General features: G+C 39.9%; 8 protein-coding genes across 8 annotated transcripts; 4 read left to right on the top strand and 4 right to left on the bottom strand.

Annotated features, from left to right (window-relative positions):
* Positions 1 to 24,340: 24,340 nt before the first annotated feature.
* LOC104441944 (ATPase 11, plasma membrane-type) lies at positions 24,341 to 30,493 on the top strand. Its single transcript, XM_010055209.3, has 21 exons — positions 24,341 to 24,394; positions 24,808 to 24,927; positions 25,033 to 25,131; positions 25,218 to 25,355; positions 25,465 to 25,599; positions 25,781 to 25,960; positions 26,181 to 26,387; positions 26,479 to 26,598; positions 26,711 to 26,830; positions 27,009 to 27,131; positions 27,230 to 27,334; positions 27,429 to 27,573; positions 27,763 to 27,918; positions 27,994 to 28,232; positions 28,369 to 28,401; positions 28,491 to 28,572; positions 28,687 to 28,847; positions 29,000 to 29,212; positions 29,361 to 29,543; positions 29,706 to 29,884; positions 30,158 to 30,493. The coding sequence occupies exons 1-21, from the start codon at positions 24,341 to 24,343 to the stop codon at positions 30,249 to 30,251; spliced, it is 2,886 nt and encodes a 961-aa protein (XP_010053511.2). The 3' UTR covers positions 30,252 to 30,493.
* A 3,019-nt stretch (positions 30,494 to 33,512) lies between these two features.
* Positions 33,513 to 36,948, top strand: LOC104441943 (nudix hydrolase 8). Its single transcript, XM_010055208.3, has 9 exons — positions 33,513 to 33,897; positions 34,150 to 34,430; positions 34,852 to 34,917; positions 35,140 to 35,277; positions 35,777 to 35,854; positions 35,938 to 35,988; positions 36,132 to 36,166; positions 36,261 to 36,369; positions 36,561 to 36,948. The coding sequence occupies exons 1-9, from the start codon at positions 33,768 to 33,770 to the stop codon at positions 36,768 to 36,770; spliced, it is 1,098 nt and encodes a 365-aa protein (XP_010053510.2). The 5' UTR covers positions 33,513 to 33,767; the 3' UTR covers positions 36,771 to 36,948.
* A 7,874-nt stretch (positions 36,949 to 44,822) lies between these two features.
* LOC104441941 (RING-H2 finger protein ATL22) lies at positions 44,823 to 47,216 on the top strand. Its single transcript, XM_010055207.3, has 2 exons — positions 44,823 to 46,034; positions 46,872 to 47,216. Exons 1-2 carry the CDS (start codon positions 45,404 to 45,406, stop codon positions 47,003 to 47,005), a joined length of 765 nt encoding a protein of 254 aa, XP_010053509.1. The 5' UTR covers positions 44,823 to 45,403; the 3' UTR covers positions 47,006 to 47,216.
* A 1,539-nt stretch (positions 47,217 to 48,755) lies between these two features.
* On the bottom strand, positions 48,756 to 50,987 carry LOC104443179 (disease resistance RPP13-like protein 4). The gene has a single exon (XM_010056520.2). It carries the CDS (start codon positions 50,985 to 50,987, stop codon positions 48,756 to 48,758), a length of 2,232 nt encoding a protein of 743 aa, XP_010054822.2.
* Positions 50,988 to 64,732: 13,745 nt separating this feature from the next.
* Positions 64,733 to 67,948, bottom strand: LOC104441940 (disease resistance RPP13-like protein 4). Its single transcript, XM_039311106.1, has 2 exons — positions 65,196 to 67,948; positions 64,733 to 65,112 (listed from the first exon to the last, which is right to left on the bottom strand). The coding sequence occupies exon 1, from the start codon at positions 67,428 to 67,430 to the stop codon at positions 65,244 to 65,246; it is 2,187 nt and encodes a 728-aa protein (XP_039167040.1). The 5' UTR covers positions 67,431 to 67,948; the 3' UTR covers positions 64,733 to 65,112; positions 65,196 to 65,243.
* A 1,174-nt stretch (positions 67,949 to 69,122) lies between these two features.
* Positions 69,123 to 71,290, bottom strand: LOC104441939 (homeobox-leucine zipper protein HAT4). Its single transcript, XM_010055205.3, has 4 exons — positions 70,802 to 71,290; positions 70,375 to 70,691; positions 70,056 to 70,135; positions 69,123 to 69,787 (listed from the first exon to the last, which is right to left on the bottom strand). Exons 1-4 carry the CDS (start codon positions 70,944 to 70,946, stop codon positions 69,466 to 69,468), a joined length of 864 nt encoding a protein of 287 aa, XP_010053507.1. The 5' UTR covers positions 70,947 to 71,290; the 3' UTR covers positions 69,123 to 69,465.
* An 18,238-nt stretch (positions 71,291 to 89,528) lies between these two features.
* Positions 89,529 to 91,277, bottom strand: LOC104443178 (proline-rich protein 2; the record flags this gene model as incomplete). The annotated part of the gene is made up of 3 exons (XM_039310900.1): positions 89,529 to 90,418; positions 90,556 to 90,636; positions 90,717 to 91,277. Coding segments are annotated over 3 exons (648 nt in total), but the record flags the coding sequence as incomplete, so codon positions are not given.
* An 11,611-nt stretch (positions 91,278 to 102,888) lies between these two features.
* Positions 102,889 to 105,820, top strand: LOC104441938 (transcription factor KUA1). The gene is made up of 3 exons (XM_010055204.3): positions 102,889 to 103,475; positions 104,262 to 104,470; positions 104,753 to 105,820. The coding sequence occupies exons 1-3, from the start codon at positions 103,172 to 103,174 to the stop codon at positions 105,260 to 105,262; spliced, it is 1,023 nt and encodes a 340-aa protein (XP_010053506.1). The 5' UTR covers positions 102,889 to 103,171; the 3' UTR covers positions 105,263 to 105,820.
* The last annotated feature ends 1,605 nt before the right edge of the window (positions 105,821 to 107,425 follow it).

The following is a 107,425-nucleotide window of genomic DNA, read 5'->3' as shown; positions in this document are numbered from 1 at the left end:
TTGGTCGAAGACAATGAATAATATAGAAATTTAGAACATGATTTCCTTTTGACCAATTCACCTATATATGTACAAAGCCTTTCATGTGAGGAGTTTCTTTAGCAATCTCATTTTATCACTTAGCTATCCTCAGAGAATCCAATAATCAAAGTCAAAACTGTTTGTTTGCATATCTGAAACCCTTTCTCTTTGGCAGTGCGATTTGATCTTCAAGGCCATATAAAGCAGCAGCATACCATGCACTATCCATGCTTTTATTTACATAAAAGATTAGAAAGGTAGTGACAGAAAGCTTATCATCCATCTTCCACGGTCTTCACCAACTTCTTACAAAAGAAAAGGAAGTTAAGCAAAGAGTTGAACGAAAAACCCCAAGATTAGTTGTTGACCAGAGGTTCCTTGACCACAAATTAGGCTTTTCCGTGACCAAAGATTACCCAAAAAATGAGAAAATAAAAGAAAAACATCAAACACTTTCGTGACTAGAGACCCCGCCGCTCATATGTAGATCGATCTATATATCTCACCATTTCACCCCAATGGCCGGCGCCACGTTGATATTGTTAGTGGTTGATAGACATGTATGCTCGATCGATCGGGTCTTGGAACAGCCAGAGGTTCGGTCGTCGTCCTCTTCTTCCACATTGCCGTCTCTGCGAGTGAGTCCAGTCGTCGGATAATTTTCCATGCCCACGTCATCATATTCTTTCCTTCCCTTGTCCTGATGATTGGCCTCGTATCGTTCGAAGTTCCCTGGTCTTCGGTTGACCAGGAAAAGTTGGCCGTCTATTGCTGGTACTTTTCTCATAGTCTGATAAGCGAAATATCAACAGCAGCAAGCTTCTGCGTGGAGTCAGAAAAGACATGTACAATGGAAGAAAAGCTGCTTCTGATGGTGATGTAGTAGCCCCGCGGAAGGTGCTTCGTTGCCCAAGAGACCAGCTCACCCGCACGTTCACGGAACTTGTAAGAAAATTAGGTTAGATTATCTGTTTTTGTCGATGATAAGCAAACAAAGGGGTGAGTCCAAGATGGCATTTTGTATGGTATTTGTTCATCCTCATCGTGCAGATTATGAAGATATTTTATGTGTATGTGGAATCCGTTGATATGTTAGCGCTTGTTTTAAGTCATTTGAAAACGCAGCAACATGGAATCGGTGTCCATATTGGGATGGTGCTAAAGTTAGGAAAACTCTTTCATATAACGTTAGTACCTTACGAAGAAAAAGAGGCGACAATTTACATGAGGGTCACTTTTATTTAATATTGTATATTCAATAAAATTACAACCGATATGATAAGATAAAGGCGGCAATTTAAATCAGATGGTCACATATGGGCCGTGTTTAAGTCATGTTAATGCTATTTAAGTGATGTTAATGCTATAGACCTGTATGAATATAGGGTGGCTTGTTTAACATGACCACAATAGCTTCTTCAGTATAACATTTAGTTTTACAGGGCTGTGAATCACAGAATTCATGTGCTAAAAGTGATTACTTACATTAAATAAAGTAAGTTCAGGGGAAAAGTAAGAAAACAAGGAAAATTCATTTTTTAATACAATATCTAAAGTTAGAAATTTTTTTGAGTTACATAAGTTAAACTAGCTATGTCAATATATTATAATCATTTGGAATATCGTGATCGTTATTAAAGGAAAAAAAGTTGCATGTAAAAGTGAATTGGTCAATATAGACCATGTCATGATTGTTCGACTCCACACGACTCATTTAATCAGACAAGTCCTGTGAACATTTAATTCGGGAACCCGAACACTAACAATTAGTTAGTAGCACAAACACGATCTTCAAAATGATTAAAATGAAGAGTCTTGTTAATAAGTGCTTTTAGGATGCTAGTTAGGTTAATTAAAAAGTGGAAATAAGGATTTCCCAAGGCCCATCAAAAATGAAAAAAAGTTATACATTTTAACGAAACCACTCATTCGAAATTGCAATATCTTAAATTATTAAGGCGCATTAAATAAAACTTAACAAGCGTCCGAGCACCTTTTTTTCAACAATCTTCCTAGACATGAATTCAAACCAGCTAATGGCTTGTAGAGTCATGTAGTGGAATTCACAAAATGGAGTGGTGCATATCTTTACAATCAACGGGGACCAAGTATTAAGACTAGAAATATACGCCAGAAATCTCTCGTATGGACAGAGTCAAAGAGGGCTATAAAGGACCCGAATCTTGGGATTATGTGGGGGCGAATGTGAACTACAAAGACAAGCAAGCTCTTTAGAATCTCGAGAAAGGATTTTTTTTTTCTCTTGTTCCCAGTAAATGGTTTTTGCCACACCCTGAAGTTAATGCAGATTGCGCAATTAATTACGAGCCACAAACCAAATTAGTCAAAGTCTTCTCTTTAAACAAGCAAAGTCTCCTCCCCCATTTGACCCACCCTCTCTCTCTCTCTCTCTGTCTATATATATATATATATATATATAGTTATTCGTTGCTCGTTGATTAATTTCAAACGGCGTAATAATGAAGAAACCCTAGTTGTCTATCGACGAGACCAAATCATGCATATTGGATATGTCACATGCAATCCTTACATGTGCTTCTGTTTGTTAAATAGCAAAGGAAAGTTTATTTACAAGTGCACTTTGACTCCACATTGGCCACAATAGTTTATCGCATATAACGTAGGAAACAACCGTAGGAGACAATCAATACTGGCCACCCCAAATGGCTGTTATGATAGGAGTTCCAAAACTGCGGAGGCTAGATCTTGGGGATGCACGACATATTTTGACAACACTCTCGGATCTTGGGGATGCACAACATATTCTGACAGCATTATCAAATGTCATTGCGAACAAGATCCCTTTTAAGAACATCGAGTTTCGTATCTTACTCTTGCCGGTCGCTTCGAACTCAAGACCATTGGAGAAGGATGAGAAACTCGCGCATAAGCCTCTGCCTGCAAGCGCAACCATACTTCAAGGATAGAACTTTATATATTTCAACGTATACGTTCCGTGAATATCATCAGTAGCCTGGACTAATAGTTAAGGTGATTTTCTTGTACTATTCTTTGAGAATCATTGATGACCTGGATCAATGTTTGATTTGATGCATGCGGCCTCTAGCTCAATCATAGTGTGTTGATTTAGTGATTGAGGAATGAACATGTGAGTGACGACATAGGTCATACCTGATTCATGAGGTGGCTTGTTAAAGGGTTACTTTATAAGCTCAGAGTAACCCTAAGTAAATATTTAAGGTAATTTCGTTGGAAAATTACCCAAAAAATCTTAAACTTATTAAATGGACTCCAATATAATCCCATATTTTTCAATCGTGTCAATTTAGTCATTAAACTTTTGACGATTTGCTAATTCGGTTCTAAAATTTTTAGTTATATTAATTTAGTTCTAAACCTTTTAACTGTTTGCCAATATAGTTCTTCCAACCAAATGATCAAATAATAAGTTTAAGACTAAATTGGCAATTGACACAATAAAATCTTTATGACTAAATTGGCAAATTGTAAAAAAATTAGAACTAAATTGACACTATTGAAAAGTTTTAAAACTGAATTAATTACTGTGCAATAGGTTTATGACTTTTTAGACAATTAACCATAATTTCATAATACATTTCTTTTAAAATTATTGTTGGTATTATAGGTAGATCATACCTAGGCGACGGTATCTTAGTGATTAATGAAAGAGTGTGTTAATCTGGACTAGGTGCATGAAATAAGTTTTACCTGGCCAGAAGCTACGTGGACTTTTTTTTATAAGTTTCAAGTTTTTTGCTTAAATTGATTTTTCTAATCACGAGAAAAAAAAAAAATCTAAATAGTGGGGTTTACTGCGGCTTTCTCTCGAATGGACAAGACTAAACAATGTCAAGAATTAGCGGCTGAAGGACGTGTCAACCACCATTTTCGAGCAGATGTAGAGGTGGAACGATGATGGAAGTCGTTGTGGCAACTTAAGTTTAGGATTTGTCTCTTTCTTTCCCCACGTTGCACTTGCCTAGTGTTGACTATTATCATGTAGAAGTACGACAGGTCGAGAGCTTTGTTATCATAATTTTATCATAATTCATTTTCCTATTCAAAATATATCAATCAAAACAAGCGTGCACCTTGCCTATATTTGTATATGGCATGACCTTTTTGGGGCGACCCATATAATAAAACCTTGTCAAGCTTCAAAGTATTAACATTGGACCGATTTTTCAGAAATTAAAATACTTCATACTATTCCAACAATTAATTTTAAACTAGCTGAAAACCCTCATATTGTAAAAGCACAGGCTCCACCTAGAGATTCCCCCAAGATATTTTTTGCTGTACCTTTACTGGGTAAACGAAAAGATACTGAAAACTTTATATATATACACACATACATACATTATACAAATGACAGCCACCTACAAGAAAAAGGTATGGCTATGATGTGACGCATGAATTATCTTTTATGTGTCCAATAAGTCATGGTCGAATTTATTCCACTTAATATTCATTTCCTATTGACCAACGAGAAACTTCGGCGTGTTCATGCGCAAGTAAGATCTTAGTTTATTCAGCAGCCCCCAATTAAATTTATGAAATGTCAATTCAAAACCCCATCTGTAAGATTCGTATATTCCGGTGGAGAAGAGAAATTTTTGTGGGTACGTGGCACGGCATGATAGGAGACACTGGACAAAAGGGAGGCATTTGACTAACCCAATTATTACGAATCAAATTAGACAAGTTAGGGAGAAATATTAGCCGGGATCCATGGCAATCGTGTCCCTATTCACCATCAGTGTCGAAGGTTAATTTCCCATCTGATTTTGTTAGTGCAAGTATAATCTATTCCTATAATGATTTGTACAGCTCTTGATTAAATTCCACTCACAAATTATGGAATAATTTTGTTGGACGATTAGTTTATCTGAAAAGTTACCGTGCTACGATCGGACCAATAATATATTCCAACATATTACTTTACACTCCTCCTCACGTATGAAACTAGTCCTCGCACATGCATGGTAGGTTATGAAATCATGTTAAGGGGTAACTGCCGAAATATGAGAATAGGCAAAAGAAAAGTCGAGAGAGAATGTCAAGATTTGTGACATATGTCCATGTATCATTTTAGAAAAACAGTTTTTCTTAGCAAATATTAACTTGTTAAAAAATAGGTCAATAATGTATTTCTACCGTATTAATAAATAAATTTAATACTAATGTAATCTTTTTGACTAAGAATGAATGAAATAAAAAGCAAAAATATGATAAAAAATATATCATCCGATGTGGTCAAAAGTTTCTGTTAACTTTGCAACAATATCCTCTTGACCGTCGTCTAACCCAAGAAGAATTAATAAGTGGCGTGCCGTTAAGTCAAAGTCATCGTGCCATTATTCTATCTTACAAGAGAAATTGAAGGAAGTCATTGGTCAACCGGTCATCGCAACCTAATTCTTAAACCCGGTACCAATATATTTTACACATCTAAATCCTAAAAAGGGCTGGGACCACAGCAGTCTGACGCTAATTCTCTCTCCAAACCAAACTGGATTGAACCAAAACTTAAGACAATGATTTATAAGCTAACTAAAATATATTAATTGCTCCACACCATATTAATTCATTCTCCAGACCGAACCATGAAGGCCCTTAATCTATCATCGCCTCGAAACCATTTCTTGAAAGCACATAATAGAAGTTCAATACCTTCACTTAAGGAGATTGCCAAGAGAAAGTCCAAGTCCAATTCGTTAATATATCCAACTAGCTTCATTCAAAAGCTTAAGCCAATAAGTTATAAGTCAACTTAAATATATTAATTACTCTACATTACACCAATTCTCTGATGAGTGGATAAATTGTTTGTCCCTAATCTCTTTTTCCAGATTGAACCATGAAGACTACCATCGGAACCGCATTAGACACTAAATTCCAATAACTTTGCTCAGAGAGATCACCAAGAGGAAGCTCAAGTTTGAGCCCATTAATATATTTAATTAGACCCACGTTCATTTAAAAGTTCAAACCCATGAGTCATGAGCCAACTGAGATATACTAACGCTCCACACCACACCAATCTTTCGATGTAAGACTAAAGCAACTCGACAAAAAGTGAATTAAAAAGCCACATAATCTCTGTCCGTGGACAAAATTGCCCACATCAACGCCGGTTATTTCACATAGCGCATATGTTGACATTGTCTACCCCTGCCAGTAACATTGGTCCTCGTCATCATAGTGAACTGAATAGAGTTGATTTCTCTTTGAAGGGCTCAAAATCAGAATAAATTTCATGAGGCAATACTGGAGCTACCTGACTATCGATCTATGCTCAGAAGAATTACAATAGCAAAGATAGTAGGAAACTATTGAGCCTGCCATTCGTGTTTCGACAAGATCATGCGGTAATATCGTGACATTCATCTTCCTAATGATTCGGTAACTAAGGGTGCGTTTCTATTTATGTTTCCTAGAACAATTTTAGAACAGAAGAAGGTGTTTAGTAAACTTGTTCTTGAAATAGAAAAAAAATAGGAACACTTTTGGTAAACTTGTATAATTTTTTTGTTTATTTTTAATTTTTAATATTTTTATTCCTTTTTCTTCCTTTTGGCAGGTCGCCGGTGGCCTCGCCTAGTCGCAACAAGGCTCGCCGGCCCCCGGTGAGACCGAGCCTCGCCGGCCGGCGCGAGGTCGGCCTCGCCTTGGCTGGGCGAGCTCAAGCTTACCCAAATCCGACGAGGCCGAGCTTGCCCAGCCAAGGCGAGGCCGAGCCTTGCCGGGGGCTAACGATGCTCGGTCTTGCTGGGGGCCGGCAACCCTCCGGCGAGGTTGCTGGCCCTCGACAACCACCCTCCGGCAAGGTTGCTGGCCCTCAACGGCCGATCGCTGGCCAAGGTTAAGGTCGGCGATCGGCCAAAGGAAAAAATAAGAAGAAAAGAATAGGAAAGAGAAAATTGTTTCTTGAAAGTGTTCTAGAAACAAGAAACAAGTTTTTCTTGTTTCTTGTTTCTGTTCCAATTTTGTTTCCCGAAACAGAAATAAGTTCCGGGAACAAAAACGCAAACAAAAGCGTTTTTGTTCTTTTTTTGTTCTCCCAAACAAAAAAAAAAAAACAGGAATTGTGTTCATAATCAGAAATAAAGAACACAAACAAACAGGGCCTAAAGAACAGATCTCTATACGTCACCCCCTTGTGATATGTGATTACCCACCTTTGAAGCTGTATTTCTTTTTTTATATTTTTATGTAAGTCCGTTCTCTTCATCAACCATATTTCAGACACCATTTTCTTTTGACCACTTCAACTGTACATCGATGAAGCCTTTCGTCTAAGGAGTTCCTCTGCAATCTCATTTTCACTTAGCTGTCCTCGGAGAATCCAATAATGAAAGTCAATTGTTTTTGTTTGAACATTTGAAAGCGTTTTCTTTGGCGGTGGAGAAACCAGACTTTGACCTAGTCATCTTAGACGTAGTGTGATTCAATCTCCGAGACCCCATAAAGCATTGAGTGAGCATTGTACCGTGCATTATGTATGCTTCATTTACACAAAAGATTAGAAAGATAGCGACAGAAAGCTTCTCATCCATCTTCCACAGTCTTCACTTTCTTTCTGCGGAGAGTATATTGCAATCATTTAATGTAGCCACCTATTCCAAAAGCATTTTGCTAGACATACATTAACGTCCTTTTTCATACGATAAGACAAACAAGACAAGACGGTAAAACCCTAAACACAAAAATCCAAATAACAAAAGGAAATTATGCGAAGAGATGAACGAGAAACCCCAAGATTAGTCGTTGGCCAGAGGTTGCTTGACTCCAATTTAGGCTTTTTGTGACCATAGACTACCAAAATAATATTTGAACAATTTTATGACTAGAGTACACATACTTTATTCCTCTCTTATATTCACAATACCTATTTCACCATTTCATCCCAATGGCCAGCGATACCTTGATCATATTAGCGATTGATACACACATACTCGATTGATCGAGTCTTGGAACAATCATAAGTTCAGTCGTCGTCCCCTTCATCCACATCGCCGTCTCTGCGAGTCTAGTCGTTGGATGGTTTACCATGCACCTGTCATCATCTTTTCCCCCTTGTCCTGACGAGGCCTCCTACTGGTCAAAGTTTCCTGGTCTTGGGTTGACTAGGAAAAGCTGGTTGTCTGCTGCAGATACCTTCTCTTGGTCTGAGAGCATAAGGAAGGTCATCTTGATCACTAGCTTGGAAAGATTGGCTTCAAATTTCAAGCTGTTTATTCGCAGTAGTAAGCTTCTGCATGGAGTCAGAAAAGCTATATACAATGGAAGAGAAGCCGTTTTTGACGGTGATGAAGTAAACCCGCCGACAGTGCTTCGTTGCTTGAGAGACCGGCTCACTTGCATGTTCCCGGAACTTGTGAGATCATTAGGTTAGATTATCTGTTTTTGTCGATGACAAACAAACAAAAGGGTGCGTACAAGATGGCATTTTATTAGTTGTATATCCCAATCATAAAGATAATTATTGTATATAGAAACCATGGATCCTTGATCGGAATTTAACTTTTTTTTTTGGGTAACGATGAAGTGTATGTTTTATTTTGGCACTTGTTTATGTCATTTGAAAAAAGGCAATGACGTGGTATTCATATTGGGATGGTGGCAAAATTAGGGAAAGTCTTTCATATGACGTTAATACCTTATAAAGAAACATAGGTGGTAATTTACAACATGGTCGCTTTCTATTCACTGCATAGTCAATAAAATTACTATAAATAATTCAAAGTGGACCATTCCAACCTGAACATGATCTCAATAGCCTCCTTGATATAACATTGCGTTTTACGGCGCCTTTATTCACAAAACTCAGGCGCTAAAAGTGACATTTTACATAAAATAAACTAATTTTAGGGGAAAAGTAATAAAAATAATAGTTTTTTTGGTTTAATTTATGAAAATATCTAAGGTTAGAATAATTTTTGAGTTATTTAAGTTAAAATAAATTTGTCAGTATATTATATCCATTTGTGCTATCGTCATAAATATTAAGGGGAAAAAAGTTTCAAATCAAAGTAAATTAACTAGTTTAGGTTATGTCGTAATTGATGAGGTCCGCACGACTCATTTAATTAAACAAATTATATGAGCAACTAATTTGGGATTGCTTATCATGAACCCAAACACCAACAACTCGTTAATATCAAGGGTAGAGGCTCAGACCAAAAAAAAAAAAAAGAAAAAAGGGTAGAGGCAATATTGACCTTGAACATGATGAAATTGAAGGATTTTGTTAATAAGTGCTCTTAGACATTAGTTAAGTTAATTGAAAGAGGAAATAAGAATTTTCAAGACCCCTTAAATTTTGTTAACAAGGGCTCTGAAAAGTTAAATTTCTCATAGACAGAGTCAAAGAGGGATGGGACATGAATCTTGGGATTGACGGAAATATGAACTATAAAGACAAGCGAGATCTTTAGAATCTGGCGGAATGGATTTTTTTATATTTTTCCCAGCAAATGGGTTCTGCCGAACCCGGTAGTTAATGCAGATTTCGCAATTAATCACTAGCTACAATCCAAATTAGTCAAAGTCTTCTCTTTAAACAAGGCATCCTCCCTCATCTCTCTCTCTCTCTCTCTCTCACACACACAACTGTACTTACTAAGTTGCTCGTTGTTTGATGCCAAACGGCATTATAACGAATAAACCCTAGTTCTCTATATTATCTATCTTGGCACGATCGATGAGACCAAATCATGCATGTTGACTATTTCACATGCAGTCCGAGCTACAAGTTAAACCTGAGGTTATATTGTGTAATCATATGATCTTGTTCGATCTAGTACATAAGAAAGAGATAAATAAGGTTGGAGCAGTTGGTTGGAGCACTGAAAGACTTATAATTCAGAACTTAAACATGACAAAGTCAAATGTATGGGCTACAGATGTGAACTAAATCAATTTGTAGTGCTTGTAGGGTGTTTCATGAGACTTTAAAAAAACCCACTCAATGCATGTGATCCTAAATTATGAAAAAGGAAAAAAAAAAGATATCAAGGGCTTTAAGGATTGTGGTATGAGCTCATTTTCTTGGGCAAAAAAGCTCACTTGCATGAAAACTTTCTTCCCTTTTTCGATCATCAGAGGATTTAGAACAGAAATAAGAAACATAATTTTTTTACTTTTTTTTTAAATTTCTAGAAGAAATGACAAATAAAAACTATTCTCATTACTCATGATTGCCACCGGCCGCTTGGAGGGATTTAAGAAGGTCTATGAAATGAAATTTTGTTCTAAGAATAGATTTGTACCATTTTTAAATGTGTATCTTTGCTAATAAATTTGTTTAGGGGATAGATATGGAAAAATTTATTTCTATCCAGAAATTATTTTCGGGATTAGAATGATTATTATTCACGCCTTTATTGACTGGATGAAAATATACCATTGAGCTTTTTAAGGCATATTTTCCTTCATCCGTTTATAGAGAATACACGTTTCCGATTGAACATAGACATTGCTCACATATTATTTTTATTAAGTTCACATGTATTATGATAGTATTGGCAACCCACTAACGCGGAGTTCTATTACTGTGAGATTTCTCTCAAGTAAGGATGAAGGAAAATAGAGTCGTAGCATTTACAGGCAGACAATATTTGACCAAATCTGGAAAGTAACTATTTGCCCCTTATGACTAGGCGATCTTTTGTATGCCCATTGAAAATTTTGTTTATTCTCCTACTTTACAAATTTTACTTCATGTGCTCTAGTTTTTGCATAACAAAACAAAATTTATTTACATGTATGCTTTGACTTCACATTGGCCCATCGTAATTCATCACATGGAAAGCAGGAAACAGTGGCAAGAGGCATCTGTATTAGTGTTCAATAAAATTTAGCCTAATATATAATCTCATTCCTGAACTTTTAAGTTACTTAATGTGATCATTGAACTTTGGGTACATACTCAGTTTAGTCTTTGAAATATATGAAAACATTTAATGTTATCCATGAACTTGAATTAATGCAAAGATAACATTGTAGATTTTCATATAATCTAAGGATTAGATTGAACATTTGCTAAAAAGTTCAAATACTATATTGAATAAATTAAAAGTTCAAAGATGACATTGCATATTGAACTAAAATTTATGAATCACTTGTGTCATTAGGGAGAATTACCAAAAAAATCATAAACCTATTGTAATTGTGCTAATTTAGTGTTAAACTTTTTTTTGGTCAATTTAATCTTAAACCTTTTACAATTGTGCCAATTCAGTCAATCCGGCCAAAATTGGCCAATCGGTGTTGATGTGGACGCCGGCTGGGACAGCTGGCTGGCGAACGCTATGTGGTATTTGTGAATATTTTTTAATTTTCTTTTTGATTTTTCTTTTGAGTTTTCGAATTTTTTTTTCTTTTTTTTTTCCCATCTTCTCCTTCATCTGGCTGACGAGGTGGCGAAGGTGAGCCTTGCTCAGCGACAACGAGGCTGCGATCGCTTGATCTGGCAAGGCTCGGCCTTGCCTAGCCAAGGCGAGGTCGAGCCTCGCAGTCCCTGGGTGAGGTTGAGCCTCGCCACATTTGGTGACGATGGCCTCGCTGTCGTTGGGCAAAGCTTGCCTTCATTAATGCCAGCGAGGTTAGCCTCACCGGCCAGAGGAAGGAGAAGATGGGAAAAAAAAAAAAAAAAAATAATAAAATAATAAAATAAAAAATAAAAAATGCCATATTAGCGCTCGTTGGCCAGCTTGTCCTTGATCAAGCGTCCACGTTAGCGCTGCCTGGTCAATTTTGGCTGGATGAACTAGATTGGCACAATCATAAAAGATTTAGGACTAAATTGGCTAAAAAAAAAGTTTAAGGTTAAATTGACACAATTGCAATAGGTTTAGTATTTTTTTTTTTTTCTCCCTGGGTCATTATCCCTAATGTTCATTGTCCACGGAGGTGAGACTTTAACACAACACTGCCAAAATGATAGTGGTAGACGAGATCTCTTTTAACCACATCTAATTTTCGAGTCTTACTCTTGCTCGAACTCAAGACCATTGAAGAAAGATGGGAATCTCGCACGTCAGCCTCTGCCTACAAGGCCAACCATACTTCGAGGGTAAAACCTAACATATTTCCACGTATACATTCAATGAAAATCATAACAGCCTAAAGTAGTTATTAAGGTGATCTTTTTATTTACTTGCAAACTATTGATGATCCAGATCAATGTTGATTTAATGCATGTAGCCTCTAGACAAACAAAGTGTCGATGAAGTGATCGAGGAATGAACATGTGAGTGGACGATGTATGTCATACCTAATCCACGAGCAAGCTTGCTCATGGGTTATTTTGTAAGCTTGAAGTAACCCTAAGTAAATACTTACGGCAATTTCGTTGCATTTTTCTTTGAAAATTGTTGATGGTATATAGGTACATCATCATACCTAGGCGACGGTATATTAGTGATCAATGAAAGAATATGCTAATTTGGACAAGGTACACGGATACTTACTGGCATGAATCTACCAGAATATTTTATAAGTTCCAAGTTTATTGCTTAAAATTGACTTTTCTAAGCACGAGAAGGAAAAGAAAAATCCGAATAGTCGGTTTAAGCAGCTTTCTTTTGAATGGACAGGTCTGAAAAACAATTTAAAAATACCGATGTCAAGAATTAGCGGCCGAAGACATCTCTACGACCACTTTCGAGGAGATAAAGGGGAGGACGATGATGGAAGTCATTGTGGCAACTTAAGTTTAGGGTTTGTCTACCTTTCCCCATTATATTCTACTCTATTCACGAACCACGTTGCACTGGCCTATTGTTGAATAATACCATATAAAAGTACAATAAATCAATAGCTTTGTTATTTTAAATTTTACCTTAGTGACATATGTGTACTTACCTATTTAAAGTATATTAGTCAACGCTCTCTACTTATTTTTAGATACGTTGTGATCCTTTTGGAATGGCTTATATAATAAAATCTTGTCAAGATTTTAAAATGTTAATATTTCACCGAATTAAAATAGTTCAAACAATCACGACAATTGATTAAAAACCACCCGTCCCTCATGTCATCTTTGTATATAGACTCCATCTATCAATTCCCAGCATAGAGAAGTTAATAAACCTTTTGCTTTATAGACGAAGAAATGCTGAAGACTTGGTATGCATATTCGAAATGGAACGAAATTCGTCTTTAAAGAAAAAAGAACGACTTCAAAAACGATGGGACGAGCGCATTAAATTGTTCTTCCTTTTCCCAGGACAGCCATGTCCTATCCGTGAAATGAAAGAAATTTGCGCCTTAAGGTACATGAAAGATAGTTGGCTTAGGACGTGCATAATAAAATTTCTGAAACAGATATCAATTTCTATTCCATGGATAAATTTTTGAGCAAAGAAACACATTTGATAATAATTCAAAACTTATATTTCTGGAATAAAAATTTGATTGATAACAAAATAAAATTTTTATTTCTAGGAGTAGCGATGGCCGGCATTCGGTGGTCGAGTTTGACGTTTGGCGATCGGCAACTGACATTCGGCATTCGACGATAGACGGCTAAAGTCCGGAGTCCGAAGTCCGGTGTCCAACGTCGTAGTTTGACATTTGGTGTCTGGTCCCGGAGTCTAACATTCGGCGATCGACATTTGGTGTCCAAGGTTTGGAATCTAGCATTCGACAACTAGGGTGCAATGTTTGGCGTTCGGCGACGGATGGCCGACATTCGGCGTCTGACTTCCGGAGTTCAGTGATTGGCGGCTGGTGGCGAGTGGCTAGCGGATGTAGTTTGGCGGTGGGGTGAGCAGCCGACATTTGGCGGCTGGTGGCGAGCAATGGGCAATCAGCGACGGACGTCCGGTGGTCAGTGGTGAGCCTCCGGCATCCAGCGGTTGGCAATGAGAGGCCAATGGCCGGCGAGCATCTAGCGTCCGGTGGTCGGTGATGGGCGGTTGGCGACCAAGGCTAGTGGCAGGCCGCTAGCCTCTTGTGTCTCACAGGTAGCGGGTGGGCGATTGGTAATGACGAGAGTGAATCATAAGAAAATTTTTTTATTTTTGATTTCTGTTTCAAAATAGAAAAATTAAAAATTTTAACTTCCGATTTTTATTCCAAATATATTTTGAAATAAAAATTCATTCCATAAATAAAAAAATAAAATTACGTCGCTAAATGAATTTCCGTTCTAAACTAATTTCGTAAAAAGAAAAATAAAAAAATAGAGAAATATAAATGTTATTATGCGTGCCTTTATTCCGCTGCCGTCGCCCCCCCCCTAATCAAATTCTTACAAAAAAAGTCAAATCTGAAACACCCGCATGCGAGATTCAAATCTTCCCGGAGAGGAGGATTTTTCGTGTACGTGGCAGAGTGCTGACTTGATACCACGATCACGATCGCCATCGCTAAAGCTCAATGCATATATATTAAAACACAAGGGGACATTTTGACTAACTCTAGAATGTCAATCGATCAAATCAGACACCTGTTACGAAGATAGAGTAAGCCGTGATCCTTCGCAATTATATTTTCTAGTCACCATCGATCTAGAAGGTTATTTTCCCATGTGAGTCAGTAGCCCAACTTCGAGGATGATTTTGTTGATCTCCTCATTAAATATTACGCGCAAGCAAAAAATAATTCTCTAGACGAATTAATTTTCTAAAAAATTTATATTGTTAAGATACGGGTCGATAATAAGCAATATTTTATACTGTATAAATAAAAAATTCTAAATACCACTAAAGTAATTTTCTAACTAGAGATGAATAGATAATAAAAAGTCAGTATGGTAATGACCATATCATCTATTGTAAGTCAAAGGTTTCCGTAAGGAGTGCATCTGTTGACTTTGCAAAAGATCCTCCTAAACTTTCATTAGTTCAAGGAAAAAATGCCATTGTGTTGTACTATCATCGTGACATCCTCCTTTTTTTCAACGAAAAGATACTAAAGAAAGTCATCGCTCATTGGTCATCGGTCGTCACGACCTAATTTATAAGCTTGGGACTATATTACCCGCAAGCATAAAGTAATTCGTTAGACAAATTAATTTTCTAAAAGGTCTATTTTGTTAAGAGACGGGCCAATAATGAGCAATATTTTATATTGCATTAATGAACACTTCTGAATACTACTAATGTAATTTTCTAACTATAGATAAATAGATAATAAAAAGTTAGGATGGTGATGATTATATCATCTATTGTAAGTCAAAAGTTTCCGTAAGAAATGCATCTGTTGACTTTGCAAAAGATCCTCCTCACCGTCGATAGTTCAAGGGAAAAACAATATTGTCTCATGCTGTTAAGTCACGGTCATCATGACATCCTCTCTTTTTTAACGAAAGATGCTAAAGGAAGTCATCACTCATCTCATTGGTCATCAGTCGTCACCACTTAATTTATAAGCTTGGGACTAATATATTTTGTACTCCTAGGCCTGGAAAAAATCTATTGAAAAGCACATAATTTCTGCCCGTGGAGTGCGGTTGATGTAGGGTTTTGATGACTTCTTGGTGATACTGAGGTCATTGCTTGAAGGAACGTGAACATATTGAGGGATCACGCGCATCTAACGACCGACCTTGAAGGGAACTTAATTTTATATTGGGGTTTTTATGGATCGATGAAGTTCAAAACTATTGAGTCGAGGGAGTTAAATCACATGAACGTTTACCAACTTTCACAAAGCAAGGACGGGAGAGTTTTTCCAACCAAACCCGAAAATTTTCTTTGAAAAATCACGAGCCTTCTCTCGTTTGATCTCTGAGTCAAGGGTTAGGGTTTAAACTCTAGGGCACCATCTTTAAAAATTTAAGAATGGATATGCTTTGGGGAAATTGAATATTAAAAAAATATATCTCTAAAAATAATTATTTGTATCGCTTACAAAAATAAATAAGCAAAAATATTTTCATCGTACATGATATTATTGTTTAGATATAAATTGTTATCGATAATGAAAATATTTTTTATCAACCGATTAATTCAAGCAATATAAGCAATTAATTTTTAGAAAGAAAAACGTTTTCTAAATCATTAATTTTTTTGCGAAATAAACGAAACTTGAACATGGGTTCATAATGTTAGTGGATACATTGACATTGCCAACCCCTGCCTATAGAATAAGTGAAGATCATGGTGAGTGAGCGAATCAGAATTGATTTTTCTTTGAAGGGCTCCAATCAAATGAATAGTGTGAACTTCATATTGTTCTTGCCCCTACCTGTTCACCAACCTATACTCGAAATAAATACAATATGCATTCGTGATTAAATAAGGCAATGTGCTTTATTGTATGTTACATATTCATTAGGATATTTCCACGCACCGGACTTTAGCTAAGATTAAACATGTGAATATATCATAAAGGAGACAAATAAAGGAGATTTGAATTTATAATCTATTTGATGAATGCGTGGTTTAACATTTTAAATTTTTTCACACTAGAATTCTTCGCAATACGCAACTTCACTAAGGTCGGTCCAATACTGGAGTCATTAATTCAGACCAGAAAAAAGGAGGCAGAGATAAGTCTGATAAAAGTGGGGAAAGGCAAAGAAAAAGGAGGTCATAAATCTAGTCTAGGTATATAAATATTGAATTGATATTGTTTTCATATATCCCGCCTTCGATTGTCAAATACCTCACATGCTGATTGACCCAAAAGAGCTAAATTTAACTAAGGAAAAAATAAAAATAAAAAGTGAATAAAGCCTGTCCCCTTTAGAACTATGGAGATAATATGATTAACATCACGAAAAATTTCAAATTGATACATTTATGATAAATTTATTCCAAATTAATTTTTTAACCACAAAAAATTCCAAATTAGTGCACCTATAATAAATTTATTCTCCGTTAGTCTTCATTAAATTTTAATATCAAGTTATTGAGATGGATGGCACGTGATAGTTAACGGGTATACAATTTAGGGTTTTACTATCTGTTTATCACAGGTGTATCAGATTATGATTTTTCATGGTATTAATCCAATTTAATAGAAATTGATAGATGGTAAATTCATCATATATATATATATATATATATATATATATATAATTTGACATTTTTTGTGGTCAAAAAATTAGTTTAGAGTAAACTTATCATAAATGTACCAGTTTAGGGTTTTTTGCTGCCAAAAAAATTAATGAGGGTAAATTTATTACAGATGTATTAACTTGGAGCTTTTCGTGATATTAATCATGGATAATAACATGATTGTGAAATTTTAAAGTTCCTATAAGAACATGCAAATTAAGAGAATTATAACATACACACTTAGTGTAAAAAATTTTACACAAGCATTTTTATACATTGTCAATTTTAAAAATTTGGCAATTATAAATCTCATAACAAGTATAGAGTAAACTGCTAGTGTAAAATTTCCTTTGTATAGGTAGTGTACGTTCTATCTTTCATTATAAGATGACATAGCGCATGAGCAGAAGGGCCAAATGGGTGGCTGAATCCTTCTTAAATGGCACTTGATTCGACCCAAAAAATTTGGCACTTGATTAGTGCCGCCCATGGGAGAAATTTGTTGTGCTCGTCACATTGTATTATAACGTCTATATCAATATGTTATTACAAATTTCTCCTTAAGAAATTGTCTCTAATTATGAGATATAGGACTTTCAATCGCCGGAAAGGCCTTCTCCTTATTGTAGGAAAATGATTTGTCGGCGCTCTCAACAAAAGAGGTTATGAACGATTCACGTTGCGCCATGTGGCATGATACTCGTGTATATAAATTATGACATTGCGGCATCTACCAATAATAACATAGCCACATTTGAATGCTGATGTGTGAGCCAGATTTAATTGCCGCATTTGACGTGTTTAATTGCTTTTATTCATAGCTGATTTGAATTAAAGGTATGTGTTGATTTTTTTTTAATTTCGTAGCCGATATTGAATAAACATGTTTTATTTATCCAAATATTCTGACTAATTAAAAGATAAATATCATGAAACTAAATTCTTTTATTTATCGTTGAACTTATTTTGATATGAGTAAAGCTTACATAATACGATGCATTGAACTTTGGTTAAATGTGCAATGTCATCCCTAAACCATATGAAAATATTCAATGTTAGTTTATGGACTAAATTGAACATAAACCAAAGTCTAGAGACCACATTGAATGGATTCGAAGTTCAAGGACAATATTATATTATACACCAAATTTTATGAACCATTTGTATCATTGTTCCTTTATATTACTACTAGAATTTTGTTTTCAAAATTCAAGTGGAAATTAAGTATGAATGTTGATTGCATATTCGCATGAAAAAAGAGAGGAAGATCATCAAAGATTTCCAATTTACCACTAAGAAATCATTCGGCATTTATTTTCACCATAAATACGATATTGAACGAGATATGTGTTATCACACCCTTCTTACTCACTAAATCATGTCAAGCCTCTATTTTTAAGTATAGAATTTCGCTATGAGAATTTGTTAAAGACTAATAATTAAGATGATTAATATATAGCTCATTATGATCTGATTAATTTCATATGTTCGCTAAATATATTGGACTAGGTATTCGAATCTGTTTTAATTCTTCACTAAATATGTAAAGGTTAAAATCCATCGAAGAATTTGTAAAGACGGGCTTTTGACCTTTTCCACCACTAAAGGATTGTGATAGGTTTTTCTAGGCTGGCTAGGTTATTGAGCGTTTTGAACATAATCATCCATCTAATCAACCTGAAAGCACTAATCTAATTTCCCTTTTTCTTAATTATTTATTCAAATCACGCGAATCACGCGGGTTGATGTCTTGTAGCACAAGTAGAAAGATCACGAGGGAGTTGATTATATTTCACACACACACTCTCTCTTTTTCGGTCAATTATAGCCTGTTTTTAATTCTGCCTTTATGCACTAAATCAAATGGTGAAGATTAAGACGTTCTAGCTGAGAACTAAATGAATATCCCATGCGGTAGCTGAAAATCATACAAAATGTTTGACCCATTTCCAATCAAAATGACTTTCAGTTACCTCTTAATTAATCGAGCAATTCAACATGATGATCCTATTGCTGGCCATGTCGATACGTGCTGACTTGGAAAGTTAAGAGCTGTCGATCCACCGATATTCAATCATTGAGGAATTCTCATGCGTGTATGCTAATTGGAATACAAACATTCATTCAACATCAATCTTTAGTCAAAATCATCCGATTCAAACTCCGATGACCAAAAGAAGGGGTGACAAATAGTCTTCCAGCTTTGACTGGGCCGTTGACAAGTTCATAGACAGAGGCCTCAGTACAAAGCCCACTAGAGGCCAGTTTATTTGGGCCGGGCTTCATAATTCGACGGCCATTATTATGAGCATCGGAAAAAAAATAAAAATTCTCCCAAAGTGGTGTTAAAATCACACTTCTTATCATTTTACAACATTGAACTTATTTTCCATTTTTAGTCACATAATTGCAATGTCATCTCTTAAATGTTTGTCTAGTTTTTTACTTTCTCCATCAAAAAGCATATTTTACTATAGACCGAATCTCGACAAGACTCGTAACTTGTCATAATTTAAGCTACCTATGCTCGAGATTTGGTGAAATATTTCACTTCCCATGATTTTATGCGTATTTTTATTAGGAATAGTTTTAATTCGTTTCATTTTCTAGATTGTCTTTAGTATAAATATATAATATTTTCTTGGTTAAATGATAGTTATTATCTATTTTTACTCATTTTTACATTTTTTTAAAATTACAATTTCTAATTTAGTTTCTAAGTATGATTTGCTTGATTAGGCTTTTAGTATGGTGTTTTGTATTTTCAATTTTAATAATTCAATTATGCTTTAATTTTCTAATATCAATTATGCAGATAGATTTTTATTATATTCTCTTCATCAATTCGCTTACAGCTTATTTGTTTCACAATCAATTGCCACCAAAATACAAAAGGGACGACTTGATGCAACTTCTTTATAACAACTCGATCCTCCTCACGCTCTTCACAAAGTAAGTATATGATATATAATTTCGTCACTTTATATTAATGTGAAATAACTATATTATTTCCACTTATGATTTATCAAGTTTACTAACAATTGCTCTTACTTTGGGATTTTTTGAGGTTCGCATCATGGAGTAATGCTCTATGCAATAATGCCACAGATTCGTAGCACTATTCTAGGTTATCTTTGTCTGATCAGAATGTCTTAGAGATTTTTGATTTGGCGGAGTCAGAACGGGACTCGTTAGGATTGATTTGGTCTACCCATTGAGCCCTTTTTTTGTGGGCTTGGTGTATGCCCACGTTCTTCCCGCGTGCGCAACTCCTCAGCTCGTGCCTTTTGGACACGGCAACCAATAATTGGCCCGTGTCCTGATGACTCGTAAGAAATGAATGTTTTCTCAGGCTCGATAGCTCTTATAGGACTAATCTCCATGCAGTAACATGAAATATTCAACTTAAAAAACCTAATAGAGAGATTTCACCAGAAAAAAAAAACCCTATTAGAGAGATCATACTTTCTGCCGAGAGAAAAGAATTAACGCAATTGCTAGTACCCTTTTATCAATCTTGATAAAGCCAATTAGAAGAGAAGATAGTCCCCCCCCTTCAATGCAAAAGTCAAACATTCTTGTCGCTTAGATGAAGTTGGTTCATATCCGATTTGCTTGCTGTCCATAAGAATTAACACTATGCTGGATAATATTTCTTTTCCCTCTTGATAAAAGGTTCCGCTGGGAGATTATTACTATAATGCAAAAATGTTCACCAAGTACGATTTGATCCCCTCATAACACGCTCGATTTGGTTATGCTAATGATCCCATCTTTGATTCCGCATCCCTTGGCGACATAAATTAATCCGTTCCATCTCATGAACATGTTGATCAGGATTCTGCGTCGTCCAGTTATTTCGCAAGCTGTAAATTGGAATGAAAGACGTGACGGCTTGGCCCCTTTTTAATTTATCTAGAGGAAAATGGGAGAATTACCAAAAAAAATCCTAAACCTATTGCAATTGTACCAATTCAGTTCTAAACTTTTTTTTTTTTGCCAATTTAGTCTAAACCTTTTACTTTTGTTCCGGTTTAGTCCATCGGCCAAAATTGGTCGGCCGGTGCCGATGTGGCGGCCGGCCGGCGCCGACGTGATTTTTTTTTAATAATATTTTATTTTCAACATTTTTTATTAATTTTTTTTCCTTTTTCCTTTTTTTTTTTTTTTTGCCTCCTCTTTCTTCCTCCTTCCTTGGGCTCGCGACCCGCCAGCCGGCCGGCCGCCGGACCGAGGCGATCCGGCGGGGTGAGCCCCGTCGGATCTCGGCGAGGAGGCCTCGCTAGACGCGAGGGCTCGCCTCGCCCAACGACCGAGAGTCGAGCCCTCGCCGGATCCGGCGAGGGGGCTTAGCCGTCGCTGGAAGCGAGCTCGCCTCGCGGTCGCCGGCGAGGCGAGCCCTCGCGATCCGGCGAGGAGGCCTCGCCACACGCGACGGCGAGCCCCCTCGCCGGATCTAGCGAGGGCTCGCCTTGCCCGGCGACCGCGAGTCGAGCCCTTGCCGGATCCGGCTAGGGGGCCTCGCCGTCCCTCGGGCGCGAGCTCGCCTCGTGGTCGCCGGCGAGGCAAGCCCTCGCCGGCGATCCGGCGAGGAGGCCTCGCCGCACACGACGGCGAGGGCTCGCCTTGCGCGGCAAGCTCGCGCCCAGTGACGGCGGGGTGAGGCAAGCCCTCCACAGACGCGACGGCGAGGAGGGCTCGTCGTCGCGTCTGGCGAGGCCTCCTCGCCCCGCCGGATCGCCTTAGTCCGGCGACCGGCCGGCCGGCCGGTCGCCGAGCTCAAGGAAGGAGGAGGGAAAAAAAAGAAAAAAGAAAAAAAAAATTAATAAATAAAATAAAATATTATTAAAAAAACTCGCCGACACCGGCTAGCTGCCACGCGCGCCAGCCGGCTAATTTTGGCCGGATGGACCGAACTGGAACAAAAGTAAAAGGTTTAGACTAAATTGGCAAAAAAAAAAAGTTTAGACTGAATTGGCACAATTACAATAGGTTTAGGACTTTTAGGTAATTCTCCCAGAGGAAAAGCCAATGATGTTGCATTGTTGGGTATGATCGAATCAGACTTGGAATTGCCAAAACGCTCGGGACAGACAGGTTCTTGAACGTGATTCCAAAGGGCTAAGACCAAAAGACAGATCTCGTCGATTCCGATTTCTGTCCATGTTCTTATGGAACTTTGTTCATACGTCCGATACCCTCTGTCTTGTATTATCTAGGGTCAGCTTTGCAAACCATCGGCTCACATAATCGCCTCCCTTCTTCCTCACAATAAGCCAAAAGTAGGTGAAAGCAAGAGATTTTGATTTGTCCAATGACATTGGTGCTGTCGCAGGGAAAGTTACGAACTCCAGACAGAAAAACAAGAAACTCACGTATTATTTTGCTTCTTTTTTTTTACACGACCAAAAGTGGCAAAAGCATAAGATATTATTATTATTATTATTATTATTATTATTATTATTATTATTATGATTGTAAGAACAAATATTCCCAAACTATGCTGAAATACATTATCCAATCGTGCGCTTCTGTAACAATCAATATCTAGATAGCTCGGAAATTATCTAATTGAGAAGAATATACACAACCAATGACAACTTCGATCCGGATCCACATTGATGCCCTGAAAGGCTAATAAAATAATTGTGATGTCGCAGAGAACCCATCTATGTGGGAACATGTATGCAAATGAGTATATGTGACTAACTCAAACTATGCTATATGAATCCTGTAACGGGATACTAAAGTCCCAGTAAAATGTCTTGCTTTGGTGAGGAACGGTGTTTTTATCTCTAATTGACCTTAATACACGCCAACAACGTGTTTAGCATGATCTAGCCACTCAAATCTTATTAAAAATGTTCGAAGTTGCGCATTAGATTGATCAAAATGTACTGGTTGATCTCCTAAAAAGGAAATATTAGACGTGAAATTCTACTTTTGGGAAAAAAAAAATTTGAATCTATGACCCTCCTTCAACGAGGTTCGAACTCCAGGCCAAAAACAACAAAGCCTAAACTAGACTGGCGTGGCACAAGGCCGTACAGTCTTCGTTGTCGTCATGACATGAATAAGCAGAGGCGAGAGAAAACTTAAGAATTTTGTCCCTTGTTTGAGATTTTCTAGTGTGCTTGTGAAGTGTGATGGAGACCTGTGTCAAAATCCGGATTGTGAGCATCAGAGAGCCATTGGAAACAACCCCTTATGCTCTGTGACGGAGTTGCACAAGCTTCATCGCTGTCTTGTTCCTCATGGACATTACTCTCTTTGCACTTTGTTGTACCTCCTTCCTTATTCTCACTGGCATATGAAATCTTTCCTTTTTTTTTTTCCTGACACTTGCTTTGTTCTTGCAGTTTGTACATATATCAACTCGTTCCATGCCTTTTAAATGCAAGCACTCGCTCTCTCTCTCTCTCTCTCTCTCTCTCTACCCCAACCGCCCTCCCCCCCTTTCCCTTCCCACCAATCTTGAAGAAGACACACTCTTGGCTTTTGCTCTCTCACACCAAAAACTTGGCCTCTGGAGGCCATTTCAAGAGTTTTCCAAGGTAAAGACTTATTACCCTTGTTTCTTTTGGGATGCTCTATGTTCATGGATGTTCACTACGCATAATAATGAGGATCTGGTTTCATTCTTGTAGTGTTTCCTTGTGTGGGATTTCAGTGTTTCTTGGTTTTACTTTCTTATAATGCAGTTTTGGTGGGTTTAGGATGTTTTGTGTGGCTTGGGAATGAGGAGATGTATATCGATTGTAGCATAAACTCAATCTGATGACACCAAAACTATGTGCATGATAAGGGCACTCGAGGCTTGTGAGCCATACGATGATCAAAAGTGGGAAAGGGCAATGATTTTTATCTTCTTCGAGCTATAAAAGGACTTGGCATAATGCAATTACTAATAGATTGATTATATATTTGATGGAACGACACAAGGAGAATCCATTTCAATTTGGCTGACTTGTGGAACTGATGAACCACCACGATCTCTTCACTACTTTCTTCCTGCATGGTATGCATTCTCTTTGCCGGGTGATGCTTTTGTTCATGTTGAACGATTTCAGTAATCGTTGGAGGACTCGCATTACATTATGCATTCTCTTTGCCGGGTGATGCTTTGTTCATTTTGAACAATTTCAGTAATTGTTGGACTCATATTACATTTTCCACGCAGTTCGTCCTTTTGTTTGTAGATTAAGATTGAGTGGTCATTAGTCTTTGTGGTTGCAAACGGGTTTAGATGATCAGATGATGAACTGTAATCGGCAGGTTGAAGTTGAATCAGGGTTTGCACAATGGATAAGATTACAATCGCACTCGAAGCTATCAGCAAGGAAACCGTTGATCTGGTGAGTGCCAATATTGTCTGGGATCTGCATTATTGAAATAGATCAGAATTTCAAGTCTTCTTTGTTTCTTGAAAATGGCTTAAGGCAAACTAGTTTGTGGTTTGGTAGTTGTGCTGATATTCATGTGTTTCTTGATAGTCATATCAATTTGCAACACGAATATCACGCGACACTTCATGTAAGAACCCTCTGCAAAAGTTTTATAATATGCTCTTTCTCACAGGGTGAGGATAAAAGAAGTGAGCTATAATACTCAAATTTCAACTCTTCCCAAGCTTAAATATCTCTTCAGTAGATAATGTCTAGTTTGATGAAATATGAGATATTCTATTAAGAAACAACCATGCGAAAATGCTCAGTAGAAATCTGTGGTATAGATGCCCATTAGCTAATGGCGAATCCACATTTGGCAGGAGAACATCCCCGTGGAAGAAGTCTTTGAAAAGTTGAAGTGTACGAAAGAAGGTCTTAGCTCTGATGAGGTTCAAACGCGGCTTGAGGTGTTTGGATATAACAAACTTGAAGAGAAAGAGGTCCTTTTCTTGGCCTCTGTGTTTCTCTAATTTGGCAACTTAAGATCACTTACTAGTGGGTTCTTTTTTTTAAACAAGTTTTGGTATTATGAACTACCTCTACAGGAAAGTAAGTTACTGAAGTTTTTGGGCTTTATGTGGAATCCTCTGTCATGGGTCATGGAAGCTGCCGCAATTATGGCCATAGCAATGGCACATGGAGGGGTATGTTCATAGGATCTTCGAAATTGCATACACAATCAACAAAGGTAGATATATTTTTCTCAGTCTGAGTTTCATTCTTAATGCAGAACAAGGGCTGGGATTACCCTGATTTTCTGGGCATCATTGCTTTGCTCGTAATCAACTCAACAATCAGCTTTATTGAAGAAAATAATGCTGGAAATGCTGCTGCAGCCCTTATGGCTCGGTTGGCTCCGAAAGCTAAGGTTTTGATACTCACTTTTTATCATAAAATCTTAATAATAAACAGTCGACTGATTTTTCCACATTATTTTTTTCCTTGTTGCTCCACTCAAACCTGTCTGTCTCCTTCAGGTTTTAAGAGATGGAAAATGGAGTGAAGAAGATGCCTCAGTGTTGGTTCCAGGGGACATTGTTAGTATCAAGCTTGGTGACATCATTCCCGCTGATGCTCGATTGCTTGAAGGAGATCCTTTGAAGATTGATCAGGTACAAAGCTATCCTGGACTGCTCCCAGTCCACAAGAGAGTTATTATTAACAAATGGCTAGCATTAGAAAAGGATGCGCCTGAAGTCATTTGTCTTGATGGAAATTCAAAATATGAAAACAAAAGTTATTGTTCAGTTGTTTCTAAGGTGGGGTTAATTCACCGCATTATCTCTCTTTCAGTCAGCTCTCACAGGAGAGTCGCTTCCAGTGACAAAAAATCCTGGTGATGGAGTTTACTCAGGTTCAACCTGCAAACAAGGTGAGATTGAAGCAGTTGTTATAGCCACTGGAGTGCATACCTTCTTCGGCAAGGCAGCTCATCTTGTTGAAACCACAACACACGTTGGCCACTTTCAGCAGGTTTGTGCCGGAGGCTTTTGGTTCATTATCTTACTTAATGTGTTATTGGTTGCAAGGGAACTGACCAAGATTATACACCGTGCACAAAAAAACCTTTACTTTTAGTACAAGTTAAATAAATTCACATTGATTGAACCATTTGGAACATTTCTTCGCAGAATGAAAGCCGCAGTTAATTGATAAAATTTTGTACTTTGTTCATTTGTTTCTGTGATTTCAGGTTCTAACAGCAATCGGAAACTTCTGCATTTGCTCGATCGCTGTGGGGATGTTCATTGAAATCGTCATAATATTTGGCCTTCAAGATAGAGGATTCCGTGATGGTATTGATAACCTCCTTGTTCTGCTTATCGGTGGGATCCCAATTGCTATGCCAACTGTTCTCTCTGTCACTATGGCTATCGGTTCTCATCGACTATCTCAACAGGTTTGTAAAACAATGAGTGATCATATTTGTATGTGATGTTTCTGGTGACAACTGTTCTTGCATTTAAGTAAATTGCTTCTCTTACTTGTAGGGTGCCATTACAAAGAGAATGACAGCTATTGAGGAAATGGCTGGGATGGATGTGCTTTGCAGTGACAAAACCGGCACTCTCACACTCAACAAACTTACAGTTGACAAGAATCTGATAGAGGTACCACATTTGCGACTTTAAATTTTCGTAAGTTGTTCTTCCTATGTTTTCATGCCCAAGGAATGCGCTTCTTTTGGACGATTCCAATACTAAACTGATTGCATTTGTGCAGGTCCTTGCTAAAGATGTTGAAAAGGATACAGTTGTGTTGATGGCTGCTAGAGCTTCAAGGCTGGAGAATCAAGATGCTATTGATGCCGCGATTGTGTCAATGTTGGCTGATCCAAAGGAGGTATTTGGGGCTAATTGCCTAATAACTCATGCAATGACTTGCTTATTTTTCCTGTAGGCATGTCCTCCCATCTCACTCTTTCTCCATGGTGAAAGTTACATTCTTGTAAGCACCTTGTGCTCCAAAAGAGTGCTTTATCAACATAAATCTGATTAAGCCCTTTCTTCTTATTAATAAGGCACGAGCCGGAATCACAGAAGTCCACTTTCTTCCGTTCAATCCAACCGATAAGAGGACAGCGCTTACATACATTGATAAGAGTGGTGATATGCACCGGGTGAGCAAAGGTGCCCCAGAACAGGTACTTCGTACATGACACTTTCTGTTCTGAATCTAGGTTAAAAAGAGCTCTATGCATATGCTGCTAACAATCAGATTCTTTTTCGTGTGAAAATTTAGATTCTCAACCTGGCATGGAACAAAGCCGAGATTGAAAAACGGGTGCACTCAACAATAGATAAATTTGCTGAACGTGGGCTTCGGTCCCTTGCCGTTGCTCGTCAGGTGATTATTCTTGGAAAGAACTCCATCATGCTTGAGTTCCAATTTCCCAATTCCTTATTGACGGATTGAAGTTGTCTTGCATCTTGTTCCACAGGAAATACTGGCTGGTACCAAAGATAGTCCTGGGGGGCCCTGGGAATTTGTCGGTCTCCTCCCCCTCTTTGATCCGCCTCGCCATGACAGTGCTGAAACTATTAGACGAGCCCTAGATCTCGGTGTTAGTGTTAAGATGATTACAGGTCTTCACCATGACCTTTTTTTTTCCTCCCGGCCGAGTTTCTGATCCAATTTACATTTATTAAGCCTGCTTTATTCAACAGAAGTTCCCTAGTTAGTAGTTACTACTGCTACATGTTCACAGAAATCAATGATTTTCTTACTCGTAAAAGTAGATAAATATTTTGAGCAATGTCTCTCCTTTGTTTCAGGTGACCAACTTGCAATTGCTAAGGAGACAGGAAGACGTCTCGGCATGGGCACAAATATGTATCCTTCTTCATCTTTGATCGGTGAAAATAGGGATATCCCATTTCAGGTTGATGAGCTCATCGAGAAAGCTGACGGTTTTGCTGGTGTATTTCCTGGTAAACACATCACATCACATCATGTTATAAATTTAATAGGATGATCCCAAGCTTAGCATATTTTGCTCTTTGCAGAGCACAAATTTGAGATCGTGAAGCGATTACAAGCGAAGAAGCACATTGTTGGAATGACGGGTGATGGGGTCAATGATGCACCTGCACTGAAAATAGCAGATATAGGCATTGCTGTTGCTGATTCAACCGATGCTGCTCGTGGTGCTTCTGATATAGTGCTCACAGAGCCTGGACTCAGTGTCATCATTAGTGCTGTCTTAACTAGTCGTGCAATCTTTCAGCGGATGAAGAATTACACGGTAATGAAATCTTTTTTACTGGAACTGGATCAACTCTTTAAATCACCATTTTATTTAACAACTTTTTGATTCTGGCTCGAGGTATCCAATCACTTCTAGTGCCTTCATGTTTCTTTTGTTTTTCCTCACATTTCAGATATATGCAGTGTCTATCACTATCCGTATTGTTGTAAGTTATCCTATTCTGCTTGGCTGCCAGACGCTACTTCCACAAAATTCTATCATGTTTTTATACTGACCAGTGGGCTTATCTAACAGCTAGGATTTATGTTACTCAATGTTTTCTGGAGGTTCAGTTTCCCACCTTTCATGGTTCTCATCATTGCCATCCTCAACGATGGTAAGAACTGTCACTCTTGTAGCTTCTCCTGTCCATCCGCTCAACGCCTACAATGCGGGCAGTTATCTTCAATATAATCTCCTAATATGTGCATGGCATGGCATCTTCTATTAGGTACGATAATGACCATATCCAAAGACAGAGTCAAGCCATCACCAATTCCAGATAGCTGGAAGCTGAGTGAAATCTTCGCTACTGGAATCATCATAGGCAGTTACCTTGCCATCATGACTGCAGTATTCTTCTGGATGGCCTATGAAACTAACTTTTTTGTGGTATGCTTCCTGCATAGCAACCTTTTACGAATCTACTAATTGAGGCGCATGATTATTAAAATACTATTTGATACATTACGCTAAAATAATTCATGTTTTGGTGTTCCTAATTAAAAACCAGTAACTGATGCTTTCCATCTTCTTTCTGACAGAAACATTTCGGTGTCAAGGACTTCAATAAGCATCACTTCAATATGTCCGACCATAACGTGTCCAAGGCAATAAACCAACAGCTAGCATCTGCTGTATATCTCCAAGTCAGCACCATCAGCCAAGCTCTCATTTTTGTGACTCGCTCCAGGGGATGGTCTTACACAGAAAGACCCGGTCTTCTTCTTGTTGCTGCATTTATCATAGCTCAACTGGTAAGAATTACATTGCTTTTTTCAAGAGATGTGGGCTTTACCCTTATGTCTAAGCAGTGGTCCATTCACTAGCTCCAATACAAGTATATATAGCAACAAAGGAATGACTACACTGGGAACTTCGTGGCTCGATTCTTTGATCTTACAGATGGCAACTACTCTCTCTGCTGCCGCAACATGGGACTTTGCCGGAATCAGTAAGATTGGGTGGAAGTGGACCGGTGTCATCTGGCTTTACAACATTTTAACCTACATGCTGCTCGATCCAATCAAATTCGCTGTTCGGTATGCACTAAGTGGAAGAGCATGGGGTTTGGTATACAACAAAAGGGTAAGTGAAATAATCATTAAACTCTCTTTAGGAATCACTGGATTAGGCATTAGTTTAGCTTCGCTCCATTAATATTCTTGGCTTGATTGGATAGTCATGCTCTGAAATTGACCAACCGCATACATTCCTTATTGATGAAAATCTGATTGAATTTTTTTGCAGACGGCACTCACTACACAGAAGGACTTTGGTAAGGAAGTGCGTGAGGCTGCCTGGGCTGCGGAGCAGCGCACACTGCATGGTCTCGCATCCACGGAGACTAAAGTGATGTTTGAGAAGCACACGTTTGGGGACGTTGGTGTCATGGCCGAAGAAGCCAGGAGACGCGCGGAACTCGCAAGGTTAGACTCATTGACGCCAAAATGCTCAGCATTGCCAATACGAAAGAGGGTCATCTTTTACTTCTTTCCAAGTCATATTAGAACTAATGCATACAATCATATGACAATATCTCTATCTGCGACTAATCATTCAAACATTTTCGACCTCCTGCTATCAAATTGATAAAAATTTCTGGATAATCCCTCTGATTTACAGTTATTTCCATGATGATGTGATTAAACTGAGCTGGCCATCATGATATTTAACTTGATTAATTTCCTTACAAAATACAGACTAAGGGAACTTCACACTCTGAAGGGCAAGGTGGAGTCATTTGCAAAACTGAGGGGTCTAGACATCGATGTCAATCCTCACTACACCGTCTGAAGCTGCAGAGTTTCTGGTTTCGCCTCCATGTCAGTGATGCTGATTATGCGCCTTCAATTCGACCTCACGTTTTCGCAAGCTTATTTTCACCCCATTGTTTGCCATATGTCTCCGAATAATTCTACATGTTTACGTGCTTGATGATGTTTAGTCATGTAACACGAACTATACCCAATAAGAGCTTAAAACATACACGACTATGATGATCCAGAAATTGCATCATTGTATTCGCAACAATGTAATGTCGAGTTCCATCCTAATTGATTCTTTTTTTTTTTTTGGTCGATATCCTCATTGATTCAAAGACTATGTTCTTGTGGCAATTGATTAATTTCTTTTGATGAACATAATTATGTTACGTAGATGCCTCAGTGCAAATATTGTACTCAGCACCCCATTTTTGTTCCTTTGGATGGGAGAGAGATGGACATCCTGGAGGATAATGTGTTCTGGGTTTTGTTCAAAGTTGCTCATATTGTTCATGACCTATCTTCAGTTTGATGAGATCTCCATCTGCTCTGTTATTTTTCTTACACACACGTAAACATGTTTCTCTCCCCAAACGCTCAACCACGCATTTGATGAATTATGAGCCTATGACAAGGAATTGTGTAATGCCCTGACGATCCATATGTAGTGACATTTAATCATTCAACACGTATGGTCTTTTATACAAACATGAAATGTCTTTCCCTTTCATTGTATCTTGTTTTTACAGTTATTTCATCGGGTGGGTCATGTCAAGTCTGTCGTAAAAGTCATAGATTTCTACTCATGTCCGTGCATGAGTTCAAGAAAATCTCAGAAAGGGCCATGGATAGACAGAAGAATTTACAGGGAAATCATCTGAACTATGAAATTAAACCCAATGAGAGAATAACTCAGCAATAAAATTGGTTATCTGTTAGTATGATGACGAAGATTGAAGACGACCATAATGCAAGCATTGATCTTATGAGAGCCTAAATTGTTGCTCAAACCATTTAATCACAAGATATACAAGCTAAATAAAAAGGAATTAGCAGCGTTATGCGCCTCCTCTCCATTATATGCACAGTCGAAATTTGCACAAATTTATGAGCTCGAATCACATATTATTTGATCTCTAAGTAGTAATTTCAGTAGGTCACGGTAATTTCTTAAATGCATTCGTAACTTCGTGTTACTAAATTCCATTTTTCATTATTAATTTTCGGAATATGTTGTTAATTGTGGGTTTGTAGATTGTACAACACAACTCTCTAATTAAGCCTTAACCCAGCCGTTCACGTTCATTTTTATGCACGATAAGATCATTAGGCCATACTTTGATTGATAATTAATCACCACAGAATTGATTAATTAACGACAAACACGAGATTTAAATTCTTAAACCATACCATGTGCTATATGCACTTACACGAATGTGCTATATGCAATGATATTTTTGCCAAAGTTCTTTTAAATTTTAGGATGTGTTCATTTCATGAAAAATAAATGATTTGGAAAAAAAATTTCTAAAATGATCATTTGTATCACTTACAAAAATAAATAGATGAAAAATATTTTCATCAGTTATGAAAATGTTTAGATATAACCCAACCACAGACAGTGCAGTTGGTATGCATTCTCCATTCCACCACATAGGTCGAGGGTTCGAGCCATCTCGTTGCTAAAGTGTCTTAAGCAGGGAATTTTGAGCTAGCCTCCCCTGAGGTTTACGTCTAAATAATGGCTTGCAATGACGTCCGATGGTGCCACTAGGTATCGGAGGGCGATGTGACCCCGATTAGCATAAGCAAAAAGGAGTCTCCGGCGGTTTCTCGATCACCAAAAATAAAATGTTTAGATATAAATTTTTTATGATAATGAAAAAGATTTATTGGCTAATTATTTTAAAAGATATAATTGATCAATTTTATGAAAATATTTTTCAAATTATTCAGTTTCCACAAAAAAATAGAGCCTTGGTACTTAAGATTTGATTATATGTTTGATAGTATATCCTCAATATTTAGAAGGGGTATCATTATCAGCACTGTTGGGACATTTCTTAGCCTTACCTCATGATAAAAGACTTAAATTTCAATACACTGATCATACATAACACGAGAAAAAGAGTGCTTTGAAATTAACAAATTTCCTTTATTTATATCCGAAGTTGTCAAAATCCTTTCATAATTTTCTAAAGCTATAATAATATATATTTTGTCTTTTGAAAAACAAAGATGAAAACCGACAGCACCCCACAATACCACGTGGGCAAGTAGTGCAGGTTTTCACGTTGTTCGCACGGCGCCTATGAATCACGTTTGTGATTGCGATACGTATATTCCCGTATCTATACGATCTGGGTAGCTATGGAAGATACAATAAAGATGTAATCAAGACGACAAAGATGAAAGCGAGGGGAGAAATGAACTCCAAGCAGGGTCCTATCAACCCAACAGCGCCCGCTTCTTTCTCATCCCAAACGTCAAAAGCTCCCACCCAAACTTGGTACCATAAAAGTTCAGCTGGTTCTTAGGATTTCCCTCATGGTCAACCAGGAAGATGCTCGTCATCATCCAAGCCTAATCGATTCGAACCGATCGCCGTGTCTGTGTATATTTAACCGTACGTGGTTGTGAAGAAAGAGAGAACAGACAAACGCGTGAAATACTGCAGCAGAAACAGTCGAAGATGCAAAGAAGATGAGTACTTTGTCCACCTCCCGCTCTTGTCCTGAGTTTCATTGTACAGAGCGATGGAGGTTGATGTTTTAGAGGCTTTCAGTCCAATGCACTGGCCAATGCGTGCCCAAATCCAACATCGTCGAGTCCGCTTCATTATTCTTATTGAGCTTGGTAGCGAGAAACCGGCTAAATTTGTAATCAATAGGAAATATTTCGATTATTTTCAGTATGAATTACATGTAAGAAAAGAAAAATAATCACTGTAATTCTGACAGATCTTCTTAGTAAGTTTTTTGGGCACTCTCCAAGATTTTTTTTTTTTTTAAATGGCGAATCTCGAGAAATATGATTTCTTCCTCGTTTTCCTCATGTAGCCGTACTACTGAATCAGAAACCTCTCTCCCTCTCTCTCTATATCTTTTTTGACGATTTATATCGATAAGAGGATATATTCCTTTCTCTGTCGTCACTCGTTCAGCATCTTGGCATAAAGAAGAAAGAAGAGAGCACGCAATATCTCCACCATTCGAACATTATTCATCAGCATCTTTGGATAAGACATCACTACTCCTCAGTCCTCACCACCTTAATCATTCTCTTTAATGGCCTTGTCAACACTTCTAAAGCTTATGCTTATGCCAAATGACTCACCTTAATCATTCTTTTAGGAGCCTTCTGTGCTTTGCATTGTGCGGAAATCTCTGGTCCCTCTCTCTCTTAGTTGATACCGAAAAATCCAAAGAGAAGTTTTCTTGTTTCTGATCGAGACGGGTCTTTGGAATATTGATTGGATATAAAAGGCAGACGTCTTTGGGGTTCAACTTCAACTGAAGTCGTCGAGGCTTGAAAGGGGTTGTCATTTATGGAGCTGAAACTGTTTGATCCGCAGTCTACGACATTAGCCCACGTGGGAAGATTATACTCGACCCCGTTCATGAATTGGAGGGACACTCCGAGTGTCGGGGTCCCTCACTTGTTTTTTTCTTGCAGAGGTATACGCTCTTTCAAGATGCCATTCTGATTGCCAAGCACAAAATGCTGATTTTACGGTTACTAACTGTTGATTTAGAATCTGGGAAAAAAAAAGTGTTCATTTAGAATGTTCAATCTCAAGTTTGTCCTTGCTTCACTGATGAATCAGGAAAACGTGCAGACTTGGGATTGGAATTATGAATGCAGAAAAACTTGCTGATCTGATATATTCACTTTAATTCCCATTAGAATGTCGTTTTCTCATTGTTTAGGTTCTTCAGTTAGAGCCGCTTTGTCTAGTAAATCAAACAATGCTCATACAACTTCAAATGGGGCATTGAGTTCATCTGGCCCAGGAGTGACAGAATCTTGTTTGCATCATACTTGCACAACGAACAGCATAAACTCAAGTGTTTGTTCAAGAGATCTGAGAGTGCTTGATGGCTACGATGATGAATATGGAGGATTTGTGGTTGATCCGGACAAACTACCCACCAATCAAAATACCTTCTCTTTGATGCTTCGTTCCTCTCTTTCGCATTGGAAAATGAAGGTGATGTGTCTTCTTATGCAGTGAGTTTCAAGCTATGCTGTAATTCTGGTTTTATGTCCAAGAGTGTTCGATGCCTTATAATCCCGTGTTGAAGTATCCCCACTTACAATTCTTTTCATTAGGAAACATCCTCTTGAGCTTACATCGGTGGCAGTATTGAGCTTTCCCGGCAAATTGATCCTAATTATTAAAAAAGAAGAAGAAAAAAGCAATGTAATATCCTGTTTACAATGTTAGGCCATTTTGTCAGAACCCATTGACATCGGTTTATGATGGAATTCTTCTAGGAGACATCAACATTTAGATTGACTATAGTCTTATTAATGTAATATGCAAGTATTCTCATATTGAATGAGACAATGACTGCTTCTCACAATTATCGTGATAGCAAGGGCTTGAACTCTGAATCATATAACTGTAGGGAAAGCAGGGAATATGGCTCGAGTTGCCCCTGCAATTGTCCGAACTTGTTCCAATTGCTGTGAAGGTACTCCGCAATTTCTTTATCATACGTAAGTTACTCAATTTCCACCACAAAACCGAAAAAAATTCACACAAGCCTACTCTGTGAATGGCCCCTGCAGATTTATTTATGTATGTATGTATGTGTGTGTGTTTCTATATATATAACCCTGATAGATTATTTAGTTCAAAAGTAGTGATATCGCCACTGACAACGCATTTTTACTCCTCTTACGTATGATTGAAGGAAGGATTCAGATACCACCACGCAGAAATAAATTACGTGATGCTGACATACTGGTTACCGGAAGGGCCATGCATGCTTCCTGGCAACGCTTCTCATCAAGTTGGTGTTGGAGGCCTCGTCATCAATGACAAGGGCGAGGTACAATATGTTTTCTCTGATAAATTGGAAGAGTGGATGATGCTACCAAATTCATGGAATCACAGCTGAACTCAGTGAACTAGTCCTACAGTCAGGCTCATATAATATTTATGTTTTGATATTGACATTGATCATATAAAAGGACATTACTTTTGTTAAGGTTTATCTGGCAACATCTCATGCTGATGGGTCGTGCCATTCAATAAAATTAACTTGTAGACAGTTGTATATGAACGAGCTCTGCAGCTTGAATGAAAACCAGGCAGTCAGAAATTGACAGTAATTCCCTCATATGGATGGGGCTAAAGAATCACATACGACATATGCTTCATTCTTGCTCTGTTGACATTCACAAATGCCAATGCATCTTATGGACTCACACTCCAATGCCAAAATTGTGACCGGCTTAGACTCTAGTCGTTTCTTTCTATATGTTGCTTTTTTGAACTTTTGCCAGAGTCTAGTCCTACAGTTCCACAATGACTGACTAGTGCAACAGGTTCTTGTAGTGCAAGAGAGGTACTGTTCTCCAGCATGTGTTGGTCTCTGGAAATTACCAACTGGATTCATTGCTGAGGTACCTGATTGAATGTTCAAGATGAGTTAACTTGAGTTTCCTTTTCTTTCTCACTGTCATTATATTACTCTTTTAATTGGCAGTCAGAGGAGATATTTGAAGGAGTTGTAAGAGAAGTCAAGGAAGAAACTGGTGTAAGTATCTCTTTTTCATGATATATTTGCTTTTTTGGGATTACTTACTTACACATTGGTGACAGGATCAACAAGCAGTTATAAGTTCTTAATTATTTCAAATTCTTCCCTAATACGAGCTTTTTCCTCATTTCACATTTCAGATAGATACTGAGTTTATAGAAATAATCGGGTTCAGGTAATGAAAAGGACTCTTTTTCCCATAATTTGCCTTGCTGTACCTTTCATGGATTATAATTCATTATCTCTTCTTTTCCTTAAATCAATTTCAGGCATGCGCACAGTATAGCTTTCAACAAGTCAGATTTGTTCTTCATTTGCATGTTAAGACCCCTTTCGACTCAAATAATGATCGATGATGATGAAATTCAAGCAGCCAAGGTAGTCCATGCCTCCGTAGAGTAGCAAAGCTTTCTCTGTGAGAATTCTTGTTGTTAAACGTAGAAAATTAAAGGCAAATCAGCAATATTTTCTGTTATGCTTGAACAAGGATGTACAAAAGCACATCAATCACTACTTCGACTTCATAATCACAGTTTTCACTGAAAATACTAGCTGATTTTTTTATGCAGTGGATGCCTCTGGTCGAATTTGTCGAGCACCAACTCATCCAAGGCGACAGAATGTTCAAGAAAGTAATCGATATTTACATTGCTCGGCTGAAGAAACAGTGTTGTGGATTGTCTGCTCATCAATCAGCCTCCAAGTTCGACGGCAGAGAATCAACCCTCTACTACAATGTAATTGACTCCCAAGATGATTGTGAAGCTTGCTCAGGCTAGCAGGTCCACCTCCAGGAAGCAGCCGATGTACGTAGCTCATTGATGATTTTCTGATCATGTAGCATCTCTAGCTTTGCCATTCGAGATTTGCCAGTGTCCTAAAATACTGGAAATGATAAGTCATAGAGGGATGTAATTAACAAGTTATCCATGGAATGTAATTCGTTCTTCTCATGCGTCATGCCTATAGTAAGATCAGGAAAGTCATGCATGTTCTGTTACTTTAGACACGTCTATATGTTCCTCCGTATATACAACAGAATGTTGAGTACGAATTCGAAATGGTTTCTTTTCACCGGATGAATTACTTGGTGTTAAAAAGACCCTGAAAAGGATTGGGGGTAAGCCGGTTAAAACAAAGACTCTTGGGAAGCTGATGGGTGTTTGCTTCAGTGCTTGAACAAGTCCAGCAACAAATTTCAAAGGTGATTGACTATTTAACTGTAATATCTTTCAAGACAGAGAGGTAAATGATCCTCTTCAGGGCCAGCATAATCTCGATGGTGAGGTGGGGATGATGAGACAAGCAGAAGATGCTAGTAATCAATACAATGGCTTAAATCAGGTGTTAGATTAAGATATTGGCCCCCTGCTATGTTGTGTAAAATGGAACAAGAAAATAATCATGTGGGCCTTTATTCCACTGATAACTTCTTATCGCTATATCATACTTCTAATAAATTCAATTTCAGAGAAAGTCAACCACTTTCCAGTATTTATTTATGCTGAAAACAATTTTTTTTTTTTTGGTTAGATGCTGAAAACAGGTTGAAAATTTAGTTTTATGGTATTTGATAATAAGTGAATCACTAAAGCCAGCTTGTATCGTTTAAAAAGGACATGTAATGACTTAGAAATTGGAATCAATATCTTCTTTATATATCCAATAATCCATCAAAATAACGAGAATTATAAAGAAGTCAAGAAAGAAATTATGTAATTATATTTATATTATATTGAATAGGACAATATTTTTTTAAAAAAGTAGAAGAACAAGAGCATTAACGAAGTAAATTCAGGAGATAATAGACACAGATTTATGAAAAAAAATTATGAGACTTATGGACAAACAAATTTGATGAGAGATAAGGAATTAGACGTGCAGGACCTCTCAAGTGCCTTAACTTTGGAAAAGGACACTTAAGTGCCATAACTTACGAAAGGTACACTTAAGTGCCAAAATCGGAGTAAAAGAGATCACTTAAGTGTCAATCCGGCCAAAACGCCAACGTGGCGTTTTTTTTTTTTACGCGCGCCAAAACGGCGCCGTTTTGCACGTTGACGTGGCCAAAACGGCGTCGTTTCGACCGACGTGGAACAAAATAAATAAATAAATAATTTAATTTAATTTTAAATTAAATTTAGTTAAAATATTTTAAAAATAATATTTAAAAACTTTAAAAACTTTAAAAAAATTTTAAAAAAAAAAAAAGGAACAGGGAGGCGGGTGAGGGATCAGCCCTCGGCCCGCCGCTGCCGCCCCGCCGCCGCCGGGAAGAGCCGGCGACGGCGGGGAGGGCCGGCCGGGGTTGCCGGCCTCGGCCGGGGCCGCGACCCCCGGCCGGGCGGCGAGGGCTCGCGAGCCCTCGCCGCCGGATCTGGGCGAGGGCCGCGAGCCCTCGCCGCCGGATTCGGGCGAGGGCTCGCCGCTAGATCTGGGGGGCGCGCGGCCCTCGCCCAGATCCGGCGAGGGTCGGCCCTCGCCCGGCCGGGCCAAGGCCGCCGCCCGCCGGGCGACCCCCGGCGGGCGGCGGCCTTGGCCTGGCCGGCGAGGGCCGCCGACCTCGCCGGACTGGCGAGGGGGTCGCGACCCTCGCCCCCGACGGGCGAGGGCTCGCGAGCCCTCGCCGCCGTCGGCCGGGTCGCCGGCCGGCCGGGCCCGCGACCCGCCGACCCTCCCCCCGCCGTCGCCCGGCCCTTCCCGACGGCGGCGGGGGCGGCGGCGGCGGGCCGAGGGCCGATCCTCGGCCCGCCTCCCCATTCCCTTTTTTTTTTTTTTTTTAATTTTTTTTAAATATTTTTAAAGGTTTTTAAAGTTTTTAAATTATTATTTTTTAAAATATTTTAAATAAATTTAATTTTAAAATTATTATTTTAAAATATTTTAACTAAATTTAATTTTAAAATTAATTTAATTAATTTAATTAATTTTCTTTTTGCCACGTCGCCCCAAACGGCGCCGTTTTGGCCACGTCGCATGCAAACGGCGTCGTTTTGGGCGCGCTTCACGGAAAAACGCCATGTTGGCGTTTTGGCCGGATTTTGGCAGTGGCACTCAAATGATCCGTTTTTTCGAATTTGGCACTTAAGTGTACCTTTCGTAAGTTATGGCACTTAAGTGTCCCTTTGGTCAAAGTTATGGCACTTGGAAGCGTTCTTTTGCCTAAGGAATTACAATAAAGGAACCTATTCTTCTCACTTGGACACGCATCAAGAAATCAGGGAAAACGAGTTCTTACTTACCAAAACAAGAAGGGCAGCCCGCGTGGTGTTCAAAGTGAAGCATTGATTTTTGGTCTGCATTGAAAACAGAGGCAAGAGTTTGGATTGTGACCTAATTTAGTCCCAAATCCTCAGATTGGGATATGGAAGGGCTAAAACTGCATAGTTTTAATAGATTTTTGCGGTTGGCAGTCACTTCGGATGATTAAATATAAAATTTATGCTGTATAAAATTTTTAAACAAGGAAAATCGCCGATGCAACTTAAATGAACATCTATAAAAAGTTATGGATTTTATGATCGTGTCACCGTTATGGTACTAATGCCTAATGGTGTCCTTTTCTTACTCCATAAGTCTAGACGTGTGGAAGCCATCTCTTTAGAGTTGAAAATTCAATACCTTACGTAAAGTTGTTAAGGAAGATCCAAGAAAGACCTGAAGCTGGGGAGGTGAGACTTTTGAAACATGCCACTAACTGGCCGACAAAAGATGGAATTCTGGCAGAAACAGAGGGCGATCGAAGCAATTAAATTCCAGAAAAGAAGTAAACAAGTCGGAGAAAGATGGAAAAACTTTCATTTGTTGATGTTACTATAGGTGAAATCCTGGAATTGTTTATTTGTGGACGGCAAATGAAGTCCAGTCTACAATCTCTGGGCGTGGCATGGTTAAACTAACAGGCTCGCATTAATATGACAGGAAGTTTCAGACGGAGGAAAGACGATCACTTCTAATCAAGAACTAACAGAATAGAAGCCAAATTTATGCACTGCAGATGATGATATCCCCTCATTGATCTGCAGATCTATTACAATGCTGGGAATCCCAGCCAGGGATGGAATTCTGCCTCAAGTTTTCTGATTTTACAACCTGAAAGTTCCAACCCAGTGAACACTCTTCATGACTTTGACTCTGCTTTTTGATTGTGTCAAGTGGGGACTTTAATTAAAGACCAAGAAGGGTTCTCATCTTTAGTGTTCTTACAGTGGAACTAAGCTTGTTAGAACTTCCAGGGCTCTGGCTTCGTTATTCTAACTGGGAGTTTTCTCGCCAAAGTTGCCCAGAAAAATATATAATCACGTTTCCATCTCAATTAGCTGCTTCAGTATTCAGTCATTCTCTAGAAGCAATCTCGCTGATGGCATTCATTTTCTTAGTTATGATCTTCTCATGCTTCATATTTATAGCTACTCGAGATAATAGGTCTAATTCCAGAAGTATACAGTGCAGCTATGGAGATCCTGAAATTCAATTCCCTTTCTGGGTGACATTTCGACAACCCCACGACTGCAACTCTTCTGGGTTCGAGCTGATTTGTAGAGAAGATGCCACCCCAATTCGCTTCCAATCTTACGGGGACTTAGAAGTGAAATCCGTTCTTTAGGACACTAGGAGGCTCAACCTAATTGACCCTAAAAGTAACCGACCAAAAAAATAAAAAATAAAAATTGACCCTAAAAGTTGTGTCCATGATGTCTTTTCTCAATATCAACCTCTACCTCACACCCTTCCATTACGATTATGCTGTTTGGAAACTACACTAACCTCAACTGCTTGGCACCTCTTTTGAATCCTTTCACAGATATTCCATGCTTATGTGGCGTTGGGTTTCACGTTTATACTGTCAATTGCAAAAAGATTAAAACAGTTGCAATTCACATCCATAACTGATAACACGTTTGGTCCTATTGAAATATAATATGTGGAAACCACAGGATCTTACCATTTAAGTCAGCGTGATATCACCAAAGAAATAAATGAGGAATAATAAGGATATCAGAAATTTACTTGGTTCGGTCCAAATATTGGTACCTATGTCCACAATGAGAGCTAACAACAAATTATCTACTATAATCGAAGAATCAGAGTTTACAATCGTTTACATGCTCGAGTGTTTCCCATATTTAGATAACTTAATTGTGACAAAATGACATAACCCATTGATTTAAGCTTTTCAGTGAATTAGGATATGTTGACGGGTTCAGATTTGAGCTCTCTTTTGGTGATCTCCCCAAGTAAAGGTATTGGGCGTCTACTCTACACTCCCAACTGGTCCCAAGTTGACATGGTACCTACTTGGTTGTGAAAGGTTCACGAAAAAGATCATTGCCATATATTCTATCGACAGAGGAAATGGCAAAGGTAACTTTTCATTGCCCTGTCTACTTCTGCAAATTGGAATTAATAGTGATAGCTTCTGCATAGAGGTCTTTTTTTGTTTCATGGTGGCCACTAAGGTATCTATTACATGCATGACTTGGGCTTAAAAATATAAGCGCAATCATGAGTATCAAGTTAATCCAGAATATTTTTAGATTTTTAGCAGGTTGAGCTGAATAGTGACAACAAACCTTGATTACGCTCGACTGACAATCCTAGAATCAATATTTTAAGCAAAGTTTAGGCAGATTGTTGTCTGGGCTCAACTCGATTATTGCCTTATGACTATTGAAGCAGACACGATCATTGGCAGGTGTGATCAAAACGAGCTCGGAAGAGGCTTGCTTTAAAAACATTGTAGGCGGAATGGTCAGATTGGGTGGCAGGGCTTTAATCAAGCCTAAAATCCCCAACCATTCCAAACAATCAAACAAAAAGCTTTCAAAAATAACGAATAATACTTTTCTGAAAATAGTAGAACAAGATCAGAGATTGGATCGAAGGGGCGGTCATATCGCCTCGCCCTGCCTGCATTTTATATTAGAAACAACCTCAGCCACAGATCAAAAGTTATGTATGTACTCTGCCTAGATAGCCCAAACGCATCGCTTGGTCTCCGATCAAGTCTATTGTTAAGTCTCTCTAGAGTCAGAAGCATACGCTTTCAGTAATGCTTTTGGCATATTTTTAGCTTATATGTTCCTGTACAGATGATATTTTTTCAACTACTCAGATTTTTTTCTTTCACTGAAGCAGCGGTTCTAAGTATTGGAATCGTTATTGTGGCACTTGTTGCCCTGGTAAGTATCACAATTTATCGATCTAGTGAGCGGCAGAAGCTAAAAAAGGAGCAGAAGCTTGAAGCCCATAAATATTTAACGGACCCTTAAAGCTCAAAAATCTGAAGCAACGATTGATTGCTCGTATTTGAGACTTGAATTATGTAAAATTAAATTTGTGATGAAGAGCCAGCTCAAAACCATCAGCCAGAGATTCAGAATTCAGCTGTTCTGTTGGTATTAGCGACGAAAACTGCACTCTTCGCCTCTTTTGATTTTAGTCTCAGATCATTTCAACCCAACAGGAAGACAAACTTTTACCTTAAAATCTTTTTATGATGTTTTAGATTCTGCATAAAGTATTCCTTCTAATCATGGACTCTTATGCCCTATGCAATCAGGAGAAAGAGCAGTCTCTGTCGGAAGGTCCAGCTGATTGGATTAAAATAACTCTACTTTCCATCAGAATAGACCGCACTACAACATATCTTTTTCTTCCTCGATTGCCGAAATATGCACTGTCAAGAACATCCTTGTCAAATACATCAAACTCCGACTTCTGAACATCTTTTATCCCCCCTTCAGCTTTCAGCTTCGCAAGAGAAAACCGACTAGATGCATGAGGAAGTATTGCCAGCCAAGACTAGAGTAACACTTGGGTCTCCATCTTGGATTTCGATCACAGTGTCAGGGTTAGCGAGATGATGCAAATTGGTATGATTCGGGAGCTAAAGGTTATTTTCCATGGCCAGCTTGTTCTGCTTAGGCGATGCATTGTGTTTTCGCAACTACGTCCTTTTGCCTATTATATTCCAACTATTTAAAATGTCGCGATCTTTGAGGGGAACAAATTACGACACGGTCTTAACTGAAACAACAGTGCGATGCAATCCAGTTTGTGTACTCGAGTTTGTTGGTTTCACAATGCAATAAGATGAAATGGAAAGGAAGTTCATGAACAATGATCATCACCCAGAAAGAAGAAGGGCCGCTACTAAACTGTTCTTTCATTCTGCTTCATGATAATCACGACCAAGTGCGAGTTAACAAAAGACCTCAAGAACAGCTGACCGCAGTAAGAAAACCATAACAAGAAGACCAACCACTTGCATGACAAACGGCCACTCGCACGACAAACTTTCTTGTGCAAAAACTCTTTCTATTGAACTCCAATTCAAAAGTACTTACTATCAAAAGAATACCCTTTTGAAGTACTTCGCCGCCGCAAAGTTGGGCTGAAAACCGACGAAAATGGCACTGAAAGCTGCTGATCGTTACTATTCAGCACGTGCGCCCAATTTCGAAAATTCGTTTTCGGGCAAACCGTAAGCCCAAATCAAGTTCTGTAAAATCATAAAGCTCCACAACATCCTATACTATCATTCCTACATAATTTCCCAACTTAATAACTCCTAAATTGGACTTCTCATTTCAAATTTCACATGAATTTTAATTTAAGCCCTAATTATGAAAACTACTCCAATTAGATGAACAAAGGGCTTAAATCCTTATTGGGCATGCGAAACGTGTTAATTCAGCTTGGCGAGATACTAGTGCCGTATATGCACGACTTGTTATCCTCTTTTTTTCCTTTTCCTTTTTTATGTCTTCTTTTCCCTTTCTTTTCTTTCTTTTCTTCTTTTCCTTTTCCTATCGTGTTCGAGCGTCCGCACTTTTACCTTTGTAACAACAAGCTGAGCACATTTTCTTTTCCTTTGCTATTTTTTATTTAAACCAGCCTCTTTTGACCAATTCAAAAAAAAAAAGAAGCCAATATTACAATATCATATTCCAAGTGCACTTGAAATTATCTCCATGGAAATGTTTTATGTTATAAAATTATTCATCTTTCCATTAGCATGGCTTAATGACAATAAATTATAACCAGATTTATCGTCCGTGTAAAAATATGTTTACACGTTCATCATTAAATTTTTCTATATGTTGTCGATAAATGATTGAATTTTAATTTGAGCCCTAATTATTGAATTTTTCTATATGTTGTCTATAAATGATTTCTAATTTCATAAAGCAAAATCCTTTTTTTTTTTTTTTGGCCAATGTTGTTATATTCCAGAAAGTTTGCCAAACATGAGGATGGTAGTAGGGGTCGAAGGAGAAGAGCGACCGGCGTGGTGTTCGGAGTAAAGCATTGATTTTCAGCTTGCAATTGAAAACAGAGCTTAAGGTTTAACTTGCGACCTACTCCTAAATCCTCAAATTGGGGACAAGAAAGGGCTTAAACAATGTCGTCTTAGAATGTTTGTGCTGTCATCATCTCTCCGCACAAGCCACATCGAATGAACAAATATTATATTAGCGTGCACATGGGATTTCAGGCAAGGGAAATCACTAATTTAGCTCAAATGAAGGTTTTCCAAAAGTTAAGGTACTTAGCAATGACTCTAAGGAATCGTAGCACCAAAGTAAAAGTGCCCTAAGAGGTGTCATTTTCCTGAAACTGAAAAGAATATTCTGAAAGTCAGACGTGTGGAGGCCGTCTCTCTAGGGTTGAACATTCAAATCAATAAAGACTTCACGGAAAGTTAATAAGGAAAGACCCAAGAAACTTCAGTAGCTGGGGAGGCGAGACCCCTGAAACGTTCCGCTGACTAGACGACAAGAAGCGGTAGGTGATCAAAGCAATGAAATTGTAGAAAGCAGAAGTAAACAATTCGGAGAAGACGCGAAGACCGTGTCAGTTGATATTCCTAATAGTGATGTCCTGGAATTGTTTATTTGTGGACGGCAAATGAAGTCCAATCTATAATCTCGTGGTGCGACATGGTAAAACTACGGGCTCGGATTAATATGACAGGAAGTTTCAGGCGGAGGAAAGCTAATAAATTCTAATCAAGAATCGACAGAAAAGAAGCTACCTGGATGCTGTGCCAGTTAATATTCCCTCATTGATCTGCAAATATATTATAATGCTGGGACGGGGTTCTGCTACAAGTTTCCTGACTTTTCAACCTGAAAGTTCCAACCCAGCAGACACTCTTCATGACTTTGACTCTGCTTTTTGTATTATTAATGGCTTCTTTGTGTCGAGTGGGGACTCAAATTAAAGACCACGAAGGGGTCCCCGTTCTTGCAGTTGACCTGCGCTTGGTAACACTTCCACGGCATTGGCTTCGTTATTTCAAGTGGGAAATTTCTCGCCAAAGTTGCCCAGAAGAAAATTGGTTCCTACGTTTCCATCTTAATTGGCTCCTTCAATATTCACTCGTTCTCTACCAGCAATCTCGCCGATGGAGTCCATTTTCTTGGTTACGATCTTCTTGTCTTCCATCTTTATAGCTACCGACGCTTATAGGTCTAATTCCAGAACTATACAGTGCAGCCGTGGAGGTCCTGAAATTCAATCTCCTTTCTGGGTGAAGTTTCGGCAACCCCACAGCTGCAACGCTTCTGGGTTTGAGCTGATTTGTAGAGAAAACGCCACCACGATTCGCTTCCCGTCCTACGGCGACTTGGTGGTGAAATCCATTCTCTACAACACTAGGAAGCTCGATCTCATCGACCCCAAAAGTTGTGTCCATGAAGTCTTTCTCAATCTCAACCTCTCCCTCACACCTTTCCATTACTATTATTCTGTCAAAAACTACACTTACCTCAACTGCTCGGCACCTCTTTCGAATTCTTTCACAGAGATTCCATGCTTGAGTGGCCGAAGCTTTCATGTTTATACCGTTGAATCTTCTCTTCCCGTGCCGGGCTCTTGCAAAAAGATTAAAACAGTCGCAATCCCATTCTCTTATAGTCCTTATATATCTGATAACACCTTTGGTCTCGGGTTGACATGGGACCTGCCTGGTCGTGAAAGGTTCACCTCGAAAGGTCATCACCATATCTTATCTATTGATAGAGGACATGGCGAAGGTAACTTTTCATCGCCCTGCCTACTTTGCAAATTTAAATTAATGATGATAGCTTCTGCATAATTATTTTTTCATTTTTTCATGGTGGCCACTACGATATCTATTACATGCATGACTTGAGCTTAAAAGTGTAAGCACATTAGCGAGAATCAAGTGAATCCAGAATATTTCGAGTTTTTAGCAGGTTGAGCTGAATAGTACAGCAAACCTTGATTACGCTCGACTGACAATCTTAGTATCAATATTTTAAGGAGAGCTTAGGCAGATCGTTGTCTGGGCTCAACATGATTATTGCCTTATGACTGTTGAAGCAGAGGAGATCGTAGGCAGGTGTGATCAAAACGTGCTCGGAAGAGGCTCGCCTTAAAAACACTGAAGGCCAAATGGTCAGATTGGGTGGCAGGGCTTCAATCAGGCCTAAACGCCCAACCATCTTAAACAATCAAACGAAAAATTTCGAAAATAATGAATAGTATTTTTCTGAAAATAGTTGAGCGAGATAGAAGATTGGATAGAAGGGTGATCATATCGCCTCGCCCTGCCTGCATTTTATATTAGACACAACCTCAGCCAACTGGACACGACAGATCAAAAGTTATGTGCGTGCCTGGTTACACAGCCCGGATGCATCATTTGGTCTATGATCAAGTCTATGGTTTACTCTCTTTTTAGTAAGAAGCATGCACTTTCAGTAATGCTTTCGGCATATTTTTAGCTCATATGTTCCTGTACAGGTGATTTTTTTTTCAACTGCTCAGAGATCTAAGTGATATAATCACCGAATTGAATCGGTTGTATTTTCTGCAGTTCTAATCTTTTTTTTTGTTTACCAAAGCAGCGGTTCTAAGCATTGGAATCGTTATCGTCGCACTTGTTGCCCTGGTAAGTATCACAATTTATCGGTCTAGAGAGCTGCAGAAGCTGAAAAGGGAGCAGAAGCTTGAAGCCCACAAATTATTAGCAGATTCCTAAAGCCCAAAAATCTGAAGCAACACTGGATTGCTGGTATTCAAGACTTGAAGTATGTAAAATTAAATTTATGATGAAGAGCCATCCTCAAAACCATCAGCCAGAGATTCAGAATCTAGCTGTTCTTTTTATTTTAGTCTCGGATCATTTCAACCCAATAGGAGAACAAACGTGTAACTTAAATTGTTATATGATATTCTAGAATCTGCATGAAGTATTCTTGCCAATCTTGGACTCTTACTGCTTATGCACCATGCAATCATCAGAGAGGGCATTCTCTGTCAGAAGGCCCAGTTGATTGGATTAGAGTCAACTCTGCTTTCCATCAGAGTAGACCACACTACGACACATCCTTCTCTCTCTTTCTTGATTGGCGAAACTCATCACTGTCAGGAACATCCTTGTTAAATACATCAAACTCAGACCATATATGTCAACTATCACACCTTTTAGGGACATATTTTTAAAACAAAAATTCATCCTTTGATAATGACTCACATTTTCTTTGTTGAGCGACAGCTATTTCAGTATACGATTTTCAACGTTCATACATCTTTGATAACAACAGCCCATTGGAAACCTCCTTAATGGAAGGTAATTTAAAAAAAGATGATCGATCATTTTCATAAGGGCATGACAGAATACACACTATCAGTACACGAGGAGATTGGGTTAGTAGAGCATGCCCATGATTGCCATCGAATCTCCACTATACACAAACTTGAACAATGGCTGGAGGTCGGATTTATTTTGCGTCCTATTTTTCTGCATGTAATTCTAATTGATGCTTGAATTATGTTCTTCAATGCATGATTAGAATCGCTCAATTTGTTTGACACATTAAACATCTTTTTATGTCCCCTTTAGCTTTTGCGTTTGCAAGAGAAAACCAACCAGATGCATGAGGAAGTATTGATTGCCAGCCAAAAGTGGAGTAACGCTTAGGTCTCCATCTGGGACTTCAAGCACAGTTTACGGGTAACCAGGACGATGCAAATTGATTTGATTCTGGAAGGTTATTCTACATGGCCAGCTTGTTCGGCTCGGATGCTGAACTGTATTCTCGCAATTACGTCTTTCTCCAATCATATTCCAACTATTCGAAATGTCATAATCTATGAGGGGGGAAAATTGCAAGGTCTTCACTGGAACAACAGTGGATGGAATCCAGTTAGTGTACTCGAACTTTTTGGCGTCGCAAGTTAGAACTTATCGAAGGTTGGTTAGGGGCAGGGCATACAGAAATCTGTATGGACAGAAAAAGATAGGAACAAATAGAAAAATTTAAGACCTACTATTATTCAGGAGAGCAGAAGTCAGCAAAACATCTAAGTGTGCTTGTCATCTCATGGAGATGAATAGTACATACAAACACCTTCCACTATGCAACAAGATGAAAATGGAAAGTTCATGAACGGTGATCGTAACCCAGAAAGAAGGGTTACATCTTCTAGGATGTTCTTTCACTCTGTGCCATGGGGTGACACGCTTGGAGCTTTCTGCACTTTCCCTCCTTCCAATGACAATATCACCATCTTAGCTTTCTCCACAAGGAGCAGCAAGTTTATCATATCTACCTTCTCACACGCACGCAGACATGTAGAATGTGTACAGTGAAATTAACTTTACCAGGAACCTGAAATCAGAAGGAATGCAATCGATCCTTCTGAAAATTTCCCAAAAGAAAAGACCTTTCAAAGAAAGAGCTGTTAGTCGTACTCTGTGCTTGCCAAGACCGTGCCACTGCTAGTATTCATGCTTGCGTTGTAAATCTCTTGTAAATGCTTTCAGAAAACTGCTCTTTCAGCCACAGTCCATTTTTGTCGCATGGGAACAAGGTCAGCCTTGGGCAATCAACCATCTGCAAGCAGACTAAATATGGGAATGATTGCCGCATTTCCCTCCAATCCATTTTCAACTCCTTCAAATACTTCAAACGCATAGTCTTGACTTTCCACTCCTTAACTTCTTGAACCTGGCCTTTCCCCTCCTTATCTTCTTGAACCTGGCACAAATAATGGAGAGAGCCTCCTCTGACATAAAGAGACTCGAGCTTCTCAAGCTTGTCAGGCGTTAGCCATTTGGGTGGCTTGGTCGAAGGGTAACAAAGCAGGTCTAGTTTCTCCAAATTTTTGAAAAGTTTCAGCTCGTCAGTTGTTGGTTTCCGGGTAGCGCCTTTCTTGAATGGAAGTAATCCCTCGATGCATTTGCTTTTGATTGGATCATCACCGGCTGACTCTGTACCTTTATCCTTTTCTGAGGTAGAATTCTCACTCCATTCAATTGTCAATTTGCGAAGCACATTAAATTCTTGAAGAGTCCTCAACTCCTTCTCTGTTGGGAAAGACTTACTGCTTGTGCGAAAGCCCAATTTCCTGAGTTTCTTGAGCTTGGCCAAGTCATTGACAGTACAATAGCTTCCACTTTTGAGATCACTAACCACAAACCCCAGAAGCACTTCAAGCTTTACAAGCAAACTGAGCCCTTTTGGCATATATTCAAGCAAGTAGCAGTCAGAGACATCTAGGACTATGAGCTCCTTAAGGGAACGTATTTCATCCGGAAGTGACTCCAGGTTGTGACAAGCTCTAAGATCCAAAATCCGCAGATTATAAAGCTTCCCAATTGAGTCGGGTAGCTCGGTGATTCTAGATATACCCTGAAGGCTTAATAACTTCAGATGTTTCATACTCTTCATGCCCCGGAGGAATTCTGTGTTCTCAACCTCGATATGATCTTTCTTTGACCCCCGCCAGCTTCCCAGTGAGAGAGAACTTATATTTTTCATACCTGAGAACCATTCCACCTTGAAATCCAGGTAAGGCTCGTTGACATTGAATAAAGTACGCAGCTGTTCCAAATTAGGCCCTCGTATCGCCGTCTGCAAGGAAGCCTCTTTTGATCCCACCAAACAAGACCTAAGACACTTTGAGAATTTCGGTGTGGGGTAACCCCTCGAATCAAAGTCGAAAAACTCCGCTTCCTTGGCCAGAATCACCACCACAGACCGTATAAGCGGTAACATCGTATAGCTTTTACTCGTAGTCACCATCCTGCGTTTCTTGACCACCGGTTGAATAAAACCCATATCCACCAACTCCTTCAGAATATCACCAACTGGCTTGTCTTCACTATTTGAAGAGTCAATTAACCCCTCCCCAACCCACCAGCGATACATGACCCTCTTCTTGATCTTAGCATGCTCAGGAAACACAGCAAAACACAGCAGACACAACTTTGATCGGGCATCGAGCCGCTCAAAGGTGGCACGTAAGTCCTCATAAACCGAACTACCGAGGAACTTCCGCTCTACCGCTAAGTCAGGCATTTCTTTATTGTCGCCAAACTCATCCGCCACTTGCTTCCCCCTGGAAGCATCGGAGGTCGAGGACAATAGCTTGTGGGAAGGGGGGATATGAAGCTTCAACTTTGTAACTATTTCAGCGAGATCAGAGAGCTGACCTTGGATCTTCCCCGAATTGGCATGGGTAGGTGCTTGCGCTGAACCTAGGAAGGCCGCGTTCTTGCTTCGCTCGAAGAGGGTCTTGATCAGCTTGCCGACACTGTCCTCCATCTTCCTATTCTTGTCCAACGCGTCCTTGACATAACTGAGGTCTCTGATAAGCCTCTCAATCTGATAAAACAGCTGATCATCGTGAAGAGAATCGCTGGCAGCTTCCTCGCCGTCGCTGATGGTTTTCCTCAAATTCTTCTCATTCTTGCTGGAGTTGCCCCCTCTGCCGTTGCTGCTGCTTCCGTCTCTGCGGCTCTCGACGGGCAAACTCGTCGTTCTGCTGATGTCGTCATGAAGGCCGCCGGCTTTCCGGTGGACTTGGGCCCTGTCGTTGTTCCGGGGCGGAAGTCGCTGCTTCACTTCAGAGAAGTGGGAAAGCAGAGAAGGGATGATGCTGTCGATGGCCTCAACAGTCGGGATTGGGTCGGAGACCACTAGGAGGGAGAGATCCGTGTGTGAAGCTGACGACATGGCTGTTGAGGAGCGACGAGGACTGGCCGACAGAGAGAACCCAAAATGAAAGCAGATGGAGAGAACAGAACATGACTTGACTTTTCGTCAAGCTTCTGCCATGGAGTGAAGCAGACGACGGGAGCAGTTCTCTCTCTCTCTCTCTCTCACGCGCGCGCGCGGAGTCTCCTACTCCAACTCATCCCTCGTGAAAATCGAGTGCGAAGAGCATCGCGGCACAGCGAGTCAGTGACTCTTCTCGAATCAAAAGTCGTCGGGCAACGACGTAGTCGCAGCTAAGGCGTGGGGTCAACCTTTCTTTCCACTTTTGCTCAGGACATGTCTATTCCCTTAAGCCTCGTTAGGACCAGATGATTACTGCTTGGAATATCTGCAACTATAAATTGCGACTATGAATGGCTGAATGACGGTAATCACCTCCACTTCTGTAAAATTCCAAATAAAGACATAAAATATTCTCATTTTTTTTTCAAATAAAGACATGAAGTTAATGTTATTTCAAATATTGTTTCAAATAAAGGTCTAAAATAATCATATCAGTTTCAAATAAGGATCTAAACTTATCAGTTGTGAAAGGTAATTTCATCTTTTAATTTTTTCCTTTTTTTCTTCGTTCTTTCTATTTTTTGTATAAAAAACTAAATAATAATAATTAAAAAAAAAAAAAGGAAATCATAGCCCATTGCTTGTAGGGCGATGACAACGACCAACAAGGTGCCAGCAACCTCCATCAACTAGAGACGAGGGCTTGCTGGCCTTTACCAGGATTAGAAGAGGGAGACAACCCTCTTCTTGATCTAGACGAGGGTTGGTGACCCTTGCCCAGTCGAGTCATCAGTCGTCGCCCAAGACCCCCATTCCTTGCCGCCCAGGTCTAAGGGCAATAGGCAAGGGTCGCTGCCCTCTCCCGTCCCTAGCGAGAACCATCACCTTTGGTCAACAGGGGTTGTCAGCCCTCACTCAAGCGCCAGCAACCCCGCCAGTCGTCACCATTGCCCCACTGGCTTGTGTGTTTCCTTTCTTTTCATTTTTATTTTTATTTTTTAAGTTTTAATATAATTAAATTTAAATTTAAATTATGTTTGGACAAAAACACCATTGATCGGCTAGAATTTTTTACTGATCAACAAGCCGACAAGGCTAAGCCCTTATTTGAAATAACTATAATCACTTCAGGCTCTTTTTTTATATTGATATAGTCACTTTATACCTTTATTTGTAATAAAATCTATTTCAAATTTTTATTTTAAAAAATGAGAATACTTCGAGTTCTTATTTGAAATATTTTCAAAATTGCTGGGACAGCTAAGGCGTGGGGTCAATCTTTCTTTCCACTTTTGCTCAGGACATATCTATTCCCTTAAGCCTCGTTAGGACCACACAATTACTGCTTGAGAATATCTGCAACTCTGAATTACGATACTGAATGGCTGAAATGGCAGTAATCGCCTCCGCGTCCATAAAACATCCGTGGGTTTTGACCAAGTCAAAAGAGAGAAATGTAAAATAGTAAAAAAAATAAAAATAAAAAATAAAAGAAGTGTTGAAATTCACAGAAGAGGAAAAAAGAGGGAAGGAAGGTTTGGCTCCTCTCTTTTTAACCGAGGGCTCACGCAAAGAGCAGGGGAAGGAAAAGAGACAGAAAGAGAGGGACGAAAGAATGACGAACGAAGAAGGCCTATTTGCCACAAATGTCTCGTCTCGCCAAGCCGATTCAACTTCGTAACCCAACGCTCAATAAATACTTGCACCCCTCATTCATCTAATTAGAATAGTTTTTGGAGTTAGGTCATATATTCAAAAATCTTGAAAAAATGAGCCTCAAAATTCGATTTTTGAGTTATCTAGCTATGGAATTTCTTGGGCATAGTAGAGTCGTGGGACTTGACGGTCATTGATTTGAAACAACATTTTTGTGGGAGCGACGTTTTAGGATTTCGTGTACGAGTTCCGCATTGCGTATAGATTCGAATAATCGCTTTGAGTAAGTAATTTATTGACGCATGAGAGTTATTTTATTAGCATTTAAGCTTAGTTTAGCCGAACCGTAGTTGAGATATCGTTTTACTTGGTTTTGATGTTATTTCTCGCTTATATTATAGGATTGCGAAATCGTTGATTCGAGCAAGTCTTGTTGTTTAATCGTAGGCGTTCCTAGATAAGTGGTGCTATCTCCCTTTTGAATTTGCAAACTTATATTTTGAAAATGAAAAGTATGAATTATATTAAAAAAAGTCATGAATCGAGCATTTACTACTTTTTATTCATTTGAAAACAGTTTAAGAAACAAATTATAGATGGTGTCGTGAAAGTTTAAAAGTGTGTATTATGATGGGAATTAATATATGGAATGGGTTCTTTGATGATTTGGGAAACATTTAATGAGAGAGATGTTTCGAAATGTTATTCATTTATGAAATAAATTCTATAATGGTGTGATAAATATATATTGCCTAATGAACGGAGTTAGAAAATATGATATAGTTTGGGTTTGCAAAATCTTTTCGAGAAAGAATCGCGTTTTCTTGAGTATAGTTTATAAAAAGGTGATTTAATTTAGTATGTGAAACGGATCTATGATAAGGATTCTCAATTGATTTTGTGGAGTGAACTAATTTGTGAAAAGTTATGTTTTGATTTGTGAAGCCAATTGTGATGTGGACTAGGAAAGCATCAAGTATTACACGATAACGTAATTTCACGAAAACCACCTCTAAAGCCTTGTGCCATTGATATGTGGTGGTAAGGGACTATCTACCCAACCGATCAAAATACCTTCTCTTTGATGCTTCGTTCCTCTCTTTCGCGTTGGAAAATGAAGGTGATGTGTCTTCTTATGCAGTGCCTTTCAAGCTATGCTTTGATTTTGGTTTTAAATCCAAGAGTGTTCAATGCCTTATAATCCCGCGTTGAAGTATCCCCGCTTACAATTCTTTTCATTCGGAAACATCCTCTCGAGCTTCCATCGGTGGCAGTAATTAGCTTTCCCGGCAAATTGATCCTAAATAAAAAGAAAAAAGCAATGTAATATCCTGTTTACAATGTTTGGCTAATTTGTCGGAACCCGTGGACAGTTGATGGTGGAATTCTTCTAGGAGAGATCAACATTTAGACCGACAATAGTCATATTAATGTAATATACAGGTATTCTCATATTGAATGTCACAATGACTGCTCACAATTATCTTGATAGCAAGGGCTTAAACTCTGTATCATATAACTGCAGGGAAAGCAAGGAATCTGGCTCAAGTTGCCTCTGCAATTGTCCGAACTAGTTCCAATTGCTGGGAAGGTACTTCGCTATTCCTTTATCATACGTAAGTTACACAATTTCAACCACAAAACCGAAAAAAATTCACACGAAGCTACTCTGTGAACGGCCCCTGCAGATTCTTACATATGTGTTAGCCCTGATAGATTATATAGTTCAAAAGTAGTGATATCGCCACTGACAACCCATTTTTACTCCTCTTGCGGATGATTGAAGGAAGGATTCAGATACCACCCCACAGAAAAAAATTACGTGATGTTGATGTACTGGTTACCGGAAGGGCCATGCATGCTTCCTGGCAACGCTTCTCGTTAAGTTGGTGTTGGAGGCCTCGTCATCAATGATAAGAGCGAGGTACAATGTTGTCTCTGATAAATTGGAAGAGTAGATGATGCTACCTAATTCATGAAATCACAGCTGAACTCAGTGAACTCGTCCCAGCGACAGTCGTGCTTATTTACTATTTATGTTGATATTGACATTGATCATATAAAAGGACATTAACTTTTGTCAAATATATCAAAATCAATGTATAATTTGATCCCACTTTTTTTAGGAATATGATTTTTCAAATAAAAACTTATCCTTTGACATTGACCCACATTTTCTCTCTTGAGCAATAGTTATTCCACCATATGCTTTTTGACGTTCATACATTTTCGATGACAACCGCCCATTGGAAACCGCCTTAATGGAAGGCAATTTAGAAAAGACGATCGACTATTTTCGTAAGAGTAAGACAGAAAATACACGGTCAATACGTGAGGAAAGTGAATTAGTAGAGTACACCCATAATTGCTATCAAATTGCTGTCGAATCTCTACAGCACACAAACTTTAAACAATGGCTAGAGGCCAGATTTATTTTACGTCATGTTCTTCCACATGCAATTCTAATTGATGGTTGAATTCTATTATGCAATACATGATTAAAACCGCTCAATTTGTCTAACACGTTAAACATCTTATGTCCCCTTCACCTTTCTCCTATGCAATAGAAAACCAACTAGATGCATGAAGAAGTATTGCCAGCCAAAAGTAGAATAACAGTTAGGTCTCCATCCTGGAAAGAGTTAAAAATAGTTTAATTCTTTTAAATTGTCTTAATAATTGTACCTGCTAACCTTATCATCTTAATTTTGTGAAACGTTGTTTCGACTTCTAATCTTCTGTTTGCAATTTGGTGCCTTTAGGGCTCTGAACCCACATCCTTTTCGAATTGCTCGTGACATCTCTTTCTTCATAAACACACGGGTCCTGACTTTTGGCCTTGTCGCTTTCAACGTCATTGAAGCTTGCTCTCCAAATTCAATTTTTATTCTTCTTTTTTGTCGCCTTCACCCTCTCTTGGCCCCTCCTTGGTCCTATCATGTCTCGATCATACGATCCCAATACTTTCTTTGCCCATCTTGAACAACTCTAGTCACGAGAGTGTGCAGACAATGCTACCTGTCACCTTAGAGCTCCCTAGAAGAGGCAAGCAACGAAATAGTTCTTGGGCCATGTCTCTAAACACCAGGACCTCTTCTCCTTTATGAATGTTTCCCTCGACACGTAGAAGAACCCCTTCCATTCCAAAGGGATCATCATATTGAGTACGTATGGAGTCCCGCTTCTCAAAAGCTTAGGGCTTTCTACCCTCTCAATCGACTCTTCTTTGAATGGTATATTAGACTCAAATATGGCAAACACAGGATATGGCGCAAAGCTCGAATCGACAGAGTCCTAGAGTTTTATACCTTTGACTAGAAGCTTAACGACAAACTTTTAGGGAGCCTCGTAAGTTTCTAGTCACCTTCGATCAACTGTTTTTTCCTTAGTTCTAGCTCTATGTGAGTAACTCTTCTGGATGTGCATGCTCTTACTGGCCAAAGTCCATATGGTGATGACCTTAATGACATCGATCCTACGACGTGCCCCCTTTTTTTTCCGCAAGGCGCTGATCTTCCTTATACCCATTTTCAAACTTCTTACACCCGTCGGACGGATGACGTCAAAGATGACGAGCACGTGGCTTTCCTCCTTTACTAGTTGTCCAAGTTTGTCTTTTCCATCCTTCTCTTCAAATGGCTCAAGAGCTAAGAGGTTTGTCTTTTTATCCCTCACAAGGCAAGCATATAACTATGGGTCATCTTGCCCTAGCTGCTTTCTATTGGGATCTAAGTGTCGCCTTCATTGCTATGGGTGAATCCACTGCTGGAGTCTTCTATGACCCCTTTTGGATTCTTCAAGCGTGGGTCAAATTATATTTCCCATCCTTATATTCTGACTCCAAGAATCCTCTCCCGATAGGATACAAAGCCGAGACGTTTTATCCTGAGAGCAAAGCAGCACAGTTGTTAAGCTTCCGTCTCCGTTCTATCCCTAAGGGGTCTTTGTCCTTCTAGCATTTCCTTCACTAGTTCTACTATGTTTCCTTGAACACCGACGATTTTTGCCCACTCTCTGGTTCGGAGTTTATCTTCATTTTCTTTTTCATCTGATCGAAGGATACCCAAAATTATGGCATTATGTCTTGATTGCATTTGATCAAACATTGAGGTTATCTCTTAAGGGGAAGTCAAAGTTGGGTGTGAAGATCGGCAACTCATGTTGTCTCAAGGCATTCTGATCGTTGCCCCCTACTATATGGACTTCCCTTTCGATGAGAAGCATCACTTCGTGGTAACCAAGGCATCTGACCCTTTTGTTTGCAATCGTGTGGTCACCCACAAGATACTTTGCGGTTATACAATCAAGCCATTTAGTCTTGCTCCGAGTATTCTCAAAAGCTTTACCACTTGGTGGAGGAACTACCGAGAATCCTTTTAAGCTGATGACTTTAATACCATTCTCCGTAAGGTTACCTCCAGAAACCTTTTTCCGATGTCGTTAAACCTTCGTCCAAGTTATCTTCTCCCCCACCTCATCAGGCACCAAAAAAGGCTTTAGATCTAGGTACTACCCCTCTTTTTATCTTAGTGACTTTGGCCTTTATCATGCCCTGGTCTTTAATGCTTGATGCTGAAGCAATTGACTCAGCTCCATCAGCCCACTCAGCATCATCATTGATCATTCAAGCCAAGATAGAATTTGGGCATAACATACTTTAATGGGTCAAGACTAAAATTTCCAACTAAAGCGGTACCAAACCATTCTGACCGAAGAATCGATACCAACGATCAATGAGTTATCAAATTCTCAACGATCAATGAATTATCGAATTCTCGGTATGATATATTAGTCATTAATTTCTTGGTACGCTTTATCAATTGCCGATCTCGAAGTTTATCAACAAGATTACAATGAGATGCCATTCTGAATAACTTCCTTGGTTATTTGATGAAGTTTTAGGGTATATCTTCTGGTCAAGGTGGGAGCACGAATTTTATAAGGTTGAAAAATCAAGAATGCAAGTTCCCAAGTCATTAAATGCATCTCTATTTTCCTAAGAGTCTTTATTATTATGTAAGTTTCAAGAGTTAAATTTCTAAGTTCTCAGGTCTTTAATTGTAGGCTAGTTCCCATGCCTATTTATTACCTTTCTATTTCCTAAGTTGTATTCATCTTATAGATGGAGGAATCCTCTTAATTGTAACCAAACTAGATTTTAATGAATGAAATACTTTAGATTTCCTTTGCCTGAGTAAATATCTTTGGGAAGTGGATAACTCCTGGGGATTACTCCTAGATGATGAGCCAATAAGTACTTTATCATTGGTTGGGATTTTCCTTTAGGTCATGGTCGTAAGCTTCTCCTATTCGGAAGTCCTTTATCTTTGACAATGATTTGTCTTTTAAGCCTTGGTGGTGAACTTCGTCTATCCAAATCTTCATCTTAGGTTGGTTGTGCATCCTTTACACCTTAGTGGGATCGTAATCTATCTTTTATTTTGCAATTCATCCTTCAATATCCATCCCCATACAACCCATTCTATCATGCTCTTATATTTACCCATCGAAACCATCCTCATAAACACTATTTCCTAAACACTTAACTGTGGCAACCTAAATCTCAATCTACTTACTTGACTTGTTTCTTAAATTAGGAGAGCTATACTGGATAGAATTTGAAATATAAAAAAAAAAAAAAAGGCTAGGATTTAAGAAACTGAACCACCCTTGACTCTATTTACCAAAAGCCTTATCTTTGTACATATCGGGAGATGGGACTAAGGAGGGGGATTTATGCAAAAAACACCAGGGGATACTGACACTAGATATCCTACCTCATAGGATCATATACACACTGCCAAGAACAAAAAAAAACAAAAACTTTCCCAAATGTCGGACGATCATTGATCACCGCCTACACCATTAGGCTACCACCATGGCCCGAACCATCGTCGTACAGCGACAGAGGCTCCATCAGCTAACCATCCACGCGTGCATAAAGGGCTACAAAGTCTAAGTATGCTGGCCCTGCAGGTGCCCTTGTGTCCACCATCAAGCAGGAGGTACACTTGACGAAGGTCACGCCTGGAAAGTGTTGATCATGGATCTCCTCCTGTCGCCATACGAAATCAGATGGGACACCATACAGGATAGTCGTGGTGGCAGCAGGCAGAACGGATGACATCTTCTAACCTGAAGAGAAAAATTTACAATAGACAAGTATGAGTTTTTAAATAAAAACTCAGCAAGTAAGCTGGTAGTTCGAGCTTGGGTTTCGCCGCTAACAAAGTAAAAATAATAAAGAAACTATCAAGTTGTGGAGTCTACAAGAGTTTAGCTGCAAGAATTTCCTAGGGGAAGATGACGCTCCACCCTATACCCCTCGCACCCAACCTGGCATCACGAGATTCCCTAAGAAGTTATTCATCCCTTCTCAGTCATCTGGAGAGTAATGTCATTTGCAATATCTCTTATTGTCTATTTCTTCTTTACTTGGGATGGTTTGACCCTGCATTAATCTTAGAATCCCATCGTGTACCAAGAGATCAAAAATTTCATCTAAATTGACGACATTAAACGAACGCATCTATGTGTCCTTAACCCTAAGCATAACCGACTCCTTCACTCTAGCAAGCTTTAAGGCCTTGCATACATATGGTTTATCAAGAATCATCTTTACTATCGTTGTAACATCCCGGGCCCCACTGTGTAATGTTGTCCGCTTTGGGTCACTCACCCTGGCGCGGACGAACCGCCATCCCAGCCACAGTCTTTTCCCTCACAACTTTAAAACGCGTTACACAGGTTAGAGGGACCCAAGTCTTATAAGCTAACCAAGACCTCCCTCCCTAGGCGATGTAGGACAAGAGAGGAGGCTATCACACTCTAGGTAACACGGACACGTTCAAAGGGCCTCCGTGTCGTGTCAGACACCCCGACACGTGTCGGACACGCTCGGACACGCGGTCAACACGTGTCGGAGTTTCCGACACGTGGTCAACTCTTTCCGACACGCGCGTCGGAGCGTGTCCGGAGGTTTGTGGGCGGATCCACAGGTGCGAAGGGAAGAAAGTGATGGAGGGTGAAGGCAAGGGTGAGGGAGCTGAGGCGACGCCGCAAGCGACGACAAGGGAGGGCTCCGACCGCCGACTGCAAGGGCTCCGACCGCCGACTGCAACGCCGAGATGGAAAACGGAAAGGCTGCGATGGAGGGCTGGATGCGAGGCTATGACGGCAAAGGGGGGAACGGAGGCGAGGCAGCGGTGAGAGAGGTGGAGACCGAGCGAGGGAGAGGAGAAAGAAGGCGATCGCCGATTGCTAGGGTTTTCAATTTTTGGAAGAAGAGCAAGGAGAGAGAGGATGTGTCGACGGCTTCTTGGGGGAAAAAAAGAAAGCCTCGTGCAGTGCAACGTGACTTTGGGAAGAGACGTGTGCAGGCGGTGGGTGGGGTGGGGGAAATAAATGGACGGGACCATTTAACCCTAAAAAGAAATATTAAATATTAAATAACTTTATTTTTTTTGGCAAAATCTGTAAAAGTTCTCTTTTCTTTTCAAGACGATGAGAGAAACGGATCGAGAGCTTTTACCAAAAGAAAAACGGATCGAGAGCCTTTGCGTACGTTGAATAACTTTATTAATACATGTTACTAGTATAGATTTATTATAGGCTTTTTTATTATTTATTTATTTATGAATTTGAATAAATTAATTTAAACATAATAATTAATCATGTATATATAAAAAAAATTATTTAATATTTAACGTGTCGAACGTGTCGGAATTCTCTACTTTTTGAGAAATGATGTGTCGCGTGTCGTGTCGTGTCGTGTCGCGTGTCCGTGTCGCCATGTCTCGTGCTACCTAGATCACACTCTCCACCTCTTAACAACAGCGTCCTCGCGTGGCCCCACGGGCGTCGAACAAGCATTCGAGCTATGGTCCCACACGCGGTCGGGAGTTGGCTCGACACCACTTGTAACATCCCGGCCCTACTTGTGTAATATTGTCCACTTTGGGTCACCCGCCCTGGCGCTCGCTGTGGCCGCACGAACATCAGAACAGCATTCGAGTTGTGGTCCCACACGCGGTCAAGAGTCGGCCGCTGTGGCCCCACGGGCATCAAAACAGCATTCGAGCTGTGGTCCCACACGCGGCCGGGGAGTCGCCTCATACCACTTGTAACATCCCGGCCCCACTGTGTAATATTGTCACTTTGGGTCACCCACCTGCCGCAATGAACCATCCAGCCCACGATCTTTTCCCTCACGGCTTTAAAATGCGCTACACAAATTAGAGGGACCCAAGCCTTATAAGCACGTCCAGGACTCCCTCCCTAAGTGATGTGGGACAAGAGAGGAGGCTATCACACTCTCCATCTCTTAACAGAACAGCCTCCTCTCTTGTCCCACATCGCCTAGGGAGAGAGGTCTTGGTTAGCTTATAAGACTTGGGTCCCTCTAACCTATGTAACGCGTTTTAAAGCGTGAGGGAAAAGACCGTGGGTTGGGATGGCGGATCATCACGCCGGGCGGGTGACCCAAAGCGGACAATATTACACAAATAAAGCAGGGGGATGTTACAAATGGTATCGAGCCGACTCTCGACCACATGTGGGACCACAGCTCAAATGTCGCTCCGACGCCCGTGGGGCCACAACAGAACGCTCTTCTCGTTAAGAGGTGGAGAGTGTGATAACCTCCTCTCTTATCCCACATCGCCTAGGGAGAGAGGTCTTGGTTAGCTTATAAGGCTTGGATCCCTCTAACCTATGTAATGCGTTTTAAAGCCGTGAGGGAAAATACCGTGGCTGGGATGGCGGTCCGTCCGCACCAGGGCGGGTGACCCAAAGCGGACAATATTACATAGTGGGGCCCGGGATGTTACAAGTGTGATAACCTCATCTCTTGTCCCACATCGCCTAGAGAGGGAGGTCTTAGTTAGTTTATAAGGCTTGGGTCCCTCTAACATGTCCTCTCTTGTCCCACATTGCCTAGGGAGGGAGGTATTGGCTTGGGTCCCCCTAACCTGTGTAACCCGTTTTAAAGCCGTGAGGGAAAAGACCGTGTCTGGGATGGCGGTCCATCCACGCCAGGGCGAGTGACCCAAAGCAGACAATATTACACAGTGGAGCCCGAGATGTTACAAAGTGGTATCAGAGCCGACTCCCGACCGCGTGTGGGACCATAACTCGAATGTTGTTCTGACGCTTGTGGGGCCACAGTGAGGACGTTGTTCTATTAAGAGGTGGAGAGTGTGATAGCCTCATCTCTTGTCCCACATCGCCTAGGGAGGGAGGTCTTGGTTAGCTTATAAGGCTTGGGTCCCTCTAACCTATGTAACGCATTTTAAAGCCGTGAAGGAAAAGACCGTGGCTGGGATGGTGGTTCGTCCGCGCTAGGGCGGGTGACCCAAAGCGAACAATATTACACAGTGGGGCCCGAGATATTACAAGTGGTATCAAAGCCAACTCCCGACCGCGTGTGGGGCCACAGCAAGAATGTTGTTCTGACGCCCATGGGGCCACAGCGAGAACGTTGTTCTATTAAAAGGTGGAGAGTGTGACAGCCTCCTCTTTTGTCCCACATCGCCTAGGGAGAGAGTCCTAGACTTGCTTATAAGGCTTGAGTCCCTCTAATCTATGTAACACATTTTAAAGCCGTGAGGAAAAAGCCGTGGCCGGGATGGGATGGCCACCTTTAATCTCAGGTAACGCATTTTAAAGCCGTAAGGGAAAAAATCGTGACGGATGGCATTCGTCAACGCCGGGGTGACCCAAAGCGGACAATATTACACAGTGGGCCCGGGATGTTACAATCACAATCTCAACAGCATTGTCCTGAGCATTTTCATCTTTAAAATCTTCTTCAAAATCATATATCACCACATTCTGCTTGTGATCCCAATATGGTCTCCTTTCAAAGGTTCTCATACTGGGTGTTGTGGCAATTCATGAAAATAAATTTGTAAATTTCTATCTAGCCTAGCGCTTTTCAAGGCAAATTTTAGACCATTCTTAGCCATTTTGGTAACCTCCTTTTTTAGGAGAAAGAATAGGCATCGATTTCTCATTTTCTTAAATCGAGCGACATACCGATCCATTGTCTCATTGTTAAAATGCTTAATGGTGGCTAGATCCAACATCGTTACTTCAAGAATTGGGCAATAAAACTAAGTATGGAATTTATTCTCCATTTCTTCTCAATCGACTAATATGCTCTACTATCAACTGATCATCTTCGCCAGTGAAGATACTAAACTTAGGGGTCTTGTAACCCCTGGAATATGGGATGTTATCAACCCAATTTGGGTATGGTTTGCAATAAACAGGCCTCGGGACACCTCCATCTAGGCTCATATGCTGCATGACCAAACAAGTGACTTATTCGATCATTCATTAATCCCTCATAAGATCCAGCGCAGTGCCTAATTCCCTTGATTAAACTGCACCATAGGTTGTGAAAGGGACTAAGAACCAGAATCTATAAGCCCTCCTTATGGTCGACAAGGCTGGTATTATAAGATCGGTATAGGGATTGATCTAATATTCACCATACCGGCAAGTGGTAATGCATTGTTGCCCCCTAACCAATTGATCTCTGGAAGCAGTTGTTGCGAAACGCTTGTCTGCACTTTATTACCCAAGTTCAAGATATCACCAATCACTCTCCCTAGATTTGTCCCATTGGAAGTCTCTAGTATTGTTCCAAGCAGAACTATTGTCCTAATCGGGCCAATTCGATCACCCTGACTACCTTAAGTCTAGTCATTTACACCTTCAACCCTCTATAGACTCCTAATTGGCGACATGAGATTTGACCCGTCTATGACAATAGGTTAGGCTGAAACTTGTATGGGTGGTGGCACAGCACTAGTTTGACCCCCATAGGCCACATTTGCTTGATTCAACAATCTCATTCTCGAAGTTAATTCATTGACTAGATTGGCCAGCAGAGGACTTAAGACACCAGACAAATGATTAGCCATATGATTGGCCAAATCATTTTGTTGTTCCTCAAACATCCTTCTCTTGGTGGCTATTACCGATGAATTTGGGGCCAATTCCTTCTTTGATCTTTCGACCAAAATGTTGACGTGGCAATTTTCTGGTGAGCTATGTGCAAAACGACGTCGTTTCGTATGTTGATGTGGCTAAACAAAGTGTCAAAATAACGTCATTTTGGTATAATTCGAATTTTAATATAATAGTTAATAAAATTTAATTTTAAAATTTTAATTAATTAATCTTTTTTTAAAGAAAATGGGGGAAGGAGGAGGAGGGAGGCAACCGGCCGCCACCACCTCCCCTCTTTCCATTTGGGGAGGTGGGGAGTGTCGGTGAGGCTTAGGGCCGCTAGCCCTCCCCCACCTTCCCGGTGACTACGGGAGGCGGTGGTAGCGAGGGCTCGGCTCTCGGCCACCAGCTGCTCTCCTCCTCCTCCATTTTTTTTTTTTTTTAATATAAGTTATTTTTTTATTTTATTTTATTTTATTTTTATATTATATTAAAATTTAAATTATGCCAAAACAACATTGTTTTTGTGTGTTTTGCTAATTCAGCATTCCAGGTAGCCACGTAAGCAAGAAAATTAATATAAAAAATGTCATGTAAGATTTCCAATCTGCCATTTAAGTCAAAAGTGTCGGCTTTCGTAAGTTTTGACACTTTGAAACGTTTTTTTGCTCTTTTCGACCTATTGTCTATGAATCCTCATACGTTGGGCCTGATTACTCTTGTTCATTTCCAAAGCCCAATAAGCCAATTTTGGCGCCAAAAGGTCGCCATCTGGGATTCCAAGCACAGTTTACAAGTAACCAAGATGATGCAAATTGATTCAATTCAAGAATTGAAGGTTATTTTACATGGCCAGCTTGTTCTGCTCGGATGATGTGCTGTATTCTGGCTATTAGTCCTTCCCCAATCATATTCCAGCTATTCGAAATGTCAAAATCTATGAGGGGAAAAAATTGCATGGCCTTCACTGGAACAACAGTGGATGGAATCCAGTTTGTGTATCCGAACATGTTGGTGTCGCAAGTTAGAGCTTATCAAAGGTTAGTTAGGGGCAGGGCATACAAGAAATTCGTATGGAAAGAAAAAGATAGGAACAAAGAGAAATTTATGACCTGCTATTATTCAGGAGAGCAGAAGTCAACAAAACATATAAGTGTGCTCGTCATCTTATGAAGATGAATAGTACATACAAACACCTTCGACTATGCAATAAGATGAAAATGGAAAGGAAGTTCACGAACGGTGATGATCGTTACCCAGAATGAAGAAGGGCCACATCTTCTAAGATGTTCATTTCACTCCGTGCCATGGGTGACATGCTTGCAGCTTTCTGCACTTTCCTTCCTTCCAATTAACAGTATCGCCAACTTAGCTTTCTCCGCAACGAGCAGCAAGTTTATTGTATTCACCATCTCACACGCACGCAGATATGTAGAATATATACAGTGAAATTAACTTTACCGGGAACCTGAAATCAGAAGGCATGCAATCAATCCTTCTGAAAATTTCATAAAAGAAAAGACCTTAAAAAGAAAGAGCTGTCAGACGTACTCTCCGCTTGCCAAGACCTTGCCCCTACTAGTATTCATGCTTGCGATGTCAATCTCTTGTGATTGCTTTTTGCTCTTTCAGCCACACTCCATCTTTGTCGCATGGGAACAAGGTGAGCCTCGGGCAATCAATCATCTGCAAGCACACTAAATCTGGAAATAATTGCCGCATTTCCCTCCAATCCATTGTCAACTCCTTCAAATACTTCAAACGCATAGTCTTGACTCTCCACTTCTTATCTTCTTGAACCTGACCCAAATGATGGAGATAGCCTCCTCTGACATACAGAGACTCGAGCTTCTCAAGCTTCTCGGGCATTAGCCATTTAGGTGGTGTGGTCGAAGGGTAACAAAGCAGGTCTAGTTTCTCCAAATTTTTGAAAAGTTTCGGCTCATCGGCTATTGGTTTCTGGGTAGCGCATTTCTTGAATGGAAGTAATTCAGCGATGCATTTGCTTTTGATTGGGTCATCAGTGGCTGACTCTGTACCTTTATCCTTTTCTGAGATAGAATTCTCACCCCATTCGATTGTCAATTTGCGAAGCTCATTAAATTCTTGAAGAGTCCTCAACTCCCTCTCTGTTGGGAAAGACTTCCTGCTTGTGCGAAAGCCCAATTTCCTGAGTTTCTTGAGCTTGGCCAAGTCATTGACAGTACAATAGCTTCCCCTTTTGAGATCACTAACCACAAACCCCAGAAGCACTTCAAGCTTAACAAGTGAACCGAGCCCTTTGGGCATGTATTCAAGCAAGTAGCAATCAGAAACATCCAGGACTATGAGCTCTTTAAGGGAACGCATTTCATCCGGAAGTGACTCAAGGTTGTGACAAGCTCTAAGATCCAAAATCCTCAGATTATAAAGCTTCCCAATCGAGTCGGGTAGCTCGTTGATTCTAGATATACCCTGAAGGCTTAATAACTTCAGATGTTTCATATTCCTCATGCCCCGGAGGAATTCTGTGTTCTCGACTTCGATATGCTCTTTCTTTGACCCCCGCCAGCTTCCCAGTGAGATAGAACTCATATTTTTCATGTCTGAGAACCATTCCACCTTGAAATCCAGGTAAGCTTCATTGACATTGATTAAAGTACGCAGCTTTTCCAAATCTGACTTTTCTATCGCCTTCTGCAAGGAAGCCTCTTTTGATCTGACCAAACAAGACCTAAGACACTCCGAGAAGTTCGGTGTGGGGTAACCCCTGGAGTCGAAGTCAAAAAACTCCTTTTCCTTGGCCAGAATCACCACTAGAGAGCGTATAAGCGGTATCATCGTATAGTTGTTACTCGTAGTCACCGTCTTGCGCTTCTTGAACACCGCTTGAATGAAACCCCCATTCTCCAACTCCTTCAGAATATCGCCAGCTGACTTGTCTTTACTATTTGAAGGGTCAATTAGCCCTTCTCCAACCCACCAGTGATACATGACCCTCTTCCTGATCTTAGCATGCTCAGGAAACACAGCAAAACACAGCAGACACAACTTTGATCGGTCATCAAGCTGTTCATAGGGGGAACGTAAGTGCTCATAAACCGAACTACCAAGGAACTTCTGCTCTACCGCCAAGTCAGGCATTTCTTTATTGTCGCCAAACTCATCCGCCACTTGCTTGCCCCTGGGAGAATCGGAGGTCGAGGACAATAGCTTGTGGGAAGGGGGGATATGAAGCTTCAACTTTGTAACTATTTCGGCGAGCTCAGAGAGCTGGTCTCGGATCCTCCCCGAATTGCCGTGGGTAGCCCCGGGTGTTTGCGCTGAACCTGGGAAGGCCGTGATCTTGCTTCGCTCGAAGAGGGTCTTGATCAGCTTGCTCACACTGTCCTCGATCTTCCTATTCTTGTCCAACGCGTCCTTGACATAACTGAGGTCTCTGATAAGCCTCTCAATCTGATAACACAGATGATCATCTTGAAGAGAATCGTCAGTAGTTTCCTTGCCGTCGCTGTTGATTTTCTTCGAGTTCTTCTTATTTTTGCTGGGGTTGCCTCCTCTGCCGTTGCTGCTGCTTCCGTCTCTGCGGCTTTCGATGGGCAAACTCCTCGTTCTCCTGATGTCGCCATGAAAGTCGTCAGCTTTCCGGTGGACTTGGGCCTTGTCGTTGTTCCGGTGTGGAAGTCGCTGCTTCACTTGAGAGAAGTGGGAAAGCAGAGAAGGGATGATGCTTTCGATGACCTGGTCAGTCGGGATTGGGTCGGAGACCACTAGGAGGGAGAGATCTGTGTGCGAAGCTAACGACATGGCCGCTGAGGAGGGACGAGGACTGGCTGACAGAATTCAAAATGAAAGTAGATGGAGAGAACAGAACAAGACTTGAGTCATCGTCAAGCTTCTGCCATGAAGTGAAGCAGACGACAAGAGTGCTAAGAAGTAAGAGCATCGCGGCACAGTGAGGCGGCGACTCTTCTCGAATCAAAACTGTCGGGCAACGGCACAATCACAGCTAAGGCGTGGGGTGAATCTTTCTTTCCACTTTTGCTCAGGACATGTCTATTCCCTTAAGCCTCGTTAGGACCAGATGATTACTTGCTTGAGAATTTCCGCAAATTCCGTACCATGAGTTAGGACTATGAATGGCGGTAATCACCTCCGCTTCACTGAACATCGCTGCCGAGAAACAGAGATCAGCGAGATGCCAAATTCCCAAAATTGTGGATGCTGCTTTTCGGTCTGCAGCAGCTTTTTTAAAACACACGGACGTGACGTTCTTTTTTATCGTAGTATGGATGGACTGTGTTCAGCGAATGATATTCTTCGCTTCGTGCCTGGCGTTCTCTAGAAAATGGCGGTCGGCTACTTTTCTATGTTCTAGGCCTAAAGCGATCGCTTGGGTTTCGCTCTCAATGCGAGAGATGCTTTTCCAGAATGATTGGTCGAGGCCTCGTATTCGTCAACATTCGCATGCTGCTTTTACTTATGTAATTAGTGGTCACTTATCAAATTATTAATCCTGGGAACTTCACGTGAAATCGTTATTGGAGAGGCACAATTTACAAACGTGAATTAGAAAAAAGCGCAAAACGCAGCAATCGGGTTGCATTTTACTCGAGTGCAGACTCTCTCTCCCTAAAAAAAGATAGATTTTTAAGTATTCCCGGACGCACCACGCATTATTGTTTGCTTCTTTTATCTTCTTTCAAGATGATAACATCAACCCGTGCCGATAATTGATTATCAAAGGTCATATCACACTGCGAGTGCACTTGGAATTCATCTCGTTGGAAATGTTCTCGATCATAAAAGGTTTCATTTTCCATTAGCAGTGGGTGACGACAGATTCGTCCGTGGACAAGTAAAATCCCAACATGACTCCTTTCAAAAGACAAATCGCTCATAACTTCATAAATTATTTTGCTAGATCCACCGCCATTGTTTAAAATATATTTACGCATTCATCCCTGGACCAAGGACAAATATGTCAGGAGCAAATTTTGTGACGGAATTCTCAACCATTCAATGTTTCCTAATTTGAAAAGGAGAGGGTGATTCTTCTCATCTTCTGTTCCTGGTCGTTGAATTCCGATAAGTTCGCCAGACATAAAGGGGCATGTCGGCCAGAAGCAGGCTGGTTGATAAGACTGTTGGGGGGACTCGGGGACAAGGCAAGGAACATGAAATTCCGCATCGCCAAAGGTTTTCTTTTCTGGTAAGACAAGCCATTTCCGAGCAGCACAAGGGAACATTTGAGAGATCTACCGATTCGGGCAACTTCCAATTGCGGCATTTGGATTCATAAAGTCGTTTTAAGATGAGCAGCAGCAAAGTTTTCCCCGATTTTGCGATGACATTCCATTAATAATCCCTGGAAAATCGATCTACGCCTGAAATCGAGTATCTATGACTAGCGTCGACGCAAGAATTTTGGTTAGAACTCCTGCATACCAATCTTTGCATAACTTCTCGGGACAGATAACGAAGACTCTGCAAACGCTATGGTGCAAAGCAAAGAGATTTTTCCCTTAAGAGTCGGGCCCTAGTCAGAGAGAATTTGTCGTCATACAATTCGATGAAGACTGAAGTCAAGATTCAGATCTAAACCCAGAAGAGAGAGTGGGGACAAGGTAAGGGAGAGAGGAGAGGGTCAAATATACCACAAAAACATCACATAAAAGACCCCACCATATCCCAATCCCAACCACCGTATCTTTAGACTTTGCTTTTGCCCCATCCCCATATTTTTACCATTTTTCAGATACTTAGGTACATCCCCACCGGTACTGCATCCTAAAAAGGCTATGAAGACATCCTCGAGTTGACCAAAATGTCCTCCCCGAAGTCACGTCCTGGGCCGGAGAGCCCCGTGCGAGACCGGGCCGGGCCGCGCGGCCCATGGGATCATGGGCACGGGCTCCCGATGGTGGGCGGGCCTGCCGCCGCCGCCGGCGGATGGGAGCGGCGGTGCGGCCGCCCCGACGCGCTCGCAGTTGGGGCAGACGGTAAGGGTGGTGGGAGGGGGCATGTGCATGTAGAACTGAGGGGAGAGCTTGAGAGCGCGCAGCTCCTGGACCTCCTTCTGCAGCCGCCGGTTCTCCTCCGTCAGGTTCTCGCAGCACCTCTTCAGGAACTCGCAGTCTATCTCCGTCTGCTTCAACTTGGTCCTGCAAATCCACGCGACATGGTAAATGTTCAGTGCGGATCGAAATGCTGCAAATCTCCATCTAATGGTTCTGCAAATCCGTGTTTTACTAAGGAGATAAACAAAGTTACTGACGAAATCATTAGAATACGTTGAGAAAAGGTACCATTTTCGACCGCATTTAAAATATTTACCAACCACGTACAGAAAGGAAAGATCCCATCATTTCAAGGTCACGTCTTTATGTTAAATTGCAATATTCAAAGAAATGGATTTTTTTTTCTGCTCACCGTGCTCTGCGGTTCTGAAACCAGACTTCTACTTGTCTAGGTCGCAGGCCTAGCTGCTTAGCCAACGCCAGCTTTTGCTTCTGATCCAACAAAGACGGAAAAAACCCGTCAATCACAGCCTCAATTACCGAGCAGAAAAGGAGAGAAAGGGCAGAAGACTCGGAAGTCCGAAAGCCAGACAAGCAAGAAGAAGAAAAGTTGCCTTTATCATTTTCTCGGCACTTTCCCTCATTTTCTCAGCGACCAAACAACGCCCTTTTTCTCACTGCCCCCCCGAAAGAAAACCCAAAACTCGTGCGGGGAAATGCGAAAAACTTACGGGATTCAGAGTGTTGTGCTCTCGGAAGCTCTCCTCCAAGACGGCCGACTGATCCTTGGACAGCCTCAGCTTCTTCCTCGAGTTCTCGCCGTCCTCCTCGTCGCTGCCTCCGCGGCTGCAGTCCCTCTCCGCCTCGTTGTCCTCCCCGCCGCTGACCATCTCCCTCTCGCCCCTCTTCCCGCTGACGCTCGAGATAGTGCTGTTCGGGGACGACACCCCCGCCTCCTCCTGCTCCTCGCAGTCCGCCGCCGACGGCGGCGGCCGGTTCACGTCGATGCCCCGCAGGGACGGCCGCGCATCCGCCTCCGAGATCCGATCTGCATGCGAGACGTCCGGTCAGAAAACTTCGAAACGAAGAAAGTTCCCCCCTTTTACCCTTTTTCTTCCCCCCTGCGAGATCTGTTCAGACATAGAGAAGGCCACCCACCTAATGAAGCGAAGGTCTCGCAGTCGCGGTGAGATGGCTTGTAGAGGTTGAACCCGAAAGGAGAGGCGCCGAGCTGGGAAGGCCGACTGCTGTCAGAGAAGCTCAAGCTCAGAGACAAGCCCAGATCTTCCCTCTCCACCATCATGCTCCCTCGATTTCCCTCTTCGCCTCTTCTCCAGGCAAAACAGAGAACGCCCGCAAGAGCAGCCGGAACCAACAAGAACCCGTTCCTTCCTAGGGGATTTCGCTTCCTTTGAGGCTCAAAGATTGAAGATTTAGTCCTTTTTCTTGGTGGGTGCGTGCAAAAGTTGAGAGAGAGAGAGAGAGAGAGAGAGGGGGGGAGGTAGAGAGAGAATGGGTTTTGATGGGGCTGAGAGAAAGTGGTGGATTTGCAGGTTTTATATAGGAGGAGGAGGAGAAGGTGGAGGAGAGGATGTGAGAGGAGGAGGAGGAGGAGGAGAAGAGTGGTGTGTAAGTCGAGCCATGACTACTTTGTCAGGGGACATCCTCAAAACCTTAAAAAGAAAATGAAAAAAGTTGAACTAAAATATTCTGACTCCCACTCGGTTTGTCCCGATTCGACTTTTCGTTTTTCCCAAGTTTGACCTTGACCACGGTTGAAGTGGCAATCGGACCTAATGATGGTACCAAATTACACAAGCATGTATGTACATTTCTTTTGGTAAGTGAATGTCTACATAAAGAAAAAAATATCACATTTGAATTTTCAAATATAAAATCAATTTCAACCGACGGAGCAACTGGGGATTCAATCATTCGCCTACAGTTTTTTTTTTCCTCCCCTTCTAGTCAATAATCGAGTTTGTCTAAGTTACAGTGTGCGACCATAGCATGGCGACACTAAATTCGAAAAAATGGCTAAGAAATAAAAACACGCGTGAACCGTCAGGTCTAATTTAGACAAATTTAGCATCTTTTTAGGAAATCGATTTGATCGAATAAGGAAATTCATTTGGATTGGATCGGACTAGCCAGCTGGACCAGTTCCATGTATGAGACGATTCTAACAGGATTCCTCCGCGCAATCTCCACCAAACCCTAGTGCACATGGTAACAGAATCGACCAAATCCCAACGGCATTAATGGCTCCCACACATGGAATGTGAGCTACAGTCTTAAATGAACTCTTACCTAAACAGATCCCTCCCTCCCTCCCCCAATTAAAGAACCCCGTACCTGATATGTCCGCATAATTCCAAAATTTTGCCCCACTGAAAATAATACGGTGGGCCCACTAATGACCAAATTACAATCGGACGGCTGCTATCGGATTTGAGTAATTACGGGGGGTGGCCCGCTTACGGTTCTTTTGCTCCATTATTAGGGGCAAGAGGCCAGATCAGTTGAGCCAGGGAGGGAAATGAGGGCCGTCGGATGAGGGGGGCGGCGGATTTATGATGGGACAAAAGCTGGAAATTACAGACCCTGTAGTCGTTTTTGACGTATTTTACACCTTTCGCGGTCGAGATGTGTAGTCTTATTTTTTTAATAAATAACCAATTAAAAGCTCGTGTTTCTGGCAAAGGACGTAGTATTTCGATATTAATCGGGTAAAAATTATCTGGAAACGTTTCGATAATTCCTTATTTATTCATAATGCTATTTTTCTTTTGAGGGGAAACGGGGGCCGTACACCTCTCTCTTTTTTTTAATCTTTTTATTTGCTCACTGATCATTATCCTGTGCGATTTTCCAATATGGGGGGTGCTTGGACGAAGGTTGTCACTTTCCTTAACCTTTTGTGACGATAAATTTTCTGCACAAGATTCACCCCCGGCGCGTGGGACTCGCCGCACGGGAACCAAAGCCGAAGTCCAGTTTAAGGAAACTGAATAGGAAAAGAGCCGGGAATAATCTTAGATTTCAATGTATACTCAGATCGGTTCGTAGTTCGTATTATAACTTTTGTCGATTTACCTTTTTTCATATTTTCTAAATGATTGGTATTGAATATGGATGTAAATTTGGAACTTTCCAAATTAAAAAATATATTGTAATAAAGGCCCATATTTCGAACGAGTAAAATGATATTTTATTTTAGATTGTGCTGAATATAAGTTTTTTTCGTTAAAAATCTTTTCCACGGGTTTGTACAATCTTCATTTTACGCTATGTTTTTTTTTTTTGAGAAAAATAAATGATCAGGAAAACACTTTAAAAAAATAATGATATGTATCGCTCGAAATAATTAATTAATACACAACAATTTACGTTTTCGTCCGTGCAATACAAGCAATCATTTTTACAAGAATATAGTTCAGATCACTCGTTTTCCTTGAAATAAACAGAATTTTAGTTTTCATTGTTTTTTCAAAAATATCTATTGCACCTTTTCTTCAATTTGAAAACAAATGGACTCAAGCTATTTTAACTGGAAGCAAGGAAAGCACATTCCAGAACGACACACGATTATGTTTTCAACAATATGTATCCGATGAGTAAAAATCACCCTCACTTGCGCTTCTTTGGAAATAATTTCCTGTCGCCATTTAAAAAAAAAAAAAAAACAATAGACCCATTAGAGCATCCAATTAAGAGCATAATCGATTGTGTATTTAGGGCGCGAATAATAATCGTTATTGCCAAAAATTGATTTATGAAAGATAAATAAAATTTTCTATTTTTATTTCTAGATAAATTTCTAAACCATTTGATAACGATATAAAATTTCTACTCTAAAAATAAAATTCGTTTCATAACGATACAAAATTTCATTCTTTCGACGGCCGCGATAATCGGTGGCAATGGATGAAGGATCGGTTCACAAACGATGAGAAGAATTTTTATTTCTCATTTACTTTTCGAAAATAGAAAAATTAAAAAAAATTACTTTTGATTTCTATTTCAAATCTATTTCTTGAACAAAAATATATTTCAAAAATAAAAAAATAAGATAATTTTATCAAACGTTTACTATTCTATAAAGAATTCTGAAATAAAAAGATTATTTCTAAAACAGAAACGAGCGGTTATTATACACCTCTTATAGAGCAGTGACGCGACAGAAATTCATCGACACGGTCAATCGCCACATGACCTAGCAAATGTTCAACGCATCCGGGAAATGAATGAGTCCCGAGGGGAGTGGAGCTCACGCGGGAGCGGCAGGCGAGTGGCGAGCTTGTTCCCCGAGACGAGAGTTAAAGCGTGGTTGAAGAGAAACGAGTTCCGGGTCACGTCCGATGATTGCTCGCTCGCTCACGTGGACCGGCATGCCGTGCTGGACGACACGTGCTCCCTCACGCCCCCACCCCCACGAGCCCCACCCCGCACGCGGGCCCCACGATCACATTTCCCATCCCCACTGTCGCCCTGTCCCCTCCGTGCCCCGACACCCCACTTCGTCGCAATCATTTGACGGAACCCCCCCCCCCCCCGGCCCCGCGCACTCTCCGTCCCCGCGCGTGTCCCGCACCCTCCCCGGCCCGATGCGTCCTCAGCCGTCGGATGCCTCCGCGTGGCGCTCGCGCGCGGGAGCCTCGGGGGCGGGGATTGCGTATCGCTAGCGGCGATCTTTTCACTTCCGGGTTTTCGTGGGAATTCGTCCCACGTTGCCCCCGGGGGGGCTCGGTTACGATTTTACCCCCCGATCGGATGGGGAATTTACTTCTAACCGGTCCCGGTCGCGACAGCAATGATGACGGTGCTCGTGCAGTGGCCAGCGCCCGGTCGGTCCGTTTCGAACATGACTTGTTCGCGATCCCCCCCTTCCTTTTGACGATCCGCAATCATGAGGCGAAGATAATTTTGGGGTCCTGTTGTTCGTCTTCGATTCCTCATGGGCACGGAAATTTTAAAAAAAAAAAAAAAAGCAAAGTCACATGATCTTTTGAGAAATATAATTAGTAATTTTTTGACTAATAAATCCAATAGGATCTTACACAAATTGTAAAGTAAGTGAGTGTTAGGGTTTAGAGATTTTGAAGATGCTACGGTTGTCTCATGAGTGCTAATGATGGGTTATCTCTTATTGCTTCTAATGCAAAGGATAAGTTGTCCCATGTGTCGTAAAGTTAGCTTACCAATCGAGTAGTAAACTTGTCATCATTGATGCCGAATATTTGTCAAACATCCTAGTGAAAAGATTTTGTTTCCAAGACACTTTCCTTTTTTGTATAATGTGTAATTGATGTATTAGAAATCAAAGTATTATCTCAAGATATATGATCATCAAGTGCCCCAACAAAGTTGAGAAAATAAGTTTTATAAAAATTACATACCCACTATATGTCTTTCTCAAGAAAAACCTTCAACTTTGGGTTATTTCACAAATTTTCCTCGAACTTTATTTTATTTAAACTCAACTTTACTCTAGTCTTAAGTTTATCCCTATATCCAAAGTCGTCACGGGTTTCTTCATAATTATCAACGCCAAAAAATTAGATTATATAACTATAACACCAAAAAATAAATTATATAACTATGTAAAAATACGAGTGTTTTATCACAAATGATGCGAATCTCCAGTATAGATATTCTATCATCTCTTCTTCTTTTTCCAATACGGATCTCCTGCCGTTTATTTGTACCAAATCATCTTGTTTTCTCAGTTAAAATCACGAGGTTAAAGATTTGCTTCCCTCGAAGATCAATCATGCAGCAGGATTTCTCGCCCCGAAACCCAATCACTTTCACAGAAACCAGATCACCATTGACTGACCAGCTTCATCGGAATCACACGAGATGGTTGGAATTCGTGGCATCGAGAGACAAGGCAATAATTAAACATTACACGGTTTCCTACATTTTCTACGCAACAGCAGCCGCCCCTATTTCCCTCCCTTGTCTTCCTAGATTCTATCAATACCCCCCCTATGCCTAGCCTAGGAATGAAAGGGACTTATTATAATAAAAGGAGCTGCTAATGATCATTATTTGCAGTTGTCAATAAACTAACTTAACCTCCCATGATTAAAGGCAGGCCTTCGGTCTTCAATTATTAGCGTGATTAACAGCCTCCTTTGCTTTTCTCTTCTTGCGGCCCGAGAGGGGGGAAAAATAGCATAATTTTCTAGCACTTCCCTAGAAATGGGGAACTACTCCAACAAAAAGTATATTACTGTTTAGAAACTCCTCGACAGTAATGCACCACATGTTTATCTTACCAACCCGACTTATAGTAGGCTCGAATTATTCTTTTAATAATTGCAACCTGATCGAGATTATCAATAGTCAATTAAGAGGTAGTTCGCACCATTCATCCCCTTTATACTAATTTTACGGTAGCACCTCTACTTATCTTTGTGCTGATGTCGGATTTTCCCATAACATTTTTTATCTAGGTCTACTATGATTTGAAATAAGAGTTGTGTGGGTGAACTCGAAAGGTCAGCATGATGTCAGATTTTCCCATAACATTTTTTATCTAGGTCTACTATAATTTGAAATAAGAGCTGTGCGGATGAACTTGAAAGGTCAGCATGACGTCAGAGTGTTTCGAGTAGATTTTTCGTGTTCACATGTTTAACTGCACTGCTCATTTAGAATTTCGTGCAGCACTCGTTAAAGAACCAAATAGAAAAAGAACGTCGTTTTCTCATTATTATGACCTTTTTTTCCACACGCGATTGATAAAGATGACGATCCTCTTTATTAAGTAATGCCTTTATTTAGAAACTCAGCTAATTGCAATTTACCATCCTACTGGGTGATTGGCATCGCATTATTTTGAACTAAAGAAAAAGAAAAATAAGGAGGAGAAAATGGTCGCTTTCTTGGAAAGAGGTAAAGAGGAAGAGAAAAGGCGGGCGGGGGACAGGAGATGATGATGCACTAATTACGACAGTGTGGGATTATTATTAGGGGGATAGATCACAGGGGAGTTGAAAAAAAAAACAAGAGAGAGAGGGACATGATGTCGGGCGATGATTGAGTGTCCCCACGCACGCGTGCTAGGCTGTCCCACGTGTCCCCCCCCCACCAATAATTTCCCCAATTATCAAAACCACCTATCTTCTCCTTTTCTTCTCTCTCTCTCTCTCTCCCTCTCCTCTTTTACAAATATCTTTTTCTTCTTTAGCCTTTTTAAGTACGGGCGAGCGGATTTGACTAATCCCTACATGCAAAGCAAAACTACCCCCATCCATGACGATAACGAGATATTTAAATATTTAATTACGTATTCATTTAGTAATTTAAAATTTTTAAATTAGTTATCGATGGTTTCACGAAATCTCACGGACAAATTGATTCGCATGATTCGATATTAATTAGAATAAGATATTATTATAGTCAATACCAAATATACTAAAGTCAAAATTATCTTTTCCCCCTCGCTTTCAATGACCTCTTTCAATTTGACCTTCGCTAAATAATTAAAAAGACAAAAAAAAAGGGGGTACAACTCCCCATTTTCATTTTAGAAAGATACCATTGACGTCTTCACATTATAAATCAAACACTCGTTCAATTATAACATTTTATTTAGAATAAAGACAATCGTCGTATCCGTTCAAGTGTCGTGTGATTGTAACTCAATTCGATGTTGATGTTGACTAATCATGAGCCGTTGAAAGGAAAAAGTGATCTAAGTGATTTTCGTTTATCTCGAGATTTTAAAATTGTTAAAAAGGGTATTCTGAATGGCCAATTTCAATCGAAGCCTCAATTATTATTGTCATTGTTGTTTTTGGTCGAATTCGAAGCCTTTTAATCATGAGTTTTCAAAAAATTCTTATCTTTTTTTTTTAAAAACTTTTTTCCCCAATTTTCTTTTTCTTTTTTACCTTTTTTATTACGAGCAAGCAAATTTGACTAATTTCTTCATGCAAAGCAAAAATATCCCATCCCTGGCGACGATAAGATATTTAAATATTAAATCACGTCTTTATTTATAAACTTAAATTTTAAAATTAGTCGTTGGTGATCCCACAAAATCTTATATGTGAAATAATTCGCATAATTCGATATTACTTCAAAAAAGATATTTTTTTATAGTCAATAACAATTATACTAAGTCAAAACTATTTCCTTTTCCCCTCACTTTCAATGACCACTTTCATTTGACTTGCACTGAATAATTAAAAGGGAAAATTCCAAAAAGGGATCCAAAGTGCCATATTTTTCTCAAATAAGGATTCGAAGTAAATTTTGTTTCAAATAAAGACCTGAAGTAACTTTAGTTGTTTCAAATAAGGGCCTAAAGTGGTTTTGGTTATTTCAAATAAGGACCCAATCTCGCCAGTCGCTAGCAGGCGAAATTTTCCAACCGAGTAAGGGTATTTTCGTCATTTGGCACTTCCTACCCTTTTTTCCTCCTTCTTTTCTTACATTTTTGTTTTTACCCCGATTCTTCTTCTTTCTCTTCACCGATGGCCAACCAGCCATCAACGATGCTCATAGAGGGTTGGGTGAAGGTCGCCCTTGTCGACGAGGGCCACCCACGCCTGCCACAAGTGAGGGACGGCCTCGCCTAGGCATGACGACCCTCGCCCAAGGGCCATCCGCAAGATCAACCCTCATCGGCCCCTAGTAAGGGTCTATGAGGCCACCCTTGCTAGATTTGGCAAGAATCGGCCTTGCCCGTGGCCGGTCGGCCCTTACCAATAGCCGGCGAGGGGCGAGGTTGCCCAACCAGCCCTTGCCAGTGTTGACTGACCTAGCGAATGGCCCTTGGGCAAAGGTCGCCTCGCCCAACCCTTTGTGAGCATTACCAATGGTCGGCCAACCATCGGCGAAGAGGAAGAAGAAGAACCCAAAAAAAAAAAAAATTGACAAATAACGAAAATATCCTTAACCTTCAGAAAGTTAAATCTTTATTTGCAACGGACATAACCACTTCAGGCCCTTATTTGATAAAGTAATGGCACTTTAGGTTCTTATTTGGAATAGGATCCACTTCAGGTTCTTATTTGAGAAAAAGATGGCATTTCGAGTTTCTTTTTGGAATTTTCCCTAATTAAAAAGAAGAAAAAAAATGGCACAACTATCCGTTTTCATTGCAAAAATATACCATTAACATCTTCACTCTATAAACTAAATACTTATTCAATTGTAAAGTTTTATTTAGAATAAAGACAATCGACCTGTCCGTTCAAGTGTCGTGTGATTATAACTCAATTCTACATTGACACCGACTAATCATAAGTCGTCGAAAGCATGTGACAATCCAATACGTTAGAAAAAGCAATCTAAGTGGTCTTCGTTTATCTCGAGATTTTTTATGTCGTTGAAAAGGGTTCTCCAAATTGCCCAATTTCAATCGAAGCCTCAATTATTATTATTATTTATCATTGATTTTGGTCGAATTCGAAGCCTTTCAATTATGAGTGGTCAAAACTTGCAATTCCATCCTTCGATCCCCACCATGGGGATTCCTATGCCCCATGCAACATTCTCTGTCGCGTGAGCAGCACGTGAACTTGCCTGTTTTGGCGGGTGGGCCCCCTCGGTCTCTCGTCAACTCGTGGCCTGACGAAATTACCATCTTGCACCTGACTTTGATCGAGTGGATCTCCCGTGCACGTGCAAAGCCATAATTTACAACTGGAGCGTTGATTCAGCCTATCTTGATTGTGGATTCCTTATAAATACTCGAATAAAAATCCTTTCACCAACCACATTATTAAGTTCCGATATTAAATTGCAGTTGGATACGCGCGCGCGCGCACACACACATACACATATTTTTTCTTATGACTTTATAGGTTTGTATAAATTACGTATATTTTATACATATAAACTTTCTTTTGATCAGATATATAGATAAACTTAGATCACATAAAAATGATTCTTTTCTAAAAAATTAATTCAGCTACGAATAATCTGGCTTTACTTGGAATAAGGAGGTAGATTAAGAAATGAAAATCTTAAAAAAGGAACATTTTTTAGTTGCTTGTTGACAAAAAGAAAAGAAAAGAAGGAATGATGATGACAAAATTGTGAAGGTCAAATAATAGACGGTCAAGGTAAACATTAAAAAAAAAAAAAAAAAAAAAAAGTTCAATGAGATCACTACAAACTGCTCTAAAAATTTAAGTTGTTAGATATAGGTATGGTTTACTACCTAAATATTATAGCACTCCCCTTCATGCTTAGTTAATACTAATCTCTTGCTTTGATAGAGATTTTGGCGAGACCACTGTTAATTGTTCTAAAAACTTAAGCTCTTAGATGAATGCACGGTATAATATTTAAATATTCTATCAAGGTAACCATTTGCGAATGTTGAATATGTGCAATATGTTATTCTAGATAAATTATTCTTTTTTTTTTCCAAGTAGAAGAGTGATGTTGACTAAAGCTAAAAATTCACGAAAAAAGGGGATTCGTTAAAAATATATATATATATAACATATTTTCTTTTATCTTTATAGGTTTGTATATATTGTGCATATTTTATATATATAAACCTTCTTTTATTCGGACATATAAATAAACCTAGATCACAAAAAAATGATTTTTTTCTACCTTTACTCGGAATGAGGAGGTAGATTAAAAAATTAAAATCTTGAAAAAGGAGCATTTTTTAGTTGCTTGTTGAAGAAGGAGAAGAAGGAATGATGATGACAAATTTGTGAAGGTGAAACAATCGATAAAGATGGTGAATGTAAAAGAAAGAAAAAATCAAATTTGGTGGGCTATTATCAACCGTTTTAAAAGTTTAAATTATTAGATAAATACGCGGTTTAATATTTAAATATTCTATCACTTCCCCTCACGCTTAGTTTAGTACTAACCTCCTGCTCTGATGGAGATTTTAGTAGGATCATGGCCAACTGTTTTAAAAATTTAAGTTGTTAAATGAATGCGTGATTTAATATTAAAATATTATATCAAAGTGACCATTTGTGGATGTTGAATATGCGCAATATGTCATTCTAGATAAATTATTCATTTTTTCATCCAAGTAGAAGAATGACATTGACTAAAGCCAAAAATTCACGAAAGAAGAGGGGATTCGTTAAAAATATACATACATATATATACACATATTTTCTTCTATAGCTTTATAGGTTTGTATGGATTGCGCATATTTTATACATATAAACCTTCCTTTGGTTGAATATATAAAAAGACCTAGATCACAAAAAATGATTCTTTTCTAGAAAACTAATTTGCTATGAATAATCTGTCTTTACTTGGAATGAGGAGGTGGATTAAAAAACGAAAAATCTTGAAAAAAATGAGTATTTTTCAGTTGCTTGTTGAAAAAGAAGAAGAAGGAATGATGATGACAAATTTGTGAAAGTCAAATAATCAATAGAGATGGTGAACGTAAAAAAAAAAATCAAATTTGGTGGGCCATTGTCAACTGTTCTAAAAGTTTAAGTTATTAGATGAATGCGTTGTTTAATATTTAAATATTCTATCACCCCCCTCTCACGCTTAGTTTAGTACTAACCTCCTGCTTTGATAGAGATTTTGATATGATCTTTACTAACTGTTCTAAAAATTTAAGTTGTTGAATGAATGCGTAATTTAATATTAAAATATAATATCAAAGTTACCATTTGTGGATGTTTATGTTATTCTAGATAAATTATTATTTTTTCATCCAAATAGAAGAACAACATTGACTAAAGCCGAAAATTCACGAAAGAAGAGGGGATTCGTTAAAAATATACATACATACAAATATATATGTATGCACATATTTTCTTTTATGACCTTATAGGTTTTTATATATTGCGCATATTTTATACATATATTCTTCTTTTGATCGGATATATAAATAAACCCAAATCATGAAAAAATGATTCTTTTATAAAAAACTAACTCAAGTACAAATCATCTACCTTTACTCATAATGAGGTAGATTAAAAAACGAAAATATTGAAAAAGGAGCATTTTTCAGTTGCTTGTTGCAAAAGAAGAAGAAGAAGAAGAAGAAGAAGAAGAAGGAATGACAATGACACATAACCAATAGAGACAGTGGACGTAAAAGAAAAATTAAAATTTAGTTAATATGTTTAATTTTAATATTTAAAATATTTAAATATTCTATTACTCTCCCTCATGCATAGTCTAGTACTAATCTCCTGTTTTGATAGAGATTTTAGTGGGATCATTGCTAATTATTCTAAAAATTTTAAGCTGTTGGATTAATAAGTGGTTTAATATTTAAATATTCTATCAAGGTGACCATTTGTGGATGTTGAATGTGCACAGTATATTATTCTAGATTATTATTTTTTTAATCCAAATAGAAGAATGGCGTTGATTAAAGTAAAAATTCATGAAAAAAAAAGGGGATTTGTTAAAAATATATATACATATATACACACACATATTTTCTTTTATGACTTTATAGATATATATTGTGCATATTTTATACATATAAACCTATTTTGATTGGATATATACATAAACCTAGATCACAAAAAAACGATTCATTTCTAAAAAACTAATTCAGCTACAAATAATCTGCCTTTACTCAGAATGAAGAGGTAGATAAAAAAATGAATATTTGGAAAAGGAGCTTTTTTTTTTTTTTTTTGTTGCTTGTTGAAAAAGAAGAAAAAGAATGATGATGAAAAATTTGTGAAGGCCAAATAACCGATAGAGACAGTGAATGTAAAAGAAAAATCAAATTTGGTGGAATTACTGTAAACTGTTATAAAAATTTAAACTATTAGATAAAGACATTGTTTAATATTTAAATATTCTAATACTTTCCCTCATACTTAGTCTGGTACTAATCTCCTGCTTTGATAGAGATTTTTGTGGGACCATTATCAATTGTTCTAAAAATTTAAGCTGTTAAATGAATATATGATTTAATATATAAATATTCTGTCAAGGTAATCATTTGTGGATATTGAATATACGAGCATGTTATTCTAGATAAATTATTCTTCTTCTTCTTTTGTCCAAATAGAAGAATGACGTTGATTAAAGCCGAAAATTCATGAAAAAAATGGGGGATTCGTTAAAAATATAGATTAAACTCAAAAATAGATGGTCGAGAGATTCGACGTGGAATTCTTGAATTTTAAAAGTAATATCTATTTATCAATACATAGGAACTTCATTGAAAAAAATGTTAAAAAACACGAGACATCACGTAGTGGTGCACAGCCTTGGTTTCGAACTTCTCAATCTGTAACTTGTAAGTTTTTTCTAAATATTCTCTTTTTATTTATTTATTTATTTATTTATTTTTGCTGCGAAGCGGGTTCTTCCTCATGACCAGATCGATCCTCGGCCGGGAGCACGTTCGTGTGGGTTGGATCCTACGTGGCTCGTCGCTCCCGATGCGTCCCGACCCGGACAGCGGTGCACACGTGCGCACTCGATCTCTCCCCCCCACGAACGCTTTCGGTCAAACCTCCTTTTTTTAATTTATTTTCTTGTGCATCTTTCCTGGATCCAGTCAACGGTCAAAGCCCCCAGCCTTTTGCCGCCTTGTCTCCAATTTTTATTTTTATTTTTATTTTTTTTACTTCGTGTGTGCTGTTCCTTCATTCTTTTTTATATTTTATGCGAGTAATATGAAAAAGCAATTTAGAAAAATGAGATGGTTCCGGGGGACCTTTCCCCTCACCTTCGCGCACGGGCGGGGGGAGGACTATTGGATGACTTTAGAAAGAATTAAATTGTATATTGTGTCAATCTGACAAGTTAATTATTGTTGGGATGAGAGAGAGACGGCAATGAGATACCCGAGTCGAGCGTTGAATTTGTTTCGAAGATATCCAGAGTGATTTAGATATTGTTTCCTAATATTTCCCTAACGTGAATATAATTGTAATTTCAAGGGAGAGATAGAAATTAGGAAATTTTGATTTTCATATCTCCTTAGAATTGGACTTCAGGATCATTTCATTGAGGAATTCTGAATATAGAGATCATGATTTCGATAGAAATGGACATGCAAAATGTGGCTTATAATTGAACCGATGTTCGTTTGATTTACTATGTGAATCGATGTAAATAAGTTCTGAAGTATTCGATGTGTATGAGATTGTAATCGTGAGGGGGCCAAAAAGAGAAAACATGAATAGGGTACTTCTAATTTTAATATCTCATCATAATTTGATTTCGGGGTCATTTTATAAAAAAAAAATCTAAATATAAAGATCGTGATCTCAATAGGAATGGACCCATTGGACATGATTAATGATTGAATGAGCATTGGTTGGATTTACTATGTTAAAAGGTCTCGTCGGTGTAGATAAGTGCTGTCGATTATGCACATCATGTCAGAAATTTATGAATTTAAATAACCAACTTTCCCGAAATTTGCTATTTAACAGCTGCACTAAGAATATTTCCGGGCCGAATAATTGCGGGTGGTCAGGTGGGGTGTTTAGCGTGGGGCCGTCGGATCTGCCCATGTGACCGGCCGAGCTGGTCGCCATGTGGAATTAAGTGGGCGGCAACAAATCCATGCTTAGGTCGTCATTACATAATAATCACTTAAATTAATCTACTCTGACTTAATTGTACGTGGACCGCACGTGTGGCGTATGAATCTTTTTCAGTTCGAGCTCCATTTGTATGTTGACTATTTAAAATAGAAATCCTAAATGAAAATACCAGATAAAGAATAGGGTTACACGTGCGGACGCAATGGCATCTCTCTTATATCTTTTTCACGGGGGTTGAAACGAAAGCTGTATCTTCTCTTTCAAGAATACATCACAATCATCAAAATGATAATCGAGAGAATCCTAATAAATTAAGATTAGCATATCAATTTATGCCTTTCTTGAAAATCATATATTGCGATCTAAATCGACCATCATTAATTTCGCGCACGTAATAAGAATCTTGCGAAGCAATGTGTCATTTGATGAGTATGAGGTTAAGCTTATTCCGTCTATAACATAAGTGATTAGTTTAGATTGTCCTCTAAATATAGTACATGACAAAATCTATTTTTAGGTGTTTTTTGTAAGGTCCTAATCTAGAGAGAATCCTAATAATTTAAGATTTCTAACTCGATTTATCGCACTTTTGAAGAGCATATTGGCTAACTTGTGATCTAAATCTATCCTAATTAATTTCGCATACTTAATATAAGGTAAAGCTCGTTTCGTGGACTACTATAATGGGAAATCGAATCTGATAATCTATTTTAAATGTTTTTTTTTTCCCGTAATGTCCTAATTAAGGTTAAAGTTCTCACCTAAGCCCAAGTGGTTCAATAATTGGCTTTAATTATCATCACCAAAGTCCAGTTAACGCAAAGGAATATTTAGCCTGGCATATTATCATGTTTTTACTTACATCATTTGCAATGATCGTTCAGGAGCACGTGGACAATGAATAATCTTGTCCCTGGGGACATCATGATTAAGGGGGCTTTAATTGCTTGCCCAATCACAATCATTACTCACCAAATCATGGGGGAAGGAATCCCCACGAGATTCAGAGATTTTTCCTCTGTGTTTTTAATCATGGCATGGGGGCATCTGCAAAGAAACTTTCGATTTTCGATTTTCTTTTCATCGGAAAAGATACTGATATTGATAATCAAGAGTTCAGACAAAACGCCCAAACCTAGGGCATCAAAACACAATAAATCCCAAAGGGTTGGGAAGGGTGGACAGACCCAAAAAAGGGGCAAAGCATTTAAATGAATGGATTTAGCTACTCAGTCTGCGACTCTGTTTGCGGCCCTTCCACAATGGGCCAAGGAGATTTTGTCATAATGGGCCATCCAGGCAGGGGCTTCCGCAACATGGAACTCTACTTCCCAGTTCCCACAGCACATGATCTGCACTATGCAAAGCTTCAACCATAACTAAATTGTCGACCTCAGAGTACAATTCAAGAATCCCCAAACCTTAACATTTTTTTCCCCTTTCCCTATTGTCTAAATAATATACATGAGATTTTCAGTCACCGCTTGTTGCCACTGGTCATTGGTCGTCGATCACAGTGGTCAGAACGATTGTTCATCACTGATTTTTGTTTGTTGGTGAAAAGTATTCTCCAAGAAGGGGAAAATTGTGTTATCATTCGAACAATGAAAAGAGAATCTTATTTCCGGGAATGATAATATATCGGAATGGAATTTAATTTGAAGATTCCTAATTGCTTTATTTGTAGAGAGATATGTTCACCAACGTGGTCCACTTGCCATGCGGTTGTCAAGATTTTGATATAAACACCCAAGTTCTTGATCCTCTAATGGGTTAAGTACAACTTTGATTTTCTAAATTTAAGGGTTTTGTGCAATTCGGTCTTCTGACTTATGTTGTTTGGTCAAGTACTCTTAACTTTATTGGTTTGCAAAATTAATTTCTTTTGCTCAATTGCTCTCACTAAACCCTTAGATTACTTAACAACGTGGCATGGTTCTTGTGGGAGAAAATGTCACACAACACCAAGGTAGCGCCAAATGAGCAAAAAATATATTGAAAATCACAAAAGAAAAAAGAAAACCCCAATTTGATAATATTAACCACGACAAATAAATGAAGCGTTTAATTGCACAAATCAAAGCATTTCAAGACTTGAAAGAACAAAAAGGAAAATTAGAGGACCGAATCGCTCAAATCAAGAATGATAGGGAACTTGATCTCAAAAAAATAAAATTCAGAGGGCTGAGTCGGATGAAAACTGAAAATTAGTGGACTGAAATTGTACTTAAACCTTCTTCCAACTTAAGAAGAAAAAGGTTCTCGGGAACTTGCCAATCAGCAATCCCATTTTACCGATCTGGAAAACCTTGGTTTAGAAGCATGAATGTGTTCGGATCAGATTTTAGGAGGTAAAGCTTCACAAGGCTTTTGCAGGTAAAAGATACATATAGAAGTATTCCTTAGATTGTGTGATGTCCACAGCTTTCCTCCTCGAAAGGGGGCAAGAAAGAACACGAATGACATGTCCAAAAAAATGCCAAAACGGAAAAGATGGATTTGCCCAAAAATCCATACGTTCCCTTGTGAAATCTTCAAACAAAAGGAATAAAATCAGGTTCTCTCGGGCCAAAAATCTAGGAAAGTTAACGTTAGGACTGATTAACTTAGGCCGGCCCAACACGACAGGAACTTGTACTCCGAATTTGGATCAGAACCTGCTGGGTAAACCACATAAACGGACTTGGGTCTTGCCGGTGAAATGAAAGGTCGTCTCGTTAAACTATCGACCCTAAACGACTCCAAATTTCGTTCCCACCGGCTGGGTTGGACAGTTGGACTGACGATAAACTTCCCTCACCGTGCATCTGCCAAGGTCGAGAGATCGGTATACCGACGACTGCGCCCTCCTCCTCTTGGAGTTCTTTAGTGAGAGCTTCGACCTCAAAAAATAAAAATTTTATCGTGTGTGTCCTTAGTGAGAGCTTCGGTGTGAGGTTCACAAATGTATGGAGTGGTCATGACCTAATTGGGAAATTATCCAAAAATTCCTAAATCTATTATACTTTTATCAATTTAATTATAAATCTTTTAGTTTTGTTAATTGAGTTATAGACTTTTTTTTTTTGTCAATTGAGTTTATTCGATCAATTTTGACCGAATTCGTTGACATGGATGTCAACTGTCTTTCGTAGCGTAGATGGTATTGGCATAGATAATTTAAAAATATTTTTTAAATATTTTTTTCAATTTTTTTTTTTTTTGTTTTTCTCTCTCTCTCTTCTTCCTCTTTGCCGGTCGCCCAACCTCCAATGACCAGCTAGAGGTTGCGACTAGTGAGAGTTGACCTCCCCGAGAACTAGCAAGAGGTGGCCTCCCTAGCCTCGAGTGAGGTCACCCTCATTGGCCTACACGAGGTCGTCCCCCACCTGCATGAGGCCAACAAGGTTGCCTCTAGCCAGCTCCCGACGAGCGTGATCTCGCTAGCCAAAAATGCAATAGGTTTAGGATTTTTTGAACAATTTTCTCAACTTAATTAGGATGTCGCACTATGTGAAGCCTAAGCTCCGACGGCCATGCCTTGTGCGAAACGCCCCATGTGCCGCCCCATCCCCTTCTTTTTATTGCCATGAAAAGAGAGACCCCTCCACCTCATTATTCCTTCATTTTAGAGAGTTCGACGAAGAAGCTTGCCATAATAATCCATCGTCTGAGTATGCTAGCTACATGAGAGCTGTCGAATGCACAGTGACTCACATTGTGACTTTAAATAACAAACGCATAGTGTACTATCTTAGCCAGATTCAAAGCCAGACTCAAATGCTTATGTGTTGACCTAGATCAAAGTTTCGCATATATACGATTCCAACTTTAACTCCGCCATTCAAGGCTCCAAGATAGAGTTTATCTTTTTCTTCTAAGAAGACTCGAGGGAACATCGTGTTTTCTACCTAATTCTAACATCACCGTCAAATGGGTCTTCGTCGAAATTTCCAAGCTCAAGTTTTCCAAGTAGTAATAGTCGAGACTGGTACTCTATGTCAATAAAAGCTACGGGCGCCTGGTATATAGTATTGGCAATAAATAAGAAAACTTCTCTCTTTTTTGGCCAACTAAAGACTAGGCCATAAGATTGAGACATTGACGGTCAGACAGAAAGCTATTAAAATCTTACGCGTGTGGAGCGTCCAAATTTTCAACTCTAACCCTCCATCCTACAACATTACTGCTTGCTGCTGCAGCAATTCCAACAGAGGAATTTCAGTTTCTCTTCGCAAAGATGCCATCCGGCGCTGCCCAAACCTAAAACAGACGACAACAAAATCTTGCCGACAAGGAATGTGCTAAATTCGTCAGCAAGATTTTGAGGAAGCACAAGAACAAAAGGAGTTTATTTCTCCTCATAGTAATCGATTAAGTTACAGACACCGATATGTGCAACCGATACTCAAGCCTCGATGGCACATGTCATTGCAGTGATTCAGATCTCCAGCTAGATAATCAGATGAATACCTCAGCAATCGGGTGCGCATGCCATAACCGATTCAGATCAAGCACGGAGGTATCACATGGTGAAGATGAGACAGAGGATCGTCTATCTTATGGATAATGAAATGGGCATTAATTTTGCCTCTTAGGGAAATGTCCCACTGCAGGAAACTGCTCTGAAAAATCGTCGAGGCTGCCAAACCGGTTTGCACTCGAAGAAAGTCTAAAATTCAAGAACACTTCTAGCAAAGCTAGCTACAGTTCAACTATTCATGGACGTAATAAAGACACCACACGTGATAGATTTTGTACTCCAGCAGGATAAGGAAGGACCTCGAGAGAAATCCATGGCCTCAAAAGGCATCATGACACGAAAGCTCAACGAAACATGAGACTGAATATAAACTGCCGTCCCTAGAGCCAGCAAATAAGGTAAGATCCTGAAGTTCGTCACTATTTCCAAGCATGGTTATTGGTTGCTCAATAAGCTCCAACCTAAAACAACCGATGTTAAGCAAACCCTGGCATAAGGAAATATAAGAATATGCCCTCCAATAAAGCGGAATCAGATTTATTGGAAAATTCTTAACTGAAACAGATTAAATGAAAGCAAGTGGAAGTTGAAAAGTGCCATTGTATTTATATTTTCTTAAGCAAGTGTTTTTCAGCAGAAGAAAAAGCTTTAATACAGCGTCGTGCACATGAACATATCCATGCCCATGACTAAACTCATTTGTGATCATCGACACGATATTTCCAATATTAAATGAGTAGAGACAGAGCTGAAAGAAGTCAAAACAGCCAAGAGTACCTTAAGATCATTAGCTGGTCATCATATCTACCGATAGATGCCAAAAGTTTGCAAAACTATTTGCAAAAGTTGAAGAGAGTTTCTGCAGGTTAGTGAACCTCAGGATTAAATCAAAGGGAATTGTGCAAAAGAGAATGCCTAATAGACGTCTAAAAAATTATCCCGAAAGGCAATAATTTCCTAATGAGCAGTACTTCTGATAACAACAGAACCACAGACAAAAAATCTCCTAAGCTTTAAAGCACATGAAGAACATTGACACATGGGAGATTATTCTAATTGTATGGGCACTTCTAAATACAAACATGATCACCCATTTCATGTATGCAAGACAGATAATACATACAACAGCCTACACATATACATAACAAGAATCTAATTGCGATGGGTCTGCATTGCCCAATCAAGTTAAATGCAGTAAGCGCGGATGGTGTTTTATTTTCCGAACTAGACCTCGCTACTCTGCTTTGTTGTGTCAGCATACGTAGTCATATGAAGAAGCCTGTAAAGAAGTTTAATCTATTCAACCAATATGGTATCTCGAAACACAATTAAAGGGAGATCATAATGCACAAAGCATAGCATAAATTACCCAAAATATTCTCTCGGTTCATCTTCGGCCCCTATTTTCAGATTTACATGTACTGCTTGCAATTGCCGAACAATTAAAAAACCAAACTTCTTTACAAAGCAAACACCCAGCAGGGAAAGTAAATTTAGATCAACAAACAAAAAAAATTGAACAATAACTTCGTCCCTTTTCCCAATTCGATACTTTTCCCTTTCCTGTACCTACTAACCAAATTTTACCTCTAGTTGCTGTGCGAAAGCTCCCGATGCTTACGAGCCTCCATAGGCCTTCAAGCATCACGACTTCCGGCTCGGGAACACCTTTTATCTCTGCGACGTACGCCTTCAATATCAAATTTCGCAGGGTGAAGACACCGAGAACTTCCAGAGCATGACAATTTGGTTGAGAGAGACAGAGACAGAGAGACCTCCGGCTCAGGAAACGGGCAAGATGTTGTACCTCAGCGCAAACTATCTCTGCAGAAGTGATGAACACAAACTTCATTGTCGAAACCAAATAGGCCACGAAACTCATTAACTTTCGAACATGGCAAGTTCATACAGAGACAGCAACATACTCCTAAGTTCTAGAACACAGAGAGAGAGAGAGAGACCTTGGCCGGCTTGGCCGGAGCTTCGGCCACACGGTAAGCATCCGGTGTGAGCCCCACCAACCATAAACCAGGAAAGACAATCTGCAAGCGAAAACCAAATGAAACGAAGAGAAAATTCATCGTACGAAAGAGGAATGAATATCCCACATAGAAGAACATACATCGAGCTGCTTCTGCTCGTTCTTGGGCCTCTTCCTAGGCCTCCGGGCAGGTCTCGACCCCGTCATGATGAATATGTCCTCCTCGATCTCCTCCTTCGACAGCGATATCCAGAACTTCCTCTTCTTCTCCTTCCTCTCGCCCTCCCCCGCTAAGCCTCGTAACCGCACGGATTTCGGCTGCAACTGCTGCTGCGCGTAATTCTCCTTGTCCCCGCCGGGCGCGCCGCCCGCGGCGTCGTGCAACGCCTCGCCGTTCCTCGACGACAGCGGCGGAGGGTTCGCCGCCCTCCTCGGCCTCAGATTCCACGGCCGCCGCGCCGCTTCGGCCTCCTCCGCCTTCCCGTCGTCGCTCCCGCCGCCGCCGCCGGCCGCGCGGCTCGGGCGCTCCCCCTCCGGAGGCGGGGGCCGCTCGTGGGGCGCGGGGTGGCGGCTAGGGCTGCGGGAGGGGCGTGATCCGGCGCGCGGCGGCCGCGATTCGGGGTCGGAGTCGTCGGGATGGGGCGGGGGAAGAGGAGGAGAAGGAGGAGGAGGGGGAGCCGCCGGGGGCGGGGGAGGCGGCGGTTACGGTTGTGGTGGGGGTGGCCGGAGGAGGAGGAGGAGGGGGAGGAGGTGGCGCCGCCCCAGCTGAGGAAGCCGGGGAGGGAGAAGTTGTGGAGGGGCTGCTGCGACTTGACCGGCGCCGTCGCCATAGCTCGTGTCGTGGTGCGCAGAGAGACACGCGACGCGGCGACGGCTCGAGCGAGAGTGCAGACGAAGAGTCAAGTTATAGAGAGAGAGAGAGATGATGGAGAAGGAGGAGGAGGAGGAGTTGGAGGAAGGAGAAGAAGCATGCGAGAAAAAGAGAGAGAAAAATGGTGGAAGCCTGGAAGGGGGAAGGCTTATATACTGCGTTCCAGTTCTGTAAGGGAGGCAGTTCTCAACTTCTCGTGGCGTGTGGTTTCTCAACATCGCACCCCCTCGCGCGTGCTTTGACGTTATTGCCCCCCGCCACCACCACACCGCACCCCCAAAAAGAAAGAAAGAAAGAAAAAAGGCATTGGAGTTGGGACCGGAAGTGCGGGGCTGGCTGGCTGGCTCGCTGGCTCGCTCTAGTCTCTAGGGGATTTTTAGGAGATCCAAAAGCTCGGATCGAAAGACCTTATATTTCGATGATCATCGACCGGAGCTGGAGCTGGAGCTGCTGCTGCTTCGAGCTCCGGCCCGTCGCGGTTATATTTGATCTGGGTGCGCCCGGTCATGTCTCGAGAACACTTATCAAGCGTGACGTGTTTATAGACGTGAAGAGAAAGAGTGGGATATAACGATCGTAATATATGTAAATACTCTTTCGGTTAAACATGTGCGAGTGTTTATTCTCTTTTAGCTTGAAAGATAATAACTGCTTGATGTGAAAAGAGTGTGCCATTATTGACCAGAAATTTGGTTCATTCATGTAACGATGAAAATCTTCATTTGCCTCCATTTGTTCATAAAAATAAATGATTTGAAAATTATTTTATCTATAGAAAGATCACTAATATTTTATTTGAAATATTTTGATAATGGTAAAATATTATCATTATTAACTATAATTTATGTGTAAAAATTCTCGTGGATGATAGAAATATTTTCATTCATTTATTTTTGTAATTGATAAAATGGATCGATTTTAGGAATTTATTATCCAAATCATTCATTTTCCGCAAAACAAACTAATCTCATCTCTCATGGAAAAGGTGTCCAGGAAACTTTGCAACGAGTGGAATAAGGTTAGCTAAGTGCTCAAGTCAAGGATATGCATTTGGCTTGAACTAATGTTCATAAAAATCCCAATTCCAAATTTTTTTGTTTTTCAACCGACCTTGATCAATTCAATTCCCAATCCAAGAATCTTGAACCGACGGTTCTACCAAGCTGCCTTTGCAAAGCCGGTTCTACCCTAGAACGGATATTGAACGGGGACCCAATTCCTAGTGTTCAACTCCACTTCGGCGGCTCACATGGATCTCCGGCCGCACCACTCCGGTCAAAGCAAGGCTTAGGATTTTGCACTTTCCTCTTTTCGTTTTTGGATCCATTTGCAGCTTCGTCTTGAACAACAATCGTCGCCGTGAGATAAGTCACCTGAGAATTTTTCTCTTGTCCCTTCGTTTTCTTCCACAGGTTTTTTCGAAATTTGATAATTCATTATATTCATCGAGGCCGAGTGCCGCTTTGTGTCTTTTTGTCGAAGTTGGAGATGACTTGTGGATCCTTGATAACCTTGGTCGGTTCCGGATTAAAAGCTTGAGAAGTTGATCCATTGTAGCTGCGGCCATTTTGCTTGCCCTTTGTATTCTTCAGAACTAGAGATTGCATGAAACTGGTTTCATTTTTTTTTTAAACGTCGCCTCATGTTTCGCAATATCGTGATTGGACTTACACTATTTAATCGAAAATCTGTCAAAGTCAAGGTGCTCTAGTGTAATGCTTGAATATGCATGCGTGATGTTTAGAGAAATGTTTGACCAAACAAAAAAATTCAAAAAAAATGAAGAAGATAAAGAGAAGCCTGACGGGTTTTGGGTCCGATTTAATTAAAGGGTTGATGTGATTGGTTCCTAGTTCCATAAATTGAGAATCAACCCTAACGGTGTAGGTTTCAACTTTAGATATGGAAGGCGACGCGATATTTGCACATCGATTAATAAACTACACCGCTTTCACTCGTGACATGGATTTAAGTACCACTTTGCAAAACGCAGGCAAAGGTGGAAAAATAGAAAACCGTGAGTTTTTTTTTTTTTTTTCGATCGGAAGAAAGAAAGAGGTGAAGTTGACGTGGCACGATTGCGGGGCCCTTTTGAGGACTCCCCGATCGGATTGACGGGGGCCCACCCCACGCACCGCGCGAAGCAATACACGCCGTACGGTCGCGGGTGTACACAGGAGGCGGATCGGGGCTCCATAAATCGCTGACCCGGCTCGACCCGCTGGAGCAACAAGAGCCGGCGATCGGAATTTTTTTATTTTTTATTTTTTTTAACACGAAATATCCGAATTAAGCGGCCTGAACTGATTTCATCGGACACGCAAGCCGTCGGTTCCCGTTCCGTCCACGTTCGCCATTTGTCTTCATCACACTTCGGATATGCACATAACACATTCCAAACGCATGCGTACCTGTACATGCAATCCCATAAATGACAACATCGTTCGGGTTCTGAAATCTCTCGCTCATAATCTGTGCCCGAAGAAACGGCGATTCGATCACGAAAGTCATCGCGTCGGGGTCTAACGTTTAGTCGCTTGGCCAATCTATTTGAGCCAATCATTGCTCGAAACAAAAGATCAATTTCTATTTGCCCTAATGCAAATACAATTCAAACGAGTTCACTGCTGCACTCAAATACGAAAATAAGAATTGAGTCATAAAAATCGAGAAAAGTATAAGCAAGTCACAAAACTCGTATAATTGGTTCAGTTGAATCTTTTCGTTAATTTCGTCTAATTTAGCTAACGAAAAATGTCAACATGATTTTTTGTTATTATTTTCAATATCTTATATGGTGATGACATGACTAAAACGACTGTACAAATCTAATGGCTTGATTGTGGGGGCGATTGACATATAATTTAGCTTGCTTTTATAAAATTTGTCCCACCCTCTATCTTTTTTTTTTCTTTTTTTTTATCTTTGGAAAAAAACTTTGTGCCATAATGCCACGTAAATCTCCAAGTGTCGCTAGTGGGGAAACCACCCTCTATCTTATTTTTGGTTACCAAAGTTTGACAAAATTAACGGAATGACTTAATTGAACTAATTTGACAAATCTTATAACTCGATTGCACTTTTTAAAAAGTTTTAAGACTTCATTATATTTTTAGAATAAATTTTAGGATTTTTAGTGTACTTGTCTCGCATTATTAAGATGAGGACGGTGGTGATGATTGTTACCGGCCAGTACATAGCATTAAAATGGTCCCTAGCCAATCAAAATGGACCGGCACCTAAATGAGCTGTCTTCATTTTTAGATATGTAGCTTTCAATTTTTAATGAAGCATCTAGAGGGATGCCCCCCACGAGCGCGACCTCGTTTGGTCAACCTTGCTCGTTCTCCGCGGCCATACACAGGTTTGTCAGTCTCATATCATGGTTGACTTGACCGAAAGCCTCGCAACCTTAATTTAGTATAATAACCAACCCAATTCCCCAAAATAAAAAAGAAAAAGAAAGAGATTTGCTTACTCATGTGTTATTTTTCACGTCGCTTTATAATTTAATACCATGCGCCATTGCTTTTCTTCTAATTTTTCTGGAAAGTGTTTGACATTCTCGTTTAGTCTAGCAATTATCAAATCAACCACCTTCTCTCTCGCTTCAATTTTGCAATCAGAGTCATCCGCATTTCTAATTCACGCCGATACCTTTCTTCTCAGAGTGCAGGATCCGTGCCGAAAGCTTCCAACTCTTCTTCATGAACAACGGTTGGGACTCTCGAGATTTTATACCTACTTCAAAAGCCCGCCAGGCCCTGGTGATCCCGACTCCAAGTCACGTACGTCGCCATGCATAGAACAAATTGTAAGAGCACTTTCTATACACAATTCTAAGTTTCGTATACCCAAAAAACATCCTAAAAATAGTCTACTACGTTGTTCTAACATTCCCGTCCAAGACGTTTCCCTTTTGGCCTCTTTCCCTCGTTTCCTCAAAATCTATTAAAACGTAAGTGCGTGTGGTCCAAGGCCCGGGCCAATCCAAGATGCGGATTTCGTGTTATTAAAATTTGGTTTGGCTGAAAAAAAAAAAACAAGGACAGCGACAGGGACGCTTCGTCCTTGACTGGGTGTGGTCCAAGGCCCGGGCCAATCCAAGATGCGGATTTCGTGTTATTAAAATTTGGTTTGGCTGAAAAAAAAAAACAAGGACAGCGACAGGGACGCTTCGTCCTTGACTGGGTCCTTTCTTTCACCATTATTCATGCATCTTTCGCTTGCGCTGAAAGTCCGATCCCGGAAGCTTTCGTGCAGGGACAATTTCAATATGCTTTTCTTTTCCGGGGCGATATTGAATATGCCTTTTCGCCCTTTTACACAATCGATGTTTAGGATGCGATCCGAAATTATCTCTTTTTTTTTTTTTTATAAAAGATTAATATAATATAAAATCCTAAATTCATACACTTATAACAAATGTACTCTACATAACAAAAAAAAATCATAAATGGATATAATTATGATAAATTTATCATAGAGCATAAACTAATTTTTTTGACTGCTAATATTTATGAGTGAATTAACATCATAAAAATCATAAAAATGATATAAGCGTAACAAATGAAAAGAAAAATCTTAAATTGGTACACTAGTTAACTATTATGTATCATTTTATTTAATAATTTGATAGTAGAAATTTAAAGAAAATTAATAGAGATTAAATTTGTTATAAAGAAAATTAATAGAAATTAAATTTGTTATAAGTATAACGATTTTAGGTAAATTTATCAAAAGTGTATTAATTTGAGGCTTTTTATTGTCAAAAAATTAGTCTCAAATAAATTCATTGTAAATGTACTAACTATTATTTTATTTTTTTCAGATTCAATTTGGGTCTATTCGGTGCGGTACATGGATTTAATTTAGCGGCCTTGCAATAATGAAAACCGTGTGCTTTCGCCCGTGGCGGGGTCAATTGACCACGTGTTTCATGTGAAATGGAGAACCGGTCGAGATTCAACTTTTCGGACACGTGCCGCATGAATTGGATCCCCCCAGCGAAAAACCCGAAAAAGGTACGAAAACCTTCGATGGCAATTTAACGACGACTTCAAGAGTCTTTCAGATACGATCTGTTTAGTATTTATGTACGTGCTAAAGTGGTTGGACGATGAACCGTAACATGACGACGATGACACATGCCGGATGAATTGGATATTCTTTTCATTTTTTTTCTAAAAATTAGTTGGACTGGTTGGGAGTACTAGAGCTCCAACTTCTTATTTTTACGCTAATGTTATATATTTGGACAATATTAAAAAGCCAATTCTCATTTTTTGAACCTTTTCTTTTTGGGCGAGCACTTTCTTGAACCTTCGAGAAGTTCATTGTTTAGAAAAAAAATCAAATCTCTGTCCATAATTCATTTAGAAGGCCACATTTAAGAACGTCGCTATTATTATATTTGTAGGCAATCGCCGATATATTTATTTGCTTGGATGGTAACATTCATCTCGCAAGTAATCAATATAACAAAGCCGTTTTCCTAATTTGTAACGTTCTCAGATTAATGGATTTAGATAATGTAATGTTCATTCGTTAATTTTGTAGACGTTACAAACAAATGTCCATGCAGACATGCAAGATCAATGATTTGGAGGCAAGTTAACCTACGTGATTTCATAATATAAGCTACGTAACCGGCCATTGCATCCTCGGGTCTTGATATTATATTGGATATTTATATTTATATTTATACTAATACGATGTATTGGCTATGTTTAAGGTTCGGGTTAATTATATTAATGCTAATATAAAGTCTCAGGAAATGATTAATATCGGAGGTAGGAATTCACTTTTGTGCAAGCTTTGTTGGTGGGCCAATGGCGAGATTCTGAAAAGTGACGGGCTGGACTTAGAAATCGCAGTCCGTAAGATAATGAAGCTTTGCCTCTCTTCTTTCGGGTTTCCTCTCAGGCCCCACTAATGCGTGCGATGTTTTATTTTTTTGTTTTGTAAATTTTATTTTATCATTTCTTGCTGAAGATGACGAACCAACATGAAATATGATTTTATATAGGATATTCACGGCCGTAATTAAATCGACGAGGCTAGCAAATTCATGCCTTTTTCGCGTGATGTCAAGATATGGCTGAATTTGGATATGTTTGACTTGAATTCTCACGTTCTAAATTTTCATTATATTTATTATGTATATTGTGCAATATAGTAATGGGATTCATATTTCTTTATACGGGCATTGATAATTGTCACATATTCTCTTTGTTTCTAATAACCATAATTTATTAGCCACCTTTCCCTAATTTGATTGCCACATCCTTTATTTTATCTCCTAATTTCTTACTTGCAAATTACATCATTCCTTAGAACACTTCTTTTAACTCTAGCCCATTAATGCTCTTTAAGGTTGCAAGCCAAGAGTCCTCATTCATTCTCTACATCTCTCTCATTTTCAACCATAAATTTAACCTATAAATTTACATCTTGCATGACCTGACTCTTTTGCTTCAATAATTACAAATCAAAAAATGATTCTTATTCATGCATCTATTTGGGCTCTCTTATCTTCTCTCTCATTCTCTACCAAGTGTTTTAACCCCAGTGTCATTATGGCTTTTAATATTAGTCAATTAATATCTATAAATTTTAACTAATGAGAAAGACAAGACAAGTCAAGGTCTTCTCCATCTCTTATTAATGTTTGAAATTATTACAACTCAAATAATGTTTCCTCATTTATGTATTTTTACTTGGCTAATGATGCTCTTTCTCTCTCTTTCTAATCAAATATCTTCATTTTTCTATTTAAAATCTTGCCATTTGTCACTTAAGTAATAACTCACATACTCTAAAATAGTGACATTGAACTTCGCTTATCAAATTACACCATGCATGATATCATGGATGACATAATTTTCTAACTCTAGTTACTTTAGTCACACTTATAACCCTAGTTAATTAACATGAGTTGAAGCTATTCTTTAAAATGAGTAAAGAAGGAAGAAAATTTCATTTTCTCTTCTCCTCTTTGGTAAAACAACTTCATCTTCTTATCTTCAAGTGCAAATTCTCTTTTCCCTTTTGAAACAAGTGAAGCTCCCCTAATTTTTTATTAAGTTCCAAAGTTCATTCAATTTGAGTTATTTGAGCTTTAAATCTCATCTTTAAAGTATTTATAGGTAAAAGTTCATGGACTTCATTTTTCTTCTTATCAAGCTAGTTTTGTTGTTTTCTTAAAGATTGAGAGTTGTTAATGTTTGTTCTTGTTTTTTTTGCTTCGAAGGTGATTAAGATTTTGAGTTGTCAAAGTTTTTGTTTAAGGTAAGTGAAAATTCTAGGAGCTAAGTTAGATTGATCTACTCAATACTCTTGAGCTTTATTGCTTGATTGTTTGTTTATTTAGTTTGGATTTTACTTTTTGTGTGAGTAAGTTTCAATAATTGTATGTTAAGCTAATGTGATTATTGGGTTTGAATTCAACAGCTTTCCTCATGCCAAGCATATCTTTGAGAGATTGCAAAAAGGCTTTTTTTGCGACTTGTATGTAAAAAATGTGAAAATGGTAAAACTAGGCATAAAAAGGGGTATTTTGGTAAGTTCTCGATGAGGTTAGGGATAATTTCAAAATTTCTAGAAGTAAGATGGAGCTGTTAACAGGGTTATTTTATGATTTTTAGTGCTTATTAGTGGGTTATTAAGTACTATTAATGAAGGGAAATCAAACTAGTTAAAAAATGAGTTTAGAATCTTTAGGGGCAACTTTGTAATTTTACCAAGTTGAGGGACGAATTTGCAAAATTGAAAGTTCTAGGGGCTGTTCACAGCATGAGAAACCTTATTTTGATAGGCACTTAAGTTATTTTGAGATTTCTTAATCTAGACAATGTGTCTAACTATGCAAAATTGGTCCTAATTGTGTAATTAATTTGGAAGTTGCTTGTTTTGGTAATTTCATAAATTACGTGGCATGTCCATAGTGTAAATAAAATACTCGTATATTGTCGATGACAAATAAGTGGCCCTTGGTGTTTAATTTAATTAATATTTCTTGATTAAGTGAAAATGTGAAAACATTGAAATTAGAGATGATAATAATATTCTTGTAATTTGACTGAGTTATCAAAGTACTAGCTAAGTGGTTGCCGATTAATCGTGATTGATTTTTTTGAGTTGTTGTTACTCATGTGGTCTATTCTTTGAGTTGTCGATATTCATGCGATCAATTATGAGCATCCATTCCTAAGTTATCAATTACCTATCTATGGTGTCCGATTAAATATTGATGGCTTCGCATGGAAAGAATGAGGATATAATTGTTGAAGTGCATGTAATTGATTGTATCATTAATTGCATGATTAATTACACATTATTGAAATGTCCATGGCAATTGCTATGTTGTTATGAAATGTTTGCCACGGCCTATTCGCCATAGAGCAAATTCCCTAATATAAGTATGTAGATGAGACTTTAAAGTTAGCCAGATGTTCTACCATATGAGACGGTTCTCTACGAAATTGATATGATATGAAATTCTATTATAACATGGTTCTTGTAGTCATGGTATGATTTGGCTTGTATAGTCAAGATATGACATAGCTCTTGTAGTCATGGTATGTTGATAATCATCATACGGATATATAGTGGTGTATTTATCATATTTAATGTAGAGGACACCCATGATGAATGGGCCAAGGCATGACAAAGGGTATGTATGATTTTGTCCCTCATGAGTTGGTGGTGACGATGCCTCATTAGTCAAGATGCCTCATGAATTGAGATGGTCCTTGCCAGTAACAAGTATGGTGTATGTTTGTGAGTTCCATGATAAGTATGACATTACCTATGTATATTCTTGTGTATAGTGGTGAGCTATTAGGTAATTTTGGTTCATCATTAAATAATACATCATATGCTTGCTTTTGAGTTAATGAACTTGCAATGCTGTTAATGGTTTCCACTAGCATATCATGATAGTGAAGATAGTGTTTGCTTATTCATTTATCATACATGGTTTTTTTGTATAGCTTGAGCTCATGTTGTTTATTGATACCAAGGTTGAATGGTAAGTAGATCTTTTACCTTAAACCTAGGAAGTTCATTTACTAACCTTAGGCTTACCCCAATATATTTTATAGATTTATCAAGTTAGGAGTTGAGGAGCACTAGGTTAACACTTCTGAAGATCACTAGTAAGGATTGGATTAAAGTGCACGGCGAAAATGGAGATGGGTTTCTTTTCTACATGGTAGTTTTGAAGTATATTAGCTGTGGTTAAATTACTTGTATAAATGGGGATAAGTTAATTATTTATCGGAGAATTGAAGTGAAGTTAATTTATTTATTCATTTGAGGTTCAAATTTTCTGAAAATTTAGGTCAGGAAATGAACACGAAGTGCTTAGTAAGCTCGTCGAATCACCTCAAAGCATTGATTACATGCCTGATAAAGTGGTTCACGCAACACGATTGATGCAATTATTGAATCCATCACCATCTCGCAAATTGCCATGGTACAATAAATTGAACTGCTTATAAATGCATGTTTATACACGACGAATGAATAAAATACATTTATATATGACTTGTCACGGTGTTTTTAACACATTTCCACATAATAAGAAAAAAAATACTAGAAATATCAAATATTTATTGTATTAATACCAATTTAGTTATAAACATTTTTATATCAATACCAATTGAGTTCATTCGACTAATTGAGAACGGAAGTTACTGATACGAATGCATACCGTTTTACGTGGCATGAATAGTGTTTTTGAAAATTTTAAACATGTTTTTGGACTTTTCGTTAATTTTCACTTTTCTTTTCTGTCATTCCTTTCTTTTCTTTTTACTTTTTTCCTCATTTCCCTTCACTGCCCTCTGGATGACCAGTGGTGGTGGCCGGCCGCCACAGAGAAGAAATCGCAGAAGAACAACCGCACGCGAGGCGGCGTGTCGGAGTTCTTCCGATGGACTCGATCGATGCTAGCGACGGCTCACGTGCCCACATGTACTAAGATCGGATGCACGTGGCAAAATCAAAGGAATCCGACCGCGTAGCTAAAGGCTACCACGCCTTGGGAATCCGAACCGCAGAAGACGTTCCGACGACCCGGAAAAATAGGGAAAAAAAAAAACGCGGGATCCGTGCTTTGACTCGAATGTGGGGGCCAAGATTGTCGGCCGAGATAAGTCCGTAAGGAAAAAACAATAATAATTTTCCTATTTATTAATTTTTTGGATAAGGTGGATAAGATATTATAATCCTATTACGCTTCGTTCGACGACATCAATGGATATCCTCCGAAACATAAAGGGGGATTCCGAAACGCCACCCGAAAATATACCCTTCCCATTTTCTGTCCTGATAAGACCACCAAAGAAGAAAATAAATTGCAAAAATATATATTTCTGTCCTGACAGTTCCACGTCAGCAGGAACTTTAGGGGAGGGGATGGGGGTGGTGTTCTCAAGCTGCGCCCCTACCGTCCACGTGGCACGCGTCGGTCCTCCCGTTCTTTTCCTTTTTTTTGTTTTTTCTTGGCTAAAACTTTTTCCTTTTATGTCGTGTCTGTCTCCTCGTCGACACTGCTCGAGCGCCTGTTGTTTTCCCGTTTTGAGGGGAAATCATAATGTCCGTTTGAAGAAAGCAGTAGTACCACTTGAGTTTCGCTCCGTGCGCCCTCTCAAGATGTTGTTGCAAGTTTAGTCTTAGCTTTCCAAATTCAAAGAGATATGGCAGATTTTCGTTATCATGTACAGCACCCCCATTGTAACTCTCATTTTTCCTTAAATTTAGCATGCGATCTGAAAATGACTCAACCGCTATACGGTACAAACTACAAAGCCCACGAGGGTATTTTGCCCGAATTAAGAGGTGAGCTTTTATATACTTCTCTTTCACATAATGAATAAAACTTTTCTTGAGATCAGTTAAATCAGACGAAAATTTACAAATTTTAAACTTTTGCAAGGGTCTATTTGAGTGGCATCGGCACCACTATGAGGTCTTAGCCTCCTTTTAAAGGAAATAACACACTAAGCCTATCTAGACCGATAAAATGTGAAGCTGTAGTTAATTTGACTTATCAATTTGATTTTCAGGTTTTAGCTTGAGTAATTAAGAATAATCCCACAAAAAGAGCCGCATATAAATCCTCTATAATATCTTTATACAGCCGTATGTAACCCTCCATAATGTCTATGTCCTCGATCACTATCTAGCATTTACGAGGTTTCATTTTTTCGGTGGATAATTCCAGAAGACTAAAAAGGGAAAAGACCGGAGAAGAGGGAGCTCTCGAGTCAAGTCAACCTTTCCGCAGAAGAGTCAACGATCGTCGGCTTATCAGCGTACCGCAAGAAACGCGCAGCGTACCCATCGCAACAGAGGATCAGCCCCCCCCAGACATTTCGTTTTTGTCTGACATGAAAAAAAAAACCTAAATACATGGATACGATGTCCCTGTTCGTTGCTGTGGCTCTCTCTCTCTCTCTCTCTCCCTCTCTTTCTCTCTCCTCTCTCTGTGTCTGCGGAAAGCTGAAGAGGAAGCTCAGCAGAGACACAAAGAATCAACCCTAAACCCTTCTCTCTCTCTCTCTCTCTCTCTCTATATATCAGATCGTGTGAGCTCAAACCCAGACCTCAGATCCCGAATCGAGCTCCAATTCAGATCGCCGGCCGGACCCCAATCCCGCTTTCACTACCCCTCGGATCGCCGCATTCGACCCGGGAAGAGGGGATTCGTGCGCCCCCCATGACGCGGCGGTGCTCCCATTGCAGCCACAATGGGCACAACTCCAGGACCTGCCCCAACCGCGGCGTCAAGCTGTTCGGGGTCCGGCTCACCGACGGGTCCATCCGGAAGAGCGCCAGCATGGGCAACCTCAGCCACTACGCCGGCGCCGGCGCCGGGAGCGGGACCGGGTCCGGGTCCGGGTCGGGCCTCGCCGGCGGGGGCAACAACCCGGGCTCGCCCGGGGAGGGCCCGGATCACGGGGACGGCTACGCGTCCGAGGATTTCGTCCCCGGGTCGTCCTCGAGCCGCGAGAGGAAGAAAGGTGATGGCTTCGGGTTGGGATCGTTCGGTGTTTATCGATTGGTTTTTCTGTTTGGTTTGTTGTTGTTGTTGGGTTGTCGACGGAGTTTCGGTGGTCGGTGGAAATGGGGGTTCTGGGATTTTGGATGTTTTGGTTTAGCATTAGGCGGTGGTGTTTAAGGTTTGCCCGATCAGTGGGAAAGCTGTTGGGTTGATGATGACCTGGATTTATTGCTTGATGCCGATGGAATCGTGACGTGCAAACGTCTCGATTTTTGTTGATGGCCGGGTTTTTAGTTGCCTCACTATGTTCTGCTTTCCTGTTCGGGGAGGTTATCGGATGGTTATCATGTGCCACGTGATCAGGGGGAAGGGTCGGTCTTTTATGTGATTGCCAAATCAATGCGGCACTTCGATAATAATTGCAGTTGTTTTGATGCGTGAATTGTGATTGGATCCCATTGATCTGTTAGAGATAATCGGACTGAGTGATCAGTCGGTTACTGAGATATGCACTGTGAAGTTCTGAAGAAGCCTGTCCTTGTATTTAAGGATGGGAAACTTGTCTCGCACACTCCAATGATATCTGGAGCTTTGTTTAGCCAAATTGACTTCGTTATTCAAATGGCATTCCTGTGTCTATTGGATGACGGAGCAGTTTGTCTATCCAATTTGTGATCAATCAGTACTATGCTGATATCTAAGGTTTTCTCAGAAATTGAGAAGGTTTCTAAGTCCTAGATTAATGTGTTCAGGATACATGTTTTGCTTTTGAGATTCTTGAAATTGATTATGACTTGTGATGCAGGTGTACCATGGACTGAAGAGGAGCACAGAATGTTTCTATTGGGCCTGCAAAAGCTCGGCAAAGGTGATTGGCGTGGCATTTCTCGCAACTACGTCATTTCAAGGACGCCAACACAAGTGGCAAGCCATGCTCAGAAGTACTTCATCAGGCAATCTAACGTGTCAAAGAGAAAACGACGTTCCAGTCTGTTTGATATTGTGGCAGAGGAAGTTAGTATTATCACGTATTCCATTATCTATATGGGGGAACCTATTTTACATGCATATGTTCATCCCCAAGTCCGGTTTAAATCCTCAAAATGGATTGGTCATAAATTGAGTTTGGCTTTTCTTTCCTTATTTGTCAATATGATGGAACCCAGATATACTACCCAAAATTACTGTTTTCTGAAATTGTTGTTGCTGTCACCTTTTTTTTTTCTTTTTTTTACCTTTTTTCACCTGTGCATTATTAGTGCGTATTCATGCTATTGATTTTCAATTACATTGCAGTCGGTTGATGTGCCAATGGGATCAAGGGACTTCTTTGCGGTCGACGAGCAACAGCAGGAAACAGAAGTAAATGATGCCTTGCAGCAGCTGCCACCTGATGTTGATGAAGAATGTGAATCTATGGACTCCACCAACTCAAATACTGGAGATTCTGCCCCGCCAAAGCCGGATATTTCACAATCACAGCCCTCTTATCCAATGATATATCCCGCCTACTTTTCACCGTTCATCCCATTTTCGTTCCCCTTGTGGACAGCTGGGTTTGGGGCGGACGACTCGACCAAGGAGACGCACGAGGTGCTCAAGCCCATGGCGGTTCACTCGAAGAGCCCAATAAATGTGGATGAACTTGTTGGCATGTCGAAGCTCAGTCTAGGAGACTCCATCGGCAACAGTGGTCCCTCTTCTCTGTCGCTGAAACTGCTCGAAGGATCTAGTAGCAGACAGTCGGCTTTCCATGCCAACCCGGCCTCCAGCACTTCAAGAATGAAGTCGAGCATTGTGAGTTGATTGGAAGACAAGCGAGGAACCTTTAGCTCAAAGGCTGTGATCTGATCTATCAACTGAGTGCTGAGGTGAGCTTTGTGAGTTACTGTTAATAGAAGGAAAATAATGTGCAGTCTGGTCTGGGCGGTTCTAGTGTGATTGCCCTCGTAGGATACCTTGAATAAGGTTGTCGTCTCAGTCGTTGTCGTTCTATTTAGTGACAAAGAACAGTTCCTAGATTGTAGGTTTTAGTAGTATCTGTAGGAAATTCATTTGAATCTCATAATTCAGTGTCTTTTCCAAAAGCTGATGGTTTCACCCAGAAATAGCTGTCTCAAACCTCATATAGGTGAGTAAATTCAAGTCCCTTGCTCGGCGCGGGATGGCCCCACCTGCCCCTTGCTTGGCACAGGATTGCCCCACCCGCCCCTTGCCTGATGATGAGCAAGTGATTCTGCCCCAGGTGAGGGCGGGGTGAAGTGGGTCCTGTGTCCAGGCAAGATGAGAAAGTATCTCATGTGTTGATTGTCTGGCTGATATGGTGTAATGAACTAATCAAAATGTCTGCATATGCATTGCATCCGAACCAATTTCTGAGTTTCTGGTTATGAAAGATACTCTCCTCATATAAGGGGAAAAAACCTTGTCAAACTACTTACTTGCATCCTACAGAGCAGTGTAGCTTCAGAGAACGCGTTCTCAAACGGATCATACGTCCCTGAACTTGAAAAATGGAGAAAAAGTTGTAATGCTCTTTTAGACTGAGACAGACCCAATAGGCTGAGCTAATGACTCTCCTTTGGGTGCTAACTCGCTTGCGGTCATGTCTTTTAGTCTTCCTGTTAATGATCCTCAGGGACAACTTCCCAGTATTGCTTGTTACTATAGATTTGAACTGAACCATCCAGGTAAGTAGTCTTCCCCAATGGACCCGATCCACTCACCTCCATACACGACCCAACGGTTGGGTCAGGCCTGGCTGGACCGTCGGTTGGCCCATATCCGCAAGATGGGTGTCGGTTGTTGTGCTTTCGGCAGGTCGGGCCAGGCTTTACGGCACAGGACTCTTCGACTTTTAAAGTGCTACTCACGGTCATGATCTATGTAAACTGTTGGGGTCAATCATGGCATTACATCAAACAGGTTACGTTCAGACCATTGCGCTAGCAGAGGAGTCTCGTGTATCGTCAAAGCTTTGCGAGTACAATCGAGCTTTGACGAGATGACGAAGAGTGGGGCTGCCACCGACATCGAATCGGTCATATGCCAACTCTGGGAATGCTCGTGCGAGCGCAGGAACCGAAAATCATGTCACTTTGTTGAATTCCCAGTACATTTCAACCACTGCAATCAGAACATCAAATAAAGGTGGATGAGGGTTGACATTGATCTCTCTGAAAGTTGCATGCAACACAAGAACCAGCCGGATAAGCCCTGGGTTACTGATCATTGTGCACGAACCAAACTCATTGCATGCCAGTTTGTAAGATTTGACAAGTAATGGGGACGACAGATCGAGAGAGATTGAGAGAGATAAACACTAGAAAAAGTGAGGAGAAAATGGCGAACACATCGAATTGCGGATTGACTATGCATATACGTGCCCACACTTCATCAACCTATGCTTGGATTTTCCCATAAACCACACAAAGCCCCCACAAGATTCTCTCTTTCCATGCAGAAAAGAACTCCAATTTGGCAACGTCTCTTGTGCTCTAACCCCAAGCACTCCATCGTTCCGTTGAGCCGTCGTTTTCGACAAAAACGCTTGGCATCTTGTTAAAAAGCAGAGGAGGGATATAGGCTTTAATCATGACCGGCTGTTTAATCATGCTGACAATACGACTAAAAGCCCCAGCATTGACTGCTTTTTACCGAGATAAATCCTTTATTCCTATCAGCAGCCCGTGCACCATCGACTTGATGGTGAACGAGTCATTCTAGAGGTCGGCTCTCCAAGCGCGTTGAACTTACTGGATTGAAACAACGTTCACGAAGATGCCAAGCCAAAAGAGAGAACAGGCTTCGCTGATTAAAATAAGCAATTAAGGACAGGGCTGCTTTGGTTGGACGAAAAGATGAGACCGGTGTTTATTTAACGTTATTGGAGAACTTGGCCGTCGGCAAAAGATCTCACCAGAAGTAGTTGGGAAGCGCATAATTAGACGACAATTTTTTTAGGAAGGA

Source organism: Eucalyptus grandis, chromosome 4, assembly GCF_016545825.1.
Source record: "Eucalyptus grandis isolate ANBG69807.140 chromosome 4, ASM1654582v1, whole genome shotgun sequence".
In the NCBI taxonomy this organism is placed as follows: domain Eukaryota; kingdom Viridiplantae; phylum Streptophyta; class Magnoliopsida; order Myrtales; family Myrtaceae; genus Eucalyptus; species Eucalyptus grandis.
The sequence above is the reverse complement of the archived record's forward strand: the minus strand, read 5'-3'. Positions and strand labels throughout refer to the sequence as shown.

Excerpts from the sequence above, each read along its gene's own strand:
- LOC104441944 (XM_010055209.3), top strand. The coding sequence starts at position 24,341 with ATGGATAAGATTACAATCGCACTCGAAGCTATCAGCAAGGAAACCGTT. Across the intron at positions 25,132-25,217 it reads TAGCAATGGCACATGGAGGG|AACAAGGGCTGGGATTACCC; the intron begins GTATGTTCATAG and ends TTCTTAATGCAG. Across the intron at positions 26,599-26,710 it reads TTGACAAGAATCTGATAGAG|GTCCTTGCTAAAGATGTTGA; the intron begins GTACCACATTTG and ends GCATTTGTGCAG.
- LOC104441943 (XM_010055208.3), top strand. The coding sequence starts at position 33,768 with ATGGAGCTGAAACTGTTTGATCCGCAGTCTACGACATTAGCCCACGTG. Across the intron at positions 35,278-35,776 it reads TCATCAATGACAAGGGCGAG|GTTCTTGTAGTGCAAGAGAG; the intron begins GTACAATATGTT and ends CTAGTGCAACAG. Across the intron at positions 36,167-36,260 it reads ATAGAAATAATCGGGTTCAG|GCATGCGCACAGTATAGCTT; the intron begins GTAATGAAAAGG and ends AATCAATTTCAG.
- LOC104441941 (XM_010055207.3), top strand. The coding sequence starts at position 45,404 with ATGGAGTCCATTTTCTTGGTTACGATCTTCTTGTCTTCCATCTTTATA. Across the intron at positions 46,035-46,871 it reads TGATAGAGGACATGGCGAAG|CGGTTCTAAGCATTGGAATC; the intron begins GTAACTTTTCAT and ends TTACCAAAGCAG.
- LOC104443179 (XM_010056520.2), bottom strand. The coding sequence starts at position 50,987 with ATGTCGTCAGCTTCACACACGGATCTCTCCCTCCTAGTGGTCTCCGAC.
- LOC104441940 (XM_039311106.1), bottom strand. The coding sequence starts at position 67,430 with ATGTCGTTAGCTTCGCACACAGATCTCTCCCTCCTAGTGGTCTCCGAC.
- LOC104441939 (XM_010055205.3), bottom strand. The coding sequence starts at position 70,946 with ATGATGGTGGAGAGGGAAGATCTGGGCTTGTCTCTGAGCTTGAGCTTC. Across the intron at positions 70,692-70,801 it reads CGAGACCTTCGCTTCATTAG|ATCGGATCTCGGAGGCGGAT; the intron begins GTGGGTGGCCTT and ends TCTCGCATGCAG. Across the intron at positions 69,788-70,055 it reads TTTCAGAACCGCAGAGCACG|GACCAAGTTGAAGCAGACGG; the intron begins GTGAGCAGAAAA and ends GTGGATTTGCAG.
- LOC104441938 (XM_010055204.3), top strand. The coding sequence starts at position 103,172 with ATGACGCGGCGGTGCTCCCATTGCAGCCACAATGGGCACAACTCCAGG. Across the intron at positions 103,476-104,261 it reads GAGCCGCGAGAGGAAGAAAG|GTGTACCATGGACTGAAGAG; the intron begins GTGATGGCTTCG and ends CTTGTGATGCAG. Across the intron at positions 104,471-104,752 it reads TTGATATTGTGGCAGAGGAA|TCGGTTGATGTGCCAATGGG; the intron begins GTTAGTATTATC and ends ATTACATTGCAG.